The 121,896-nt window shown below is 48.5% G+C and overlaps 5 protein-coding genes and 1 non-coding gene across 13 annotated transcripts; 2 read left to right on the top strand and 4 right to left on the bottom strand.

The window, feature by feature from the left end:
* Positions 1 to 537: 537 nt before the first annotated feature.
* Positions 538 to 10,101, top strand: KLHL40 (kelch like family member 40). 2 transcript variants are annotated; one of them, XM_004754271.3, is made up of 7 exons: positions 542 to 985; positions 1,247 to 2,032; positions 3,323 to 3,483; positions 3,916 to 4,023; positions 4,206 to 4,391; positions 6,024 to 6,170; positions 6,980 to 10,101. In XM_004754271.3, exons 1-7 carry the CDS (start codon positions 872 to 874, stop codon positions 7,089 to 7,091), a joined length of 1,614 nt encoding a protein of 537 aa, XP_004754328.1. In that variant the 5' UTR covers positions 542 to 871; the 3' UTR covers positions 7,092 to 10,101. The 2 variants fall into 2 exon arrangements, with proteins under 2 accessions (XP_004754327.1, XP_004754328.1); XM_004754270.3 differs by having other exon boundaries at positions 538 to 2,032.
* Positions 7,737 to 26,183, bottom strand: HHATL (hedgehog acyltransferase like). Of its 4 annotated transcripts, none has more exons than XM_013057145.2 (12): positions 26,087 to 26,183; positions 14,964 to 15,082; positions 14,488 to 14,555; positions 13,838 to 13,951; positions 13,526 to 13,720; positions 12,965 to 13,174; positions 12,450 to 12,621; positions 11,842 to 11,986; positions 11,687 to 11,722; positions 8,716 to 8,917; positions 8,172 to 8,313; positions 7,737 to 7,972 (listed from the first exon to the last, which is right to left on the bottom strand). In XM_013057145.2, the coding sequence occupies exons 2-12, from the start codon at positions 15,067 to 15,069 to the stop codon at positions 7,848 to 7,850; spliced, it is 1,515 nt and encodes a 504-aa protein (XP_012912599.2). In that variant the 5' UTR covers positions 15,070 to 15,082; positions 26,087 to 26,183; the 3' UTR covers positions 7,737 to 7,847. The 4 variants fall into 4 exon arrangements, with proteins under 4 accessions (XP_012912599.2, XP_004754325.2, XP_004754324.2 ...); XM_004754268.3 differs by lacking the exon at positions 26,087 to 26,183 and adding an exon at positions 15,630 to 21,613; XM_004754267.3 differs by lacking the exon at positions 26,087 to 26,183 and adding an exon at positions 16,790 to 21,613.
* On the bottom strand, positions 21,770 to 73,300 carry CCDC13 (coiled-coil domain containing 13). Of its 3 annotated transcripts, none has more exons than XM_004754261.3 (16): positions 73,194 to 73,300; positions 61,029 to 61,255; positions 59,304 to 59,452; positions 55,123 to 55,265; positions 53,415 to 53,504; positions 49,147 to 49,263; positions 47,866 to 47,970; positions 45,557 to 45,718; positions 42,649 to 42,825; positions 40,951 to 41,157; positions 38,680 to 38,819; positions 38,076 to 38,159; positions 35,685 to 35,807; positions 26,087 to 26,241; positions 23,097 to 23,211; positions 21,770 to 22,541 (listed from the first exon to the last, which is right to left on the bottom strand). In XM_004754261.3, exons 2-16 carry the CDS (start codon positions 61,247 to 61,249, stop codon positions 22,289 to 22,291), a joined length of 2,241 nt encoding a protein of 746 aa, XP_004754318.1. In that variant the 5' UTR covers positions 61,250 to 61,255; positions 73,194 to 73,300; the 3' UTR covers positions 21,770 to 22,288. The 3 variants fall into 3 exon arrangements, with proteins under 3 accessions (XP_004754318.1, XP_004754319.1, XP_044944947.1); XM_004754262.3 differs by having other exon boundaries at positions 73,215 to 73,287; XM_045089012.1 differs by lacking the exon at positions 73,194 to 73,300 and adding an exon at positions 72,380 to 72,506.
* An 8,048-nt stretch (positions 73,301 to 81,348) lies between these two features.
* HIGD1A (HIG1 hypoxia inducible domain family member 1A) lies at positions 81,349 to 88,875 on the bottom strand. Of its 2 annotated transcripts, none has more exons than XM_004754272.3 (4): positions 88,718 to 88,875; positions 84,341 to 84,455; positions 83,483 to 83,617; positions 81,349 to 82,375 (listed from the first exon to the last, which is right to left on the bottom strand). In XM_004754272.3, exons 2-4 carry the CDS (start codon positions 84,435 to 84,437, stop codon positions 82,326 to 82,328), a joined length of 282 nt encoding a protein of 93 aa, XP_004754329.1. In that variant the 5' UTR covers positions 84,438 to 84,455; positions 88,718 to 88,875; the 3' UTR covers positions 81,349 to 82,325. The 2 variants fall into 2 exon arrangements, with proteins under 2 accessions (XP_004754329.1, XP_044944946.1); XM_045089011.1 differs by having other exon boundaries at positions 88,722 to 88,812.
* Positions 84,257 to 84,397, top strand: LOC123394560. The gene has a single exon (XR_006609324.1). It is a non-coding gene; the product is annotated as a U4 spliceosomal RNA (small nuclear RNA).
* A 15,406-nt stretch (positions 88,876 to 104,281) lies between the features above and the next one.
* On the bottom strand, positions 104,282 to 109,622 carry LOC123394337. Its single transcript, XM_045088144.1, is given in 12 exon segments — positions 104,282 to 104,748; positions 104,751 to 105,993; positions 105,995 to 106,609; positions 106,611 to 106,807; positions 106,810 to 107,759; positions 107,761 to 107,795; positions 107,797 to 107,856; positions 107,858 to 108,597; positions 108,600 to 108,719; positions 108,722 to 108,931; positions 109,194 to 109,565; positions 109,568 to 109,622. Coding segments are annotated over 12 exon segments (5,064 nt in total).
* Positions 109,623 to 121,896: the final 12,274 nt, after the last annotated feature.

Genomic DNA, 121,896 nt, shown 5'->3' with positions numbered 1-121,896 from the left:
AATTTAAGTACCTAGAATAGTTGAATCCTAGAAAATTACTTTCTTAGCATGTCTGACACCTTACAATGTTAAAACCCTGAGACAGTGTATTCCCAGGAACACTGAACCTCAGCAGAGCTGAGGTCCTTAGACTCTAATTCATGAAACTCCCCATTGTGTAGAAAGGGAAACTGAGGCTCAACAGAGCCATGTGACCTGTGCAGGCCCTTAGAAAAGTAGTGACCAAGTTTATCCTAAGGCACCTTCTTGCTTTCTTGCACAGTCTAAGGAGGGTCTCAGATTTGGAGTAGGAAGGGGTAAGGTCTTCCCATTTAAAAGACACGGCAACAAGGTCTCCAATGAGTGAATGCCTTTCCAAGTTCATTGAACAGGAAACCCCTATATCCGGGGATGGCTGGGATGAGATATACTCAGGGAGGAACACAGAAGCACCCAGACAGAAAGGCCCAGGAGGCATGAACAAGGGAGATCCTGGGGGAGGGACACCGATGCTTCTCTCTCCCTGGACTGAGGGGCAGAGCTTGGGTCAACTCCTCCCCTCAGGGGCATTGCCTGACCAAGGAATGTAGTCAAGGCCTTGCTGTGCTCCATTTAGAAATGAGGCATTGAGGCCCTCATAGGCCCAAATTCCCCACCCCTGTCCCATAAGCGCCCGGGGCTGAGTCAAGGCCGCTCTGGGAGGGGTCCCCTGCCCAGCTGTCCCCTCTGTGTCATGTGCAGGAAGCCAGGCAGCTCGCCTTACAGGGCCCTGTCCACCTCTATATATAGCCCCGCGAAGACAGCTGCGTAGACGAAGAGTGACCCAGAAGGAAAGCAGGGGAATAGAAAGAGGAGGCCCCGGCTAGACAGCAGCACCCCCAAGCCACCCATCATGACGCTGGGCTTGGAGCAGGCAGAGGAGCAGCGTCTGTATCAGCAGACGCTCCTGCAGGACGGGCTCAAGGACATGCTGGACCACGGCAAGTTTCTCGACTGTGTGGTACAGGTGGGTGACCGCGAGTTCCCATGCCACCGCCTGGTGCTGGCCGCCTGCAGCCCCTACTTCCGCGCACGCTTCCTGGCCGAGCCCGAGCACGCGGGCGAGGTGCGCCTGGAGGAGGTGTCCCCGGACGTGGTGGCACAGGTGCTGCACTACCTGTACACGTCAGAGATTGCGCTGGACGAGGCGAGCGTGCAGGACTTGTTTGCCGCGGCGCACCGCTTCCAGATCCCATCCATCTTCACCATCTGCGTGTCCTTCCTACAGAAGCGCCTGTGTCTCGCCAACTGCCTGGCCGTCTTCCGCCTCGGCCTCCTGCTGGACTGTGCGCGCCTGGCCGTGGCCGCCCGCGACTTCATCTGCGCGCGCTTCTCGCTGGTGGCGCGCGACGCCGACTTCCTGGGGCTCTCGGCCGACGAGCTCATCGCCATCATCTCCAGTGACGGCCTCAATGTGGAGAAGGAAGAGGCCGTGTTCGAGGCGGTGATGCGGTGGGCGGGCAGCGGCGACGCCAAGGCACAGGAGGAGCGCCAGCGGGCGCTGCCCACCGTCTTTGAGAGTGTGCGCTGCCGCCTGCTGCCGCGGGCCTTTCTGGAGAGCCGCGTGGAGAAACACCCTCTCGTGCGTGCCCAGCCGGAGCTGCTGCGCAAGGTGCAGATGGTGAAGGACGCGCACGAGGGCCGCCTCACCGTGCTACGCAAGAAGAAGAAGGACAAGGGGAAGGAGGCAGCAGGGGCCAAGGCCGCTGACAAGAGCGCGGGCGAAGCCAAGGCGGAGGACGAGGAGGAGGAGGCGGAACGCATCCTACCCGGGATCCTCAATGACACTCTGCGCTTTGGCATGTTCCTGCAGGACCTCATTTTCATGATCAGTGAGGAGGGGGCTGTGGCCTATGATCCGGCAGCCAACGAGTGTTACTGTGCCTCCCTCTCTACCCAGATCCCCAAGAACCATGTCAGCCTCGTGACCAAGGAGAACCAGGTCTTTGTGGCTGGGGGCCTTTTCTACAACGAGGACAACAAAGAGGACCCCATGAGTGCTTACTTCTTGCAGGTGCCTGCCCAGCCCTGGGAGGGGCAGCCAGTGCTGGTTCTGGGAACGGGGGTCAGCTTTGGGGCCCATGAGAGACTTGTGTCTACTTGTTGGGGGTGCCACTGTGTCTAAGATGAGATGTAGACCAGAGAGGTTGACTGACAGCCACTTACCTGAAGGTTGAAGACAGTTATAGGCAACTGGCAATTAGTGTAACACTGATGTCTCAGTTTCAGGGGCATGTGAGCCCCAGGGAGGTCTAGTATGTTGGAGGCCCTCTCTCTGCACAGGGATTGGGATCAGGCAAAGTGAGAAGGAGGAGCAGTGGAAGGGTCTGGGGCAGGACCTTGGCATGAGGCCAGGACTGGAGTATAGAATAAGAGTGTCCTATACACAGGGACCATCCTGCCTAGTCTTCTCACTGTACAGATGAGAAAACTGAGGGCCAGAAAGGACCAGTAGAGTCAGGTGACCAGTCCAAGTCATAGGGTACTGCAGGATCTCAGAGGGCAGACGTGGTTTCCTAGTGACTGGCCATGTAGGTTTGGGTCTTGCCATTTGAGTGGAATTTGGACACATGAAGGGAAGTTAGGGCGCTTCTGCCTGAGGAATGGTGAGCAAGGGACACGGATTGGAATGAGCCTAGTGAGTGGTGTGCTTGGTGAGGCCTGACCAATTGTAGAGAATGTTGAGGGGCAACTAGGCATCAGGGTTAAATGTGGGGGGGGGGTAGGGAGGGAAGGGGGCAACTCCAGCAGTTTCCAGCCAAGGTATTTCGTGGGCATTGTTTATTTTCTCTGGGCCTCCGTTTGTAACTGGGGATATTATTCTTCCTGCTTGATAAGGTTGTTTGAAGGTTATAGATGGTTATAAAGTGCCCATCGGCACATTGCTCCCTCAGAAAGCTGAGCCACAGATATGGATGTAAGACTGTGGAGGTGTAACAGGGCGTCAGACTTTTGGGTATGGTTGGTAGAGCTGTACAGTTTTCTGTACAGTGGGGTTGGGTGGAAAACGGAGGGCAGGCAGGCCTCAGTTCCCGAGCTGTACTGGGGAAGGGACATGGCTCTGCGTGAGGGGCCCCATTGTGGTGCTGTGATGTGGTCTCTGGGCGCCCACCTCCGGGGGCCCTCCCTGGTTCTCATCCTGGAGGGAGGTTAGGGTACTGCCTCCAGGGATGGCCTCCAGGTTGCGCTGGCCTTACCTGGAGACCCGGCCTCATCTGTGACCCAGGGTGGTGGGGCTGTGCTGTGCTGGGCTGGGAGAGTGGGGGGTGTGGGGCCGGTGGCTGACTGGACGCCTGACCCACAGTTTGACCACCTGGACTCCGAGTGGCTGGGGATGCCGCCGCTGCCCTCGCCGCGCTGCCTCTTCGGCCTGGGAGAGGCTCTCAATTCCATCTACGTGGTCGGCGGCCGAGAGCTCAAGGACGGCGAGCGCAGTCTAGACTCGGTCATGTGCTACGACCGTCTGTGAGCTGGGGCCCGGGGCGGGGTTAGAGGGGCGCGGCTGGAGCCAAAGCCAGAGCCCGGGACTGAGAGCGGAGGCTGGGGGCGGGGTTGGGGGCCCTGGGGCGGGGCCCGGGGGCGGGGTTGAGAGGACGGCGGGGGCCAGAGCCAGAGCCCGGGGCCAGCGAGCAGGGGCTGGGGCGGGGTTGAGGGGCCCGGGGGCGGGGTTGAGGGACTAGGCGGCGGCCGGGGCCAGGACCAGAATCCCGGGCTGCGGGCCGAGGCGGATTTGGGTAGGGGCAGAGCGGTGGGCCGCTGAGTGGGAGCGGGCACCCGAGAGGTGCCGGTAATACATCGGGTGTACCCCGGATATGTGTTGGGTGTGTGGGTGAATGCAGAGGCAGGGACCCAGCTCACTCCTGAACCCGGCGCTCGCCCGACTCCTGTCTCCTCCAGGTCGTTCAAATGGGGCGAATCGGATCCTCTGCCTTACGCCGTGTACGGCCACGCGGTGCTCTCCCATATGGACCTGGTCTACGTCATTGGCGGCAAAGGCAGTGACAGGTAAGGCTCGGGACTGGAGCGAGGGCAGCAGCAGGGTTGTAGGCCAGAGCGGGAGCACAGTCTCCCCAGGCTGTCGGGGATTTGTGCGGGCTGCCTGGGCAAGGCATCCAGAGCGGCTGAACCAGAGGAGCGGCGCTGTGTTCAGGCTTCTGCCCTCTCACTTACTGTCCTCCATCCCCCAGGAAGTGCCTGAAGAAGATGTGCGTCTACGACCCTAAGAAGTTCGAGTGGAAGGAGCTGGCACCCATGCAGACGGCCCGCTCCCTCTTCGGGGCCACCGTCCACGATGGCCGCATTTTTGTAGCCGCTGGGGTCACAGACACGGGGCTGACCAGTTCAGCTGAAGTGTACAGCATTACAGACAACAAGTATGGCTGTTTCTTGCCCCTTTCCCTAGGCAGCCAGAGACCAAGGGCCCCACTGTGACTGCCTGGCTGTGTGACTTTGGACCTGTTGGCTCGCTCTGTGATGGCCCTGGCAGGAACCATGGTTGCTGCCCCTGGACATCAGCACAGAAGTAGCCTCTCTCTCCTGATCAGCCATGAGGGGGGCTTCCCCCACGATTTGGGGCCAGGGTTAGGGCCAGCGTGGTCTGCAAGAGACAGTTCCCAGGAGTGCGGGGGGAGACGCCTGGTTCCTTGTACAGAGTCATACTGGGCAGGAGTCTGGTGCTGGGCGGTCAGGGGAAAACTGAACCGGCAGTCCACCTGGACTTCGCCAGCAAAAGGGATGGCGGGAGAAGGATGCCCCAGGCCAAGGAAAGTTGGTGCCAAGGCAGTTAGGAGGGAAAAGGCAGGCCTGTTGGAGGAAAGATTGGATGGGGATGGGGAAGTGAGGATGGGGGTACTGGGGCTGGAGAGGGGGCAAGCAGGGCTGGGGGACTTAATCCTGAGAGCGGTGAAACGCCTGTGATGTGTTTTAGGCTCACATCTGTATGTCTTAGGTGACAGCTGATGCAGAGAACAGATTAGAGATTTCCCAGGAGGCAAGGGTATAGTCATAGAGTGGGAGGGGGTGGTAGCCTGCAGATGGGGCACCACGGAGATGAGGCAGAGGGGACGCACATGGCCAGCGCATCTCCCACTGTGATGTGCACACGAATCTCCTAGGGGTCATGTTAAAATGCAGATTCTTATTCTCGGGCCTGGGGAAGGGCCTGAGTGTATATTTCTAACAACCCCTGCTCCCTCCCCGCCCTGCATCCCAGCCCAGGTGCTGCTGATGCTGCTGGTCCACGGGTCACACTTAGAGTAGCACTTAGAGGGTCCAGTTAGGACATGTGGATTTGAGGGGCCTGGGAGTGCCCAGGAGGAGCCCATCAGGGCGGAGGAAATGCTGAGCTGGAGAGATCTGGGTACAACAGTAAACGGAGGGGATGAACTCCCTCAGGAGAGAGAGTATAAGAGGGAGAAGCTAAGGCCCAAGCCCCAGGGATTGTGGGGGTGGATGCATTATCCAGGAAGGAATCTGAGGACATGAGAGCAGGTGGGAGGTGGGCAGGTGGGAGTTGAGAATGTCACATCAACAGAGATGTGTGTTGTGCCTGGATTTTATGTTCTGTGGTGGCTGGGGACCGGAGAGCTGTTTTGGAGCATAGGGATGAAGGCCCAATTTCAGGGTCAGAGGAGCGGAGTGAAGAGACCCTGAGAATAACTGGGCAGTGAAGAGGGGAAGAAGGGTGGGGCACGGGCATCAGGGGAGGGCGGCTCCCCTGGAAGAATTAGTTCAGGAGCAAAGGAGAGCCACTGGGGGAATCCATGGTGGATAGCACAGGGTAGACTGGATGCTATGACCAGGGAGCCGTGAAGGGAAATGGGAGGGGCAGGAGAATGGGGAAGACCAGAGGGCAGTGCTAGCAGGGTCAGGACACAGGAGGCTGTGCTGGGAGCATGGGTGCTTGGGATTCAGGTTTCCAAGGGGTTTGTAGCTACAGCTGTGGGTGCTGGGGCTGCCGAGGCCCCTGGGTGACACACCCCTTCACGCCCCTTCCTTCCCACCAGGTGGGCACCCTTCGAGGCCTTCCCCCAGGAACGCAGCTCACTCAGCCTGGTCAGCCTGGCGGGCACCCTGTATGCCATCGGTGGCTTTGCCACGCTGGAGACTGAGTCTGGAGAGTTGGTCCCCACAGAGCTCAATGACATCTGGAGGTGAGCCTGGGCCCAGGGTAGTCCCCAAGCAAGGCTGATGCCCCCCAGTGACACCTGGGAAGCTCATCTGGGGATAGGGTGATCCTCTTCCAGAGAGCCCCCTGGGGAAGGGACAGCAGACATGCCCGGCTCAGCCCGGTTCTTTCCCGTTTGACTGGCAAGGTGTCTATGGGCTCACAGGGGACCACACCCGACTGAGAAGGCTCAAGCATGCCGCAGCCAGGAGCTGGCCCAGGCTTAGGGCCCAGACCCATGGAAATGGGCCCCTGGGAGTAGAGGGGGCCCTGAAGAGGGAGCCAGGTCTTTCCTCCCCACTCTGTCCTGAGTACTCTTGCTGGAGGGGAAAGCTGGGGCCAGGATTGAGAAGAAGCTGGACCCCAACTGCCCAGAACCATCACTTTCCAAGCTGGCCCTTTCTGGGGGTGGAGGGAAGAGGTTTCGGTACCTGGGGCACCTGCTGAAACTGCCCTTATTCCCACTGCTACGTGTGGACAGGGGGTCTTGGGGGGACATGTGGAGTGCTGAGTACAGAATTCTCCAGAGGAGGTGCTGTGGAGATGCAGGCCTTCCTGGAGGAGTGTGACATTCCTGGAGAGGTGACCCTTCTTGGAACGTGGGGTGGCTCTTCTTTGGGGGGTGGGCCTTGTGCTGGGGGGTCCTTTCCTAGGGCATGAGAATTCTCCAGAACCAGACCTTTCTGGAGATGGGCCTGGGGCTTCAGGGACATTTTCAGCCACCCCTCCCCGCTGGGGCCCACTCTGCTGACCCAGCTCTGTGTCCCTGTCCCCACTCCTCCCTCTCACCGCCAGATATAATGAGGATGAGAAGAAGTGGGAGGGTGTCCTGCGGGAGATAGCCTACGCAGCCGGCGCCACCTTCCTTCCTGTGCGGCTCAACGTGCTGCGCCTGACCAAGATGTGACCAGCCCCGAGGCCTGAGCTGAGTACCCCTCCCACTCTGCGGCCACACGAGCCTGGATTTTGGGGGCTCCCAAGAGGATGTGGGGAGGGGCCAGAGTCCACCTGGATCCCGTCCTGCCATGGGGGTGCTCTTCAGCAGAGGAGAACTCGCTGCCTAGTCCTAGACTTGCTGGCAGGGTCCAGGAACTTTAGGGCTCTCCGGTCCCCGTTTCCCCAGTCTTCTTGTTCCATGAACCAGAGACACAGGGGGGTGTCCCAAGCTGCATTCTGGGCCCGTCCCAGACCACCTGTGTGCCAAGGAGGAAGTACCCACAGGACCCCATCTCCTTGCCTGTCAGCTGGGGAGCATCCGTCTCCAGCACACTCGGCAGCCCGGGAAGGAATAAAGTACCTTCTGAGCAAGTAGCTCAGGGTCTAGAATCAGGTCCTCCAGGAGTCCGTGACCAGGTGGTTGAAGATGCCAGATTGAGCGCCTGGGTTGCCCAGGGCAGTGGCCTCCGCACTCCATGGGTGTATTGTCTCCACATTCTGGTGCCCCTAGAGCCTAACCCCCCCCCCTCTCTGGGGCTCAGAGACCCCACCTCCTCATACAGCATGGACAAGAAGCCAGGAGATTGCTGGTGGAAGGGACAGGGAATAGCCGAACTGTGGTAGAAAAGTCTTTTATTCTAGTGGTCAGGCCCCCTCCGGCCTGACCTGGGCCGGACCCGGGAGTAGCTGAGCAGTGCCCATTCCTCTTCCCTCTTACTCCTCCCAGCTACTCCGGCTTCTCTTTGTCCTGCATCTGCTCGTCTTCTAGTGCTAGGGTTCGCTCTCGTTCCTTCACCAGCTGGACACCACAGTAGGTGACGAATAGGACGGCCAGAGTAGTCTGGGGGAAGCCTGTGTGGGGAAGAGGTCATCGACGCCTGGGAGCAGGACCCCAGCCTCAGTGACGCTTTCCTTCTCATGCCTCTCCCCACATGATTGGCCCTCCCTGCTGAGTCCCCGGGGTGTTGGGCTGCAATGGCGGCATTTCAGGAGGTCACAGTCCTCAAGGTGAATGCCTGGCACTTTCTGTGTCCACACCCCCATCCCTCACCTGTGAGTAGCAGGCGTCTGGCGACCAGCTCTGTGAACTCAAGGCTGTTCAGGCTTACAAGGTTGTACATGATGATGGCCCAGAAGTTCATGGCCCCAAAGAGAGCTCGGACCCTGCGAGACATCTGCTCTGACAGAGAAGCCTGCCCAGTCCAAGAAGGCATTGGCAAGAGGGCCAGTGGAAAGAGGACACCATGGGTCAGAGACCCTGCCCACATGGCTACCCCAGGTCCTGGGGATGAGCTTGGGTGCCTGAGAGTCCCCAGGGCAGCCCTCCCTCATTGTTAAAGATGGGAATACTGACCACCAGACAGAGAGGAGGGTCTGACTGACACAGCCTGGCCCAGGTGTCCACACTCCACAGAAGGGGGTGCTAGATACCCACAGGGGGAGCCATTGCACTGATAGCCAGGAAGTCGTGGTGAGAAAGTTCTGGATTGAGAACTCTTCAGGAACTCTACATGTGGCTGGAAGATCCCAGAGAGCAGCAAGGCCACCCCCTCCAGTGGCCCAGCCAACCCCTGCACCCAACTTTTCCCACTCACCTCGATTTGTGCTAGAGGCCCCCACTCTGCGAGCTTCTGTGCCCAGAGCTCAAAGTTGAGGCCAAAGCAGTTCAGGAATGACCATAGGTAAACGATATCACAAGGTCCAAGCCACAGAGTAGTGATGGCAAATGTGGCCACAGTGGCCCCCAGCTCTGGGATCACCTCGGAGTGCTCCCCACCAATGTGGTCATACACGTACCTGCAAGAAAGGCAGGAGAAAGGACCAGCAGGGGGTGTGGGAGAGGGCAAGTAGGAAAAAGGCAAAGAATATACCACAGGGCAGCCCTCCTCAACACTGTCATCCTGGAGAATGTCCCATGTTCCTGATCTCAGATGCCTGGTCCTCCTCTACCCAAGTTCAGAATGAGGAAGGCTCAGCTTTGAACTTCGGTGTCTTCTCATCCATTCCCCAAGCAATCTCATCTGACCCAAGACTTTGAACACCGTCTCTAGGCTGATGAGCCCCAGATCTATGTCTTTAGTTCACTTTCTTCACTCACACATCCAACTGTCACTAGACATCTCATTTGAATGACTGAGTCCCCCATCCCTGTCGAAACCTGCTGCATCCTCATCTCAGATAATGACACTTCCCTCTACTCAAGCCTTGGCACCATCTTGGACTGTCAGTTCCCCTCCCCACATCCAAGCCAGCAAGTTCTGTGGGTTCTATGCAGTCCTGATTGCTGCTTGCCACCCCCACTACCACTACTTGTCCAGCACGTCTTCTCCTCTCTATTGCAAGAGTCAATTAAGTCATTTCCCTGCCTCTGCCTTTGGCCCCCTACCATCCGTTCTCCACATGGCAGTCAGAGTAGATCATAGGACTTCCACAATCAAATGTGCCCCCAAGGCTCCCCATTACGATTAGAATAGACCACCTCCTTACTAAGGCTAGAAGATCCCATGATGTCTGGTTTCTGCCTCCTTCCCTGACCTCACACCCACCAGTTAGCCCTCATTCTTGCCTTCCTGTCTCTCAGATATACACAGCTTGTTCCGGCCTCAAGCCTATGTACTTGCTCCTTCTCCCTGACATTCTCTTCCCTAGATTTCCTTATCACTCAAGTCTCAATTCAAATATCATCCCACAGAGGCTTCCCCAGACCACAACTATAGAAGCTTCTATCCTGTGGCCAGCTTCTATCCCATCACACTTGTTTTATTTTTTTTCATAATGCTTACCACTCTCTAAAATTATCTTATATATATTTTGTTTACCTGTTTATGGGCTGTTTCTCCCCACTAGAGTGTAAGCTCCATGTGTTCAGAGTCTTTGCCATGTTCACTGCTGTATCCCCAGTGCCTAGAACAGTGCCTGGCACATAGTAGGTACTCAATAAATATTTGTTAAATAAATTCAGTAGAAGACCCATTGAGTAACACTTCTCCATGCCTTGACCTGTTCATTTCCAATGGTTTCTTCTCCACACCATATTCCAACTTTGTCACCACTTGAAATTTCATTCTGTCCTAGTTACCATTCTCCACTCCCCCCCTCCTGATGTGGCCCCCAGCTCCAGTTCTTTTGGAGAACTGGGATCTCATAGACTCCTCCCTCTCTTCCTCACCTTGAGATCCTATCTTTACCATCCTCTTTAACTGGCTTAAATCCAATGAGTCATCTTTATAAATAACCTAAAACCCCTTATCCTTCACTTCTTCCCACCCAACGGGAAGAGCCCAATCACCCACATTCTCCTCACTTGCACCCAAGAAGCTAAGCCCTGGTGAGGAATATCTCATACCTTCACGTGTTAGAGTCCATAAATCCACCACCTCCAACCCCACCCGGGATCTCAGTGCTAAGGTTTCTCTAGTCAGCTTCTTCTGCCATGCTCTGCAGTGGCTAATCCACCCTTATCTCTCCCCCCAATGATGAGTAGGTGTGGTGGGGGGATCTAGGCAAGAAGAAAGGGGCCATGAAGATGCTGCCTCCCTCCATGCCAAACCCCGCATCTCTCAGCTGCTGACCTTGCCTCCTATTTCATGGCGAAAACTGAAGGCTTCAGGTGGACCCTTACTTCTTGACACTAACCCGCCACCCTGCACCCATGCTGGCTTCTCTTCTTCCTCCCTGTCCTGAAGCCACGCCTGTGCCTAGCACTGGTTCCATCACCTCCTCCCTCCTTGGAGACCTCACTCTGTCAATCACCTCTCTATCCTGCCTCCCAAACTTAGACTTCCTCTTAGCAACCAGGCATGTTCCACTATTTGCTGTCTTAAGACACCTCACGTCTCCCTTCAGCAACTCCTCTGTCTCCCCCTCACTAGCTAGCTTCCCCAGCAGCATCTGACCCAGCTGCCCCCACCGTGCCTGGGTGGTCTTCCTGGTTTCCAGACTGTCATGCTGTCCTGACTTGCTCCTCTGACCGCACTTTTCAGTCCCTTCTACCACTCTCCTCTCTCCCCCAGTGGGAGTCCTTCCAGCTCCAATCCCAGCTGCACTTTCTCTCTTCTTCTTTACTCTCTCTCCTTGGGACGTATGCACTCCCAAGGACTAAAGACCACCGTCCCACACTCATAAAGCTCAGAGCTACATCAGTCCTCCAGGCTTCTCTGAACTCCAGACCCTCAGACCCAGCAACCTCCCTGAATCTCCACAAGAATATCTCCCGGATTCCAACCATTTCTCACATAAAACCCCTCTCTAATGCTGCCCCTCCATCTTCCCAGGCAAAAAGGAATCTAGGGGCCATTTCCTTCTCCTTCTTGATCCCTGCAATCCATGGCCAAGTCCTGTCCAGGGTCCCTGCTGTGTGTCTTGACTCCAACCATTTCTCTCACCTCCAGTGCCCCCATTCATGTCCAAACCCCTTTCACCTAGCCCACTGCCACAACCCCCTCTTTGCTTCCTCTGGCTCAGGGAATCTTTTAAAACGTGGACCCATCTCTGCACTGCCGGAGTCACACACCTCAGGAGATGGCTGTGACCATTACTCCACCCTACCCCCCCACCCCAACTCACTTGCAAAGCCAGTCGTTGATGCCACGGTCAAAGTGCCTGTGGGAGGAGAGCGGATGGGTGTGAATCAGCCAGGAGTAGAGCTCAGGGGGAATGGGAGAAAGAGGCTACAGGAGGGTGAGGATCCCTGCGGTGTTTCCCGCGGATCTCACACTCACGTTTCAGCGAAGACATAGAGCGCTGTGATGCACTTGGGAGCCTGAGGTGGGTCCAAGTGGTCAAGGCGCGCCACGGTGTTGACCACGCCGAAGAGGACGGCAGCCTTCACCCAGTCGTACACCAGGTTTGAGTAGGCCAAGCCAGCTGGGGACAGGGTGTCGTCACTGCCTGGGGGGAGTCATGTGGGTCTCCGCTCCCAGGATCCCCCAAATTGTGGTGGGAAGGCAGGAAACCGGGCCCTACCCTACAGCCTCTCTCCGCAGGTCAGGTCGTAGAGGAGGCCCTGGCAGACCGGCACTCACGGAGGCCACACCCCCATTTCCTGGGGGAGGAGCTGGTACGGCCCGCCCCAGGGAGACCCCATTGGGGCAGTGGAAATCAATCCGAGGCCCTTGCGAGGCAGGCTCTGCAGCTATCGCTCTGGCCTCACAGAGCAGAGCTAACTCCAAGTCCCAAGCATTTCATAGAGTAAATCCCGGCTCCCCCACCCTTGGATCGGTGCTGTGCCCTTTCAGCTGTCAGCTCCCCAGCAATGACGCCCTGGGGCGCAGAGGGTCTGTCTTTCTGTCTTTCCCAGCCCCGTGTTCTGGCCCAGACGAGCACCCACCGAGGGCGCTGTCCGGGAGGCGGTTGGCAAACTTGAGGTCACTGGGGATGGTGAGGATGTAGAAGAAGTGGAAGAAGATGTCCACGGCCATGATGGCCACGACGCTGAGGCCGGCCTGGGCCTGGATGCGCCACAGCTCACCCTCGCGCCTCACCGGCTCCACCTGGCTCATCTGGGAGATGCGAAGTGTCTGAGTGGGGAGGCAAGGCCTGCCGGAGGAGGGTCTGAATGGGGGGGGGGTCACCAACTGGGGATCCGTGGGTGAGGGGAGAGGTGGCTTCATCCTGGCGGCCCTCCCTGAGCCTGGAGTCACTTCCCTGGCTTGTGACCCCTGTCTGAGCAGGGAATGTGGCCCCAAGCTGGGGTCTGAGGAGGCTGGATATTACAGCTTCATCCTGGAGTCATGACTGAAGGTGAGGTCGCAACCTATCCTGGGAGCCCTAGCTGAGATGGGAGCCCCTGTCTGGAGAGGGAGACCCAGCCCTGCTCTGGAAGCCCACAGGTTGTCCACTCACCTGGGCGTGGAAGCGATCAAAGGTCATGATGGGCCCAAAGAAGAAGAAAGGCAGGTAGAAGTTGTACTTGAGCAGGTCAGCTAGGGAGTAGTGGCGGTCAGGGTGGGCACAGCTCTCCAGCACGAAGCTGGCACAACGCAGTACCGTGAAACCACTGCCCCCGTGAAACAGCACCTCTTGAAGATCAAAAGTGCCTGTTACCAACCCGCTCTGGATGGGAGAGAACAGGCCGCCAGCTCACCAGTTGCCCCTGTCTCTGGGAAGCCCACCCAGCTTCCCACAGGGGCCCAGCCTCATCCTTCTCCCTCCTCTCTTGCAGAGCCACTGAGGGCTCATTCATGTTAACTGTTTGGATAGCACAGGGAACAAGCAGGACATGTCCTCGCTGTGGCGGAGGGGACCACTCTGTGGGCAGGCATGTGCCCCAGTCAGAGACTTGGAGACAGGTGGGAAGTGAAGGAAATGCTTGGGGAGTCTCTGGAAATGAGGGCTTTGGATGGGGTGAGAAGTTGGGGTCCTAGTCCTTCCCCCTCTCTACCCTTCCCCCTCCCCACTGCACACCTGCCAGGAGATTAGGGGATCCAGCTTGAAGGAGGCAAGGCTGGCCAGACTGAGGCCAAGACAGAGCCAGGGCTGGCCCAAGAGTGAGGCCAAGTAGAGGCTGACACAGTGGCCAAGCAGTAGCAGCAGGTACCAAGGGCCCATTGTGCCCAGCACAGCCAGGGCCCCATACACGGCATACATCCAGGAACGGAGCTGTGGACAGGGAGAAGGGATGGTTTATCTATCCATACAAATGGAGGTGGGACCCCCAACACTTGTAGCTCAGGGGGAGCTGGCAAGGGAGGTTGGGGTGGCTCAGGTTCAACTCACCTGGGGGGCAACCATCGTGCAGAGTTTAGCAAATAGCACGTGTCCAGAGAGGGCGAAGATGATGACGTTGCGGAAGGAGGTGAACCACATCACCCACTCGAAGTCAGCCACGTCCTGGGGCAGGCCGGGGCAGTTAAGGAGGGGTAGTGGGGCAGGATGGGCTGGTACTTTGGCTGAGCAGAGCCCCAGCACCTCCCCAACCTCCGTATTCTTATGCATTAGAGGACAGCCATGGCTGGAGGCCCTCGCCTTCTCCTCTGGGGGAAGTACCAGCCAGGTAGGTAGAGAGAAATGACGGATGGGGTGTGTGAGCTGCCCTGCCCCTCTGTTCGGCATATTGCCTGACATTCCACCATTCATGGCACTGTTCCTGGGAAAGACGGTGCTGGGGGCCCCTGCTGAAACATGTCTCAATTTATTTCCTAAATGAGCAGTGCCTGGGGGCAGGCTTGATGTGGCCCCAGGAAGACACAGGGTGGACCAGTGGAGAAACAGAAGACTCTGAGACTCAAGCCAGAGACCCTCCTCACCGTGAGCCCTCTGTTACATGGGAACATCTGGAATGGGGAGAGTTGGAAAGGGTCTGGGATGTGAGAGACATACCGGGATCAGGGACCTCTGTCAGGGACCCAGGGCTGTGGGGGACCTACCATCTTCCGGCCAATGTATTCCCAGCCAGGTCGCACAGACTCCCGGAAGGCCTTCCGGTGGGCCCCATCTGAAAACAGTGTGTGGCCTCAGTGGGGGCTGGGGGGACTTCACGCCCACACCCACACCTGCCCCTACAGCTGGGCTGACCATGATCCTGGGGAGATGGAAATGGGTCTAAGTCTCTCTCTCTCTGCTTCTACTTCTCTCTGGATCTCATTGTGTGTCTCCGGCCAGGTCTCTGACTATACCTCCAAGGGTCGGAGTTTCTCTTTCTCTCTCTGTGGCTCTGTGTGCAGATCTCTGTCAGGGCCTCTGCATCTGTCTCTCCCTGTGACTTCACCTAACTCAGCCCAAACCCCTGGGCTTAGGAAATATCCAGGGTCTGAAGCCTTGAAGTTTATAACCTTGCTGGGTGGAACCCTGAAGCCCGCAGGGGATGAAGCATCCCACTCCCTGCTCCAGAGCCCGCTGTTACCTTGTGAAGCTTCAAGGAGGCCCCGACCAGCATAGGCCAGAGCCCCACTCAGCACCAGGGAGTAGAAGCCCAGCTCCGCCGCAGGCAACGCTGTCTTGATGCCCATAGCCTGGGTGGCGCTGGGGGAGACAGATTGGGTGAGGGTACTGCTGCCCCCTAGCCCTGCCTCGCCCTACCTGATGGTCCCCTGTGGAGATGGTGGGGATCCCATATGGGATCTCAAGCTATTATCCTACTTCTCCAGTCCCCCACTAGTCCCAGACACCATAACATCTAGTACCTGTTTCTAGCTGCTGCTCTAGCTCCCGCCCATCCATTTGAAGGCTTTTGAAAGCGTAATCTTCACTCTCAGCCTGCCCGCCTACCTTCATTGACCCTTTCATACCTTTCAGGTGGACTGGTCCCCACCCTTTGCTTGAACGGTTCCTGCCAAGGCCTCAGGTGACCTTCACATGGGGGGGGGACTCCATCTATGTCACTTAATCATGTTTCTCACCCCCAGGACCCCCAACCCCCTCAGTAAACCTTCTTCAGTTCCTGACAATGCCCCCCGCCCCCCACCGCCCATGCCCTCTTCTCGGATTCCCACACCCCTCCAGAGCTGCCTTCACTTCCCTGAGATCTCCTGGCCTCCCAGGTCCTGTCCCCAGTATTGAGCTTTCTTACCTCTCATTCAGCCTCCAGCCTTTCACTGATTCCCATTGCCCCAACCAGCCCCTGAGCCCCAGCCCGCCACTTCCCTGTTCCCTGCCCTGTGTCCGTGACTACACCAGCCCACTCTCAGTGCTTGTGTCTTCAGGCCCTGGATACTGGCTAGAGGAGGTGCTATTTGAAGAGGTGCCCTGGGGTAGTGGGTGTGGGGCCAGGCAGGGCCAGACAGGGCCCCAGGGAGGGCGTTGGCCTCTGTCCAAGGTGCTGACCAGTATCAGGCTCAGGGTGAGGCTAGCCACTCCCTTCTTCCAGGGCCTAGTTGTCTCCAGGATGGGCCACCCCCTTGTATGTCTCTCCTATGCTCCAGCCTGGACTTGGGCTTTCCCAAGGGTGCCTTGGGTAACAGACCCAGGGCCAAATTAAAGGGAAGAATGTGTCTAAGCACTTTCTTGGGCTGGGCTGGGCTGGGCCAAGAGGTGGCTGGCATGGCCCGGTTTCCCACCCTGATCCTCCTCCCCCAAATTTCCTTTCCCAGCATTGTAACCAGCTCTCCCAGCCCCCCAGAGTCGGCATTCTCCCCACTTCATATACAGAGGGGTCATGGACCAGAGAGGGGAGGGGACCTGTCAAGGTCACACAGAGAGCATGGGACAGGATTGTGTGTTCCCAGGGAGCCCTTTGGAATCTCAGATAAGAGAAGAGCATTTCCGCCCCTGCCCATACCAGGGGGCTCTCCAGACTGACTTCAGCAGTGCTGGCCTGAGGGCTGAGGCGTCTCCTCATCAGCCAGGTGGGGGGAGGGAGGCCTGGAGGATCGGGTTAATGGAGCAGGAGCTTGAAACCGGAGCACAGTGAAGAGCCCGAGAAATAGCTTTGTCAGCTGCCTCCCACTTGCCACTTTCCAATTTTAGCTCCCCATGGCCGGTGCGGGGTGTCCCCAGTGAGGCCTCCATGAGCAGGACCAAGGCTGGCCCCTGGCCTGTGACCTCTTCCAATAGACCCCCGGACCTGGGCCTGTTGGATATAGTCCTGCCCCCTGCCCCCTGATCCTGCCTGCCTCAGGCACACCTGAGGTAAAGACTGCTTTGGGACCTGAAGTCTGGGATGAGGGGCTTAAGGTGGGCTCCACGGGTCTCAAGGACCCCAGAGTAGCTGAATTCCCCACTGGCACTGACCTTGAGAAGGCTGTGAGGGACCCTGGCACACTGCCCACCTCGGGGCTCTGGGGTCCTGCGTCCAACCGTGCGTCCGTCCGACCAGCTAGGCTCTGGGGCCACAGTGGGGTGTGTCCAGGCCTGGGGTCCCCACCCCTTCAAGGCTATGAGCGGTGAGTGGTGACAGGAGGAGGAGGGTGGAGGAGGGCAGGGAGGAGGTGGCCTTCCTAGAGCGGAGTGGAGTGAAGCAGAGTGGAGCAGAGCGGAGCGCTGCAGAGCTGCTGGCCACAGGGAGCCGCAGGGAGGATCGTGGGGGGGCAGGGGTGGGGGAAGGGGTGGCTAGTGGCATAGGCTCTAACAGGGACACCTGGACCGCACTTCAGCCTGCCTCTCTTGGTCTGTAGAGCCTGTGCCTTTCTCTCCCTGCTGACCAGAACTCCCCTCTTCCGGGAAGTCTTCTGGGAAACCCGCACTGGCCTCCTGTGAGCCCTGCCCCCATCGCATGCACGCACATGCACACTGCATGCTCAGCTCCATACTCTAGCCCACATCTTTACCTGGGAACTCCCAAGGGCTGTCCCATCCAGTCCCCTGTCCTGGTTCATTTCACTATATCAAGAATCCTTGCTGCCCAGGTGTTAGTGTCTGGGGGAGGACTGGCTTGACTGGTAGGATTGGAACTGGCATGAGACACGTGGTGGAGGGGGTCCCATACCCCAGCCCAGTCCCACAGGCAGTTGTCCAGGTGGCGAGGTGCTAGCAGGGTCACCTGGCAAGGCTTAAATAGGTTCTTGGAGTGACTGGAATCTCTTGAATGTCCCTAACCAACCAGAAGCCCTCTGGGGGCAGCAGGACATGTCCCTCATTCATGCAAGGGGCACCCAAGGCCTCAGCCCCTCCTTCCCAATGGGTAAGAATATCCTAAAGAACCTGCCAAGAGGACAAGAACACCCTTTAGGAAGAGGACCCCAGAGTCTAGGGGAGCTGGGTGTCCTTGTGCCTTCTCTGTGGGGGCCAATTCAGGCATGTGCAGTGAGCGGGACATGGGGTCTGGGGGTTTGAAGGAGCTGTGTGACTGTAACAAGTCACAGGACAGGTCCTGGAACTCCTGCTGATCCCTGGACTCCAGCCATGGGCTCAGCAGAGGATGGGGAAAGGTGGTGGTGTGCCCTGTGACCCTCCTCCACCCCCTAATAAGGGAACTTCCAGAGCCTGACCAAGATCTGAGAAGGGGAGAGTCCCCTACCCTCCCACAATGCCTTTAGGCAATGAGATTCCTCCCTAGCAGACCCTTTGGCCCAGAGGAAGAAGCAAGGAGACCTCAGCATCAGAACGACACAACAGAACAACATGGAGGCCTTCATCACTGGTGCCCACCCCCAAGAAGTGTACACCAAGATTACCGCACAGTATAGAGGCTGGGTGAGGGCGGCAGTTGGAATCATGGGCACTCGAGTTGGCCAGCATCAGGGATGGATGCCTCAGCCAGAATACAGGGGTTAGGGAGGGCTTTCTGGATAGGGGTGGGCATCGGGGTGAAGCTGAGCAGAGTCCCAAGGTAGAGTCAATGGTTGTTAGAAGGGCAGTAAGTTAATCACAGTAGCTGGACATGGTTCTAAGGCTTTACATGGACTTACTCTTTTTAATAACACCACAACCCCAAGGGAAGGTGTTTCCATTTCCCCCATTTGATAGAAAAGGATGCTGATGAACAAGAAGTTCAGCCCCGTAAGCTTCTGGGGCTGATAACCCTGCAGGCAAGAACCCCACTCATCCACCCTGGGTGCACGTTGTGACCAGCTTGGGCCAGCCATCTAGTTGGTACGCCCATGAGACTCAAAGAGAATGGCTCAGAGAAGCAGATGGGGGGTTTGGCTCTGCAGTCAAGAGCCAGGTTCAGCCAGCTGACTTGTTCCTGAGTCCCAGATCTGCCTCGCTGGTGGGATCTGCTTCTCAGAGCCTCAGATCTTCATTTGTAAATGGGCCTGCTCTGACATTGGGCTTTTGGGGGGATTCCATGACTCACTCCATGAAGGGCATGGCTCACTGAATTGCTCATAAAGAAAGCCACAGAGGTCTCACCCAAGAAGCCCAGAGAAGCAGGGCTCACATAGCAGGAGCTGTGCACAGTGGCGTCTGCAGGGAGCCTGGCATTTGGGGATGGCAGGCTGGATAGAGGGCTCGGGAGGTCTCAGACCTGGCGCTGGACAGTCCAAGGCCAGCTCCATCCTGTATGAGGGTAGTGGCAAAGAAGGGTGCCTGGCGTGATCAGCCCACAGAACAAGGGGAGGAAGCAGACTGGGCTTAGACCAGCACAAGGGCCTGGGTCAGCATCTCGAAGGCAGCCAGGGCCCCTGGGAGAGCTGTAATGGGCAGGGGTAGGGCAATTCTCTCAGGTCTCAGCGTCTCTTTTCATTTCTCGGTGTGTTGTTGCTCGAAGTAAAAATGCATGGAGAGTAGTGGGTATATGCAAGGCTTGGGGACTGCAGGCAGTGCCTGTGGAGAATGGGTGGGGTGACTGTGGGCTCGCTGGCGCTGGTGGTGCAGAGGGAGAGGGGAGGCTGGTTCCTGGCACTGCATATGCGGGCTCAGAAGAGGACCACCACTGCAGGCCATCCTGCCTTGAGCTGCTGAAAGCAGGGAGGGGTCCCATGACAATGGAATGTATTTGGAGCTTGAATCAGCCTAAGCCAGGCTGTTACCTTGTCCAGCTCCGTGGTGGTGCCCCGGAGGCCTTCGTGGGGATGGTGGCCAAGCCACACCCACAGCTCCACCAGGTCACACCTGTCAGTGGAGGAACCTGAGCACCCAGGCCTCCCGCACCTGCCTGAGGTGCAGCCAGGGAGAGTCCTCACGTGAGGCCTCTCCCCAGCCCAGCCCTTTTACTTGTCCTTGCCCCTCGGCTCTCCAAGCACCTCTCCTCCTCCTCCTGCTCTGGCTCTGGGCACAGACCTCAGTGTTCTCATCTGTGAAAGGCAAGTCCAGCCCAACTGCTGTCCACCCACTGCCCCGCCGCCCGAGGGAAGGGTCCCAGGGACAGGTGGTGCGGCTTGGGAGGGACCATGGGCACTAAGCTGGACAGACCAGGTTGCCCCACTCTATGCCTGGCCCACTTGCATCCAGATCCTCAGGGCCCCAGTCCTTAGTCCCTCTGACAACCCCTCCCTGCCTTAGAAAGCTCTGCTCCCTGGCTCTCCTGGGCCTTCCCCTTCCACCCCCGAGCCCCAACCCCTCAGGGAAATACAAACAGCCCCTGCTCCATCCAAATCTGGGTGATGAGCCTGGAAGCCTCAGCACAGGTGGTGAGAGGCTCTGAGGGGCTGCATTCCGTCTCTGCATCCCATAACCTCCTGCTTCCTCGTGGCCCTACTTCTTATGCCATCTGACTTGACCAGGAGCTCCCTGAAAACAGCAAGTCAGATTGACCTCTGGGCCCCTCACAGGCCTGAAGAGGCTGGTGTGCCAGTGGCACTCACTGCCTGATGGCCGGCCAGCTGAGTAGACGGTGGCCGACACCGCCGTGCCTGACACATAGAACAGCAGCCCTTTAAGGAGGCTTCTATTCCTGTCCGCATTTTACAGATGAAGACATGGGGGCTTGGAGAGGTTAAGTAACACGCCCAAGGTCATGAAGCTGATGAATGGGGAAAGAGATGTGCCCCAGGCACCCCCACCTATTCAGACCCTGTTACTTGATGTCCTTTTCTCTCTCAGATGCCCCCCGAGCCAGGAAGGGCAGCCAAACGACCCTCCAGTGGTTAGGATGTGTGTGATGCCATCCTGGCGCTCCCTGAGGAGAGCCCTGCCTCTGCCTCCCTGAGGAAGGACAGCTGGTCCTCTGCCTGCTTATCCCTCCCAGGGACCCCACTGAGGGCTGTAGCATGCACTGCCCACACTCAGATCCCCCTGTGGGGGCTTCCCCATGCCTGCAGGGGAAGGCACTGTCTATTCGGTCTGGTGCCCTAACTCTGCTTTAGGCCACTCCTCACCGTCACACACTGTCCCTTCCCGCACAGGGCCTCTCAGTTCTCTGGCTCTACCTGGCCAGCTCCTTTCACAAGGAATCAGAGATAAACTCTTCCTTTCCTGGGACACTTAGGACCCCATCAGCATTGTGGCTTCATCCTGATGGCCTTCATTGTACTTGCCAGGGTACCTCTAGACCTGTGCCACTCCAGATGGGGTTAGGGGTGTCCTGGCTGGGGGGTGGGCAGCGCACAGTACCTGCACAGCCCCACCCCCTGAGGAAGGGCCTGAGCGGAGAGTTCCCAGGAGCCCCAGAGGGCTTCCCTCCAGGAGGTCTCTGTATGGCCCGCATGCCCGCACCTGTGAGTCACCATGCAAGTGACTGGTCTTCGTGTGCTGGGGTGTGAGCACGTGCCCATGTGGCAGGCCTGTGAGTTTGGAGCTGACATGGTCTGGGGGCGCGTGTATGCACCATGCTGCTGGGTGCTCCTGGGTCTAGGTATTTCTGTGCACCTGCAGCTTTGTGGGGACCTCTGTGTACCCACGTGTGGTTAAGAGGTCTGGTTGGTCTGTACGGCTGTGGGTGACTTTCCTTAGGGCCACCCTTCCCCAGGGCTGTGAATGTAGTGAGGTGGGGGGATGACGCTGTGACAGAGGGACATTGGGGGCTCACCCCTAATTGGCCATGAAAGAGGAACACTGTGCCTTGGACTGGACTCACTGCCTCAGAACCTCCCTTCCCTGCCTGAAGCTCCTGCCCAGCGCTCCCCGCCCCTCACCAGCACCCACTAGCTGCAGCCTGTGGGAGCAAATGGAGAGGACTCCTGGAGCAGCTGGCTGGGGGTAAGCGAATCGCTCAACTTGGAAGACCCTGCTTTTGTAGTCAGCCCCCCCACCCAGGGTTAAATGTTAGCCCAACTCCTTTCTAAAAGCCTCCGTTTCTTCATCAGCAAAAGAGAGTGACAAATCCCTGGGTCACTAGAAGACTAGACGGGGTCAGGTTTCCACAGCAGATGCTCACTCACTGGGGACCTGTGACGATTGTGAAAATAGTCATTATTATTATCAGTCCGAAGGTCTGCAGCTGAGGAAGAGCCCTGAAGAGTGGGCTGACAAAGTGGTGGGGAGCATGTGCCGCCAAGGCTTCAAAGGTCAGGGTGGCCACAGATGGAGCCATGGAGGGGTAGCTGGGGGAGTGTGGGGGTAATGCCCTAGGAAGGTGGAGGGGTGAGGCTGGGGGAGGTTCGCAGTTGGAGCCCTCAGACTGTCCCGTGCAGATGGAGTCCTGTGGGACTGCAGGGCCTCCCAGCTGGGGCTGGGGCCAAGGGCGATGAGCACCTGCCTCAGGGGCTGCCTCTGTCTTTCCACAGCTGGCTGGCCATCCCAATCTCTTGCTGGCGCTGAGAGGGCTGCTGGACCTCCTCCACTGCCATTGTCCGGCCTGTCCAGTTTCAAGGTTCACCTCCGGGGCTCTGCTTGGGCCTCTCCTTTGCCCTCCAGGTCTGACGTGTTGGCTTTGGCCACCCTTGGGAAACCTCTTCCAGGAGAAGGGGCTTAGCTGGTTGGCCCAGGTTGGCTTCCGGGAGCAGTGGAGGCCTCTCCGGGCCTAAGGCTGCCCGTCCCGCCAGGCTGACCCCGGGCCACCATCCTGGTAGTGTCCGCCTTCTGCTGCCGCAGGGCCTGCAGAAAGACCCCTTTCACCTGGCCCAGGGTCTCGTGGTACATTCGGAAATCCTCCTCCTTTCCACGCAGGGCACTGCCCAGGGCAGCCTTCAGCATTTCATTCTCTTCCACCTGGATGGCCAGCCTGGGCCACGTGAAGAAAGGGCTCAGTGTGGCCCACGCTAGCATACATGTGCTAGCACACATGTGTACAGGGGTACTGGGGACAGGGCTGGTGGCACAGCTGCTCTTGCAGCTCTCTGACCTCTCCCTTCCTCCCCTGGACCCTGGGGGAGTACCATGTGGGATTCCTCTCTGTACCCGCCCACAGCCCTGGGCCTGGCACCCTGTAGTTCCCCCAAATGTTGGCTGCCTCAAGGATGAGTACTAATTTGTAGGGGTCCCCCCACCCTTCCTTGAACATCACTGTTTTTGACCCTGAAAGTTTAACTGAGTGAGAAAAGTGGCTTCAGCAACCCAGGCTTAGTCAAACTCTTGGAACTTGGAGGCCATCAGAGATGCAGCTGGGTCTCTTTGCCCTCTGATGGCCAGCTGCTGAATTGCAGGCTTAGAATCCAGGACCAGCAGGCAGCGGCCTTCTGGACAAACAACCCAAATGGGGAGAGACATGATCCTTCTGCCCATGGAAGTACTGCCACCCAGACAATGCCACCCTCAGGAAGATGGGACAGGAGAGCACCTGGTGGTCAGCTCCTCCATCTGAGCTTCCATGGGCACATTGGAGAGCTGGGTGAAGGATGGGTCCTTCCTTTCACTCCCGTTCGGGTTGAGCCTGGTGTTGGAGGTGGGCAGACCTGTGGGGCAGCAGCAGCCACTTTCTGTGATGAGGCCATGGCCCTGTGTAAAGTCTCTCCTTCCCCCCTCTCCACTCCACTGCCTATTTCTTGCTTTCCCACTTTCTGAAACATTATACTTCCTTCAAGATGGAGGACATGGCACATAGCCTATTAAGTTGTCAGATCACTACGCCTGAAACTAACACTATGTGTCAACTATACTTCAATTAAATTTTTTTTTCTTTAAGATGCAGGACAAGGGCTGCCTCCCTTCCCTGATGCCTGCTCTGTATTCCCTTGGACTCACGCTTTGGTCTCTTCTACAGTCCTGATTGTGCTTACTAAGGTGGGTCCTCTCCTGACTGTCTCCATCTTTGCAATTCACAAGTTTCTGGCAGGCAGCCAGGGCTGAAGTCTGCTCTGCATTTGAGCCTGAGTCTAGATCACCACTGTCTCTTATGCCCTCATACCACTGAGTCCTCCCTGCCTCCAAGGCCTACCCTGACCGGCTCCCTACATTCATTTAGGGGGTCCATGGTGGCCAGGGCCAGAGGCCACAGAATACTCAGAAAAAGAAATCAAAGGTGACTGGTAGGAATTTGGGTACCATCCGGCATCAGAAAACCTGTGCAGAAAAGGCCTTCAGAGGTGGCGTGGTTCTTAGGGATGGTGTGGCCCAGGGAAAATCACCTGGCATCAGTAGACTTGGTTTTCACCCCCTGCTGTGTGGCCTCTGGTAAACCATCAACCTTTCTGAGCTGGTTTTCTCATCTGTAAAACGAGGATAATAGTTCTTGCCTCCAGAGCTTTGTGAGGCCTGGGTGAATTCATTTTTTTACCTTGAGGCCCTAAGTGATCAGACCAGCTCCTCAGAATTCTGTCATTTCTCTGAGCTTGCCTCATGCTCCCCTCCCCTCACCACGTGCCAACCTCACTTGCTATGCCTTGCTATTCCTTCAAGCCTCCAGCCAAGCTCTCACTGCAGTGCCTTTGCACTTGCTTTTCTGTAAAGTATCTGTACACCTCATCGCCTGCCCCTCCTGCTATCTCTGTGTGGATGCCAGCTCCTCAGTGAGGTCTTCACAGGCCTCCTGGAAACCAGCTGCTCTCTCAGTGCCTCCTATTCCCTCCTCAGCTGCCAGCCCCAGCCCCAGCCTCCATCTGACTTAGCATATCTCTTACTATTTTTTGTTTTGTTTTGTTTTTGTAAATTACCCATCTTCCTCACTGGAGTGTAACTGCCATTGGAGGGACCAAATTCCAGACTCAGGTCTCCTCTTTCTACAGATGGGGGTGGTGGTGGTGCTCTAATCCGTGAAGTAGTGGTGCTCTGCCCACATCACAGGCCGGCAGGTGGAAAAGACCACAAGGACACTTTCTGTCAAGCAGATGCTCTTTGCTGTCCAGGCAGAACTAAAATGATTTGTTCTGCTGTGGCTGAGCACCCCATGGTTGGGTTACTCAGGACATAAGCCCCAGACCTAGTGACACCAAATTCCTAGAGGACCTATTCTTGAAGGTCCAGCAGGGCTAACCTATTGGGACCTTCCCCAGCCTGGACCTCAGCAGCTACTGGAAGGGCCCTTGAGTTCTCGGCTCTGCTGATGGGATAAGGGAAAAGTGCACAACTTCTGCTTTGTACCTCATCTTGACATGTGTTTCTGGAGCATTATGATCTTATCTGGGCTGGGGACAAAGGTCTGAGTGTCCTTGTTAAGGGAGGGGATGGGGGATAGAATGCAGTGTGGAGAGGCAGGGCAGTGGGGGATGGACCTCCACTCCAGAGCCTGTTGGGGATTGGGATGGGGACATTAGAGGGAGGCAGGTCTAGCCCCTCTGTACTAAAGATTCTTCCCTCCTTGGATTCTGGTGCTGGCCTCCTGCACCCCTAGCTCGGCCCAGCCGCATAAGATGCTGATGCTGCTGGTCTGGGGATCACACCCGGAATCACTGTGTTAGGGGCACCAAGGTGGCTCAGTTGGTTAAGCGTCTGCCTTTAACTCAGGTCATGATCCCAGAGTCCTAGGATTGAGCCCCGCATTAAGCCCCACATCAGGTTCCTGGTTCAGTGGGGAGTCTACTTCTCCCTCTCCCTATTCCCTCTACCCAGCTCTTGTGCTCTCTCTCTCAAATAAATAAATAAAATCTTTTAAAAAAAATCACTGTGTTAGAGAAATAAATCTTTTAGTTGAGGACAACAAAATTTCCCTCTGCAGCTACGCATGGTCATGTGACTAGGATCTGTCCTAGGGATGAAGGCAGAAGTGACACAAGCAGATTTAGCCTCGTGCCCTTAAAAGGTGAGGAGCAGGTTGTCCTTCCTCTCCTTCCTGCTGCTGATGGGGAAGCTAAAGGCACCATCTTAGACCATGGAGGGTGCATGTTGGGCATGGTGGGACAGAAGATGGAGCAGCCCCGTTCCCAGGCCTATGGAGAAGCCCCATCACCCCTGCGTACTTCATCCCTGCTCAAATGCAGCCAGCAGCAGAGACAGAGTCTTCTCCTGGTCAGCCACTGCTGCCCAGGCCTCTTTGCAGGCCAACTTTGCTCCGGGACCAACTCTAAACAGCCTCAGCTTGGGGCAGAGGGTTCAGGGCTGGGGTGGGGGTGGCAGCTGAGGTCATTTGGCAGAGGCACGGTCACCCCACAGAAGGGTTTGCAGATGTCTGAGTCAGGGCCACGTGCGAGCCTGTTGGGGCTCCTGGTTCTGACCAGGAGGCCAAGGAAAGAGGACCCCAGCAGCACGGGCAGGCAGAGTGCCACCCTGATGGAGGCCTCTGTTTCCCATGTTCTTCTCGAAGGGACTGAAGCGGTGCTGCTGATGGGCTCCTCCATTAGCAGCAAGGCTGCCTCCACCCCGCCCCAACACTGGGGCCGCTGGTCCAGCCCCTACCTGTTTTGCTCCTGGGGGCTGCTCTCTGGCTGACTGACGTCCTCCCAGGCTCCAGGCGCATCTTCTCGAGATGTTGCTCTAGCACCACGCTGCGGTGCCGCTCCTCCTGCAGCTTCTTCTCAGATTCCAGAAGCTTGCCGTTGCTCTCCTCTACCCTGGGGATCAGACAGGAAGGGCTGCTGTACCCCAGGGCAGGTAGGGGCAGCCCCCACCCCAGCGGCTCTGGCTCTCAGAGAGGCAGGCGCATCTTACACCAGTGGTGGTGTGACTTGTCCTTTATTTTTACTGCAGGAACACAGGAACATGTGTTTAAAAATCATATAGTTCTCTCCAAGGCTTAAAATGAAAAGCTTGCCAGCTGCTCACACTCCTCCCCACTCCCATTTCCGGCTTTCCAGAAGCAATCGCTTAGAACACTTTGAGCTGTTTCTTTGAATATTTACTGCCGTATTTCTACAGATGCCTATACTGCTATTTTCCAAGGTTTAAATATAATCTTTAGACTTCCTGTCACGCAACACGAGAATTTAGCTTGAGTTTAGCCCTCTCAAACAGAGTCAGCCCTTACCAAACAGAATCACCCCTCCACCTCCCAAGGTAATTACATACCATTTTTCAGCTAAATTAATAGTAAGGGGTGTATTAGTTTTCTGTTGCTGCTGTAACAAATTACCTCAAACTTAGCACCTTAGAACAACACGCATTTATTATCTCACAGTTCTGAAAGTCAAAGTTCAGCAGGCTCTATTGGTTAGTCTGCTCCAGGTTCCACAAGCCAAAATCAGAGGGGTTGGCTGACCCGGACTCTTACGTGGAGATTCTGGGGGAGAGTCCACTTCCAGTCTTACTCAGGTTATTTAAAAGCATTCAGTTCCAGTTTCCCGCTGGCTGTTGGCTGGGTGATTTTCATCTTTTAGCGGTCCCTTGGCCCTCTATAGCTTCAAGGCCAAACAGATACCCTGAGCATGCTCTGAATCTATCTGACTTCTTCTGTAGCATCTCTCTGGATGACCCCAGCTGGAGAAATTTCTCTGCTTTTAAGAGCGCAAGTGATTAGATTGGGCCCACCTGGTAATCCAGGATAATCTTCCTATTTTAGGGCCCATAACTATAATTACATCTGCAAAGTCCCTTTTGCCATATATCATAAAGTGTTCTCAGACACAACAGCAGGGAGTGAAGGGCATGGGAGACAAAAATCCTGTCTACCACAGGGAGTTACATTAGAATAATTATTCAAACATGGAGCATGGCAATGATCACATTTTCTTTCTTATTTAATTTTTTTGCTTTTCTCGGGGTTAGTGAATGCCTTCTGTTTATTATTATTTATTGTTATGACTTATTATTATTTTCCATATGCTCATCATGAATTCATGGGACTTGAAGATACTGCCATTTGGCCATTTCACATGAAAGATGTCTCTAATCTCACTGAGGCTGGGGTTACAGTTTCTCCTGTGGGTAGGTATGGCATTTCAGACTTCTATGATACAAAAGATTCAGCTAGAAGGCCAGGACTCCCTGGAATGTAACCTAAGCAAAGGGTTGCATACACACATGCAAATCAGAGTGGAGGTCTGGAAATTTACAGTGTTGGAGGAAGTGATCTTCCACTTCAGTGAAGAGTGAAGAAGGAGCAGAATGGTGACAATTATCAACAGCATACAACTACCAACACAAAGCTGTATACTAACAGAGCTATTCAGCTACTAACTTGACTTGTTCAAGCATGTTCCCTGAAACTTTATTTGCAAAAGTCAAAAAAACCCAAAAACAACAACAACAAAAAACAACCCACATAAGCCTACAAGTCCATCAATAGAGGAAGTACAGAATAAGTGGTAAATATTCATACCATGGAATGTGATAGAATAGGGCAGGGTTCAACACAGTGGCTGCCAGCCCTATGTCCACAGGTAGCTATTTCAACTGAAATCAATGAAAAGGAAATATAATTAAAAATTCAGTTCTTCAGTCACACCAGCCCCATTTCAACTGATCCAAGTCACATGTGGCTAACGGCCCCTGCACTGGACAGTAGAGCTATAGTACACCTCCACCATCGCAGAAAGTTCTGCTGGACAGCACTGGTCTGGCCACGAGAAGGAATGAAGTAGAGCTACATATACAAACACAGATCTCCACATCGTGGGATCAGAGAAGAAAAACAAGTGCCACAAGAATGCGTACAATATGATGCCGCTTATATAAATAAAGGAAAAATAAATCATAGTGGGTTAACACAATAAAAATGCTCCTTGGCCATAAAAAAGAATATGTACTGACCTGAAGAGGATGTCTGCGATACATTATTGAGTGAATGAAGTAGCAGAAGATTATGCATAATATATAACCTAATTAAAAATTTTATAACAGATTAAAAATTTAAAAACAAATAGATACCAGCGTTCAGGAAACTCAGCCAATGCGCTGACAACAGGGACGTGCACCAGTTACTGACTAGACAGCGGGGCAAGGGTGAGGGGCTTTCATTTTTCTGTCGTGTATTTCGTGTATTTTCTGTCGTGCATTTTACTGAGGTTCGTATTCTGTTTGTGTTGGAGGAAATAAACAAACAGCAAACACCACAGTAATGTGAAAGCACTTGATGATTCCCACAGAGTTTAGGAACAACCAAACGTTTGGTTTCTCCTTCCCAAATGTGCCTTCCTCATCTTGATAAATGTCACCGCCAACCATACGGTAGCCTAGCTTAAACACCCGGCGGCACTCTTGCCTTCTCTCTCTTCCTTGCTGCTTGCGGCTTCTGATTTATCCACAGGCCCTGCAGCTCTTCCTCTGCACTGCACACACACCGGGGCCAGCCTCCTTCACCTGGTCTGGGGCTGCTCCTCCCCAGGCCTCCACAGTTTGTTTGTTTGTTTGTTTCTTTCTTTCTTTCTTTCTTTCTTTTTCTTTCATATTTTATTTATTTGTCAGAGAGAGAGAGAGCAAAAGCAGGGGAGCAGCAGGCAGAGGGAGAGGGAAAAGCAGGCTCCCCACTGAGCAGGGAACCTAATATGGGACTAGATCCCAGGACACTGGGATCATGACTGAGGCCGAAGGCAGCCACTCAACCGACAGAGCCACTCAGGTGTCCCACAGTTTCACTTTCTAATCAAGTCTTCCCATTGGGATTCTGATTATTCTCTTTGGACCAGTCTTGATTCTCACAGATTTTTTTCTTCTTCGATCACAAAATGGGCTAATTTATCTCGATGCTTGTCATGGCTTCAGGGTGACTCTTACCAGCTCTCTCACACCATGTGCATCAAACTTCTGACAGACCAGATTTTTTTTCCTTTGTCATTTTACTTTGTAATTGATTTTTTAAAAATATTTTATTTATTTGACAGACAGAGATCACAAGTAGGCAGAGAGGTAGGCAGAGGAGGCAGGGGAGCAGGCTCCCCGCCAAGCAGAGAGCCCAATGCGGGGCTCGACCCCAGGACCCCGAGATCATGACCTGAGCCGAAGGCAGAGGCCTCAACTCACTGAGCCACCCAGGCGCCCCTTTGTAATTGATTTTTATTAGAGTTCAAAAGTCTGACCAAACTGACCCAGTGGTAGTTTAAAGTGAACGATATTAAGTAAGGCAAATCATTCATGAATATGTTCATGTAAAAATTTTGTTTTCATGAGGGCTATAAGTGTGGGGATACTGACAAAGAATACTCAGATAAGGAGGTCCCCCTACCCAGGTATTAATTTTTTTTTTAAAGATTTTATTTACTTATTTGACAGACAGAGATCACAGGTAGGCAGAAAGGCAGAGAGAGAGAGAGGAACGGAAGCAGGTTCCCTGCTGAGCAGAGAGACCGATGCAGGGCTTGATCCCAGGACCCTGGGATCAAGACCCTGGGATCAGAGGCTTTAACCCACTGAGCCAACCAGGCACCCCCCCACCCAGGTATTAATTTAATATAAATGATACAAGACCTTTATGAAAAACAAACATAATATTATACTACATACATAATACTGTATACATAATTCATAAAGAGTTCTTTATGGATGTAAAGAAAAAATATAAATGACTCCCTAAAAAATGTGCAATAGTTTGCATAGATATTTAACAGAAAAGTTTATAAACGGGGCACTCAGTTGGGTGGCTCAGTCTGTTAAGCATCTGCCTTTAGCTCAGGTAATGATCCCAGGGTCCTGGGATCAAGTTACACATCAGGCTCCCTGCTCAGCAGGAGCCTGCTTCTCCCTCTACCTTCCCCCCTGCTTATGATCTCTCTCTCTGATAAATAAATAAAATCTTTTTAAAAAAGGCTATAAGTGGGGCGCCTGGGTGGCTCACTGGGTTAAGCCTCTGCCTTCGGCTCAGGTCATGATCTCAGGGTCCTGGGATCAAGCCCCATGTTGGGCTCTCTGTTCAGGGGAAAGCTCACTTCCACCTCTCTCTCTGCCTGCCTCTCTGCCTACTTGTGATTTCTCTCTCTCTCTGCAAATGAATAAGTAAAATCTTAAAAAAAAAAAGGCTATAAGCATGTGAAAAATATACCCATCCCCACTTTTGGTTATAGCAAATAGATAAAAACAACTGAGATAATAGTGTTCCTTTATTAGTTTGGAAACATGTTATGGATTGATAAAACTTTGTAGGGGTGAGGGTATGGGGAGATGGCAGCTAGTTCCCATTATTAATGGGAATGCAAATGGATTTATGTTAAAAGGGCAATATATCATTATTTGTGAACATTTAAATGTACACATTCTTTGATCCAGTGATTCCATTTAGGAACTGACAGTGATATACTCTCGCAAAAATGCAAAGATGTGTTTAGCGTGAGCTCATCTTGTAATAAAAATGTGCATATGTACACATATGTCCAGGCACGTATATACATATATCTGCAGGTACATTTTTGGATGTGCAAATAAAACATTTTAGAAGTTCTGGCAGTTCTTTTCTATGGGGAATGGGGAACTGCAGGTTGGAAAAGAAGGCTTTTTACAATAACAGAAATACATTTGTAATGAAAAACTAATAAAACTTCCAATCGCATAGAGCAGGGATTTTGATGCCAATGTGAGGGCAGAAGCTATAATCCCAGGTTCCTATAAGGCAGCAGACTGCAAGGAAGCTCCCTGAATGATTCTGGAAGTCTCCAGAGTTCCCCGTTTGCAATAAAAGACTGAGACACCCATAAGCCAGGGAAGTGGTAAGGAAGCCTGTAGTCTATCAGGGCCTTAAGTGTGGGAGGGGGGAAGCACCAATTACGAGAAAACTGAAACACAAGGCCAGTGCTCATGCGCTCAGGAAACGCTAAACCAATAAATTAGCATAAAGAACCAATCAGAGACCACTGAACCCCAAATCTCCACAGAGACAAAAGCAGAACCATTCCACAGGAGCACTTTCCTAACCCGAGAACTCCCACAGGAAAAGACAATAAACCAACAACACAGAAGACAAGCTCATAGAAATAACACGAAAGTGCAAACCACATAGAGAAATTGTTCACTAGGAGGGGAAGTCAACAGACATTACTTAGGGTTGTAAGTAATGAAGAGGAGAGAGCAACTCTAAAGGGATGAGTGAGTTTAAAATTAATACAAGGAGAGGTCTTCCTCATGAAGCCTTCTTTTTACTGCTAGAAGTGTAAAAATAAGTTATTAAAATAGGTTTCGTGGCAGAGGAAGTGCAACTGAAGAGATTTAGGGAGCTGGAAGCCAGATTTGAAGAAACCATGCAGTTATCAGCCCAAAATATCACGGAGGTTTAAGAGCTGCAGAGAAAAGAAGAAGGTCTACTGTGGGCTGACTAGGCATTTCAGATGAGAAGAAAAGAAACAATGAGGAGAGGCAACACATGGAGAGATAGATGCCCTTGGCAATATACAGACTGAAGACCTCGGAATGAAAAACCACACCAATTCCCAAGTAGCAGAAACACAATGAGATAGAGTACCTAGACCCATCACCGTGAGACTTCCAAATACTAAAGACAAAAGAAATATCTGAAAAAACATCTAGAGAGAAAAGAGGTGACTAGGAAGGAACAACAACTAGACTGACAGCAGATTTCTTTTTGGCCACAGCGGACACTCAAAGACAGTGAGCTGTCATAGCCTCCGGTGCAGAGAGAAAGTACCCGACCATCTAGACTTCTACACCAAATGAAATTCTCTTTCAAGTGAAAGGCAGAATAAAGATTCCAAAATAAGAAAGGACATGGAGGGCTTACCATCCACGTGGTCTCAGCTGAACAAAAGGAAGCCCTTCAGTAAGAAGGAAGCTGAACCCAGAAGGGAGACTGAGATACAAGAAGCAAGAGTGACAGGAGACATTTTTGAGTTGGCCAAAGTAAGTGAACGCTGGCAATTTTTTTTTTTAAGATTTTATTTATTTATTTGACAGACAGAGATCACAAGTAGGCAGAGAGTCAGGTGGAGAAGGGGGGCGGGGAGAAGGTTCCCCACTGAGCAGAGACCTAGATGTGGGGCTCGATCCCAGGACCCTGAGACCCTGACTTGAGCTGAAGGCAGAGGCTTAACCCACTGAGCCACCCAGGCGCCCCTGGCTAATTTTTTAAAAGATTAACTTGGAGGGTTAATGTCAGAAGGTTTAGAAAGAAGAATGCAGTATTAGAGAAATTTAGAAACCAGTAACGTGAAAGACACAAGTAGGGGAGTCAGAGTTAAACACTGTAAACTTCTCAGGGTACCTGGGTGGCTCAGTCAGAAAAGCATGGGACTCTTGATGTTGGGGATGTGAGTTCAAGCCCCATGTTGGGGGTAGAGATTACTAAAACAAAACAAAAACCTCTATGGTTATCCTATTGCTCAAAGGGATAATAAAGAAATCTACTGACTTTAGACTTGCTAAATTCTATGTTAAAAGTTATAGGTAACCACTAAAAGAATAGAGATAGAAGGTATGACTTCCAAACTTGTATGAAAGAGAGGGAAATAAAACCCTACCTATCCAAAAGAAAGGAGAACAGAGAAAAAGGAGCAGAGAAATCACGGCAAATAGAAAATATTACTTGAGATGATCAAACTATTTCCAAATACTACAAAAATGAAAATGGATTAAACTCTCATCAAGCACCAAGTCTCAGGTTGAATTTCAAAGCAAAACCAAGGGGTGCCTGGATGGCTTGTTCAGTTAAGTGTCCAACTTGGTTTGAGCTCAGGTCATGACCTCAGGGTTATGGATTGAGCCCCACATCAGCCCCAGGTGGGGCTCCATGCTCAGTGGGGAGTCTGCTTGGGATTCTTTCTCTCCTTCTCCCTCTGCCCCTCCCCCTTTTCTCACACACACCTTCTCTCTCTCTCTCAAATAAATAAATGCAATTTTAAAAAAATATATAAAAACTAAAAACAAAGCCAATTATATGCTTTTAAAAAGCATGTTTAGTGACATCTGTCATGGCAGACTAAGCACACTAGCCCCTCCTATTGTAAACAACTAGAAAAGTGGATAAAATATCAGAAATAAGTTGTTCTCAGACACTGGACAACAGGACGAGAGGCCATGAACCCTGGGCACAGGACTTGAGAGAACGGAAACAAGGATGAGCTCTATTGTCATTTTTAGTCTGACTGCACAAAGAGAGGGGGAAAAGGGACCCCCAAGCAGAGCACAGCAGTCTCACTGGGATAAGGACACAGACTGGGGACTTGCAGGGGGCCTGAGGCCGCTGGCAGTGGTAGGACAGAGTATGAAAGGTGAAGCTCTGCCTCCCTGATGTAAGACCAGTACAGACTCCCCAGAGAAAGAAGGGAGTAGAAAAACTGGGGGTCTCTGAGAAGGGCAGGTCCTATACTTCAGAGTGAGAAATCCAAACAGGTTTGGGGGCATCTGAATGCTTTGTTAGAGCGCCAGGAGACAGCAATGCCCCTGAGTGGGAAAGGCCATGTGTCTTGGCTCATGGGCCTGGGACAGCCTCCGAGAGCTAGGTCCCCCGCACCCTAAAATGACACAGAGCAGCAGAGTGAACCCAAAAAGATCAAGCTAAGAGAAAATCACACCTGCATGACCCTAGTGAGTGCCTCCTTAAATTCTGTGCCCTGAGTGCCTTGCTTGCCTCCCACGAATCCCAGCTCTGCATGGGGAGGCCCTGGGAGAGGGAATAGCACGTGGAGAAAGAGGCCAGTAAAGGAGAAGCGAGGCACCTCCATGGAGTTTCCTGTGGAGGGCCATGTGAGTCATGCGGACGTCATGTGGACTAGAATCCCCTAGCTAACTCACAGAGCCAGGAGAAGGAATATACCATCGTGTTTGAAGCCACGAGGTATGGAGTGGTTTGTTACACAACAGTACATAACGAAGTCACCTCGGTTCACGAAACCCCCCAAAACTCTGGCTCCACTCGAGGGAAACGGGAGAATGTTTCTTCCATTTGGTAGGTTGGAGGCTTGTACCAGCCACTACATTTCAGTTACAGAAAGATAATTAATGTTACCTTTCTCTTATCCCTGAGTATGTCTGCAATTCGTGTCTTCATGGGTCACACACACACACACACACACACACACACACAAGAATCCATTAAAGCTGGTCCCTTCTCACTGCTTAGGTACTGGCCATCCATTGACCACTTCCCAGCAGCCCTCACTCCTTCTTTGCTAACGGCAGTCTGATTTTCCCTTTGGTAAGCCATCCTTCCTCCACTCTGTGAGCACCTGTAGGTACTTCCATTCAACGTGCTTGGCCTGCATTCAGGGAAGGACCTGTGAGCGACCTAGGCCAGCTAGACCTTCTCTCCCAGAATCCACTGGCACAGGAAGCAAAAACCATCCGGCCAGTGTGGGTTCCTACCACTGCATCCAGCTTCCAAGATTCCCAGACTTCTTGGGCTCCTCTCCTGTCCCACCCCTTGAAGCCTGCCAGCACCTTCCAAAATCTGCCTTCCCCTTAATGTAGCCAGGATTGGTTTCTACTGTCTGTCACCACAGAGCCCTGGCCACATGCCCTGGTAGGGCAGGAACTCAGTGGTGTCCTCTATATTTTTCAGTGTGGAGGTCACACAGTTGGGCCATGCGTTGGCCTGAGTACCTGCAATTCTCGCCAAAAGGGTCACTTGAACATGGAGCACTGATTTATCTGAATGGAAGTCTGTCAACAGCCTCTTGGAGAAAACTATGCCTCCTGGTCCACTGCCTGGGGCCACGCGCTTCCCTTCCTCTCCCCAGAGAAGTCTCAGCAGCCATCTATGAGCAACTCTCTGCATCAAGCCTTTGTCTTCCCACCAACTCCCCCAGTGCCCTGAGGAAGGTGTCTTGATCATCAGAGATTTTGATTATTTGTGGACTGATCTGACTGATAGAACTGCTCCAGAGAGCCTCTCCCCTGAGACTCCCACCTCACGTCCTCATGCATGCGACAGTCCCACTGAATACACGTAGGACAGGGAAAACCGCACTTATGACAATAGGGCCCCAAGGTTGTGGGAAACCTAGGTAGGCAAACAAGTAGCGAATGGGAATACTTTAGACCCACACCGTGGAAGCTGAACTCTCCAGGAAGGTGGACCCAGTCAAAGATGAGACCAGGTCCCTGTCCAAGCCTTGTGCCAGGCTGTCACACCCCCCAGCCCACACGGGCCCACAGTAGCTCGTGCCTGGGCACCATGTGTTACCGTTTCTGCAGGACACTGACAAACTCGGTGAGCCGGTCACGCTCCACTTGAGCAGCCTGCCAGAGAGCCTTGAACTCTGTCACCTGTGCCTGCCAGCCTTTTTGTTCCGGGGAGTCCGAGAACCTGAGGACCAGGGTAGGGCAGAGGGCAGAGGTCAAAAGTCATCTGAGGGGTTATCTGAAGATGTACACTTACCCGTGATGGTGGGAGGGATTGGAAGAACATTCAGGGATCCTCAGAGACAACCACAGAGAAGGAAGCCAGTCCGGTCCTTCCTGGGCTTGCTGGTCCTCCTCCTTTGGCTTCTTCTCAGCCCATCATTCCTGTGCCTGCTGAAGTCTCCAGATCTCACTCAGCTGGTTGCACAGCTGACCCACCGGGGCTAGAGCTGCATCAGTACCTCTGTCCGTCCAGTCCCTGTATGGGGCCTGGAATTGGGCTAGCTGCTATAGAATTTGGCCCTTGAGGGCCTAGGGTGGCCTGGGTATCTGTGTGGCCAGGGGCCTGGCTGCCCTGCCCATTGCCAGGTGAGCCCAACCTCTGTCTCCCTGTCAACCTGCCCTGCCCTCCTGTAGCCCCTGACTTGGCCCCATGCCCAGCCCACTTTCATGGTCACTTGGCTTGGTGACTTGGTCAGTTTTCTTCAGTGCTGATCTAGCCTGTCTCCGCTTCCTTCCTTATCAATGGGCCTGCCTACTGGACCCTTACCCACAGGTTGGAGCCCAGACAGAAGGGGAGCCCTGCCTCCCACCCACCCCCACCCCAGAGTGCACATATAAGTCCCAAGCTGCTCTCTGCCTTGCTCTCACCTTTCCCCCTGAGACCCTGGTGGCCCTGGTTTGCTCCTCTAGGATCACAGGACAGAGGGAGAGCTGGGCTGGAGCATGCGAGACCAGAGGTTAACTTGGTCTGGGGTCTTGGACAGGGGTCTCTTTCCCTCTCTGGCCCTGGGTTCTCCTTTTGAACACTGAGGTGTTGGCACTGCAGACCCTTCCGTGTTCTGACTCCTAAATACACTTTAAGGCCTTGCTGCTCCAACTATGGTCTCTGAGTCAGCAGCTGGGGTCCAGACCTGCCGAGTCAGAGCCCACATGTAACCCAGCAGATAGCCTGTGGGTCTATGTGCATGCTGACCTTCAGAAAATCTCTGGTCATCTCACCGCCAGGATTTTCTCATGGGGGGAGAGGGGGTAGGGGGCATAGAAGAAAGGGGCTCTCTTCCCAGACACCCCATCACAGTCACCATACCAGCCCCAGTAGACATTCTCTCTGGGGTCACTCCTGCCTGTCCTGTCACTGACGAAGAGGATGGTATGCTCCAAGGAGATAGGGCCGGCACATGGTTGGGTTCAGCAAGCATCTGTGTAGTGTACAACACGGAAGTTTGGGAACTAGCAGTCTGGACAGCCGAGGAGCACATCTGCTCCTGCTTCCCTGTGGAGGGCAAAGGTCACAGCCACAGAGGCTTGGAAGGGGTCTTGAGGACCATCTTGTCCTTCTTCCTGCTCCCACTACTGTGACTAAAACCTCAGGGAGACAGATCCTGTCCATTCTCCATGGGGCACCAGGAGGCCTCCCACTTTGGGAAGTGTGGCATGAATCCTTGTGGCTCAGAGAAGCCCACTCTCACCCAAATGCCCTGGTGACCCCAGGCTGATGGGTGGGGCAGCCATAGGGTTGGTCTTGGCCCACGGTCCCCGTGCTGCCAAAAGTGTCTCAAGCCCTTCTTGGGAAATAACATCTCAGAGATGATCACTGCCTGGAGCCATACAGCAAGTCAAACATGGACTCGGGCCTCACAGAGGCCTGGCCCAGAGCCTGAGCTGACCTGCCTAAGGGGTGGGGATGGGGGCTGACAGCAGGAGCATGGCTCCAGTGGACAGGGGGCAGGGCTCAGGACAGGGCTCAGAGGCAGGACAAAGCCACCATTTGTCTGTGAGCTGGCAGGAAGAACAAAAAGCCCATTGAAGCCTTAGGCTTGATTCTAACAACAAAGAGGGGGCCAGAGAGCTGAGGGGATATCAGTGACTTAAATTGGGAACCCATATGACATGAAATTTTTCCCTTAGAGACTGATTCTTGTGGGGAAGAGAAGACAAGAAAGGGAGCTGGGCTCCAGGCCCTGGAAGGTTCCTTGTGTTAACTCTATGGTAGCAGGAAGGGACATTAGACTGCAAGCCAGAGGCCAAGACTCGGGTCCAGTAGCTTCTTGCTCTATCACCTCCAACAAGGCACTGGGTCTCCCTGACCCTCCACGTCCTTATGTAAACTTGGAGGAGTCCCTGGACACGGCCTGGCCTCGGTTTCCCCTCCTTTCAGTGGGATGGCAGTACTGGCTGAGCGATCAAGGGTGGGAGGGACCATGGGGGCCCCGAGGTCCCGGGTTCATACCTGGGTGAGGCCCCATGAGGACTGGACAGAGAAGGCCACGTGAGAGCAGATTCCACCAGCGTGTGGCCCAGGCTGGTCACGGAGCTGTGTGAAGGTAGAAGGGGCTCATCAACCCAGGAAGGCAGGCTGGGCCTCACCTGGGGGGAGAGCAGGGGCCAGCAGGGATCCGGGGAGCCCAAGGAGGAGGCCAGTACCGGCCCTGGAAGCAACCTGGACTGGGCAGTCCTGTGGATTTGCTGCCCTTCTTTCCAGGACTCTTGCTGGCTCAAAATGAGACAGAACCGGGAGACATCAGAGCCTTGAGCAATCCAACACAGGTCTTTTGGGGAGTCCTAGAAACAGGTGCGTTTCAAGGCCAGCTCAGAGACGATATCACAGGCAGCTGCCACCAGTAATTATTACTGCCACCAATAATAATATCTGGGCCTAGCTGGCTCCCCCAAGCAGATGCAGGCTAATGGAATACGAGAGGCCCTCATATTGCAAGGACAATGCCACAGTCATCTTAAAATTGCACCTGTGGCTTCCCAGAGGAGGCAGGCTTTCTTCTGAATAATTAATATTCATTTTCCAACCCTTCTATCCCATTTTTTTTCTTTCTTACCGAGAAGATCCAAGCCTGCCAATGTGCTCGCCTGCTGAGGCCGGGGACTTGGTCTGGCCCGGGTCCTCCAGGAACCTGGTGTAGGCGGTGTTGACCTCGGTCCCTCCAGACCCCTTGCCCACTCCTTTATTCTGAAGATACTGCAGGGAACAGATGTGGGGTCGATTCTCAGCGCTTTGGCTCAGAAGCCCGGAGAAGGCAGGAGGGGGGCCTTGGCTAGAGCTAGGGGCTTTGAGGGGATATGAAAGAGGCTTCTTTTCAGGAGTGGAAAGCCAGGCCTGTTTGGTGAAGGCAGTGAAAGCGCTCCTTGCATGATAATGGCGTCTAATAATGACTCTCTTCAGAAAGGGAGCTACATGGCGCCAGGGGGACACTGGGCCGGGAAGCTGTTCTACATTCAGGTCCCAAAGGGAAGTGCACGGCCTTTGATTCGGGCCAGATCAGAGACTGATGACTTTGAGTGGGCCCACCTCTCGAGGGCAGCCTCACCCACGCAGGGTGAATGCCAGGTGTGACTTGAGCCCAGCTGCCTTTGTCAGCTGGAGACACTTGGACTTGGCAGACAGCCAGAACCAGAGAGGTTGGCAGGGCCTCAGCAAGGGCCACAGTCTTGGGTGGAGGCTGGGCTCACCAGGCTCCCCTTCCTCCTCCCTCCACCTCCTTCTTCCGGATAGCTGGTGAGGCCGGATTGAAGAAGGAGTCCCTCGAGGACCCCCAGCAGGGGTGGACAGTTGGTGTGAGAGCCAGCCCACCCGGCATGTCCCCCAGCCTCAGCTCCCCTGAGACGCAGCCATCAGCTGTCTGCTGGGTCACGCTTGGTCCCCAGCTGGCTGATGATCTCTGAGGTAAGAAGTGCTTCTCTTTTGTGTGTCCGGAGGCAGGACAGTGGTGAGGTGAAACTATTGGAATGTTCCCGTGTGTTCCTTCAGATTTCACTTCCCAGTGGGAAGCAAGCAGGGCAAGGATGGCGAGGCAGTGCCCCCCACTCACTGTCACACACACGCTGTCCCCAGGCCTTTGACATAACCCTGGGCTCCCCTCAGCCTCGGGGACTTCAGCATTTTCCACCCAGCCACCGGGGTCCTAGGGGATTGACGGCTTGAGGGAGACAAACCACCAGCCCCAAACAACACCAGCCCATGGCTGGAGCTGAGGGGCTCCAGGGCTCCCATGTTTTTGAGGGGATCGTAGAACCCTGGAAATAAAGGGCAGGGCTGCTCTGTGACATGCCTTGGGCTATACCAGTCAGCCTGGCTGTGAGGCTTCTCTGTCACTGGGAGTCTTGTGTGCCTGTCAAGGTTGCCAAGTCCCCTCCCCTCTGAACACCACCACTACCGCTAGAAGGAACTGCAGAGAGTCCATGGGGCCTGACTCCTGGCAGCCTGGGCTATTCCCGTAAAGCATCTGTCAAGGTCCAACCCTTCAGGAGCTCCCTCACTGGATAGCATTTGTGGGCCTTTTCTGGCTGCCCAGTCCTGGGCCAAGCCAGGAGGCACTGAGGTATGCGCCCCTGGGAGTGGGGGGCAGGAAAATGATGACACAGGGTGAAAACAGTTTGTCTTGGGGACTCACAGGGAGTTAGGAGAGTGCCCAAGAGGGGCATGGAGTACAGCTTGGGGGCCCTAGGGCTCCCTGGAGGAGCTCATGACTTGGTAATGCCTAAAGGCTGGGGGCCCCGGCCAGGCAGTGGCAGTGGGGGAGGAAAGGGAAGGCATGTGCTTCAGGCATGCGCACAGGCCTGGAGTGGGGAGAAAGCAGGGCTGTGTGAGGAGCTAAATGGTGGTCATGCGGCCAGAGTGTGGGAGGAAAGGGAGGGTGAAGAGGGGATGCAGTAGGGAAGGCAGCAGGAGCTCATCATGTGGGGCCCTGCAAGCTGGGTGGAGTACTGCTTCCTTTCCACCCTCCCGCTGCCTGGAATTCGAACATGAAGCCTGGCACTGCAGCCACCATCTTGGATTGTTAGGACGAGGACCACAGCTGGGAAGATGCAGGAGGGAGCCTGGACCCCTAAGGATTGAAGCCAAGGGCGACCGGGAGCCACAGACAAGTTTTGTGCAGAGGCAGGAGACAACCAGGAAAGAGAGGAAGGGTATGTGAGAAGGGATGGGAAGCCAGATGGAAGCTGAGGGCCAGAGCGGAGCGAGGGAGGACGTGGTGTGGCCTGAGGGAAGATAAGTGGAGAGCAGAGGAAGCTGCTGAGATTTCTTTGGACAGTAGATGGACTTTCTGGGACTTGGAGACAATGTCAGGCCGGGCTGGCGCCCGACTCACCTGCACACTGAGTTGGCCGATCTCCACCTCCAGCTGCTGCACCTTGGCCTCCCGCTCTGCCACCATGGCCCGTAGCTGGGTGATGAGGCTGCTGTTCTGCTGAACCTCACTGTTGACCCGCTGGTCCAGGTGGCGCTGCGACGCCCGGGTCTTCTCCTCCTGCAGGCTCAGGCTACCCAGAATCTCCTGGAGCTGCTTGAGCTGGTCCTGCGGGGCCAGGCAGGAGGGCAGACGACAGACAAGGTCAGCCATGACCCCTGGACAAGGCAGGATAGGGAAGACTGCCTTCCCTCACCCACTTCTTGCTGCGGCAGGACCCTAACAGTGGGATGCCACCTGTTCCTTTGAGAAGCAGGTGGACTTTCCTTGCCTGCCCTTGGGGGACCCACCAGGTAGGTGGGGACCATGCCATTTTCCTGTCCTCAACTTCCGTCTCTGAGATGGGGTAGAGAAGGACATCGAAGGGACTCTCGGGATGACAGAAAGCATCTCAGCCAGTGGGGGAGATATTTGGGGAAGAAGACACCCTATCCCTCTGCTGGGAGATGGCCTTGAAGGCAGTACCTGGACCCCTGGCCAGGGATCCCTCAGCACCTGACTGAGGTCCCCCATCTCCTGCAGATGCCCCCAGGACACTAGCAGTCTGGAGGCTTCACTTGACAGTCGACAGGAAGGAGACTGGGAACACGGAGGGAACTGAGGCCCAGAGAGCCCAAGGGCACAGTGCTGGTGGATGGCCTGGCTGGGGCTTGTCTGCAGCCTTCATCCTGCCATCTGCAGTAACATGGAATGATGGCACACAGCGATCGCCGAGGACATGCAGCTCCACAGCTTATTTAAAAACCGGGAGTTGCGGCTCAGAGAGGGGGTGCCACTGGCCTAGTGTTCCCCAGGGAGGTATCCCCAGAGGTGTACTCCACCTACCAACCCAGGCCCCCCAGGCAAGCCAGGCATGGCCACCCCGGGGGCCTGGGGCATAATTTGGGATTCAGAGACCAAAATCCTGGGGCAGCACAGATCCCAGAGAGAAAAGGCCAGGCTAGGGGTCAGGAGAGCAGTGGGCCTTATGGTCAGAGCAACCTGGTTTGAACTCAGTTGTACAATCTTGGACGACTTAGTCAACTAAGTCCAACTAGTCAACTTTGGACTTAGTCCAAAACTAATCTTGGAGTCTTAGTTTCCCCAGGTGTGAAAGGGGATTAGAACAGATGACCCTAGGGGTTGTCTTGGTGACTAACCATTATGAACCACATGTACCCCAAGTACCCAGAAGGGACTGTGTGCTGTCACATGGACAAGAATTTGTTCTGAACGTTCAGTTGTCCCTTTCGTTCCTTGATGGAATGACCCAGTGTGTACTCCCGTCTCCTCCCCCCAAACCCACTTCTTCCCTTCTGGGGTCCACAGGTCCAGTGGCTGTGCCAGGCTCTCACACGTTACAGCCAGCACCGACACCACACAACACGATATGTACGTGTGCTTGGGCAGCCTCAGAGCTGCTCCTGTCCCTGAGGCATGGCTTTGGGGCTGGCACCCAGGTGAGGCCATGGGCTTCTGAAGGATGCTAGTGGCAGCCTCTGGGGTCTGTGAGGGCTCACTCTGCCTGGGGCTGGGTCACGGGCTTCCGGGAGGGCTGGGGGCCCCGTGTTGGAGGCACTGGGCACTGGCTCTCGTCAGGCTTGAGCGACAGAGCCATACCAAGAGGGCATCGATGAGCTCATCATCATGCCGGCCCTTCTCCACCAGGGTCCCCATCTGACTCCTGAGGGTCTTCACTTCACTGGATAGCACCTTATTCCGGGACCTGACACCCTCCAACTTCTTCTTCAGTTCTTCGAGCTCTTTCTGGAGAGCATTCCGCTCAGCCACAAGTTTCTGTAATCAGAAAGGAGAGTCCTGGGCAGTGACGCTGAAGGGATCCCAGGCTCCTGCTCACAGGTGAGGCCCAGGGACAGGAGGAAACTTCTGAAGGCTGGAGAGCAAGGCAGCAGAGCTGGAACCCCAGCTCCCGGGCCCCACCTCTCCAGGGTGTCAGGTGGGATCTTGCCCTGTACGTGACAGACATCACTAATAGATGACAATACTCCTCTGTCAGCCCAAGAACACAGGCATCAAGGCAGCTGCCCTTGCTCTGTCAGAGTTAGACATGAGAAGAGCCCCACTTGCCAACTGTAGGCTAAGTCTAGGGTTCAAACAGAAGTGACTCACCCCACCAAGAGCAAGAAAGAGAGGGAGGGGCCACCCTGCTGTGCCGCCTCATTTCCTCCGTGCGTGTCCAGCACGTCAGCCCAGACTGTGTCGTGCTCTGGTCAACTACTAACGGGCAACTCAAGTGCTGGGCATGCCTTCAGAGTCTCCCTTCCTCTCTCCTTCCCTCCTTCCTCCCTCCCTTCCTTCTCCCTTCCCTTCCCTTCCTTCCTTTCTTTTCAAATAAGGCCTCAGCTGAGGGGCTACCGTGTGCTTTAAACTGTTATAGGTGTTGGGAAAACAGCAGAGAACAAAACTGTGTGTCCCCAAGGATCTAACACCCTAGCTGGGGAGACAGATATTAAACATTTTACCTGTTATCATTATTTACCGGTTGCTCTGCTTATGGAAAACTGCAGAAGGGAATGGGGTGGGGAAGGACAGTGGCATGGCCAGGGAAGCCCTTTCTGAAAGTTGACATCTGAGAAGACTAAAGGAGGTGACAGGGTGAGCAAAGGCCCTGGGGTAGAACATGTGTGGCTAGAGCACAGTGACAGAGGGGACAGGTCAGGGGCAAGGTCAGACAGGGCAGAGACTAGATGAGGTAAACCATCAGGAGCCCAGACTGAGACCCTGAGGAGGGTTTTGGGCAAGAGGTGATGTAATCTGCTTTGGTCTTGAGGGTTAATTATCATTGGAAAAGTGTTTTCAGATCCTTGTGGAAGTGAATTACAGAAATGAAAAATAGTAGATGATGAATCCTGAAGACCACTGATCTTTGCCATAAGCAGCCATTGTGTACCTGATGCTCTGCTGTCTATACACTCTAGGCTCTAGCAGGCACCTGGCAGAGGAAGGACACACAGGGAATAACTTCCCTCCACCCACGTTGTGGCTTACAATTGGTTCAATGACCGCAATATATTCTATTCTCTGTGAATGTGTAACTCTAAGCTAGGGGCACCTCAAATCCAACATTTTCAAACCCAGCATTTCAAATTTCCCATCTCCCTTGAGTTCCCTCTCTGTCTCCCCTACCCACCTGTTAGACTCACTGGAAGTCCTGCACAATCCTTGTGCTTCTCCCCTTTTTATCCCATCACTGAGCCCTGTAAAGTCGACCGTCAAATGTGGCAGGTGTCTGGCCTTTGGTTATAGTCCTACTGCCTTGGCTCAGGTCCTTGTTCATGTCTCAAGTGGATTATTGCCTCTGCCTTCCATGTGTCCTCCAACCTAGGTGTCCCTGCCCCCACCTAACCATGCGACCTTTCCAACATGCACAGCCGTCCATGTCCCTCCACAACTTAAAACACTTTGGTGGTTCTCCACTTCTTTCAAATAAGAGTCCAAACCTCTGGCTGACATATAAGGTTGAGGAGGACCTGGCCTGGCCAGCCTCTCCAGGCCCACTGTTCCCTCCTGACACTTGATGATCTAGGAGGTGTACTAGGGGGTGTACTACAGATCACAATGTGTACATGGTCACAATGTTCCTAACACAGGGTTTAGTCCTGGATTTGCACTCACAAATGGACGTCCCCTGATAGAAAGGTAAGGCCTCACTCTTAGGAAGCTCACTACCTGCCAGCATCCCGTCCCACTTCTTCCTCTACTTTCTTTGAGAAAGCCCTGCTCCCCACTTCTGAGAGGCTGACTCAGCTCCCAGACCTGGAGTAGGGATCTGAAGCCCGGCTGGTCAGAGCAGCCTGGACCGTCAGTGGCAATGAACAGCTCAGGGATGGGCTCATGGCCTAAGCTAGCTAGGGGACACTTCATTCTGGGACTGGGTTGGAACCACTGGGAAAAAGAAGCCTTTGGTTTGTGGGGGCCAGGCTGGAAGAGAGAGGCTGGGACTACCGGACGTCCCCATGGGAGAGAGTGAAGCTGGTCTAGAAGAAGCGGCAGCAAGACCGCATCCCCAGATCCCTGGACACATCTGTGCCTGAAGCTAGGCCACCTCTACACCACTCATCTACACAAGCCAATCAATTCTGTTTGTCGCACAAGCCTGGTAGAGTCGGGCTCCTGCCACTCCTGGCATAGTCAGGGAGATGTGGCCCCCAGCTTTCAGCAGTCTGGAGCTCTTCTCCCCTCAGGCCCGCCTAACCCTGTCCCTGGGCCATCATCACTCTGGGCCCTGACCATCTCTGCTCCTTCTACGGTAAGAATTTCAGGTCTAGCATCTCCAGAACACCCGAAGTTCAGGAAATGGACTGATGACCCAGTCGGGCAGTTCCAGCTGGATTGACAGATAGTACATGAGGAAGAGGCACTGGGGGGACCCCCAAGCCCCAGGTGTCTCCTGCCTCTAAGGAGTGGCTCAGAGCTCGTGACCACATGGGCCTCAGGGCCCTGCAGAGGTGGTCACGATCTCCCGGTCCCATGGGCCCCACTGACCTCTTCCCTGGACCTGCATTACCTCCCAGCCCTCCTGTTTTTCCCTTTCCAGGCTGCGGATCCTCAGCAGGTTTTTCTCCTGTGCTGACAGTTTCCTTGGGTCTGGATAGACAGGCAGCTCATCACGGGGTGTTCCTGCAGACTGGCTCCGGGTCTGTCCCAACTGCTTCTCCAGCTCACGAACCTGAGGGGGTAAAACTCGTCATCGCACGGGAGGTCTGCCCTCACAGACTCAGCCACTCTGGGGCTGCCCTGAGGAGTGCGACGAAGCCCCACTAGACAGAGGACACTGCTATTCAAGGTGGATGCAGGATCCCCGTGTGAGGGGCACTGAGGTGGGGGTGGAAGGTCTGAGGTGGCATCTTGAGCCAAGCAGAGGAGGACAGGAGGGAGGTTTAGCTTGAGAATGAGAAAAATCACCCCCTTGCTTAGGGGTTCTGTGAGACCAAGAAGCAGATGTGACTCCAGGAACCTGGGAGGAATAGGATGGAGGACCTCAGTACAAGGACGGACTCTCTGGCCCAAAACCAGGTGCGCTCCCTGGGAGATATGGCGTCCTGGCCTCTTGCAAGAGACGCTTCAGAGGGAGGGCGGGGTTTAAAAGCTGGGAGACCAGTTCAAAGCCTCACTAGCTGTGTGACTGCCCACAGCTTACTTAACCTCTCTGAATCTCGGGCCCCCTCATCTGTGAAATGGGTTACCCCCACATAATGTTGTAAGGATTCAGTATCCTGAACTTGTCTTGAGTCTGGGAACCCCCAAGATGCTTCTTGGGATGACAAATCTTGGGGCCCACTCCAGACCAACAAGTCAGAGCTCCAGGGGAAGGATGGAGAATCTGCATTTTAAACAAGTGCTATGGGCACTTTTTAGGGCTAGGTAATTTTAAGAAACCCCAAGATGGCCCAGGTGAAGCTCTCAGCACCGTCCGGCACTCACAGGCTCTCAGCAAGTGGCAGGTAGATATCACACCACAGAACGATGGCTTTATTGCACTGGGGTAGAAGTGAATAACTCCTAGGGTCCTTCTAATCCTGGTTTCCATGTTGATACAACATAAATGATGGAATACCTTGGGCAAATCTGTGCGGGGCCCAAATTCCCTAGGATCCCCAGTAAAGGGCAGTGCCATCGTTTTGAAGGCACGTATCAGCGCCCTCGTGTGGCACTGTGTGGTAATTCCATTTAAGCATTAGAGAACACAGTATGAAACTCTCGATCGTTTATTTACACAGCTTAACAATAACAACTAACAACTAATGTGTCAGTGCTTATTATGGCTGGGCACTGTGCTGGTACTTTACAGATGTTATTTCATTTAACCCACAACACTCTCCATTTGCAGGTGAGGAGACTGAGGTGCAGAGGGCCAAAGTGACTTGTCTAAGGTCACTGAAACTGTAGACCAGTGACTGAGGCCAGACTCAAACTGGGGTCTCTTGAACCCCAAGGCCACACATCGGTCATTCATCACAGTGTTCTGGATGCCATCCCCTCTTCGTGTTGGCTTCAAGGATCCCACAGGAGGCCCCAAGGATCCAAGCGACCCAGGAACTGTGAACTTGAAGTCCCTGGGGCTGAGGGCCATATGCTTGGCCAATAGGGGAAGTCACATTCCTACTCTTGGCTTCTTGGCTTGAAGGGGAAAGAAGAAGATAACCACATTCAACCTTTGTACAGTGTTCGCTCTGCGCCAGGCACTGTGTTGGCCATTTTATGCAATTGACTCATTCGGTCCTCCCATCAACCCTGTGGGAGAGCCCCTATCATTATCCATGGTATAGGGAGAAGAAAACTGAGGCCCAGAGAGGTGAAGGAACTTGCCCAAGGTTGTACAGCTGCTGAGTTGAGAGCTGGGATTTGAATCCAAGCAGCCTGGCTCCAGAGCGCCAGCTTTTAGCCTCTAAAGTTGGTCCAAAATATTTAGAACATAAGGAGGGGGACAAAGCTAAGTCTTTACTGGGTAACTCAAACTTTCAAAAGTCTATAAGCATCTGGACAAAACTGGAAAAAGCCGGCAAGTACAACAGTCACGCGAATTTACATGAACTAGGGGGAAAAATATGCCTAGAGTAAAATAAATCAAAGGTTTTGGCATGTGTTAAGCGCCAGGGCCTGGCACGTGGTAAGTGTTATATAAATGCTTGTTCATCAAATAACAAATTAAAATCAGGCCAGTGGGGGGGAGAATATTCAACAACAGCCCTGCAACTATGCTCTGCTGGGCCTAAGGGCCTTTTTAGGGTTCTGTGTCTCTCACGTGGGGTGGCATGACCTTTCTGGGGGTATTTCAAGCCCTCTGCTCAGGGCCTTTGGCAGAAGTTCACTCACCTTGCTTTGCAGCACGAGAATCTGTTGAGCCCGGCCCCTCCACGTCCCCGGGGAGGACAGGAGCTGCTGGACATTCACGTCTTCGCCGACCTCGCTGGTCAAAACCTGAAAAGGGAGGGGCCTTTATGGAGGCCAGGAGAGAGGGCCCCCACGAGAGCTCTAAAACTGGTGCATCCTCAGAAGCAGCTCTGAGGGCATGGGGCTCCCAGAGGGTCTGGCCCCCCATCTGCACCCCAGCCACCTGCTTCAAAGGCCAGTAGACCATGCTCTCAGAGCAGCGGTCCCTGGGAAAGTAGCCATCCCCTTGTCCCCTGCATTTCTTGATGATGCTTTTAGCAGGCAAGGAACTGCCAACAGTGCCCAGATGGGGTCCTCTGGTCTTGACATATTCTGGGATGAGTGAACCACAAAGTTGACCAAAATCTGCTTCCTCAATTTGTTCACTGAGATCCTTCTGGATCTGGATGGCTGCAGGAAGTATGTTACCACAGTTCCTCGCCCTCTGTGAAAAGCCTCTGACTAGCGGCCATGCCTGAGTGACCCCTAAATGTCAACTGGGGATGTTTGATTCCAGAAAGTTTCAACATTGTGGCTATTGGAGAATGGGGCACAGGCCCTACCTCAAGGCTTTGAGGTGGAAACAAAACCCTCCAGTGGGTGCCCTGGGCCCCTGAAGCCTGTCACGGGAACCAATCTAGAGTCTCTGGCGCTTGTTTCCACAATAGAACACTGTTTTGGAAATCTTGGCTAGTCTGAGTGGTTCCAGCAGGGAAGACAAATGCCAGAGAATTCACTATGTAAATAAAAATAAATAATGAACCAGCTGGGACTGTGTCCCAAGTCTGAGTATTTTCCTTTGAAAGGAGCCTTTAATACACAAACAACCTATTCATTTTCTAATATTACAGAGAGCAGAGGGCAGGAGGCAAGTCTGGGCAGGCTTCCAAGTCCAAGGTGCCTTATGAAGGAAAGACCTAGGATCCACTAGGGCGCACGTAGCTCAAGGGAAATATGCAGGACTCTCCCTGGGTAGAGGGCACTGTCCTCCTCTGTCCGGGCTGGGGAGGACACCACAAGGGCCCCTCAGCAAGCCAGCAACCCCACTCACCAATGGTGTGTAGGAAGAGTTGACAGAAGGAAGTTACTGGATCTGGAGCTTGGCCCAGAGCATGATACTCACAGGGCCCAGCACTTGGTGCTCCTGAATGGAACCCATTGTCCTGGCCATGCTCTTCCCAGTCCCAGCCCCACAACAACACCTGAGCCCTGGCTCTGGAATACCTTCTGGGCCATCCGGAGCTCCTGCTTCACGGACTGGATCTGGTTGCGGAGGTCACTCATCTTCAGGTTTGTGGCCGCCAGCCTGTCCTGCAAGGCCTTCACCTCTGGGGTCTCTGGCTATTTGGGCAGGACAGAGGAGAGAGTGGTCACTTATTGCTGAAATCATCACAACAATCCTGGTTCCATTCACCCAGGGCTGTGCCAGGCACCGGGCTAAGGGCTCCAAGTGCTGCAAGTCATTGAATCATCAGGAAGGTCTGTGAGGTGGGTTCAGTTGTCAACCCCCCCCCAGATGTGCAAAGCAGAGGCTAGAGGAGGGGGGAGTCCTCTTAGTTGGGTTGGGGGCGGGGAACCTGGCTGGGACAGGTGGAGCAGGGACATGTATCATGACAGCCCACCTCTGGGGGTTGAGGCCTTTCCTCAGAGTCTTGCACAACCGGGGACGAGGGTGGTGGCCACCAAGGGGGAGTCCTTGGAGGAGGCCTGCAAGCTCCACCCCTTCCCGACCCTTCCACCCCTTCCACCCCTCCCACCCTAGGCGTGGGCTCTCTCTGCTATGCTCGGGAGAGTGGAATCACAGCAAAACAATCTCCACTCAGAATAAAGAGGAGACTAGTTCCATCACAGAAGGCAACCCCCAACAACCACCCTATCTTGGGGTCTCCTTCTCCTGAAACCATCAGCTTGGGCCTTGAGCTCTCCTTCCTGGCAAGGAGCTCCTGCAGCAGAAATAAGGACCCAGTTTCGTTGCCAAATGTTCTGTTTCTGTGGCTTGAAGAACTGCAGCAACCATAAAAACTCTGCCTGCTGGAACTCTTAGCCATGTCTTTTTTTCTTTTTTTTAATTATGTTTGATTTAAACTACTTGGATGTAAATTTTCTTCAAATGTGCCGCCCATGTCTCTGTCTTCAGTAGAAGTTTCTGAGGCTCTCAGAAGGTTGGTATTAAAGGGATTCCACAGTTAGCCCATTGCAACCCCTTCTATAAGTGATAAAAATAAGGCCCAGGGAGGGGGAGTAACTTGCCCTGGGGCACACAGCCAGTTGGGGATGACATGAATCGGGTTAGAAGGGGCCCGGTCCTTCCCCTGCCCTAGCTGATTGTCTCCCTTGAAGCTGTTTCTGGCACCCAGCATCATGGGTGATGATGAGCAGCCCATCAGGCAATGATACCAAGACCATCTGGTCCTGCCCCGACAGACCAGGTAGGCTGAACTTCTGGGAAGCCAGGTAGGTGCTGCAGCGACTTTCTAAGTTTTCCTCACTAGGCACACACAGAATCTTCCCAGGGACACTGGTGTGGAAGGCAGATCTGCAGATATTGGGTCTGGGAAGTTCGCTGGTCCCCAGAGGTTGTGGACAACCCAGGTGAAAATCACCAGGAAAGGAAAGGGGAACCAGACACATAGTCCGAGAAGTTTTATCTGGTTTCCTCACTTATGGAATGGGTACAAGAATCCTTCTCTGTCCTGTTTCTTCACAGCACCACCACAAGGCTCAACAGCATACCCAGTGTGAACAGAATATAAACTGGCAACTTACATAAAACACAAATGTATCTTTAAAAATAGGGGCACCTGGGTGGCTCAGTGTGTTTAAGCCTCTGCCTTCGGCTCAGGTCATGATCTCAGGGTCCTGGGATTGAGCCCCGCATCGGGCTCTCTGCTTGGTGGAGAGCCTGCTCCCCCCCCCTCTTCCTGCCTCTCTGCCTACTTGTGATCTCTCTCTGTGTCACATAAATAAATGAAATCTTAAAAATAAATAAAAAATAAAAATAAGGTATGTGTGTGTGTGTGTCCTCCCCCACCCTGTCCCTGTATCTGACTGCTGCTTGCCATTCCTGCTCCCTGCTGTTGGATGCCTGTCCCCGCCGCTGCCTGCCTAATGGGCCTTTGGTACCACTAGGCCCGCTGGCCCTGACAGGCCATGGTGCAGGAACTGTGTTTGTGAGCGTCCCATGTGATGACCGTGATCCTGCTCAGAGCACAGGGAGAGCACACATTGTGGACAGATCTAGAACGCAGGCCATGACTCCCCTCTCTGAGCCTGGTCTCGTCATCTGTAAAATAGGGGTATATTAACCCCAGGGCCCAGGAGGCCTGTGAGTGTTGGGACAGGAGGCACATGAAGTATGCTGTCTAAAACAGATTCTGTCAGAGGGCAACGCTGGGGGCCTGGCCTGGCCTGGCCTGGGGTAGCTGGCAAAGTGGCTAGTCAGTGTCCTAGGGAGGGTTGGGTCCACGTGCGTGGCAGCCTTCTCCCCTCTGCTCTGCCAAGCCCCATCCTCCCCTCCTGGACAGCTGGGCCAACCCCACATCACTGCCATCTCAGAGCTGCCTCAGCTCAGAGTAAAATTCCACAGGCTTTGTGGGGGACCTTGAGTGGGGCCTAATCCTCCCCTTCCCTGGGCTATTTTCTGTGAGGGAGTAACTGCAACGCAGTGCTGGGGGAACAGATGATGCCAGTGCTCTCGCAGCTCAGCCTTGGGGAGCCCCGCGCCCACCACGCCATGTGGAGGCAGGCCATTCAGCTCCACTCTGGAATGCGCTTTGGCCCCCGCATAGACCTCTGAAGTGTGGTTCAGACTTGGGCTACCCTGAACGAGGAAGTGAGGGTGCACGCTGCTTTGGTTCTCTGACCAGAAGGTGCCCTGGAAAACACAGGGTACGGCTGAATGGAGGCTTGTCGCCCGTCACCTCCTCTTCTGTCAGAAGCCTGCCAGGCTCCCCGCGGCCACTGAGCAAAGCTGAGAGCTCCAGCTCCAGCTGCCGGTCAGTCAAGGCCGCCCTCCGTGGGTGACCCCACCCTAGCCTTGTGTGGCTTACATTCCCCTTTCCCCTTGTGGGCCCAGGGCTGCAGCAGAACACTGTCCAGCCAATACCCAGCTAGCAAACAGAATAGGGATACTAAGTGCTCACTGGCCTCTCAGCCTTGGCCTGTACCGCTCCTGCTGGAGGGCCCTCCCACACCTTCCCCCTTCTGCAGCAAGGCCCACCCCAGGACCCCTTTCTCCAGCCCACCTCCTGGCAGCCTCACAGGGAGGGTGAGCTCCCTCTGTGAACGCTGAGGCCCTGGGGCTCTTTCGGAGGCCCTGTCCCCACCTCCCTTTGGTGTGGCTACTCATCTCCCTTCCTGGGCTCCCCTATGGAAGAGGCCCTGTCTTGGATTCCCTGTGTCACAAGGCTCAGAAAAACCTATCATGCCCAACAAGTGACTGAACGAGCATCCTTCCGTCAATGGCGGCCTCATCAGGGACATGGCAACACTCAATGTTTTGGATAAACTGGGAGCCGCTTAGCAATGTTCCCTGTAACCAGGAAAAGCTCTACAGAACAGCCCCTGTCAAGGGCAGAGCCCCTCTATCACCTCTCCAGCAATGACACAGAGTTACCCAAGACTAGCCTTCATCCCCTTAGATTGCCCCCATGGGAACTCTGGGGGCCTATCACTATAGACTGAAAGCTGAATTCTCCCCAAGAGAGGCAAGCGGTGGCTTAATCCTGAGTTGCAGGCAAAGGGAGGTGGAGCTGGAAAAGGAGCACTGAACAGGGAGTCCTAAGGTTTGGCTCCTTGTATCCTATATCCCCAAGACCACCACTGGGAGGCCTTCTGGGTTGTTCTAAAGACTCTGAGGTTCCTTATTATCTGGCACGGGCCCCACGCCCCTTCCTGGAGCCTATAGAGACACCGCCTTCCTTTCACGGAGCCGCAATTCCCATTGCCTGGGTTCCAGGCCCTACTCCCCGGCTGAGTAGAATGGAATCTGGGGAACAAGCCACCATTCCCAACTTTGTAGATTTAGAGCTCCAAAAAGGGAAGTCTTCTCAGAATATGAAATGTCCCCTCATCCCCAACAGGGCTCAGTTGGGCAGTAGTTGTGCTCCCTGTCCTGGGGTAAGTAAGCGGCTGGATGTCTCCCCAGTGAGGATGCTACAAAGGAAACAGCTGAGAGTGGGAGGCCATTCGGACCAGGCCTTCCCTGCTGGCCTTGAAATTCTAGGTTTCCAGGGTCCTCGGGCCCTTCCTATTCTCCCTCTCTGGGGACTGAATCAGTTAGACCTTCACTAACCTCCACTGCGGACATTCCTGTCCTCAGGCCACAGACTTGGTTACTGTTCCCTGATGGCCATGCTGAGGATGCTTTTCACTGGTGGGCATTCGCTCAGTGGGGTGGACCCCAGACGGAGATGCCTACACTCCCACAGAAGACAGGAGGCCCAAGCCCATCACTGCCTCACAGACTCCCCAGCATAGAAGAGAATTCATACCAAGGCTCTGTCGCCCATCTGAGCCCTCGACGCCTTGGCTCCCCCGTCGGTGGCCGCTGTGGCTGGTAGTTTGGCCAGGGCTGCCTGCAGCTGCAAAACAAACCTTGCACTTAATATTTGATTCTGTTTGGCAACTGTGAGGCCTGAGTGCAGTGCTCCATGTCACCGCCGGGTGTGTGGTTACTGAATCTCACTGGTTCACCTTTCAGCTCACTTTAGGACCATTCACGGAAGAACTCGCCCTACCAATAGCTCTGCAATGGGAGAGGGTTTAATGGATCCTCTGGCCCACTCCCCAGTCACATACTAGAATTCACTAACAGCTTCACACTTAATACTGCAGCCGTGGTCCGTATCCTGGAGCTCCGTCCATAATCTGGGAGGCACAAGTGTAAAGGGATAATGGAATTCATGTGGTAGACAGGAAGACAGGGTCAGAGATGCTAAGAAACTGCCCCACTGGCTCAGGGCCTCGAGCCAAGCCCAGAGCTTCAAACAGCCCCTTTAAAGCTTTCCTGGTTGTTCACCCAAAGACCAGACCACGTCTAACAAGGCCGGGGGTGGCCTGCCCTCCCACCCCTCTGACCTCCTCTTCCTCTACTCTTGGCCACCTGGGTTTCCTCTCAGACCTTCGTCTCCACTCAGGGCCTTGGCGCCTGCTGAACCCTCTGCACCGGGGCCAGAGGGGACATCCCACATGTTTGCCGGTGTGGCCCCTCCCCTCCCTCCAGGGACCCACTGTGTGCATCCCTCCTCTAAGGGGCCCTCAGTGCTGGGTCTGCCTCTGAGGAGGGCAAGGCCCATGCCTATTCTGCTCCCCTCACAGGGCCTGGCACAGAGCTCGAGGTGGTTCTCAGACCATTTGTTACAGAATAACGAAGTTCTAATTCAGTGGCAGCATATAACAACTAAGGGGGACTGTGGAGGATCACAGACTTTGGGTCACAATGAGGCACCACTGCGTGCTGTGTGACTCAAGAAAGCCCCCTAATATAATATAGTCATATTATTGTTAAGTTAATTAGTATTTAATATAAGCCATATAAGGGAGCTACATAGGTTTTCTCTAGCACGTGGATTCCATCCCAGCTCCAAAGGTACCATGAACTGCTTGGGCTGTGTCCTTGCAAGACTGGAGGGGGGTCTGTGATTAGCAGTGGGAGGGGAGGAGGCAGCAGAAAGAGGAAGATGGGCAAAAGTGAGACCAGCTGCTGGAGTGCTGCATACTCACAAGGATCCCTGTTAATCTAGGTACAAATGTTTACCTAGTGCTTGTTACCTGCCAGGCACAGGTTGAAACATTTTACACTGTTACATCTCCTAATGGGCAGAAAAACCTTAAAGTTAGTACTGTTAGTACTGCTATGTTTCAGTTGGAGGAAGCTGAGGCACAGTGCGTTTATAACCTACTGGAAGTCACAAAGCAGGTTAGTGATGAAACTGAGATTCACACCCAGGTGGTCAGGCTCCAGATCTGAGTCCTAACCACCCTGATGGCTGTCTCCCTGTGCCCTGTGTCCCCCTTGCTTCTAGACACACTTCCCTCCCCTCTCAGGACAAGACAAAGACTGAGGAACTCTTTGTAAACACTGACCCACCAGCCCTTCAGAAGGACCCAAAGCATCTACATGTGGCTCCCTCTCTGGAGGAGTAGACCAGGGTCCTGGGAGTCCCCTCTGGAGGCAAGAAAATGACCAAGGCCCCTCACTTCCCGCTCCAGCTCCCGGACACGATTGCCCAGCTGCTTCACTCTGGTTTTTGCCCCCTCCGACTCTGCTGTCAGCACCCGGTTCTTTTTGGACAGCTCCACAATCTTGGTGGCAATCGCATCCCCGGCCACACTGGCTGTTCCTACAATAAAGGAAAACAGAGAGGTCAGTGAAACACACAGGCCTACACATCAAACTCATGGCACACTACCAGTGGCCCCGGGGTTTTAAAAACTAGAACACTCATGGAAGGGCAGAGGCTCAGGCGAGTGACCATGTACCTGGGAACCCTGAAACCCAACTTCAACGAGTAGAAATGCAACTGCTCAGAAAAGTATACATTTTACTTCTATGGGATGTAAGTTTATTGCCCCAATTCTTCATGTTCTCCTCAACGACAGGGTTACATATCCACACCCTAGGCTCTATGACTCTGCCGTGCCCTCCAGCCAATAGGGTATACCCCCTCGACCCTTCTATGCCTGCCTGACTCTGGCTCAGCCAATGACTTGTTTGGCCAATGGGTTGTTAGCAGATAAGGCACAGGTAGAGGCTTGAACAGGACTTGGGAAGTTAATTCCCCCTCTTTTTGCTTGTACTGTGTCCACAAGAACGCAGCCAGACCAGCTGACTGGTCCCAGGAAGAAGAGACACGTGGGTCCCAGGAAGAAGAAGAGACACGTGGAACAAAGCTGAACTGCCCTAGCCAGGCCTGGCCTAGATCTGCTGAGCCCCAATTAACCCCAGATGTTTGAGCTCAATCCATGCTTCTTGCTGAATGCTGCTGACATTACGTGCTGGTTTCTTGCACACAGTTTTGTGGTGACACCTTGCCAGTACAAACGCACGCATCCATTTGTAAATATTTTTTGGGTTTCATCAAGTATTGGGCACTTTCTGTACTAGAGATTTAATGGTGAATAAAAAAAGACTTAAGGAGTTTACATTCTAGCTGGGGAGAAAGATAATAAAAAACAAATAAATATATATTCCAATGTCCAGGAGAACCATGGGCTATGAAATAAAGGGAAGCCAGGCAAGAGGGTGAGAGGGATGGGTGATGCTATTTTATTTATTTATTTTTAAGATTTTTTATTTATCTGCCAGAGAGAGAGAGAGAGAGCAAGTGAGTACACACAAGCAGGCAGAGAGGCAGGCAGAGGCAGAGAAAGAAGCAGGCTCCCCCTTGAGCAAGGAGCCCGATGCGGGACTCGATCCCAGGACCCTTGGATCATGACCTGAGCCGAAGGCAGCGGTTTAGCCCACTGAGCCACCCAGGTGTCCTGGGTGACGCTATTTTAGATGGAGTGGTCAGGAAAGGCATGTCCGAGGAGATCCATGTGAACAGAGACCTGGATGAATAATGAAGAGAGGGGTCAAGACATAAAAAAGAGTGTTCTCAACTAGGAAAAGTATTCTAAGTAGAGGACACAGCGAGTGCAAAGGTCGAGAGGCAGGAATATGTTTGGAGTATCTGAGGACCATCAGGCAGCGCAGAGTAGCTGGAACACAGTGGACAAGGGCAGGAGGCTGGGGAAGAGGTAGCCGGAAGGATGGGAATGTGGGAAGTTGAAAAATGTGGTGCTGTGCCGACGGCGGGCAACGGGAGCTTGCCCAGCTTGGCTACTGACTGACTCGACAGCCTGAGAGCCCCAGCCCAGCTGGGCAACAGCAGGTCTGATCAGATGGTCTGAAAGTTCTCTGAACGCTGCTTATGCTCTAGCAATGGGTAACTGGCAGAGGCACTTTTCTAAGCCTGCTTTTTAATATGACTATCACAAGCCTCAGAACAGCCTGAGAGTGACAACTGGTGGAAGGTAAACAAGCATGCTGGATGGCTTTCAAGGCAACTCAGCCCAGGCTTGCTGCTGATGGCCTGGGCCCGGCACCGAGTAGGGCAACTAGGAGTGGCTGCCCTTGGCCATCTCCCATCTGCTGAAGAGGCCCGGGACACTTCAAGAGAAAGGGTTTAGAACATGCGGATGGCAGCCAGACCTAGAAGTACACGTGGCCCAGCAGTGAGTTTTCTGGGTTATGTTTTCCTTCCAGGACTCAAAAATCCCGGAACTAGAAGTCATGAAGAGGTCCAAGAGAGGCCCTCTCTAGTCCATTTTTTTAAAAAAAATATTTTTACTTATTTCAGAGAGAAAGAGAGAGAGTGTACAAGCTGGGGAGACAGGCAGAGGGAGAAGGAGAAGCAGACTCCCTGCTGAGCAGGAAGCCTTATGTGGGGACTTGATCCAGGACCCTGAGATCAGGCCCTGGGCCAAAGGCAGATGCTAAACTGACTGAGCCACCCAGGTGTTCCTACTAGGCCCTTTCTAGTCTAAAGGGCAGGAAGGGGGACTCAGAGAAAATAAGAAAAAAAAAATTTTTTTTTTGGTTTTCCTAAACCCCACTCTTGAAGCTTCAACTGCATGGTAAGGGGACAGCAATGAATGGACAAGCATAAAAATGCTAAATATATGGGAAAATATAATAGGCTATTTGTGTCTCCTTAAGCTTTTTATGTGTAATGGTTAAGAGCAAATATTATAACACTGTTTGTTGGGATTTTCAATGTATAGAGATACAATATGTACAAAGCTGCATTCTTACAGGGGAGGGCAAAGGGATCGATAGGGTGGTCGTTTCTTCATTCTGCTTGAAGTGGCAAAATACTAATTCTAAGTAGACTGTGAAAAGATACATATTTTGTGCTTACCTGAGCAATCACTAAAAATTCATACAAAGAAATAGAGTTTTTTAAAAAAACAGAATTAAAGCAATCACCAAAGATCCAGCTAAAAGAAAACCAGTCCGTCAGCTGTCAGCAGCCCATCCCTTGTGGCCTGGTCTAAAAACATGCGCCAGGCCCATCAGACTTTTCTCTTCCAGACTTGATGTTGGAAATCAGAAATGGGAACTGCACAGCAAGGACTGGATTCAAGCGGTCTTGAGGAAATGTTAGGGCTGGGAATCAGAGGAGGCCGTGGGCAAGTGGGCAGAGGCAACAAAGAGAGAGCATGGGACAGTCTGGGCAAGAGGGAAGGGCCCCCAGATCCGCAGTCTCCCAGGGTGAGGAAGCATCTTGAGCTTCCCCCCTACAGCTTATGAGCTTCTCTAGAGCTCTGTCCAAGGGCAAGTTGCCCCTTCACATCTGAGCTTGAGCCAGGCTGGGTGTGTTTCTATGTCTCACAACTCCTTCTCCTCAGTGTGGTTTTTGTTTTAGACAGAAGAGGCCCAAAGAATGGAGGGAGACACAATGGGCTACCCAGGGCCTTTAGGATACCAAACTCCCTTTGCTTTTTCATTCAGTACTGGTGCTTTGCACCCACACTTAAAGAGACTGGCTCTTGAAAGCAGGGAGGGACGCCCTGGCAGATGGTAACAGAGGCCCGTTGTTATCTGTGATTGGTTATACCAACTTTCTGGTTTAGTCAGCTACCTGGGAATTGCTCAATGGGTATAGATGGAATAGAGGACAGTCAGGGCCAAGGTCCCGACCAGATCTGCAGGGCCAAGGTCTAGCTTATAACCACAGAGCCAATGTCCAGCCCACACCCACAGAGCTAAGGTCAACTCCAGGACCACAGGCCAACGTCCCTACCAACAGAGCCAAAGTCCAGCCCCACCTGAAGGCAAGCCCCACTCTAGACCCTCCAGGGTCCTAGGAAATCCCCTCAGAACAGCTACCTTCCCTGTCCCATCCACTTTTCTGGGGCAGCACATGCTGTGGGGAAAATGCCTACTTCCACTGGGGTTTTTTCACATCCAAATACAATGTCTGAGTCAAACACAATGCTTTCATGATTGCTTAAGTCTCCACAAACTCCAGGAGCCCCTGGGTGGCTCAGAATGGACCCCGCTAGCCCACTGACATGCAGTGAGCACCTATTGTGAGTCCTAGATGGGCCATTAGCACTGCCCGAAAGCCTGCTGACTGTCCCCGCTGTTCTCGCACTCCCATTTCCTGGCACACTGGCCCCCGCAGCCTGCTCTCTTCCTTCGCTCGCTGCTTTATTTCCCGCCCTCATCTGGACAAGCCTGACCGCAGCTGGCCCTTGGCACTCTCTCTCGAGCACCTGCCCTCTGCCACCTGCTGTTTGCCCTGCCCAGGGGTGCTCCACGGTGGCAGCTGGGCCCGCTACGGGGACTTCTGGGGTGGGGGGGTGGATTTTCACAGCCATGCTGTGGCTACCTGTGAAGGCAAATCTGTCCTCTTCTATTTTCTTTTTGAGATGTTTGATTTCAAAGTCCCTTTCCTTCAGCAGCTTGTACAATCGCCCATTTTCATCCACCGTCTCCCTGAGCTGCTCTCGAAGGTGTGCAACCTCATCTTCAAGCATCCTACAAGGGAAAGGCAGAATTAACTGGGAGCAATGGGCGGGAGTCAGGGCTTTGCCGCGCAGGTGTGCTGTATCCGGCCGGACACTAGGTGGCGGTAAGAACAGGCCTGTACGATGGGGGCCTGCGTGGCTCAGTGGAGTTGAACCTCTGCCTTCTGCTCAGGGTTCTGGGATTGAGCCCTACATGGGGCTCTGCTCAGTGGTGAGCCTGCTTCTCCCTCTCCCTCTGCCCCTGCTTGTGTTCCCTCTCTCGGTGTGTGTGTCTCTGTCTAATAAATAAATAAAATCTTTTAAAAAATAAATAAAATAAAATGAAATAAAATAAAATAAAGTAGGCTCCATATCCAGCATGGAACCCAATGCAGGGCTTGAACTCATGGCCTCATGACCCCTAAAGCAAGACCTGAGCTGAAATCAAAAGTTGGATGTTTAACTGACTGTGCTGCCCAGGGGCCCCTGGTGTTATCATTAGTGTTGTTATTCTACCAATGGCTCAAGTCTGCACCAATTCCAGCTTCTCTGATTTGGGGAAAGATCATTGGGAAGTAGGTCTGGAGTTAACTTAGAGCTAATAGCCATAGGAACTTTTTCAATTAATGAACAACCTGTATGTTTTTCCCAATTAGCATTTTTTAGCATAATATTTTGAAAATTGAGAAATCATAAAACGTAGAATCTGAAAATGGAGAAGAGAGATGCTGGGCCAAACCAGAAGCAAAGAGACAACTCAACAACTATTATGGTTTATTTTTCTTTTCTTTCTTTCTTTCTTTCCTTTTTTTTAACTTGCAGAGAATCTTGTATCAACATAGCCTTCTGTTTCTAATACAAAGAATAAATCAATATGCATCTGTGATATTGCTGAATTTAGAGCAAAATGAAAAGATTCTGGACTCCTTTCAACCTTTTTTTTTTTTTTTAAAGATTTTATTTATTTATTTGACAGACAGAGATCACAAGTAGGCAGAGAGGCAGGCAGAGAGAGAGAGAGAGAGAGAAGCAGGCTTCCTGCAGAGCAGAGAGCCGGATGCGGGGCTCGATCCCAGGACCCTGAGATCATGACCCGAGCCGAAGGCAGCAGCCCAAACCACTGAGCCACCCAGGCGCCCCTCCTTTCAACCTTTTCACTGCAAAGAACTAAGGAATGAATCAAGAGCTTTTTTAATGCAAGAGCTTTTTTATGTTTATGGATTGTTATGTGTCAGGAGAGGGAATTGGCATAGGAGAACGATCCCAGATGAGAGTTTGGAGCAATGATCTTTTATGAACCATGACAGTTAGCCAACCAGCTCTTCAGAAACCCAAACACGATTTTCATGAAAGAGAGACTGAATAAGAAAATTCAAGTGAATAAACTATACCATGATGAGCTTCCAATTTTCCATTTGACTTTAAATGATTTTTAAACACAGTTCATACCAAATTATATCCACAGGAGCACAGATCTATCAGACATCTGTGGCTCAACTTAGAAACATACATCTAATCAACATGATCAGTCCAGTGGTCTGTGATCAGTTTACCCCCTCTCTCCCTCTCCCTCCCGTGTTCCTGGGAGAGTTCAAACTTGGATTTACCTCTGCTCAAAGCTGTTTTTTGAGTTTTGCTCCCCAGCTTGGAGAAGGTTGAGGCCATCGGAGATCTTGAAGGACTCTTTTTGGTCATCGACTTTGATTTCGAGGCTCAATTCCTTTTCCTTCTGTTTCTCCATCTGCTTCTGTAACCTTTTGTGCTGCATCTCCTGCATGGCCTTGAACTGGAGGCGTAAGGTGTCCTGTGTGCCTTCATCTGCTGCCATCTAGCCCTAGGAGTAGGAAAAGCAGCAAACCCCCCTAAGTACACATTTCATGACAGTACTCAGCACACCTCTCTGTCTACAGTCTCCAAGTCTGGAGGACCCTGCTCAGAGATATATTACTACATACCCACTAGAATGACTAAAATTCCCACCAGCAGTGTATGAGAGCTCCCATTGCTCCACAGCCTTGGTTGGTTTCAATTTTAGTCATTCTAGTGGGTATGTAGTAATATCTCAGTGTGCCTTCAATTTGCATTTCCATGATGTCAAATTATATGAGCATCTTCTCATGGGCTTACTGGCCATTTGCATATCTTCTTTTGGGATGTGTGTGTGTGTGTATATAGAATATACATTCATATGAATATATATTCATAGAATATATGGGAACTCTCATTCTATGAATATATATTCATATGAATATATATTCTATATTTATATACATTCTATTTAAAACTGGGCATATATATATATATATAATCTATTTATTATTGAGTGGTCAGAGTTCCTTATACATTCTGGGTAGTTTTGTCACTTTTGAACTTCAGATAAACAGAATAATAGAGCACTGACACTGGAATTTTTTAAATGGTCCACAACCGATTTTAAAGTGTAGACAAGTGTTAAGCACACCTGCCTTAAGCCAAACCTAAGTCATACCATTTACCCACCATACAATTACTCATAAATCTTATGGGTTCTCCATAAATGTCTTTACATCCGCCCCCATATTTCTAGCTCCACTGATAGCACTCTCACTGTCATGCTCACAGCCACCTCAGGGCCTTTGCACTTGCGGTTCTCTCTCCCTGGAATGTTCTCCCACCACCTCCCCTCAGCTTCTCTCAAATGTTACATTATCAGAGAGGTCTCTGTACTCTACTCTTGTAGAAACCTTTCTTACTCTCACTTCCCATGCTCCTTACCCTTTGGTATCTTCCTCCATAGCACTTAGCTTCCCTTGACATGCTATATGTTTGTTGGTTGTTGAGCTGTCTGCCAGCCCAACAATGGCAGGCACTGTGTGATGTTCACTGCTGGGTCCTCAGTGCCTAGAATGGGGCTTGGTGTGTAGCAGGTATGAAGTGAGTATTTGGTGAACTAATGATGGATGGTTCTGTTCCCAGGACTGCTCAGGGGGTCCCTCCTGCCCTGGTTTGTCCTCTCCCTCTTCCCACTTCACTTAGAGTCTAGCCTGCATTGGCCAAGGGACTGCTTTCTTTAAAGCACAGCTCTGAGCCTGACATGCCCAGCACCAAAGAGCCTTATTAGATGCCCATTAGCCACAAAACCAAGTCCAGTGGCATTAAAGGCTTTGGGGGCTTAAGCTTCTGTCTCTTCTTCCAGCCTGTTGTCCTCTCTAGTGTCCCCTTCCTCCTCTCTCTACATCTCCCCCTCCCCTAACTTAAACCTTGCTGGTTTCCCCAGGCCCAGCATAAATAGCACTTCCTGGCCCTCCAGGAAGAATATGTTCCCAGCATCTACACCTCTCCACTGGGCTTATCTCCACCCTGTCCATAGAGGTGGTCCCAGAGCCTATACCAAGGGATTCTTAAACCTGTCTCAGTATCGAATCTCTAGAGATAGGATCTGTAAGTAGTGATGTCCAGGCCCCAGCCCTGGAGGTTCCATTGAATGAGTCTGGAGTGGAGACTAGGCATGGGGCTGTGTTAGCGCGGCCTGGGTGGCTGGGACGTGCTGAGGACTAGGCCTGCAGTCTGACCTTGAGCCTATTGCAGTAAAAGAGGCACTGGTGCCACCTTGGAATTCCTTACCAGGTAGTTTCGCTCATAAAAGGAGTTGTGCAGTAAAGAATTAATTCATCATTCTGGGCTGTCCACACCCAGCCCATTGCAAAGAAAGGTTTGACCCTTGACCTGCTCCTAGAAGCTAACCTCTAAGTCTTTGGTATATCCTTCCTGACAACAATGCCCTTCTTGACCTGGGTGACTTGGGCCACTGCAGATGATCTGTGCTAGCTAACAATGTGATTTTTATGATGGGGGCCTTAGGCCACGCCATGTATCAGCTTGACCTCTACAGGAGTGGGAAATTCAATGACTAAGGTCAGCCATGCAGGCAGTCAGCCATGCCTATGTGACTGACCCACAGTAAGAACCCGGGACCCCAAGGCTTGGGTGAGCTGTTCTGGCTGGCAATGCTCCATGCGTGTTGTTGGGAGAAGCAAGCACTGTTCCTGAGACTCCACCGGGAGAGGACAACTGGAACCTTGTGTTTCATGTCTCCTGGACTCTGCCCAATGTGCCTTTCTCCTTTGCTGATTCTAATCTGCACCTTTTTGTCATAATTTACTATATAACAGCTTTTCTGAGTTCTGAGAATGCTTCTATCAAATCATGGAAACTGAGGCTAGTCTTGGGGACCCTCAAACTACAGGAACCCCTGGACACCTCTGGTGAATGTGTGACAGCCCCAGATAAGTCTCCACTCACACTTTATTAAATAAGCAGACAAACAAACAAAAGGGTTTTTATTGGGGGTCAGTCACATAGGCATGGCTGATTGCCTGCTTGGTTGACCTTAGTCATTACATTTCCCGACCCATCTTTCGGGACACCCAGAGATATAATGTAACTTAACAACTGGACTCAATGTTACAAACAGGCAAATCAGACTTTTTCTGTAAAGGGCCAGACAGTAAACATTTTAGGTTTTGTGGGCCACATGGTTTTTGTTGTAAGTACTGTGTTCTGCCATTGTAGCAGAAAGTAGCACTAGATAAGCCAGAAATGAGTGGGTGTGGCTGTGTTCTGATAAAACTTTATTGCAAAAACAGGCAGTAGGCTGGATTGGGACTGTGAAACCTTAGCTTGCCAACCCAATTTAGGAGAATTTCACCTGAAAAAGTGTTCAGAGATGGAAGAAAACCCTTCTGAGTCTATTATTTGAAAATATAACCCAAGAGTTTAAAAATAAGTTTATCCTGTGATTCCCTATTTCCGTAGATTGTAAGAGGGGACAATCATATACTTCATTTTCCAAATCGGGTCACATTGAAGAGTGAAAGGGAGAGCTATTAATAATCATTTTGGGTCAAGAGCAACTTGGAGGCTGTGCCTAGCATATAAAGCAGCATTTCCCACCCCTGCTGAACAATGGAACCACTTGGGAAGCTTTAAGGATCCTGGTGCCTGGGTCCCACACCCAGGGATTCTGAAGTCATAGGTCAGGGTGCAGCCTGGGTGTCAGACATGCTGTCTGGGCTGCTGTACCAGTCGCCTGGCCCAAGGGTTCAGAGTGAACTTGCTCTGTGTGAGCCCAGAGTGTTTCTAGACCTCTTTGGATCTTAAGATCTCTTCTTCAAGAAGCATGAGATGACAGGGAGGCCACAGATGTGCTGGGAGGAGCGAATGCAAAGCGGGGGTGGGGTGTGTGTGGGTGTTTGTGTGAAGATACTTTGTTAGCTATTCATTGGCAGAAAAAAACATTTTTTTTCTCCCTTCCTGGTGATTTCTCTTGGAGACTCCCTTCCTCCCCACTTGCCCCACACCTAGATGCTTCCTGTCCCTCACAGTGATGCTTGTGACCTATCAGCAAAAAGCCTCCCATGGCTGCTGGGCCTGCAGTGCCTCAGCCCCATGACATGACTGGGGAAGCCTCCACAGCTACTCCTTCACCTCACAAGGTCACCTCTTCTGCACCTTATCTCCAGCCTGCTCGCCCCAGCATCCTCCTAGTGCCTCCCCATCTCTCTGGCTGCCTGCTTCCCACCTTAGCTCCGGGTCTTGTCTCGGTACCTCTAATCTATACCACATATGGCCATTTAGGACCTTTCTAAAACCAGATCTACATGGCTTCTACCTCTCCAAGACCTTGCCAGGACTCATGGAGGGTACTCTGGCTGGCCCGAGGGTGCCATCCACCCCACATTTTTATTTACCTTTTTATTTAACTGAATTTGTTGCCAATATTCAAAGATCTTCAGATTTCAATTAAAGCCAGATTTCCAGCTTCTTTTTAAAAAGTTTACAGGTCTGACCATGCTGGGTCCATAGCCCAGCATGAATAGCAGTGACTGGGCAGAAGGAGTGCCCTCTGGGGCACTCAACACCATCCACTCAACACCATCCAGACCACCCCAAGATGCTGCAGCTGGCACATCAGCCGCCTGGTGTCACTGCTCGGAAATGCTGTTCTTTCTCTTACACCTGCTGGATTCAACCACTTTTACTTCCTATCAGCCCCAGCAGATGTCTGCGTTTGTGACTCCTCCTAATGCTCAAGCCTAGAGGCATCACAGAGCCTTGCTTCAGCCTCTCTACCTTCCTGGGATGCCTTCCTCCCCAGGCTTTTCCCCCTTTACTCTTTAGCCTTTTCCCCCTTTACTCTTTAGGATTCCCCTGGGGGCACACTGTGGACTCCTAGAATCCCCGGAGTGTCCCTTAATCACTAAACATACTTCAATGTATTATAATTATCATGATTTTGTTTCTATTCCTTCCTTTTACTAAGAGGACCCCTAAGGGCAGTGGTCTTATTTTTTTAATTCTCAGAATCTCATCAAGAATGGGCTTTCAGTTATTTATAGAATTGTCATTGAAAGAATGTAGCAGGTGCTCAAGGATGAAGGGGAAAAAATGAATGCATGACAGAAAATAAACAAAAGTGGTTGCCAGAGAGGAGGGTGTGGGAGATTGGCCAAATGGGTTAAGGGGAGTGGGAGGTACAGACTTCCAGTTATGGAATGAATAAGTCACAGAATGAAAGGTACAGCACAGGGAATATAGTCGATGATGCTGTAATAGCATCGTATGGTGACAGATGGTGGCCATGTTTATTGTGGTGAGCACAGCACAACATATAGACCTGTCCAATCACTCTATCATACACCTGAAACTAACGTAACATTGGGGCAGCTATGAGTTTTTAACAAAAACTTAAAAATGACTGAGTGAATATATGAACAAGGAGTGACTTGAAAAGCCTTTTCTTCTGTTCCTGATGTGCACTTGAAGTCACTGGGGAATAGGTACTTCCTAGATGCATACTGTTACCTGGGCAAATTAATCTCTGTGCTTCAGTTTTCCCATCTGTAAAATGGGGGGATGGTCATTATATACTTCACAGGGTGGCTGTTTACTCATGGAGTAAATGAGAGGATGCGTGGCAAGTGTTAATAGTGCCTGGCCCAGAAGCTCTCCTGACAATTTAGCTTTTTTTTTTTTTTTTTTACAATTTAGCTCTTATTATCTTTCTCCTCCTATGAAATGGGGTGTCCTCACCCCGGTCAAGCCTGTGGGAGACAGACAACACCGCAGACAGACAGGGCCCTCTGGTCTACATCAGCCCCCAGGCCGCTGGCACCTGCTCTGTGCTCTGCTGGCAACCAGTGGAGATTTGGATTTCGTTGACCTGGGCTGTGGCCTGGGTCTCTGTGTATTTTCACTTATTTTTTATTATTATTATTTTGTGTGTGTGTGTGTGTGTGTGTGTTTTTACATCTATTTTTACAGTTTCCCATGTGAATCTAACGATGAGGTAGGCATGAGAATGAGGGGAGGTAAACAGTCTGAGGGGCTAGGGAGACCTGCAGGAGAGAGCACCCCCATCAGCCTGAAGCTGAGCACTAAAGAAACTGGCTTAGGGTGGGGAAAAGGGGGTGCTAGAGTTGGGGGATGGGGGACAGAGGGCTGTCTTGTCAGAAGAACATTTGCAGAGAGAATGTGATGAGTGTGGGGAACTGAGAAAGACTCAGGACGGCCAGAGGTTTGGGGAGGGACTGGAAAGAAGGCCTTATCTGGCCTAAGTAAGGACACTGAACTTCATCCTGAGGATGCTGGGGATGTTCAGAGCATGCAGACAGGATCACACTTGAATTTTGTGAAGCTGGAGGCAAAGGGGCCTAGCTGGGAGGATGTTTCCAGAAAGGAACATGGTCCTGAAACAAGGCTATGGCCATGGTGATGGAGAACGGGGAACAGGAATGGTGGCAAATAGAAGAGATGGGAAGCAAGGATGCAGCCTAGGAGGAGAGGGGAATCTAGAGGGTTTGGGTTTAAGTGGCTGGGGAGATGGTGGGCCTGGGAAAAAGAGTTTTCCAAGCTGCAGCCAAGCCTGGTGCAAGGCACTGCTAAATTTGAGACTCCCTAGGCTTTCCACATGGAGATGCTGGGTGGGTGTGTGGCTCAGAAGGGTAGTCTGAGCTGGAGCCTCAGGAGCCCAAGATTGGGAGGCGGACAAAACCCAGTGGGAAGAAGGTGAGGAGGGGTCTGAGAAGGAGCTGAGAGAGAAGGAAGGGGAAAATGGAGGAAGAAGAGATAGCCAGGAACAGATAGAAGTGAGCAGATACTACTAGGTAGATACGGCGACAGATGGGTGAGTCTGAGCAAAAAAGAGGCAGGTGGGCTGATCAGGTTAGGAGGCTGCAGTTAGGGGTCACTGAAGGGTGGATGCCAGGGACCTCCTGAGATGGGCCCCAGACCACATTCTTCCACCTCTTCCTAAACAACTTAATTAAAAATCAAGGTAGACCCCTGACCAAAGACAACACAGATCTCAGTAGGGGATGCTGATTCCCAGGAAGCAGAAAGGAAAACTCGTATTTTATAAAAGCAATTAACCATAATGCTAAAGCTAGATTTTTCAAAACACCCTTTAGCCCCACCTGATTCCTGACTAGTTCATGACCATGTGGTTGGTATACATTAAGAACAGGAGCAAAGATATGCCTGTGCTTTGTATTTTGGGGAGTCAAGATGAAAGAATAGAAGACTTCCTGTCACCTTCCACATACCCTCAAGGTGGAAAATGTTATATTCATCTCTGAATCTTGTCTCTGCAGTATAAGCCAGCATGGGTACGCAGCGGTGCTAAGTTAGCATGGGTGCCACGAGTGAATAAAGGAAGCCCAGCAGCTGTTTTGGCCTTAAAGCAAATAGCACCGAAGACATTCAAGTTGATTTCATTTGGTCCTGGAGAATGTGGTTGAAAGATCACTCAGCAAATGTGTACTGGCATTGCACAGAGAGCTATGGATAGATCTCTTCATATGGAGCTTGTAGTTTGGAGGAGGAGACGGACATCGATCCAATGATCCCATTTAAAAAAAGCATAAAATGGTCACTGGGATGCTCTGAAGGAGAGACATAGGGTTGAGACTCTCCATCAGGGAGTCTGACATAGTCTGGAGAATTTAGGAGAGCAGCCCCAAGGAAGTGAGCTGAGACCTGAAGTATGAGTAAGAGCTAAGCAGAGGAAGAGCATTTGGGGCAGAGGGACAGCATGTGTGGAGGCCCAGTGGCAGAGTGAAAAATGGCAAGGCCTCTAATGACCAGAGGCCTCTACTCCCCTTGCACATCGAATCCATCAGCAAATTCTCTTGGTCTACATTCAGAATATACCCAGAACACAAGCACTTGCCACCTCCTGATCCCTGCTATAGCCTCCTAATTTCTGTCCTTACATCTGCCCTTGCCCCCAACCCCATGGTCTCTTCTCATGCCCACCTCAGCATAAAAATAGGGCCTTGTGTAATCTGGTTCCTCTGCCAACCCATCTTTCATTATCAAGGACACATCAAATTCACAGTCTTCTGCTGGCTGTTCCTCTGCTGGAATGTTCTTTCCAAGGTACTCATTGTTATTGATTCTTGGGGATTTCTACACAGACAATCAGGTCGTCTGGGAACAGGATCATTTTATTTCTTCCTTTCCAACCTGTAATGGTTACTTTTCCTCTCCCAATGCCAGACAGGTAGATAGATATTTACTCAAAGGGCACGTTCTCAGGGAGCCTTCCTTGCCCACCCTACCTAGTTCTGTATTCCCTTCTCCTGCTTCCAGCCCCTGAACTCCCTCTTCCCTACCCATGTTTATTTTTCTCCATCATGTTTTTCAAAATCTGATACACAGAACAGTCTACCTGTTTATCATCTATGTTCTTTAACTAGTACATAAGCTACCTGACATGGCACATCTTCATTGCTGTCTTTCAGATCTGCACAGAATTTAGCACACATTTAGGTGCTCAGTATTTCTGGAAAAATGACTAATTAGGCTTTTCTTAGTCCCACCATCTTTGGTAACCAGCTGTATCTGTGAACATGCTATTCATAAGTAATGATAACAAGTGCTTAGACAAGCATTATCTTTACAAATCCATCTTAATAATACTGTGCCTTCTACATGTGGTGATCGGGCATAACCAGGGTCTTGTTACTTGTTCTGGACTTAAGGAGTGGAACTGGAGGTGCAGAGAGTTTTAAAAGTTAAAGCTGAACAGAACTTCTGACATGTAAAGAGTTTAGAAGCTATCATTTCTATCCTCACAATAAGAAAAAATCTAAAAATCAACAACTGGAAATCAGTGGAGCTCCGAATCATTAGACAGTTGAGGTCATAGGGCAAATTGCTCCCAGAAAACTGGAGAGTCAGGTGAATACAAAGAATCAGCTTACTAGGAGCAGAAGTCTACAGCTAGAGTCAATATCAGTAGACACACTAACCTGTAATTGAGTAATTGTTGGGGGCTAGGTGTGGACTAGCTTGCAGTTTTAAAACTCCAAGAGGTCTAGTTCTTTGGGGGCCCTCATACTTTAATGGTTTTTAGCCCCAGATTTTCCTACCAGATTCTCACTGTGAAAATCAGAGGAAAATCCAATCCTGCTTCTGGCAGTGGGAGAGAAAAAGACTGGAAAGAAAAAATATAAAACTTTCTTGTTCTCAGATGACATGACTGTGTATGTAGAAAATCCCAAAGAATCAACAAAAAGAACAAAAAAGAAATCCTGGAACTAAAGTGCAACTATAGGGGTGCCTGTGTGGCTCAGTGGTTTAAGCCTCTGCCTTTGGCTCAGGTCATGATCTCTGGGTCCTGGGATTGAGCCCCACATCGAGCCCCACATCAGGGTCTCTGCACAGCAGGGAGCCTACTTTCCCCCTCCCCCTCTGCCTGCATCTCTGCCTACTTAGGATCTCTCTCTCTGTCAAATAAATAAATAAAATCTTTAAAAAAATAAAAATAAAAAGCAACTATAGCAAGGTTGAGGACACAAGTTTAGTAAACAACAGTCAATTGTTTTCCTATATGCCAGCAAAGAACAACTAGAAACTGAAATTTAAATGTAACACCATTTGCAGTCACATAAAAATGGAAATACTTTAGTATACATCTAACTAGATATGTAAAAGATCTGTATGAGGAAAACTATAAAACTTGGATGAAAGAAATCAAAGAAGAACTAAATAAATATTCTATGATCATGGACAGGAAGACTTCACTACTGTTAAGATGTCACTTCTTCCCCCAAATAAACAAAACAAACAAAAAAAGTTGTCAGTTCTTCCTAACTTGATCTATAGTTCCAACACAATCCCAATCAAAATCCCATCAAGTTACTTTGTGGATAATAACAAACTGATTCTAAAGTTTATACAAAAAGTCATAAGACCTAGAATAGTCAATACAATTTTGAAGAAAAAGAACAAAATTGGAGGACTGATGCTACCCAACTTTAAGACTTCCTATAAAGCTACAGAAATTAAAACAGTGTGGTATCGGGGAAAAAAACAAACAGATCAATGGAATGTAACTAAGAGAGCCCAGAAATAGATCCCCACAAAAGGAGTCTACTGATCTTTGAAAAGAAGCAAAGGCAATTCAATAGTCTTTTTGACAAATGGTGCTGGAACAACTGGATATCACATACAACAAAATGAATCTAGACACAGACTTCACACCTTTCACAAAATTAACTCAAAATGGATCATAGATATAAATGTAAAATGAAAAACTGTAAAACTATTTGAAGACAATATAGGGAAAAAATCTAGATGGCTTTGGGTTTAGGAGTGAGTTTTAAGATACAATACCAAAAGCATGATCCATGAAAGAAAAATACTGGTTAAGTTGGACTTCATTAAAATTAAAAACTTCTGCTCTTCAAAAGACACTGCTAAGAGAATGAAAAGACTAGCCATAGTCTGGAAGAAAACTTTGACTGCAGAACACATATCTGATAAAGGACTGCATGCAAAATATGCAAAAGAAGCCTTGAAACTTAACAATATGAAAACAACCCAAATAAAAAGTGAGCAGAAGATCTGAATACACATCTCACCAAAGAAGATATATAAGATGGCAAATAAGCATATGAAAAGATGTTCAACATCATATGTAGTTAGGACTTGCTAATTAAAACAACAATGAGATACTACTACACACCTACTAGAATGGCTAAAATCCAAAATACTGACAACACCAAATGTTGGCAAGGATTTTAAGCAACAGGAAATTTTATTCATTGCTGGTGGGAATGCAAAATGGTACAGCCACTTTGGAATACAGAATGGCAGCTTTTTGCAAAGCTAACCATATTCTTACCAAATGATCCAACAATCATATTAACCCAAATGTGTTGAAAAGTTATGTCTACACAAAAACCTGTAAGTGAATATTTATAGCAACCTTATGCATAATTACCTAAAATGAGAAGCAACTGAGATAATCCTTCTGTATGTGAAAAGATAAAAAAAAATTGGTACAACCATACGAGGGAATATTGTTTAGTGATGAAAAGAAATGAGCTATCAAGCCATGAAAAAGCATGAAGGAAAGTTAAATGCATATTTCCAAGTGAAGAAGCCAGTCTGAAAAGGCTACATTCTGTGTGACTCCAACTATATGGCATTCTGGAAAAGGCAAAACTACAGAGAAGTAAAAAGATCAGTGGTTGCCAGTGTTTGGGGAGAGGGGAGGGAAGGATGAACAGTGGAGAACAATGGGTTTTTAGGACAACGGAACTCTTCTGTAAGATACTTTAATGGTGGATACTTGATATTATGCATTTGGCAAGACCCACAGAACTGTACAACGCACACGTTCCCACAGCCCCTAACATAAACTATAGACTTTTAAAGTTAATAACGACATAGCTTTAGCCGTAGTAACAATATATCAGAGCAGTGCATGATGGTAATAATGGGGAAACAGAGGCGTATATAGGAACTCTGTATTTTCTGTTCAATGTTTCCGTAAATCTAAAAGTTCTCTAAGAAATAAAGCCTATTTATTATTATTATTTTTTTTTTTAAGTTAAAGCTAAGTCTGCATGGAAGGAACTTTCGGCTCAGGAAAGATTTGGAGCCAAAGGATGGGGAGAATGACACCTACCCACTAGGCTACTCCTGTAGCAAAGCAAAGGTCCCTGAGGCAGTTGAGCACTGGGAACAGACACCAGGAAGGAAGGGCTGAGGCATCTCGCAGGCACGAGCCGCTCTGCCTCCACCAGCCTCCCTCTTCCTTCTCTCTCTTTTTTATTATGTTCTCCTCGAGTATTCCGAGCAACAGCCTGGGGTCCTGGGGGTTCAGAGGAGAAGCCCAAGAGATTCCCAATTGAGACCCCTGTGCACCTACTAGTCGCCTGTCAGGACCCGCATCAACGTAGGGATGGGTTTGGGGTGGGGCGCACAGGTCTGGTTCGCCCGGAGGGAGTCCCGCTCTGAGGGGACTCGCTCGTCTGGGTTTCGGTCCGTGGGGGCTGGCCCTGAATTGGGAATGCGAGGGAAGTGGATACCAACAAGTCGCTTAGTTCCCGCTCCACCTCTCAGTACTGCGCAGCAGGGTTCTGTAGAGGATAACCAGAAGAGGGTGCTGGTCCGACGGACCTGGGTCGGAGTTCCGACCATGGCGCCTACTGTGTGACTTTGGGCAGCAGATCCCTCTCTGCACCTCACTAACTCCTGTAAACACACGGAATCTAAGTCTCTGTTTGGAGAGGCGAGGAAGCTGTACATGGAGACTGACAGAATGAAGTGGGGAGAGACCTCGCTCGCCAGGCAGGCAGTGGGCACCGGGCAGCGGCAGGGAAGGATGCCGGGGAGAGCTTGTGCGCTCCCACCCAGGTCCAGCACCCCCCACCCCCACCCCAGCAGCTGCTGGCTCCCCAGGCTTCAGCCTTGGACCTTCCGCCCTTCCCAGCACTTACAGCCGTCCCTCCGCTCCTCACTTGCAAAGCCGGAGCAGCTCTGTCTCCTCTTCCCCACGCCGGCACGCGCTGCCCCAGCAACCGTCACCAGGGAAACCAGCAACGTCACGACCAGCGTGACGTCACCACGTGTCTACGGAGGCCGAGGGGACTGTGGGAGCTGGAAAAGTGACGGTGGCGTTTGTGGCCCAGGTTGAGGAGGGGTGGGAATAGGGGCGGTAGGCTGAAATAGGAGTCCTGTGCCTGAAACTTTAACGTTGGCCCAGTTACGTGGTTCTGGAACATGTTTTAAAAGTTTCGTCGGCTAAACATTTTGTGCAGAGATGCACATTCAGTTGTCCTGTAAGGGAGTTGAAAAATGATCCCACCACGAAATTTAACGTATTCTGCATGTCTTTGAAAAACGGGGGAAATTGTGTTGTGATGGTAAGTGAAAAAAGCAGGACGCAAAATAGTAATTGCTAAATAGTTTTTAAAAAGAAACAAGACTGTGAGGAGCATATAGAAATATTAAAATGATTATATTTAGGTGGTGGAATTACAGTGCTGTTTTTATTCTTGCATTTTGGGGGATTTTAAAAATAATGAATATAGTTTATGTTCATCGTGGAAAACACTTGTATGTTTGTTTTTTTAAGGCACTCCCCAACCTAAGTCAAGTCACTACTATATTAATGGCTATGTGGAAGTGGGAGGCAAATTTCTATGAAAGGAAATCGAAGGAAGCTTTCCAAGTATTGATTCGGGCCTTTGTAATTTGAAAATGTCCAGACATCTCATAATTGCTTTTCTTTCTTTTTTCCTCATAAGGCATTCACCTCATACACATTCAGAAAGATGTGTCACCAGATCACACTTTGCAATACCAATCAGAATACTGACACTGATACTCCTATCTTAATCATGTTTCATTTGTATTCACGTTTGTGATGTATTTTGTCCTCTTCAATTTTACAATGTGTGTAGTTTTTCGTACCCACCACCACAGTCAGGACACTTCATTCACAACAAGGATCCCTCTCTTCGAGGTTTATAACCACATTCACATCCCTCTCTCACCTCCCAGTCCCTAAACCCTGGTAACCATTCATCTTCCTTTTCTAAAATGTTGTCATTTCAAAAACTTTATGCAGATATACAATATCTAACTTTCAGGGATTGATCGATCTATCTTTCTTTCTTTCTTTCTTTTTCCTCAGAGGAATTCTCTGGAAACTCATCCAAATTATTGTGTGTGTATCAATAATTTGCTCCTTTTCATGGCTGGATAGTTTTCCATGGTATGGACATGCCAGTTTGTTTAACCATTTATCCATTGGAAGGCTTCTGGGCTGTTTCCAGTTTGGGGATATTATGAATAAAGCTGATAGGAACATTTATATAGTTTTTTTTGTGTGAACCTAAGTTCTCATTTTTCTGAGATAAATGCCCAAGAGTGCAGTTGTATGGCAACTGCATGTTTAGTTCTATAAGAAACAGCCAACCTGTTTTCTAGAGTGGGTGTACCATTTCACATTCCCACCAGAAATGGTACATTGAGTGACCCAGTTTCTCCACATCCTTGCCAGTATTTTTTAATTTATTTTCTATATTGTGTTAGCCATTCTAATAGGTATGTAGTGACACCTCATTGTGGTTCTAATGTGCATGATGGGTGATGATATAGAGCATTTTTTTCATTTGCTTGTTATCTATCATCTTTGGTATTCATGTCTTTTGTGCTATATCTGTAGAATTTTGAGAATTCTCTGTATATTCTAGATAATAGTCCTTCATTGGATATGTGGCTTGTAAATATTTCCTTCCAATCTGTAGCTTGTCTTTTAATTTTCTTTGAATGGGCTTTTGCAGAACAAAAGGCTTTGGTTTTGAGGAAGTCCATTTTATCAACCTTTTGTGGATCATTTAAGAACTGCTTACCAAAAACAAAATAAAACAAAACAAACAAACAAACAAAAACCCCTTGTCTAGCTCTGGATCCCAAAGATTTTTCCCTATGATTTTCTAAAAGTGTTAGATTTTTATGTCACATTTTACTTTGACATAATCTTTGCATGAAATGTAAAGTTGAGGTTGTGGTTCCCCCCATCCTTTGGCTTATGGATGTCCAATTGCTATAGCACCATCATTGAAAGGTAGCCTTCTTCCATGGAATTGCTTTTGAACCTTTGTCAAAAATCAGTTGAGCAAACTCAACAACTAAACAACCTAATTTGAAAATAGGGAAGGACTTGAATGGACTCCTCCAAAAAAGATGGCCAACAAGTATATGGAAAGATGCTTAACATCACTACCCATTAGGGGAATACAAATCAAAACCACAATGAAATACCACTTCATTAGCATGACTACCAAAAAAAAAAAAAAAAGGGAAAATAACAAGTGCAGATCAGGATGTGGAAAGCAACCCTTATGCACTGCTAGTGGGGTATAAAATGGTAAAGCTTCTATAGAAAAGTCTGGCAATTCCTTAAGAACTTAAACATAGGATTATATGATCCAGGAATTTCACTTCTGGGTATAGAACCAAAATATGAAAGCAGGAACTCAAAGAGATATTTGTACACCAATGTTCATAGAAGCACTATTCACAATAGCCCAAGGTGGAAACAACCCAAGTGTCCATCAACAGATGAATGGATATACAGACTGTGCTCTATCCATACAGTGGAATATTATTTGGCCATAAAAAAGAAAGAAATTCTGACATGCTACAATATAAATGAGCCTTGAAAATGTTATGCTAAAGTGAAATGAGCCAGACATAAAAGGACAAATATTATATAATTCCACTTATATTAGGTACCTAGAAAAGGCAAATACATAAAGAGTAGAAGAGAAGTTGCCAGGGGCCAGGAAAAGGGAAATTGGCTTTATGAAAAGGTATTAAGTTTCTCTTTGGCACGATGACAAAGTTCTGGAGGCAGATGCTGGTAAGAGTTGCACAGCATTGTCAAGTGTACTTTGTGCCACCGAACTGTACACTTAAGGTTAAAATAGTAAACTTTGTTGTGTATATTTTACAATAAAATAAAAAAATCAGTTGCACTGATGTGTGTGGACCTAACTGCTTCTTTTCCTAATCCCTCAATTAGGTCTTTCCCACAGCTCCAACTTTAAAGCGGGACTTTTATCCATGCTTATTTATTTTTTAAAAGATGACCATAAGGTCACCAAATAGATTTTCCCTCACTGGAATTATAGGCACTGTCCTACAAATAAATATAACATAAGCAGTCAGTGATCCTATTCTTACTATGAGAAGCAAAATTGAATTGAATAAATGATCAGAAGAAAGAATTCTCTGACAGTAGTCAAGTCACAAACCTCAATTTTCTTAAAATAACAATAGTACTCTTACAACTATGATAATCAAATAGGTCATGAATGTGTTTTGTAAACTGTGAAATGCTCTTCAGGTGTATTATTACATATTTTGCTGTTTTGTGTCAAAATGGGAGCAAGCTTTGCTGCAGCTTAAAACTAAGGCACCATTTGGCTCTACACATTTCAGACCTCTCCACTTATCGACTTCAACTTTGCAGGTCCAAAATCTAATTTGGTCATTATACCATAAATGTCTACTGGGGCTAAACTTAGCAGCAGTCATGGCATTAAGTGATTGACATATAAACCAGAGCACTAAGCCACTAGTTTACATTAGGGAATTGTGACCCATATCCAGAGCCTCTCCCTTCCCAGAATCAAACACCCACAAAGCCAAGCATCATTGGAAAGATATTCTGAGCACGGATTCAGAGCAAACAGAGGCAAACTGCCTTGAGATATTTTTGACCCAGTGTTAAGCCTTATAAAAATATTCCTCATAATAAGGAACCCCTGCCCCCTCCAACAGACAAAAATTGTTCGTTTTCACCAGGGTCAAGATCCTTCTTGTTGGAAGGTGTTAAATATATGTCAGTTCCACCTCTTCAACTCACCATGGATTTGGGCTTTCTTTGCTGGCTTTCAGCCTCTAACAGACCCCTCCCAGTACACTTTGTGTTTTAGTGTAACACCATTTTGGATACAGTCAAGTCTTATTTTATTCATGGTGCTATTTCATCTAAAATGTGTTTGTACATATGGTGATCTCACACATCATATGCTGATCTTATTAGAAAACTCAAAAATGTTCTGCCAAGATTCAGTAGTCCTTAGTTCCAAGGGACCTCTCTGATGGATGAGATCTACCTTGGCTCTCCTCCTAGCCTTTAGCATAATGGACTGGTCATTATTTTATATTTTACTCAAAATTTCTCAATTTCACTCTTGGCTCCTATCATGGTCTTTCAAAACACTTGGATGAGTCACCTGGTGTCAGGAATTCTTGGTTTCTCCCTGTTGATTAGGTTCCCAGTGCCTTGAGTAAGTATTAGTTTCTTATTTTACCAGCTTCACAGTAAAGACCATTTATATAGAGAATTCATTCACCTTTCTTTTCATAAAGGCCACAACAAAGACTGAGGATTTTAAATGAAGAAATCTGAGGACAAAGCAGCTATGGCACATTGGAAAAATAAAACACTGTGCTTAGGACCTGAATAGGGAAGGAATGCATGTGTGTGTGATGGAAGGTGGAAATGAAGGTAAGACTTAGTATATCTTGAACAGTTATTACTGTATGTACCTTTTTTTATCTACCTTCCCTTCCATCATGCAGTTTCTCCATGTGACCAAGGCTCTAGGTTTGTGCTCTGCTACTTTTCAATTTTATGTATTTGAGTAAGTTAGTTTTCCTTGCTGATAAAGTCAGGGTAATATGTACTTCAGCGTCTTTTTGTGGGGAACTAGTAGAAGAGTACTGAAGTGTTTACTATACAGCAAAGCAGTACACAAAAGTATGCATTTTTTTCTCACAAAAGTGTTGTCTTAGGCATTTACAACTCATTATGGGAAGATGTGAGAAAAGGGAAAGTTCACTGTGACCTACAAGAGTACAGAGAAGCTTTACAAAATAGAATTTGGGGTGGGCCTTTACGATGTGCATTTGAATTGTATGGGAATGGGGAAAGGGAACATTCAGAAAACCAGTGGCACAGGAGCAAAGGTGTTGGGGGCAGTGGAGAGCACAGGGCTTTGGCACTCCTGAACTAGGTCACAGGACAGGAGATGAAGGGCCTACATTTAAAGTAGTAGCAACAGGTGGAAAAGGACAACTCTGAGAGACTGTTTATGAAAAACCTGGCAGGATTTGGTGAGTGGCTTAACAGTGATAACACAGGAGAAAGTTAAGACATTTCTAAGAGTTTGAGGCCAGAGAGTGACAGAGGGAGGTGGAGGGTGTCAGTGACAAGAGATGGGTGAGCCAAGAAGGGGCACCAGTGGGGAAGACAGTAAGTACAGTTATGTGCGGGCTGAATTTAGGTACAGGCATGAAAGGCAGGATGGCATCTCCTCCTCACATTGTGCGATTTTTGTCTGTGACACTTCAGTTACACTAGAGACAGGAAAAAAACCAAACACCATTATAAGCAGCTCAGAATACTAGAGAGGACCTGTTAACTGAGTTCCTCTGAAGGGATCATGTGGACACTGACCTCCAAACTAGAACCAATTAGGACTGTTGAATTTAGGGAAAATTTCTATCGTATACCTTGCTAAAAGAAAATTCTTTATTTCAAAGAGGATCAGGTATATAAATAGTAATTGTCAATTCTATCATTTGACACAGGAGAACTTTAAAATACCTTATTCATTCAGCTTTGTTCTGGCCTAGTAGGTATATTATGATGGGCTGTAGATGTACATAGAGATAGAGCCTAAATTTCAAGTTCCTGAAACTCTCCAAGTAGCATTTCCTCATCTGTGAGGCCAGAGGGTTGCCCTAACTGATGCACTACTCCAAAATCCTGACAGAGAAGCCTTGTACTTTGAAGACTTCAGTTCCAACGCATACCACCAGATGTCACTGTTGCTCATCAAAAATAGGTAACTTCTGGGGGTGCCTGGGTGGCTCAGTGGGTTAAGCCGATGTCTTCGGCTCAGGTCATGATCTCAGGGTCCTGGGATCAAGTCCCACAATGGGCTCTCTGCTCAGCAGGGAGCCTGCTTCCCTCTCTCTCTCTCTCTGCCTGCCTCTCTGCCTACTTGTGATCTCTGTCTGTCAAACAAATAAAAAAAAATAGGTAACTTCTGAGAACTGACTCATATGTAAAAAAACAAAACCTATTTATTCCCATTAAATAAATATTTATTGAACATTTATATGAGACAGGCACTAATGCCACGTGCTCTGAATGAAAAGGATCATCATGGCCTCAAAGATACTAAAGGAGAGGGGCGCCTGGGTGGCTCAATGGGTTAAGCCTCTGCCTTCGGCTCAGGTCATGGTCTCAGAGTCCTGGGATCGAGGCCTGTATCCGGCTCTCTGCTCAGCAGGGACCCTGCTTCCCTTCCTCTCTCTCTCTCTGCCTGCCTCTCTCCCTACTTGTGATCTCTTGTCAAATAAATAAATAAAATCTTAAAAAAAAAAAAATACTAAAGGAGACATGGAAGCAATCACACATCAATGCCCCAATCACATAGAAATATTAAGCCAAGGAATCAAACTCTCAGTGAAAATCAACATACCATCTCTTTAAGGTACAACATTGCTTCCTGAGGGGTACTTAACTCTGATTGCAACCCTGGGTTAAGTGCCTCACCTCCCGCCCTCCCCCAACACACACCACGCTGGATGTTACTGCTGCTACCTCTCCCTAGCATTCAACAGGCTTTTTATAACCACTTAATGGCGGCCTTCCCTGCCAGACTTTCCCAAGCTTACCACTGTACCAACGGGCGTTGCAGTCATTTGTAGAGTTTCCTCCAGCATCAGGTGTTGTGCTAAGATCCTTACAGTAACCATTGACTGCATTTTACCATCCCTCTCAGCCACTAATATTATTGCCCCCATCTTACAGATGATGAAACCATGGCTACTTGGGTAATAGGTGACAGAGCTGTGAACCCAGGACTGACTTAATAAGATGTAACATCACACCCACCTAAACCACTTTTAAGAACTTCATTATCTGATGGCAATCCATTCATCCAGCTAATTTACCACTCTCTTCCTTGAATGGGCAACCCCACCTTTAATTACATAATGCTCAGTACCCAACACTTTGCTTTTGTTTGCCCTAGCTTCTGGCAATGGTCCAGGCCAACTTCTCTCAAATGAGTATTTATTTGGTTTAACAAGTCAGTAATATACTCATCTGTTAGAACAATTTCCTGAAAATTGTTCCCAAATTTGTTCTACAGAAGGCTTATCCTTCGTGAAACAATTGCTAGGACTGCCTACCAGGATCTCCTATCAGATCTATTGGAACCTGAGAAAATAGTTCCTAGTAATAGTTTTTATTTTTAAAGCATTTTTCAGACTCATATAATGACCTATAAGCTATATAGGACTGTAGAAATTACCTAGCTCACCTTCTCATTTTATACCCAAGATTGAGAAAACTCAGATTTAATCCAAGTTTAAGATTTAGTGGTGAGGGACGCCTGGGTGGCTCAGTTGGTTAAGCAGCTGCCTTCAGCTCAGGTCATGATCCCAGCGTCCTGGGATCCAGTCCCACATTGGGCTCCTTGCTCCGCAGGGAGCCTGCTTCTCCCTCTGACTCTGCCTTCCACTCTGTCTGCCTGTGCTCGCTCTCTCTCGGACAAATAAATAAATAAAATCTTAAAAAAAAAAAAAAAAAGATTCAGTGGTGAGTCAAGACCATGCTGTAACCTCTTGCCTAACTTTATTAATTTATGATAACTGCGGCCACTCAGTTTCACAAAGGCCATCATTTCTAATACCTATTGGCATCTACGACTTGACTGCCCAGGTTCCTGTCCCAAACCTATAACCCTCTCTAGCTTTGTGACCCTGGGTTAGATATTTACACTCATGCCTCAGTCTTCTCCTCTGTCAAATAAGGATAATTCCTACCTCTTAGGATTGTTAGTAAATCTAAATGACATTATACATGAAAAGCACTTAGAATAGTGTGTGGCACATAGTAAATACTCAACAGATATTAACGATTATTCCTGTTTGATAAATATGCTTTAACCATAGTTCCTACCACAGGTATAAAATATTCTTTTTTCTTGGAACTTAATCCTTGTGTTACTAAGGAATGACTGATTTTTTTCTAAATTGAAATAAATACAAGGCAACTGATGTGTTCACCTTCTTTACTAACACTACATTTACCATGTTATCACCATGGAATGTAAATTTAGGTTAGACAAGAAAATTTCACAAATGTAATAAAGCATTCTAGAGTATACCAAAGTTTGTGTATTATGTCTGACCAAACTACCTTGTGAATAAAATCATCAATCACTTCAACTGTAGGTAATTTGTTAACATTTATGATTCTTACAGAGAAAATAAACAAGCTTCATACATTTAAAAAAGTGTTTGTCACTTAACCTTTGCATTAGTACTTAAAATACACATTTCAACATTTAGAAATTATTCTAATACAACAGCAGCATAAATATAACTCTGCAGTTACAAAAAAAGCTAAACTGGGATCCACAGTTAGGTTATTCTCATGTTTACAACTATGATTCTTAAATAAATATTACTCTAAACAGCTCTTTATCGGCTTTTTAGGTTTAGTTTAAATAAACGTATTTTAGGTTGTTGGGAAGCTTACTATATTCCATGCACTGTTCTGAAAGGATTAAGAGCCAACCAGTCCTAAAAACTGAAGTACCCAATCAATCTGCAAAATAGGCAGAAAAAAGTTAAATGGGATTCCTACATAACATCAAAAGCATGTTTTGATACTAGAATCAAATCAGCAACTACGAGTACTTCAGGACTGGCACACTGTCCTCTTTCTAACTGATTTGATCATAAGAGTTTAAGGAGGAGCATATTTTACCACTGTCCAGTCCATTTAAAAGTGACATGTTTCTTCTTTTGTGCTAATGTGACTCCCCTGAATGACCTAGCTAGTTGACTGGTCACTAGTAGTCTGGTAACCAGGCAAATCAAGCCTGCAAGACAGGAAGCCAATACTTAAACTACCATATTATCTGACCCATTCAAATGATTTATTTTCAACATAAACATATAAACTCAATATGAAATGCCTAACTAAAGCAAACACCACCAACAAAACTGAGACAGCTTCTCTTCTTCTAAGGTTTAGGCTTTGCCCAGAATTCCTTGTACATGGAATACCCCATACCTAAAGGAAAAAAACAAAACAAAACAAAAAAAAAAAAACAGTAGTTAAACATTTAATATTTTCCATGATATTAAGAAAACGGAAAACAGTTCATAAAATAGCTAAAAGTAGCACCTTGCTATCATGCAATATTTATAAGGGGAACAAGACCCCAGGCTGTTTATACTTTTGCCTTCTTTAAATTTCTGAAATTCTTTTTTTCTACAGGTTCCCAGTAGCTCGAGGTTCTTGTGTCTACTTCAGACTACTGAAATATTTATTTTAAAGAACAATTAGGGGCGCCTGGGTGGCTCAGTAGGTTAAGCCTCTGCCTTCGGCTCAGGTCATGATCCCAGGGTCCTGGGATCAAGCCCCACATCGGGCTCTCTGCTCAGCCGGGAGCCTACTTCCTCCTCTCTCTCTCTTTCTGCCTGTCAAATAAATAAAGAAACAATCTTTAAAAAAAAAAACAATATATTAATCTTACAACTTTAAAAGGAGTACTCTTGCCATGTAACAGTAAGTGAAGTCAATAAAATTAAAAAGCCAATAAAAGACTGTAATACCTACATTAAAAAAACATTTTCTGGGGCACCTGGGTGACTCAGTCAGTTAAGCACCTGACTCTTGATTTTGGCTTAAGCATAATCTCAGGGTCCCGAGATCAAGCCCCATGTTGGTCTCCCCATTAAATGTGGAGGCTGCTTAGATTCTCTCTCTCCCTCTCTCAACCTGTCCTACCCCCTTGGGCTCTTAAAAAAAAACCAAAAAATTTTGCCACTTTCAAAAATTCAATAAAACAGTAGTCTTATGTCATATGTCTCTCCCAGATAATGGCTCTTACTACCAACCCTATTTACATATTTAGACTCCAGTGAAATTATAAGTTCTATGATGGACAGAACGGGTTTTTTTTTTCCTTTAAAACATGTAAAACAAATAAAACATTTACTGTATCAGACAGTAAAAACTGTGTCACTAATTGAACTACCTTTATTAATACAATTTTTATGAGAAAAAAATAAGTGACATTTCAAACTACTTCAAAGTCAGCTAAAAGTACCTACCTTGATTTATAAAATCTATTAATGGGAATTAGAAACTTGAAAATTTCCTCTAAGAACCTACCAAGAGTCATTGCTCCTACAACAAAGCCTTGGGCTGCCACACGCATGTGGATCAAGTGAACAGACATTTTAGTATTTCCCCTGCTCTTCAATTTATATAATCCATATGCAACAATTGCTGCAAACCCGGCCATTCCTGTGAAACAAAGAGTCACAAGTATATCATCGCATGGGGTCAGGGAAGCAAGATGACTTTACTATCAATCAATATAAACCTCTACTATTTTTACAAAGATGTTCTATTGAGACCATTAATTAACTAACACACAAATTGAGTTTTTAATTTTCCCTCTTAAAGTCCAAAACCCATAATTGGTAGTAAACAGTAGAAGATTCAGGAAGTTAAGATCATCTTCAAATTGTGGGCTGTGCAGCCAGGAGGATGCTTTAAGAGCGCCAAGGGAACTCTTCTCTCAGTCCTATTTCCTTCCCTGAGAGGAATCAGTAAACATAGCAGAGACTGTAATAAACCATAACTGTGAGGGTAAGCTTTTTTAGTTAGCCTTGTTGAGTCCTTCTAGCAAATCATTGAGACTGAGGGTGGTCATAGGGTCCCCCAACACATTCACTGAAATGAGAGTCAATAAATGAAGGCTGAAGACACACAGAAGAATTTTTATAGACAATGTTATATCAAGGCAATCTTACATATTTCAACAACATAGGAACAAAATATATGAAAACAAATGCTTTCAGGATGTGCCTGGTGAATGAGTTGACCACACTTCTACTGATTTATAGCTCACAACAAACTGATTATTAGAATATCAAAGTCAGCTTTGCGCAGTAGCAGTATCGTAGCCAATGAGGTTTATCCGAGGCGCGATTATTGCTAATAGAATATCAAAGTCAAACTTACCAATGGGAACAAACGGTGCCTCTTTAGCTTTTCGAATAAGTTTCGATCCCTGATCTTCATCATAGGAAGAAAGAGAAACATCTGTGCCGGTTGACATAGTGGCTGAAGAATCCTCCTGAAAGAGAATTTCCAGGAAGTTCTACAATTAAAAGCATCTTGAACACTGAATGGCTGGATGTACTTAAAATGCTCCTACTTTCCACCTAAAAACCTGGTATGTTGTCCATAATGTTTAGAAAGTATTTTTTAGAAATTAACTATATTTTTAACCTGTGGCTACCTTTAGGAAGAATTCTATTTATCCCCCCCTATTGTTTTGATGTTCATCCCATACAACCAATTCTTTTTTATTTGTTTATATTTAAGTAGGCTCCACACCCAGCATGGAGCCCAAGGTGGAGCTTGAATTCACAACCCTGAGATCAAGACCTGAGCTGAGATCAGATCAAGAGTCAGATGCTAAATTGACTGAGCTACGGGGCATCCCAACCAATTCCTTTTTAGCAGCACATTGTTGATAACAGTGAAAGTTTTGTTTGTTTTGTTTTAAGATTTTATTTATTTATTTGACAGACAGATCACAAGTAGGCAGAGAGGCAGGCAGAGAGAGAGGAGGAAGCAGGCTCCCTGCTGAGCGCAGAGCCCAATGCGGGGTTCCATCCCAGGACCCCAGGATCATGACCTGAGCCGAAGGCAGAGGGTTTAAGCCACTGAGCCACCCAGGCACCCCAATTTTGTTTTTTAATTGAAATAACTTTTGTCTTGCTTTCTCAAATAAATAAAATCTTTTTAAAAAATAAAGCTTTTATTTTAAATACTATTGTTTACTTTTTAACCAATACTTTTAAACCATAATTTATGTTCAATTGAACACAATATAGCCTTTTGGGTTGTTGTTTTTTTTTAACCTAGGGTTATCATTTTTAACATCACTGCAGCGAAAAAACTGAACTATCCTCAGGACCTTCTTAATGAATGAATGTCTCCTAAGTTTCAGCTCTACTTTCCTTTACATACCTTACATTCCCTAGACCTCCCTCTTAAAACTCTCTGCCTTCTTTTATAGAGATCAAAGACTCCATTCTCCCTTTTTCAGTCATCTCCTTTTACAAAGGAAGCTATTTAACAGGTGTTTTATCACAATGAGAAAAATAACAAAGTCAGTTTCACCTTAGTCACAATAAATACGTATATACTTCCCTCTTCACTGAGCTGATTTAACCGCCTGTAAATGTTACCCACAGATAAAAGAAGGGAGTCAAACACATGTTAAGTGTACAAGTCTGATTAGTGTCAGTTACATTAACTTCAAAAGTCAACTGCCCATCCCACTACCCATGTAACATCTTACCTTCACTTCTGGGTTTTTTCATGTGCATCACGCATCATACTCCCTTCAATAACAACTCTCATTCAGCACTTTGCTATTGTGAGGGTGTGAGCCATAGGTTTAAGACCCTCAAAAAAAAGTCAACTCTAGAGGGCGGTGTACTGCTTAGTTTGAAAAGTGAAATCATCCTTCTGAGCCCCCATCCCCATTGGGAAGAATCCAATTCTGGCGTCTGACAAAGAAATCCTTAATCTCAGGACCTGAGATCATGACCTGACCCAAGGCAGAGGCTTAACCCACTGAGCCACCCTGGCACCCCAGGAATTATCTTTAAAAACAAGAAAGTCAGTGGTCTTTCCTCTAAACCCTCACATCTGGATCAGTATAATTTTCAACAGGTCAGTGGACCAAAAGTCTTTTCTCCCTCCTTCAGGAAGACAGAGGATGGCAGTCTCTTTCCTGTACATATATGAAAGAAGAAAATCCACTCAACTCCAGTTCTCACCTATGATACAGAATCTAAAGTTTGTATGAGTAGGTCATCTGATCAGATTTTCAGAAAGCAATCCTTAGAGTAAGAATAAGGGTGTGGGGGTAACCATGTGGTCATTATTTGCTTTCAGTGACTAAAGATAACCTGTCTCTGATCGAGAATGCCCTGTAGCACATTTAAAGACAAAAGAGGGATATAAAAAGTCCAACACTCACACCACAGATTATACTATAGTTCAAATTTTATTTCTCTACCTAACATACTATATATTCGCAACACTCCTTGCATATAAAATTTTGACCCAAGCATTCATGATTTGCAGCCATACAAATGAAAAGTGGCTAACTTTTTAAAAGTATCAGGATCAGGGGTGCCTGGGTGGCTCAGTGGGTTAAAGCCTCTGCCTTCAGCTCTGGGGTCATCAGCCCCACATCGGGCTCTCTGCTCAGCAGGGAGCCTGTTTCCTCCTCTCACTCTGCCTGCCACTCTGCCTGCCTCTCTGCCTACTTGTGATCTCTGTCTGTCAAATAAATAAATAAAATCTTAAAATAAAAATTAAAAAATAAAATAAAATAAAAATGTATCAGAATCAGTAACTAAGAATCATATAATTTGTTAATAACAACCCAAATGATTAATCCATGCCAATAGCCTAATTTTAGAGGAAAAGGGGTTATATGAATTGTTCAACACCAAGAATATATCTCTGGCAGGCAAGGATTGAAACCAGATCTCCTGACACACGGTCCAGAGTTCTTCTGACTGACAATATATTGTCAAAGCACCAACGTTATGACGCTGATAATACACTTAATCTGAAAAAGATTAAAATTCATTTAACAGAAGCCTGCATTTCTTTCAATTGTAAAAAATATGCAAATCATGCCTAAAACCAAACGGAACTTCCTTCCCTAGTGACTTAACTCACCCACCAATTTCAACTGTGCTTTGTTTTTTTTTTTAAAGATTTATTTATTTATTTGACAGAGAGAGATCACAAATAGGCAGAGAGGCAGACAGAGAGAGAGGAGGAAGCAGGCTCCCCGCTGAGCAGAGAGCCCGATGTGGGGCTCAATCCCAGGACCCTGGGATCATGACCTGAGCCGAAAGCAGAGGCTTTAACCCACTGAGCCACCCAGGCACCCCTCAACTGTGCTTTGAATAGACCTTTTTCACTCGCACCACTTCTAGATTTTCCTTTATTTTAATTTTCTCACCTGCCCATTGCAACTGACCCAGATCTCTGTCAAAAAGTTGAACAGGTACAAAAAGAGGCATCAATGACCAGATGATATTCAAAGCCAGTTTGAAAACACTAAATATTCTCTAAACTTAGTAAGATACTACTGCAGACCTTTCCAAATGCATGGGAACCTAGAAAAGACCTCAGGGAGGATGAGCTGTCCAGCGTGAGATGATGTAACAGACTGAAGGATCTTCACAGCCTGTCATTTTGGTCACAGGAACTACTAACAACAAGGGCTTCAAATTCTGATTTTCCATCAGTCACCTGTCAACTTGTTTAAAATGGCTGCAAAGGCCCCACCCTGGAGATTCTGATTCAGAGGATATGGAGCAGGGGACCTAAGGAATCTGTATTTTAAGAACCCCCCTTCGATTGATTCTGGGGCACAAGGAAATAACAGATGCCCTGGGATATAGGACTCAAACTTGTGTGTCATGCTGGGGCCTGATGCCGCCTCGATCTGTCTGAACTTTTCCATCCAAACCGGTCGAACTCGAAAGTGCCTGCGTGCTTCTGGAATCATAAATCCTACGGTGGGGACTACCCCACTGAGGGAACTAGTTGCAGCCCGCACCCGTGATGGGAGAAAGGCGAGTAACACCTCAGAATCATTTCAGCGGCTCCCAGTCTAAACCCGTGCTCTGTTTTCCTATCTCTCACTGGCGGGCTTAGCTTTCAGGATGAAATTTAAATTCCGTCACAGATGTAAATGCTTCCTACAGGGCCTGAGGCCTTCTTACCGTCCCAGGGTAGGACAGGGTCGCCCAGCGTGGGAGGAAACCCGCGGTTCCGGAGAAGAGTAGGGTGGTGTGGTTTTACGCCCTCAACCTTTCGAAGCGCCCCACCCCGTCTCCTCCCGTGACCTTGTCTGGACTCCAAGGCCGGAGCGCTTGCCCTCCCAAGCCCTCCTCACTCACCGCGCGGGCCGGCTCTCCGGAAGGCTCCCGGCTCCGGGAACTATCCGCGCTACCGGCTCCCTGAGGTCGGCCCCAGCCCCCTCCATGGCTCTCTCGTTACCGCCCCCTCCGCGAGTCTTCCCTTTCGGCCGATTCACTCCACAAGCTTCCACTTCATCCCCTCACCCGACAGGCCGTGAGACACCCCCCAAATTTCCCTGAACCACGAGGTCGGGCCCGAGACCCGCCAATTCCTACTTGCACCCTTCAACCCGGCCATCGCCCCCCTCATCCCAGCCCCACGGCCCCCACCACTCCCAAGGCGCGCTCGGCGCAGCCAAGCGCTGCCGCACTTCTTCCCGCCCCACGGTAGCGCAGCCTCCGCTCCAGGATTCCCTCAAACCTCACATACCTACAGGGACAGGACTCAGGTTCCCACTAGTTTCTGGCTCTCACCCACGCTCGCCGTCCAGCCGGCTTCTTCTCGTCCCGCCCACACCAAGCCCTAGCCAATAAGAAGCCAGCGCCCGGCAGGCGAGGGTCCTGGTGGGTGCGTGCGTGTGCGCGGTGGGTAGGGCGGGTCCCGGATTGGCCCGGGCGGCGCGCGTGGGCGGTGGCTCCGTGTCTCCGGCTCTCGCGTAGGGATCTCGTCTTGCGTGAGAGTTCAGCGTCAGGGCTTTGCCTGAGAGTTCAGCGTCAGGGCTTCGCGCAGGCCCTCTTCTGCGCCCTGGCTCCCAGCCGGGCGGAACCTCAGATTTCTGTCGCGCTTTTCCTTTCGTGCAGCCGCGGCGAGCATTGCGAACATTGTGTTCCGCACGCGGGAGGGGCGGGGCCGGGCCTGAGGCGTTTCGGCCGCAGCCAGTCCTTGGGAGGCTCGGGGGAGGACGTCTCTGTGTTCCGGGGCGCCGGCCGCGGTGAGGCGAAGGAGCGCTCGTCCGTTCCGTTCCCCTGGTGGTTCTGTGCTGCCGCGAACGTGCGCTGTCGGGCCTCTCGCCGAGCTTTTCTGGGGTTTACAGTGTGGTGAGGGGCAGCCATTAGTCGCAAGCATGGGGTCGCTAGAGGAGACTTCACCCTGAAGGGGGGAGGTTTCTCTGAGAAGTGTCAGCGGCCCTTGGTGACGGTGAACTTCGGGAGACAGCCCGTAACTTGTTCGTAGGACATAGCCAGTCTGTATGGCGAATTGAGGCAAAGCATCAACGACTGTGCCCCCGGGGAGTTGCGGCTAAATTAGAATCCCGTAGTAGAACCGCGAATTGAGGCGTATTGCCCATGCTGTATCACACAGGTAGGAACTTTGTGACACGGCCTCGGGATTTGGAAAAATCCTTTGTCTCATAATTAAGACACATGTAGGAAACATTCATGCTATGGGTGGTGAATGAAAACCCCCATACCTTGATTATATGGTATGTTTTCAGCTACTTGAAGGCACATACTTTGTCTGGTTCATGCCCATCTCCGAGCATTGTCTTTGAGCTCAGTAGGAGCCCAATGGAAGGGCTGCAAAAATAAGTAGGGATAATCAGGGTCTTACTTAGGATAATTAAAACGGCAAAAGAGCCCGAGAGATTTGAATATGAAGGCAAGTCCTCAAGTCCTGTGATTCTGGAAATACAAAGGCTGACAGCCGCCCTGAGCGCATTTATTCTTGAAGGGGGTTTGTATAAATCAAAATAAGGTTAGCTCATTTCCAGAGAATGAGATTTGGGAGCTGGGAAACTTGAGTGGCAGCCCCAGGCTGGCCACGTAGTAGTCATGACTGGCGGCTTTACCTCTCAAAACTTCACTTTCTTCCTTTGTAAAATGTCCGTAATAGTGGTGCCGGTTAGTGAGGAAATAACACCTCACCTTGCCCCCCAACCGCAGGGTACATAGCCTGCCATCCCTCACAACCCCCGGGTAGCAGCTCTTCCTGCCCTTGGGTTCTGAAAGCCTCTGGTACAGGGATCTTTGTATTGCCTACAGTGCTAGCCTAGTGGCATCCTGTACATGGGAGGCCTCCGGTAAGTACTGGCTGAATGACTGTCTCTTTGCAGCCTCTTTGCAGAGGTGAGTAACAGTTCAGTGACATGGGCTGCATCTCAGCTACTGGGGCTGCAGTAGCTAGGCGGGGCCTATAGGCTCCCATGGCTCTCATGGCTTCTTAATTCTCTTGGTCACCACCCTTTACACAGTCGTCCTCTCACTGCATCCCCTTGCTTCTGCCCTACTGCCTTGGATACTGATTGCCTCTCTGCTTCCCCTCACTCTGTCTCTCTCAACAATGATTTAGGGCTATTTTTATAGTCTACTAATTCTCTAAGAATGAGGTGCCTCTTCTGGGAGGCATTGCCGTCCTCAGTGGCACTGCAAATAGGTTTTTGTTTTTGTTGACTGATCTCCAGGCTCTCCAAGTCATTTTGCCCACACCCTGTTTACAAGGCACCATCTGTTTTCCTCAGTGGCTTAATGAATTGAGAGCTTATAATGTAGTTGATATCTAAAATGATCCTAATCACAGTAAGGACAGAATAATGGTCTCCTTCAGCAGAGATGGATGGACAATTACTTTTATAGCTTTGTAGAAAGACAGGATATGCAAACACACTTCACCCAAATTGGTGGCCCTGAGTTACTCTCCCTATGCTGATGCTTTTGCTCAGGGACAGAAACCCATCTGCTTTGTTTCAGGAGACACAAGAAAGAAAGATTATCTGTCTGGCCCAAGTTCACTCAGTGAATCAGTCATGTACTAGCTATCGTAGTCCTTCTGCCACTTTGGTTTATGAGGCCAGAGGAATTTTTCAAGCATGAAGAACATTAGAATAACCATTAAAAATGTGAACTAGTAACCTTGGCCTGTTGCCTAGTATAATAAGGCTGATCAGAGTGAAACAGCTGATTGTGGTGTGTGTACTATGCCATGATTTCTCTAGCAATTGAGTGGGCTGTTAAGTAATTTTAAAAGATTTATTACCACTTCTGGATAATTTGTTCTTCAGTTAGCTGAGATCTAGAATCCTTGTGACCTATGGGCTGCAGTGAGTGAGTTGTTTCTGACCTCTCCATTACCTGCAAGTGATGAGGGAGCAGGAGGCTGGCTGAGGACAAAGCAAAAGCTGGCACCTTGCACTCCCTCTCCACCCACTACCCTTGGTAATATGTGTCACATTCCTCAGGCACCCCTGACTGCTTTAAAAGAAAAACAGTTAACTTGCAGAGATCGCAATCCTGCAAAGCAGGAGTCTCCCTTGGTTTACAAGTGTCCTTGAGATTTACAACAAAGAAGTTACCTTATCAATAACCCAATTTCCAGGGACGCCTGGGTGGCTCAGTTGGTTAAGCGGCTGCCTTCGGCTCAGGTCATGATCCCGGCGTCCTGGGATCGAGTCCCACATCGGGCTCCTTGCTTGGCAGGGAGCCTGCTTCTCCTTCTCCCTCTGCCTCTGCCTGCCACTCTGTCTGCCTGTGCTTGCTCTCGCTTCTCTCTCTATGACAAATAAATAAAATCTTAAAAAAAAAAAAAAAACCCAATTTCCAAAGGCACATAACTCAGTTCCTCAAGCCCTAATGTCACCCTCCTCTCCATAAAAACTGAAGGAGGCTGAGGTAGAAGGAAAAGTAAATAAAGTTAAATTTCTTCTAAACCCAAATCTCACTAACAAGGACGCTTGATAGCAGGAATGTAACATTCCACCAGGAGACTCCCAATTGTCTTTATGTTAGTGCCTCATTAGAGGGAAAGTGGCCTTGGCTTGATAGTAACCAGGCCTTCAATATCCTGACAGTCTTCTTTACCCCAATAGCCCTTCTGAACACTCCTTTGTCCTCACCTACTCAACTCCTATGTATATAACCAGCCACTCCTCACATCCCTGGGGCAGCAGCTCTTCCTGCCCACGGGTCCTGTCCCCGTGCTTTAATAAACCACCATTTTGCACCAAAGATGTCTCAAGAATTCGTTCTTGGTCATCAGCTCCGGACCTCAGCCCACCGAACCTTACCTAGGTTCTAGAGCTTCATCACAAGTATCTCGGACCAGAAGCAAGCAGAGCCACATGCAGCGGCCCAAACAGCCTGTTCTACCCCGACACGTGCTCCGTGCCTACCTTTCTCTAGGCATGCTGCTGTGTACTCAAGACGCTGTCATGTCTCTGATCATGAAAGGGGCTCTGTCATCTACATATTGGTATATGTACACCCATATGTAGATGGGTATATGTAAACCCATTTTGCACATGAGGAACCCGAGGATTAGCACAATGAAGTAACTTGCTAGAGTATCCATAGAGGCAGAGGATTTGAAGCCAGTCCTGTTTAGTTAATGTTTTTTCTGGAATGCTCCATTGCCTTCCAGTGCTCTTTTCCCTACCTGTTCTGATTCTCTGTCTCACCTTCTGTTTCCCTGTCAGATCCTTATCAATCACAAGTGTTTTTGGAAATATAAAAATATGTGTGTGGGTGCCTGGGGGGCTCAGTGGGTTGAGTGTCTGCCTTCAGCTCCGTTATGATCTCAGAGTCCTGGGATTGAGTCCTGCATGTGGCTCTCTGCTCAGCGGGGAGTCTGCTTCTCCCTCTCACTCTCCCTCTGTGCATGCTTTCTCTCAAATAAATAAAATACTTAAATATATATATATGTGTGTGTGTATATATAGGTGTACACAAACACAATGTGCTTTTAATATCTATATGCCTATATAGTTAGATGTAGGTATTTATAGACAGATATAAATAAACAGAATGCAGAAAGATAAACCCCTCAAATGTTAATGGTTCTTTTATCTGAGTAGTAGAATAATGATTTTTTTTCTTTTTTTTCGTTTTTTTTCTTCGTGTTTTTCTGTACTTCTGAAACTAAATATTACTGTGACCAGGAAGCAGTTTTTTTTTTTTTTTAGATTTTTATTTATTTATTTGATAGAGAGAGATCACAAGTAGGCAGAGAGGCAGGTAGAGAGAGAGGGGGAAGCAGGCTCCCCGCTGAGCAGAGAGCCCGACGTGGGGCTCGACCCCAGGACCCTGAGATCATGACCCGAGCCGAAGGCAGAAGCTTAAACCACTGAGCCACCCAGGCGCCCCACGAAGCAGTTTTTTAAATCTTCACATCCTTTCAAGTTCATGTGCTACTAACTTTATGAGTAAAATCTTTCCCAACTTCACTTTTCCTCTTGAAACACACTCCTTTCCCTAGCACTTTGTATTGTCTTGGAGCATTTCTAGCATTTTGCTTTGTATTCTGTGTAATCTCAGTTTCCCAGGGCCAACAAACTTATAGAGGGGAAGAGTCAGGGAGGCACAGCTCAGCTAATGATGAAAATGGTGATTAACAGACTAGTTTTTGTACCCATCATGAAGGCTAGAATCTTCCTGCTATATCCACTATGTCCCAGACTTTGTTCTCTTCCCATCACTGTGGTCTTGGCCATGTCTCCTCTACGCTGCTGTTCCTGTGACATGAGTGAGCCATCATGCTCAGTCTGCTTTTTGTGTGTAATGCCGTCCTCACTCCTATCACTCAGTACCAAGCTAGGCCCCGTTATTCCATCAGGCCTCACACGGGCCAGGCTATGTCCCTACTCTCCATCACTTTGCTAAAGTGGGACCATCTCTCTCCACCCAGGTTGTACTTTTCAAAAGTTATCCCCTTCCCCTCATTTTCTTAATCTCTGATAAAACCTAGCGTGATAACTCATGTTTTCCTGTTTCCTGTTTCTTAACTTACCCTCTCCCCTGTCCCCTTATCTAGAAGATCTTGCACTAAGATTAGGTCAGGGGTCAGAGTCAGCTGGCCCAATCCTTCCCTCTCAGTCAAGGGTCCCAGACAGAAGGGTGCACAACTGTTCTCTCTTACGTGGGAGATCAAGGCATGATTTCATTCTATAATTTATTCAAGTGTCTCTTCCTGGGTAGCTTGTTAGCCTTCATCTCACTTGTCATTCCCTTTCCAGGGAGGCTCTATGGCTCCCAGGGCTGGAAGCTGGTGGCCTGCTCTGACAAGCCATGCTTAGGTAGATGAGCACAGCCAACCCTGCTTGGGCTGTCAGTCCACTCTTCTAAGCCTCTCAATTAGCTTCTCAGCCTCTCAATTAGCTTCTAAGACCCTTAGGAGCCGAGGACCATTCAGATTTGTACACTCTGCAGCAACTAGCACGGTTGGATAGGATGGCAAGAGCCCCATTAACTTTTGTGGAATGAATTACTGAAATCTATTGGATTTCTGTGCTCTGCTTTTCTCCTTTATTATCACAGCAAAAAATCTAATAAGGGTGATTAGTTGCACTTTGTTCTATATTAAGTATATCATACTTATTCTGATTCTGTGACTTATTTTGAGTTTTAAAATATTGAAGTATAATCCATATACTGTATAATTCACCCCTTCAAAGTTTACAGTTTAGCAGGTTTTAATATATTCATGGAGTTGTATAACCATCACCATATCACTGCTAACTGATTCCAGATCAATGTTCCATCATGCCAAATATAGGTGACATTCTTTATCATTCCCTGTCACCCTCCTACCCCAGACCTCTCCAGTAACCACCACTCTGCTTTCTTTCTCTTTAGATTTGCCTGTTCTGGACATTTCACAAAAATGGAATCATAAGACATGTGGAATTTTGTGTCTGATTTCTTTCACTTAACACAGCATTTTCAAGGTTCATACATGTTATAGCATGAATAAGTGTTTCATTACTTTTTAATGGCTAAATACTATTCCCCTGCATATAGTCCACATTTTTGTGTATCCATTCATCACTTGATGAACATTTGGATTGTTTCTTCTTTCTTGCTATTATGAATAAAGTTACTAGGAACACTCATGTACATGTTTATTTCTTGGGACATATGATTTGAGTTTTGGGGTATATGCCAAGGCTTATGGTAACTTTATGTTTAACTTTTTAAGGAACTGCCAAATTGTTTTCTAAAGTAGCTGCATCATTTTACATTCCCAAAAGCAATGCATGAGGGTTCCAGTTTATCCACATCTATACCTACACATGTCATCGTCCATCTTTTGATTATAACTATCCCAGTGGGTGTGAAGTGGTATATCATTGTGGTTTTAATTTGCATTTCCCTGATGGCTAATAATGTTGAGTTTCTTTTCATGTGTTCATTGTTCATTTGATATTTGGGGGGAAATATCTGTCTAGTTTTCTCATGTGTTTAGAAGGTGGGGGACGAACAGTGAAGTATCCTCCAGATCGATACTGATAATTTGTGCCCTTCCCCTACCAGCAAAAGGCCTGTGTAATCTATTTGCCTATGAGACAGAGGACATGTAATCTGCTCACTGTACCCCGGGGTAGGGGTATTGGCACAGCAGTCCTTGCCTGAAGTAGCACTGGGGGCAGTCTGTCAACAGCTCTTAAGTTGAAATTTTTAAAGGCAAATGTAATCCTTTTATTATTTCCCAAGTAGATTGGGGACCTCAGTGCTTTGGTTTACAGTGGACCCATCCTACGGCATCAGACAGAGTCAAATTTCCCTCTAGCAGAAGGGCTCTTGCCCAGGCTAGTGCATCTGCTTCATGATTGCCTGGCAGTGTGGGTGGGGAGTGAGCGGACACCTGCCGTACATGGGCAGCTGTGTCAGGTTTAGTGCATACACCCCAAATATATTGCCTGAGGTCTGCTCCCCGTAGGGCTTTATTTAATATAGCCCCGCTTCCTTTGTGCCATTGCAGCATCCACGTTGTTAACCCTTTCCACACTGCCTAGCTGTCAGTAGCCAGATCTCAAATCAGTGGGCATGGGTTCATGTGTTAACTAACACAACCCATAACACTCTCAACTCTGCCCACTGACTACTTTGTTTAGTTCCTTCTTCAAACAAAAGTACATTAGAATCTAGTTGGATGGCACAGGAATGCCTAAGAGGCAGGTTTCCCTGGGATCTGCCATCAGTATACCATATGTCTTCTGCACCTTCTTTCTTTGCTTGGGGAAGAAGAGACATAATGTCACCAACTTCTGGAAGTTGGGCTGGGTTGACATAGGCGACAGCCCTTAAAATGAGTGCAGTTCATGAGATAGCAGGCTGATATTGTAAGTGCTCCTGTGCTGTAGGTAAGTGTGCCATTTCTGTAAGGTGCTTACTTGGGCACAGGCATTCTTATGTTTGCGGAACACATTCTTAATCTATCCTGCTATCAGCCCAGAGGTTCATATTACCACTGGCAGGTGAGCAGTCAGTCCTCCCTGTATTGTGGTGCAAGATAGACAGCTAATAGTTGTTTCTCAATGGGACTGTATCTGATTTCTTTTAAATTTCTTGAGACTTGTTTTATGGCCTAATGTGGTCTGTCCTGGAGAATGCCCCGTATGCACTTGAGAAGAATGTATATTCTGTGGTCATTGAGTAGAGTGTTATACTTATCTGAGTTTTTAGTTATTCACTTTTCATCTTTTAAAACACTAACCATCGGATGGGTCCCAGGTCCAAAGGATCTCATCTGTCAAGTCTTCATTAATACATCTCACCAGCTAAAAATGTACAGTTTCCTTGTCTGAATTTCTGTCACCCATAATTGTGGTATATGGGTGATGGAAACCATAATGGCCAACACCCATAACGGTGTTATAAATTCTGTTATTACAGGTCAGTCTTGCTAAACTCTGATGTTTAGGGTGTGTGTATGTGTGTAGGGACCATGTCTTAACTGTATCTCCATATCCCTGAAATATTACTTCCCTAATAACTTTAAAGCATGCCATTGAAAGGATAAAACAATGTGGTAAATATTGGACCCCTGTTAACTGCTGAGCTCTAGGCTATATACTGTAGAGATTAGAGCAGAAGAAATGCAGTGTGCTCTGCTTCTGGAGAACCTGAAGCTTAGTTATGAAGACTGCATCTACACGAGAACCCTTTAACTTGGGATTTGACAGAGTGCAAGGACAAGGGCTCTAGGAGATTAGGCTTGTCCTCCTTGCCTTTCTCCATGCATGGGGTAGAGTCTCATAGAGTTTTGAGGTTGCAAGTTTGCAAAAACCATCAGGACTGCTGATTTCCAGCCATCACTCAGTGTAGAATCATCTGACAGCTGGTCATCTAGCTTAGACATGCCTCCACTTAAATACTCTCACCCACATGAAGAGACCCCTACACTCCCCACTCAGGACTAGACGATGGCTATTTGCCAGCTTTGGGCAGTGAGAGAAAATCAGATTGCCTTTTAGCTAGATGTATGCATCTTTCGGTCTTTGCCATAAAAGAAACTGCAAGTCCAAAAGAATGCATGTAAGGTCAACAAAGAAAGGAAAGAGCTCTAGTCAAAAACTTGAATCTCAGTAGGCAGGTCAAATGATACTTACATGCTGATTTAGCTAAGGAAAGTCAGATCAAGCTCATCCCAAGAGGATCACTGCTAGGGGTAACAAATGAATTATTTTGAGGCCTGTTATCCTCCTGGATCCCACACGTATGGGAATGTCCTTGGAGGGTCTGAGGTATGAGATTTGGAGAGGTGAATTCATTCCACATGCCACTTAGACATTTTATTCTATCTAATTTAGGATAAAGACTGATAATTTCTGGGGCTAAGCAGATACTCCTGGAGGTTTCTTGTCAGGAATGCAGTGTAATAAAGGAGGTTTTCAAGCCAGAATGTAAAACTCTTCTCTAGTAATCTTTGAAAATAGAATCCTCTTAGGAGATAAAATTATATTATGAAGTACAATACTTGCAATTTTGGTGGAGCAAGTTACATAAAACAGTAGGATAATACAAGGGCTGGCCTATAATTGTATATAATAGTGGAAGGAATAGTATCTTTGTCACAGTCATGGTCATGTGGATTGACAGCCACTGAACCATCTGATGCTGGGCGAGTGAGAGAAGGGACAGAGCAGATCTTCTGATGGGTAACAGATGTAGACAGGGTGGAAGAGAAGAGATGAGGTCAGTGAGAGGGCCATAGAGGTTGGAATGTATCAGAAATACTACTGGATCAATGCAAAGTACCCAGAAAGCTGTGGACCTGGCCTTTGGTGAGGCAACACACAGGAAAACTGCTGTATCTGTGTCCACCTAGGTGTGTCAAGAGTCCTTACAGCTTTCAAACAGATTAGCTCACTAGGTGCAAATAAATCACCCACATGACTCCTGTGCTCCTGGCAATAGCTCCTATCGAATTGATGACTAAGGCAATCCACCTACGACTTTTCAGAAATTCTCTTCCCAAGGAGGTCAGGGGAGAAAATGGGTGTGGCAGGTCAGGAATTATGGGCAGTTTTGGGTGGGCCTGAGTGAGTCACCTTTCCCAGAGCTCACACCAGAGACAGGCCAAAGGGTTTTGCCTCTGCTGCTCATTCTTTTCACCTTTTCCCCAAATCCTGACCCTGTTAGCTCTTTAACCTTTCTGATATGAACTTGGAGCAGGAACAGCTCTAACTTTATAGACAGGGACCCTGAGGCCCAGAGAGGAGAAGGGATTTGCCCTAATTCCCATAGCACATGGATTTCAGAGTTGAGAGTAGAGGGTCTCCTGACTACAAGCCCCTTGCATTCTGTCCGCCACCAAGTGACTTTCCTCTTTAAGTCTTTTCCTCATTGTGCCAACTGAGAGGCAAGAAGGACACAGGACATGGCAGAAACTTGAAGGGGTTTTCCCTCAACTGCAAAGTGCCTATGGAACAGGAGAGGTTTGGGAGCAGAGGCTCATCTTCTGTGACCCTATTCTCAAGAGAAGAGCTGGTTTCAAGTCACATTTTCTAAAATGTAAACTCTGGAAAAAAGTAAATAAATGAAAAACAAATAAAATATAAACTCTGAACTAACAAAGTTTGTGATACTTTCATCAGTATCTAATATTTTTCTGAATAAATATTGGGATCTCTTTTCAAAGTTTTGTTTTCTTCCTTTTCACATAGCTTTTTAAAAAATAATTATCTTTTGATTCAGGTATAGTTACCATATAGTGTTTTATTAGTTTTAGGTGTACAATGTAGTGATTCAACAATTCTGTACTAACTGCTTGCTCATCGTGATAGGTGCACCTTTTAACCCCTTCACCTGTTTCAGCCACCCTCCCTCCTGCCCTCCCCTCTGACAACCACCCATTCTTTATATTAAACTTTTTAAAGTTTGGTATCTTACAACAAGGTCCATATTTCTCTCTCCTGAGAAAGGTCATTCTTCCTGCCTGAATGCCCCCAAGGCCGCTCTTCCTCCAGTAACCAAAGAGCAACCCTGGAGGGTTGAATCAGAGGAAGCATGTCAAGTTCCATATGTAAAGAATTGGAGATGCTGGTCTCTCTGGCTGATGAGTGAGACCAGCACTCCTCTTTCATTTTGCAGTGTGGTCCCTGATGTGGTTTTGGAAAACAGGTGAGGTTCCGTGGGGTGGGATCTGGAGTCGATGACCAAGAAAGAATTCTTGTAACATCTTGAATGCAAAATGGTGGTTTATTAAAGTATGGGGACAGGACCCATGGTCAGGGGCAGGGTTGCGAGAGGTGATTATATACTATGGGGTTGGGAGAGGTAAGGAAAAAAGGAGATTTTGAAAGAACTTTCATATGCTATAGAGGACCTGCTAGACCTTGCCTTAGTTAAGGTGGTTTTTCCCCTCTAGCAAGGCATTAGCATTAAGATAGTTGGGAGCTTCCTGGAAGAATGTCACGCTTCTCCCACCTAGGAGTGGGGTTGGGGTGGGGGGAGGGAGGTTGCAGGATGTCAGCTTATGCTTTGTGTCTTCAGTCAGTCTTCTGCTCCCTCATAAGTCCCTACAAAATCTTGCTGTTAAATCTTTTCTGTACCCCCTTCCCCCATAGTCACCAAGGCATGGAACAGCCAACTCCAAGGGGAGCAGAGGTGTAATGCAGGATGAAACAAGTGCCCACTAGTGAGATCCTTAATGTCTTACTGTCCTGTCCTCCTGTGGGCATCTCGGAGGCTTCCTTTCATGGGGATGCTGCATCTAAGTTCCATATCTGGGCTGGGTCCCCCACTGCCAAAAGGCATTGTTGTTTGAGACAAGCATCATAAGCTAAACCTGGCTGTGTATCTGTTTGACTATCTGGCCTTTGTCGTACCCATCTGCTCTCAGACTCCTCAAAATCAGGTGTATCTGTTTCTCCTTAGGCTAGACAATTGTTCCATGGACGATGCTCTTGTGTGGGTCAGGAGGGGACCTCCAGCTTCTCCCATAACGTCAATTTCAAACACTTTGGTTCTTCCTACATATAATTAAGGATTGGTGTATCAGAGATGAACTAAAACTTCCAAGATTGGTCCTGGGACCATAATTTACTGAAATGCTTAAGGAAAAAAAAAAAAAAAAGATCTCATCATGGCCAGATTGAGTCAGACATCTGAGAAAAGGAGACTTAAAAATTAAAAGCCTAATTCCTTAATTGCCACCCAGAGTTGCAGCATTTCTGTAAGGCTATTGGTAAAATTCTTTTCCGCAAAGTCTTTTATGTACAGGTACAAAGGGATAGCAGAAAGTCAAGCCCTCCTACCTTTAAAGGAGATGTGCCAGTTGTTACTTAATATCTCCTCATTCCAGATCCATCCTTCATTGCCTTGCTTTGGATACGAGGACATTTCTTCGCCAGGAGGCTCAAAGTTGAGCTTTATTAGTAGGGAGTGTTGGAGAGCAAATTTCACGATATAAGCAGGTGGTTTCTTGTGTTCTAGCTTCTGCCTACTAGTACACCAGCTGCGGGGGCCAAGCCAAGGCCCACGGTTTCCTGCCCATCGGCCTCAGCTGCTGACTGTGGACCAGCTCTTACCCTGACAATCCAGTGAACTTCTTTGCCATGGGGGGAGTCATTGGCACTAGTCACAACTTCTCCAATGAAGTCTGCATCCCAGCCTTAGGGAGCGTCTTCCTCCCCTTCCAAGTGGGTTCTTTTATTACCCTCCCTCTGCTCTCCGTTATTCTTTGGAGTTCTCTTTTATTCCCTCCTAGTAGTTAGTTCCCCTTTAAATAGTAATACTTTCTATTAAACTGTTCCTGCTCAAATTACTGTGGTTGTTGTTTCCTGAATGTCCTTCCATGGGTCTTGATGCTGAAATGTAATTACTAATAAACAACAGTACCCCTTAGGTCAAGATTTTGATAAATTCAAAATTTACTGTGAAAATACATGGGTCCTAATAGAAACTACATGATAGAAACTACACAAAATGGATCAGAACAAGTTTTATTCAACCAGAAATCATATCTATGAGTATTACACTTAGAATTGGTATTAAATCATTGTGTGGTTTAATGGTCATGAAATGAAACTCTTACAAAACACTGGAGATGATGATTTCTAGAATAAGCAGATTCTTCCTTTTCCTCAAGTAGCATTGGCACTCAGAGCATTCAAACAGCAGAAAGCCTCCATCTTTTAAGACTGAAAGACCCGCGGATCCCCATACCCAAGAATTTAATCCTGCCACAGGATGCAAACAGCAAGAGGTTCTTTATTGTAGCGCGGGCGCCTGCGGGTGGTCAGCAGCTCCTGCTAGCTGAGCACACCAGGCTGGGGTGGTGCAGGATTTTTATAGACAGGTACATACAAGTCCCGGATGGGACGGGGCCGATTGGCTGACAATTTGAACATTTGAAAAAGGGCATACTTGGTGTTAGTAGATTGGCTTTGGAAGACCCCCTGCGCATGAAGAAAAAGGCGGGAAGGGGAAACAAAGAGGGGAAGTTAGACCTTATTACTCAGCAGAAAGACATCCTGTCTACGACTATGCAGCCCCCTGCCTACATGACTAACGTGACTATGCGGCCCCCTGCCTATGTGGTCAGGTATTAGGCCATATTTTATGAGAAGGCTATTTGCAGGGAATGCCATATCTTGCTAAGAAACAGTTATTATGAAACTACCAGCTATCATTGTGTTGGGGGAGCCAAGCGGTTACAGAAAGGCAAAAGAGCAGTTAATTCATTATATCCTAAAAGCCAAGCAGTTACAGAAAAGCAAGAGCGGTTAATTCATTGACACTTTGGGGAAAGGGTCTTTCATTCCCCCCTTTTTCTTTATCGTGGATAGAATCTTATATCCATTCGTCCTGTTCTTGCATGTCCTGCCCTTGCATTGAGCTAGTCCGGGACCCTGTTTGTTTAAGGAGTTGGTATTGCTGTGTCAGTACCATGGTTTGAATCACTGACAAGCGGTCTTTCATGAACTGGACAAGTTTGCTTAGGATGCAAGGGCCAAACGATAAAATCAGTAATAGAATAATAAGGGGCCCCATGAGGGTTGATAATAAAGTGGTGAACCAAGGTGATCGATTGAACCAGCCTTCAAACCAGCCTTGCTGGGATTCAAAATCCCTTCTCCTTTGGGCCAATCTCTCTCGGAGTTTATCCATTGTCTCCCTAACCACCCCCGTCTGATCAGCATAAAAACAGCATTCCTCTTTTAAGGCTGCGCATAGTCCTCCCTCTTTTAGGAATAGTAAATCTAACCCCCTTCTATTCTGTAACACGACCTCTGAGAGGGAAGTTAAGGATTTTTCTAAGGCCGTGATTGATTTCTCTATAGCCTCAAGATCAGCAGTCATAGCGACTTGTAACTGCATAAGCTGATTGCCTTGAAGTAAGGCAGAAGTTCCTGTTCCAATACCTGCTGTTATTCCTCCAATTCCTAACAATAGAGCTATTGTCAGGGTTATGGGTTCCCTCCGATATAGGAACTTTTCTTTCCCTTCATAGAGGTCGAGGACGGTTTCTGAACTGTGGTAAGTTATTCTGGGCCAAAGTTGGACTAAAATGCAGTAATCTGCAGTGGCATTTAAAAGCCGGGCAGCAATACAAGGGGTTAAGCCCGTGTTACAAGCCCAATATGTTCCATTGGGTGCTTTTAAATAGTAATCACCGGGAGTAATGGCAGCAGTCGTAGGCAGCACCGTCCTACCTGATGGAAGGTAGGCACTGTGCCTAAACATAGTCCCTGGCCGGATACTTCAGGGAGGGTTAACCTGTGTCCAGGGGAAGAAGTACAAGTAGTCGGGGGGTTAGTGTGGTTGGTGAAATTAGCGACAGTAGCTATACCTTCATAATAAGGGGGGTTGGAGACTAGGCAGAGCCAACAATCCTTAGCAAGAGTGGGATCGGAATAATTGAGGGCTTTGTATGCCCCTATTATCAGGTTAATGAGTCAGTCTCCAGTCCCAAGAGAAGGCGCGTCTGGAACCGGGGATACAGGGGAGGAGGAAGTAGAGGAGCCATTAGGGTAGGGGGGATTATTTCTAGCTGGAACATTAGTGATGGCGGGTGTTAGGCGGGGGCCTTTTTGGTCTGGTAGGACTAAGTTTGGTCCTATTGGATGGGTCAGGGGACTTTCAACCTTAAGTTTGATCTTAAAGATGACGCCTCTGTCTTTTCCTGCGAGGTGCCATCTAAAGCCCCATGTATATCCTAGTTGCCATTCTGTCACCCGCCGTCCCGCGTCAGTAAAAACAATCCTTAGTGGCAACGACAAGGGCTTTTTCCAGTTGGCATTTCCCCCATTGCTGCCTTTCGCGAAATAACAGGTGTGTCCATCGGCATCGGGCTGGGTATAATTTCTTTTAACGGTTATTGAGTCCCAGGAAGAGGTTGGGTCCCAATAGGCATCTCCAGTGGTCTCGCAACCCCATTCATAACAAAAGTATTCTTCATATCCCCCGCATCGATAGGCTGTGGCCCAGCTCCTACCATCTTTGGGGCATACATAGAAATCGGACTGGGCCAGCCTGCACCTGGCAGTGGGGCTGCTACATCCAGGGGCAGTCATTTGTTGGGGTCTGGGCCCCATATAGGATTGTAATTTCCGAGGGTCCTGTGTTGGGATATCCCAAGTATCTAATCCTGCCGCTAGCTGACAAAAATCAGGGGTGAGAGTAGGCCACCAAGTGCCGGGGGTATGTAAGCCCGTGATGGACCAGACAACTTCCCCCGTTTGAGAGAGAACTTGCCAGGTTAACTGCTTAGGTAGATGTGGGCTAGTCCCTTCTATAAGAGAGAAAAAAGAAAGGAGAGAACAGGAAAAGAGCAAAATTAATGGCGAATAAGTCTTATCTTTAGTGGATTTGAAGAACGTTGGACGGTCCATTCTGAGTCCTGGTGTTCAGTCTGCTTCTCTGGGTGCACTGCCTTTACGTGGGAGGCGTGGATCCAGGCTGCGATTCCGTCAACCTTTAATGCCATGGGCGTTGTTAGGAGTACCGTGTGGGGTCCCTTCCAACCGGGTTCAAGGTTTGTGGCTCCATGCCTGCGGACCCAGACGGTATCCCCGATTTTATAGGGATGGGGTCACAGGGAGGAGTTAAGTCTCTCCTTGTAGGCGGCTGCCAGGGGCTTCCAGACTTCTTGTTGCACCAGCTGCAAGGCTTGCAGATGGGCCTGTATGGAGGGGGAAGGGGAATGAGCAGAGATTTCTGGCGTGAAGAATGTGACAGCAGGGGGCGGAGCGCCATAGAGAATTTCAAAGGGGGTTAGGCTATACGGGCCTGGGGTATTTCGGGCTGATAGAGTGCTAAAGGTAGGAGCAATACCCAATCTTTAGAGCCAGTTTCAAGCAGTAATTTGGTCAAAGTCTCCTTTATAGCTCTATTCATTCTTTCTACCTGTCCTGAACTCTGGGGTCTATAAGCACAATGTAGTCTCCAATTAATCCCCAGAAGCTTGGCCACTGACTGACTTACCTGGGAGACAAAGGCAGGCCCGTTGTCAGACCCCAATACCTCTGGCATTCCATACCTTGGGAAAATTTCTTCCAGCAGCTTCTTGGCAACTATGTTGGCAGTCTCCTTCTTGGTAGGAAAGGCTTCTGCCCATCCTGAAAAGGTATCTAAAAAACCTAAGAGATATTTATATCCATACATGCCAGGTTTAATTTCGGTAAAGTCGACTTCCCAATGTGTGCCAGGTCGATGACCACGCACTCGGACACCTGATCCAATGAAAGTTTTTCCAGGATTGACTTGAGCACAGGCTTTGCAGTTAGCAGCCGCTTGATGAAGGAGGAAGTTTCTCCTAGGGATAAAGTCTTTTAGATTTGCCCTATCTATTAGGGCCTTCATTTTACTTGCACTCAAATGGGTCAGCTGGTGGAGGTGATTAATTAATTCTTTTGCCATTTTTATGGGCATTATGGCTTTTCCTTGGTATTCCCATCGGTTCAGGGCTGAGTTGTAATTGGCTCCTAACTTCTGAATAAAGTCTAAGTCGGCCTCCTCATAACTCCAAATAGGAGTACCTTCTATCTCCTCTGTCTCAGTGGGTATAGTGACAGTTAATAGTTGGGGCCCCAAAGCTGCCTGTTTGGCCGTCACATCAGCCAGGAGGTTTCCTCTCGCCTCAGGAGTATCTCCCTTTTGGTGGCCAGGGCAGTGTATTATGCTCAGCTTCTTGGGGAGAAATAAGGCCTTTAATAGGGCCAGTATCTCAGTCTTATTTTTAATCTCTTTACCGTCCGAAGTTAGCAGTCCCCTTTGTCGATAGATTTCTCCGTGAACATGGGCAGTGGCAAAAGCATATCTACTGTCTGTATAGACATTAAGATTCTTACCTTCTGCCAGTTGAAGGGCCTGGGTTAGGGCGATTAATTCTGCTCGCTGCGCCGAGGTGCCTTCTGGCAGCGCACTTGCCCATACAATTTGAGAGTCGGTCGTGATGGCTGCTCCTGCTCGCCGTTTTCCATCTTGCAGGTAGCTACTGCCATCGGTATACCAGGTCAGGTCTGCATCTTTCATGGGCTGGTCAGTTAGGGTCAGACCGTGTCCCATGCGTTTCAGCAAGGATCTGGTGACAGTCATGCAATGGTACCTCTCCCGGAGTGGGCAATAAGGTTGCAGGGTTAAGAGTCACTACAGGTCCGAATTGAATTCTGTCTGTGTCCAGGAGGAGGGACTGGTAATGTGCCAAGTGGGTATTAGACAGCCATCGGTCCGGTGGTTGGCGGATTAAAGACTCCACTGTATGTGGAGCCAGGACGGTTAGGGGCTGTCCTAAAGTTAGTTTGGTTGCGTCCTTAACGAGGACCGCGATTGCTGCTATCATTTTTAGACATGGTGGCCAGCCTGCCGCTACGGGGTCTAACTTCTTGGAGAGGTAGGCAATAGGGCGTCTCCAAGGCCCAAGTCTTTGAGTTAGAACCCCCTTAGCAAATCCTTGTTTTTCATCAACAAAGAGGTCAAAGGGCTTTGTTATGTCTGGCAGGCCCAAGGCCGCAGATTTAAGGAGTGCTCGTTTGATATGATCAAACGCCTGCTGTTGTTGCTCGGTCCAAACAAAAGGAGTGTCTTGTTTAGTCAAGGGGTACAGAGGAGCCCCTATTTCTGCGAACCCTGGGATCCATAATCTGCAAAAGCCCGCCATTCCTAGGAGTTCCCAGGAATTCCCGCAATTGCCTATGATTGTGGGGTGCGGGAATGCCAGAGATGGTATCTTTCCTTGCAGCCGTCAGCCATCGTTGGCCATTATATAACTCATAACCCAGGTAGGTGACTTTAGTCTGGCAAATCTGGGCTTTCTTTGCGGATGCCCTGTATCCCAGTTGGCCTAGGGTTAGTAGGAGATCCCAGTACCTGTTCGGCAATCCTCTTTATTGGTAGCCGCTAATAGGATGTCATCGACATATTGGAGCAGGATCAGAGAGGGATGTCTTACCCGGAAATCGGCTAGGTCCTGGTGAAGAGCTTCGTCGAACAGCGTTGGGCTATTCTTAAACCCTTGTGGTAGCCGTGTCCAGGTTAACTGACCTGATATTCCCAAGTCTGGATCCTTCCATTCAAAGGCGAAGAGGGGTTGACTCTGAGGACTTAGTCCCAAACAGAAGAAAGCATCTTTGAGATGTAGGACCGTATACCAGAGGTGGGTTGGAGGCAAGGTACTAAGTAAGTTGTAAGGGTTGGGCACTGTAGGGTGGATATCCTCTACCCTCTTATTGACCTCTCTCAGGTCCTGAACTGGCCGGTAATCATCGGTGCCAGGTTTCTTGACAGGTAACAGAGGAGTGTTCCAGGGAGACCGGCATGGGGCCAAAATGCCCTGATCTAATAACCGCCATATGTGCGGTCTAATGCCCTGGTAGGCCTCGTTGGACATAGGATACTGCTTAATGACAGGAACGGCGGTTGCTTTTAATTGTATGTGAATGGGGTGCTGCTGAATAGCTAGTCCCATTCCTCCTGTTTCCACCCAGGCATTCGGGTAAGACGTAAGCCAGGACTCCACACCTCTCTGAGGTTGGGGGGGCTTCTCATGTAGTCTATATTCTTCTTCTAACTGTAGGGTAAGGATGTGTAAAGGAGTCCCGTTGGGGCCGGTCACAGTGGCTCCCTGTGGCTCAAAATGGATTTGAGCCTTGAGCTTGGTTAATAAATCTCTCCCCAGGAGTGGGTAGGGGTAGTCAGGCACATGAAGGAACGAGTGAGAGACTTTACCTGAAGCCAGATTTACTTTTCTTTCCGTAGTCCATCTATATTGTTTTCTTCCTGTTGCTCCTTGAACCCATGCCATCCGGTCAATTGGTTAGAACAGAGTGTTGAGCTCCTGTATCTACTAGGAAAGCTGACTGGTTGCCCCCCAACGGTTAGGGTTACCCGGGGTTCGGGGGGGGGGGGGCTCCTGACCCTGACGTCCCTAGTCTTCGTCTAGAGCCATAAGTCTTGTGACCTGCTTAGCATTTTCCTTAGGGTGTCGGAATTTCTTTGGGCATTCCTTGGCCCAATGTCCTCTCTCTTTGCAGTAGGCACATTGGTCCCGGTCTATCCGGGGCCTCCTTATGTCTCCCTCCCTGTCTGACTTCCCTGCCTCTAATCCCTGGCTGCCTTGTACTGCGGCGGCCAAGATTTTGCTAAACTCCTTACTTTGCTTACGTTCTCGCTTTTCTTCCCTCTCTTCCTTCAACTTTCTAACTTTCTTTTCTTCCTGAGTCTCTCTCTTATTAAAAATCTTTTCTGCCTCTTTTAGTAACTCTTGCAAAGAGAAATCTTGTAGATTCTCTAAACACTGGAGTTTATTCCTTATGTCTGGTGCTGACTGCCAGATAAATGCCATCGAAACGTTTCCTCTCTGCTCATTGCTATCTGGGTCAAAAGGCGTATACCTGCCATAAGCCTCCTTAAGCCTTTCTAGGAAAGCGGTTGGAGATTCCTCTGACCCCTGAATCACCTGTCTTACCTGAGCCAAATTGGTGGGGCGACGCCCCACATTATGGAGACCTGCTACGAGTAACTGGCGGTAAAGGGTTAGGTGGGCCCTACCTTCAGCCTTGTTGAAATCCCAGCGGGGACGGGTCAAAGGGAAGGTAGCATCTATCACATTAGGGAGTTGTGTGGGCCTTCCGTCGTCTCCTAAGACGTTTTTCTGGCTTCCAGGAAAACCTTTTGTCTCTCCTCCGTGGTGAGGAGAGCCTGCAAGAGTTGTTGGCAATCGTCCCAGGTGGGCTGATGTGTGATTAAAATGGATTCAATTAAGGCGGTTAGGGCTACGGGTCCTGTGAAAAAGAAGGGTTATGGGACTTCCAGTTGTATAAGTCGGAGGCTGAGAAGGGCCAATATTGGAGGTTCCCTGCCCCTCCGCCTTGGCGCAGGGGAAAGAGCTTGGAATTTCCCTCTTGTGTCGGTTCCCTGCGACCCCTAAGTCTTCCCACCATTGGGGATGGCGAGGAGCAGCGTTCTTCAGGTGGGTGTTCAGGCTCCCCTGTGGAATTTTGCGCCTGCGCAGGAGGGGGAGGACGATAGGGGGGAGGTTCTTCAGTTAGGAGGTCTATTAAGGGGGTGTCCTCAGGAGGAAGGATCTTTTGTGGTTTTGGGCGCCGCGGGGAAGAGGGGTCGCTGCTAGAGGAAGAAGATGATTTGGGAGGGTCAGTAGGAACTACAGGATATAGGTTAGAGGAAGGAGGAGGTTTGGGAGGGTCGGTGGGGTTTGGGATAAGGTGTGGGACAGGGGGAGCGGAGGGTACTGGGGGAGGAGTAGTTGGTGGAGCAGCAGCGGCGGCACCAGCCAGCGGCGGCGGCAGGGGGCGGTGACCGGGGGAGGAGGGGAGGAAGCGGAGGAGTAGTGTTTGGAAGGGGTTTAGGCTTTGGGTGAGTGAAGGGAGAGACCCAAAGAGGAGGGTTATCAACCAGGCTTTCCCAGACTACGATGTAGGGTACTTGGTCCGGATGGCCTTGGGGTCCCTGGTCGAAGACTCGCTCTTTGACCTGCAAAATAACACTAATGTTAAAGGTCCCATCTTTGGGCCACCCAACATTGAGGGTGGGTCATTCTGAAGTACAGAGAGTCTGCCATTTTCTTCTTTTGACTTCCATCGATAGGTTATTAGCTCGGGTTGGACGTCCTTCCAGTGACCTAAAGTGAGACTCAGAAGGGTGGTAAGAGTCTGTCCCATCTTAGAATCAAGGGAAACCCAAAGGGCAACGAGAAAAGCACACAAGACACACAGGACAATTAACAAGCCGGCAAAGAGAAACGCTGCGCGATTTCGGTGCAACACCGAAAGTACAGATTCAGACGGCCGCGAGGAACTGCAAGTTTCCTCTGAGGCCCACAGACAGACGTATCCCTCGATACTTGTGGGGCCCCAAAAAAACCGGGCCCCTCTGATCCCTGGGGCGTCCCCCAGGGTGGCAGGGGAGAAGTCCGAGTTCGTCAACTCCTTCTCAAGCTGCCCAAAATACAGAGCTACTACACGTAGTAGTACAGTCCTATACAGGCGTATAGGCAGGACAGAGGACAAACGAGAACACGAGACAGGAGACAAGAACACAGTTATTAAAATTTAAATGCTGGCCAGCTTACCTCCCGGTGGGAGTCGGTTGGATCCTTGGGCAGGAGTCGGATGATCTTGGTGGGACCTCCAAATGAAAGACCCACGGATCCCCTTACCCAAGAATTTAATCCTGCCACAGGATGCAAACAGCAAGAGGTTCTTTATTGTAGCGCGGGCGCCTGCGGGTGGTCAGCAGTTCCTGCTAGCTGAGCACACCAGGCTGGGGTGGTGCAGGATTTTTATAGACAGGTACATACAAGTCCCGGATGGGACGGGGCCGATTGGCTGACAATTTGAACATTTGAAAAAGGGCATACTTGGTGTTAGTAGATTGGCTTTGGAAGACCCCCTGCGCATGAAGAAAAAGGCGGGAAGGGGAAACAAAGAGGGGAAGTTAGACCTTATTACTCAGCAGAAAGACATCCTGCCTACCTGACTATGCAGCCCCCTGCCTACATGACTAACGTGACTATGCGGCCCCCTGCCTATGTGGTCAGGTATTAGGCCATATTTTATGAGAAGGCTATTTGCAGGGAATGCCATATCTTGCTAAGAAACAGTTATTATGAAACTACCAGCTATCATTGTGTTGGGGGAGCCAAGCGGTTACAGAAAGGCAAAAGAGCAGTTAATTCATTATATCCTAAAAGCCAAGCAGTTACAGAAAAGCAAAAGAGCGGTTAATTCATTGACACTTTGGGGAAAGGGTCTTTCAAGACCTTAGGACAATTAACTGTTAGATATCCAGTGCTGTCAAATTGGAAAAAACCTCACCAATCCATCTGTCAGATGAAGGAATCCCACTGCTACACACAGAATGTGACTCTAGACCAGTGCTGTCCAATGGAAACTAATGTAATTTAAAATTTTCTAATAGTCACATTAAAAAAGAGAAACAGGTGAAATTAACTTTAATAATATATTTAATTTAACTCAAAATATTGAAAATATTGTCAAGATAATAATTATTAAGTTATTAATTAATATTAAATTGTTAAGAAGATACTAACCCTGTTTTATTTGTATCAGGTCTTTGAAATCTAGTGTGTGCTTAATACCGGCTGCGCTTCTCTGTGTAGACTAGTCAAATTTCAAGGACTCAGTAACTACATATGGGTAGTGGCCACTCTGTTGGACAATGTAGCTCCAGAACATGGTTTGACCATCATGGATGTCATGGGAGCAACTATTTGGGACACAGTTAAAAAAAAACAAACCCAAAAAAGAGGCACTCCGAGGTGGCTCAGTTGGACAAGGATAAGACTCTTGATTTTGCCTCGGTCATGATCTCAAGGTCTTGAGATTGAGCCCCCTGTGGATCTTCTTGCCCAATGTTGAGGCTGCGTAAGATTCTCTCTCTCTCCCAATCCCTCTGCCCCTGCCCACTTGCTTGTGTGCACTCTCTCTCTCAAAAAATTTTGAAAAATAAATAAATATTATAAAAAATATTGGACTTTATTCTGTATGTTTATTGATCCTATTAACATTGTATTTTAAACCATTTTCTTGTATTAGATACAAATAAACATAGTGCTTATGTGAATTATTTTAGGAATCAAGATTTTCAGTCTAAAAGAAAAGGAAGTGCAATTACAGAATTAAGAATTTAAATAGGAGAAACTGTGGAGCACTACTATAGAGCTTGTTACTTAATCATGTTGCTATGAACCCACTTACTGGTATCCTGAAGATTACAGAAAATGTTAAAAATAGCAGGAGACATTTTTTGACTCAAATGGAATATTAGTAGAATGAAGCTCTAAGTTCTGACCTTGAGTCACGGAAAGCCACGTGAAATAGCCAAAATCCAGCTGAATCTAATTTTAAAGATTTGTAGGAGTTACATGGTTGTATGAATATGGTAGAACACAATTCCATCAGGTCTTCATGTTTTTGAGATTTTATGTATTTATTTGACAGAAAGAGAAAGAGAGAGAGCACAAACAGGGGGAATGGCAGGCAGAGGGAGAGTGAGAGGCAGGCTCCCCATTGAACATGGAACCCAATGCGGGCTCTATCCCAGGACTCTGGGATCATGACCTGAGCCCAAGGCAGACATTCAACCGACTGAGCCAGGCAGGTGTTCCATGTCTTCATGTCTTAAAATTAAATACAAAAGACATTACTGTGGAACCTCAAATTCAAGCATCTCTAGATATACCTACATAAATTTTTAAGTAAAAATATTTACATAACTTCATATATGTACATTTCTTTATCTTAAGATTTCAAAACTCAGTCAAGTAACCACCTTAGCCAGAGCTGCAGACTTTTAGGGAGAAGAACTTGAATCCAGGGAAGTGGACTAGGTGATTCCTTCTTTGTATATTTAGCTATATATTTTCTCTTTTGTTTTGGAGTGTTTCACAGCAAATCCCAGATATCATATATTTTCATCCAATTATCCCCTTGATATTATGGAGCCATTAACGTAATCATATGTAGATCCACTAACATAATAATATAATCATGAACATAATCATAATCATCAGCAACATTAGGGTTGCTAAAGGGGCCTCAAAATTCTCTGCTTCCCAGCTTAAGTATCTGCTAATAAATAGCTTTAATTCACTGGTATTTGCCTTCTTCTTGCTTTCTTTAGGTGGGAAAAAATATAACCTTAGAATAAATCATAGAAATATTATGGGTCTCTTCTAGACCCATTAGTATTAATATTTTTGCATGGTAAGAAACTGGCTTTGCATATTTGATGTTTTCTATATCTCAGAGGAGGATGGGTTTGGTCTGGTAGAATGACAGCTTTGTAATTGATCTGAAATGTTTGAGCAATACAGATTTTTTTATTTTAAGAGGAAATCTTGTTAAATTATTCTTAATATTAAAACATCTATGACATTTTTGGATTCCTAATATTTACACATCTAGATTTTTGGATGTACAAGTATGAATTTTTACCCAGAAAGTGTTGTTTATTTAAAGTCAAGCAGTTGATGGCACCTGGGTGTCTCAGTTGGTTGAGTGACTGCCTTCCGCTCAGGTCATGGTCCTGGAGTCCTGGGATCAAGTCCGGCATCAGGCTCCCAGCTCCGAGGGGAATCTGCTTCTCCCTCTGACCTTCTCCCCTCTCATGCTCTCTCTGACTGCCTCTCTCTCAAATATATAAATAAAATCTTAAAAACAAAAATAAAGTTAAGCAGTTGAAGTGCATAAAGGGAAATGCTTGAGATGAAGCAGTCCACTATGTAAATACATTATAAGCACCCTCTTCTAATCCCTAGCCCCTTGTCACTTTCCAACAAACGACCACAGAGCCTACAAAATGGAGGCCCCAATCAAGAAACGCTGCCTGGACACTAACAGGTTGCTATCCTGTCTTATCTTGTTTGTAGCTTTCACCAAGATTGGTAACTTATGGTCCCCAAGTCCACCTCCCCTCCCTGCTCATCAGAGCTAGCATCTTAGCACACAGCTGGATGAAGGAGAATGAAGTAAAAAATAAAAATACTTAAAATAATAAAATACTTCTATTTTAATTTTTTAAAAGAAGATTAAAAACAATTTTTTTAAAAGATTTTATTTATTCATTTGACAGAGATTACAAGTAGGCAGAGAGGCAGGCAGAGAGAGAGTAAAAAATGCTAGGTATGCACCTGGATTTTGCAATATATCGGTTTTTCATTGTGTGCACTGCCTTTCTTCTGCACTGGTAATGTGGGGAAGGACTCTAAAAGCCATGGTCCAGCGTTAGGCTCCTCCACCGGCTGAGAGCTAGTATGCATATTCTTTTGGTAGCCTTGAGGCGACCCCTACTGGAAGATAGATGCTACCACAGTCAGAACTTCTGGGGGGATAAAATAGACTCATATGTAAACTCAAACTAATGTTCTCATTTTATGGGACAACTTTTCCAACATATGTATAAATTACAAATCACACATCCCTCCTACTTCCAAAGTTCTGATGAGATAGAAGCAAAACTATGGCACTAAGCAAAAATTATATAGAACTTTCAACAAGTGGGCTTTATGTGGCCTGAGGCTTTACCAAGGATCAAGATGAGGAGGCCTGGGTGACTCTGTCAGTTAAGCATCTGCCTTCAGCTCAGGTCATGATTCCAGGGTCCTGGGATCAAGCCCCACTTCTGGTTCCTTGATCAACAGGAAGCCTGCTTCTCCCTTTCCCTCTGCCTGCTGTTCCCCACGCTTGTGCTCTCTGTCGAATAAATAAGTAAAATCTTGAAAGAAAAAAAAGGAAGAAAGAAAGAAAGAAAGAAAGAAAGAGAAAGAAAGAAAGAAAAAAAGAAAAAAAGAAAGAGATGAACTCATATGCTACAATTCTACAATCCACCAGATTTGGGCATCCAGCCTATTTCAGTGTCACGCTATCCCTGAGAACTTTCTTATTTGTCTGTTGCTTTCTTATTACCAAGTACTCATGTGCTGGGTTCCTTTGCAGCCCAGGCTATTCTGGACCCCATATAATACATATGTTTAGCAGACTATGAAAAAGAATTTCAAGAAAGAACCCAGATGGAAGGAGTCCTATGACGTCCTCTTGACCATTGCCTCATCTCTATGGGGCTCTAGATGATCCCTGAGGATACAAGAGCGACAAGCCACAACCATATCAAAATCTGGAGCAAGCAAAGTAAATCTGTTTAATAGAGACCACCAAAGACCTGTGAAAGATTTATTCTAGAGAGGAAAAGGGGTTGCTGGGTGTATCCAAGATGGACCAAGTGAAGGCCGCAAAGAAGTTTTGTAGGACATATGGAGATGCCAGATAAATAGCCTCAAGTCTAGTGTATAGAGTGGGAGACTGCTCGTCTAATATTAGGATTCTTAAGTCCTCACCTTGTTTACCACCGTAGTTATTGCTGCATATCAGGAAGGTCCTTCTTCCCTGCCCCTTTCCACCATAGCTCTCTCCTTCATATGTCTTTTGCAGTGGTGACTCACAGCCATCTAGAAGTTGGTACACAACAGATTTTAGCATTGTCTGTTAAGTTCCCGGCTGCATCTTTGGGATGCAATGTGCTAGACACTCTAAAAATTCCCCCACCTAAAGACTACCTGAGACATGAATCCTCCCTGACATAGTATAAGTGTGTTTTGGTCAGCTGCTTTGGAATATAGAGAACTCCTCATGTTTTGGAACATTTGGCTTTATATCCTTTTTCTAGCTCTAATCCTTGGAACTGATTTTTTTTTAAAGATTTTATTTATTTTTTTACAGACAGATCACAAGTAGACAGAGAGGCAGGCAGAGAAAGAGGGGTAAGCAGGCTCCCACTGAGCAGAGAGCCCGATGCGGGGCTCTATCCCAGGACCCTGGGGTCATGACCTGAGCCGAAGGCAGAGGCTTTGACCCACTGAACCACCGAGGTGCCCTGGAACTGGGATTTTTGAACTAGAGAGGCCCACTGTAAAACCTGTGGGGATTCTAGAACATGGTCTAATGTGACTAAAGTTGTCATTGGAACTCTAAAAACCAAGGAGTTGTCTCCTGCTTCTGTAAAGGAAGAATAAAATAGCTCAGGAATTTAAACAGTGACTCAAAGTAGATAGAAGAAGATACCCAGAAAATTGGAAAAGTATTCTAGTTTCTTCACTTTATAAGAGAGGAATACTGTATCAGTTGGTTCAGGTAGATCCTGGACATTGGTGGACAATTATTAAGTTATTAATTACAAATTAATTATCTTGATTGCAAGATGAACTTGTATGTATTTGTTATGTTACTTAGTTCATTCGCTTGCCATGTTAAATTAAACAAGCTTCACTTAATTTTTGAAAGATGAATACATGAACCTCTTAGGAGCAGAGGAACAAAGCCAAGATTATATGAAATTATTTATAGCCTAAAAGGACATATTTATAGCCTATTAAATATCTATCATTGATGTACCTCTATCAAAGGGAGGATGTGAAAAAGGAAGCAGCTCCCATCTTCTCCAGAATCTCATGTCATTTATTCTGAAAGATAAATCCTGAATTAGCATAAATCTTTAACACTGACTCCATGCACAGAAAATATGACCCTCCTTATGTATCTTAAATGTTTTACTAAACTACGACCTTTTCCAATGTACATTATCAGAGCCCCCTTGTAAATAGCCTTCTGAAGTTTGCTAATATAGGTTTATCAATCATAGACCTAAATATAAAAGTAAAAATAAAATTTCTAGAGGAAAACATAAGAGAAAATCTTTATGACTTTAGGGTAAGCAAAGATTTCTTAGGTAAGACATAAAAAATACAATATAAAAGAAAAAAATAAATTTTTTTGACTTCACAAAAATTAAGAACTTCTTCAAAAGATACTGTTAAATGGAAAGTAGGAAAAAGCATTTGTAAATCATATGTCTGATAAAGGACTTGTATCTATGATCTATAAAGAGCCCTGCAGGGGCACCTGGGTGGCTCAGTCCTTTAAGCATCTGATCTCAGGGTCATGAGTTCAAGCCCTGTGTTGGGCTCCACCCAGTGTGGAGCCAACTTAAAAAAGAAATCTTTTTTAAAGAGCCCTGTATAACCAAGAATAAGAAGACCAACAGCTTAATTTTTTTTAATGTGAAAAAGTTTTGAAAAGACACTTGATCAATGAAGATGTATGGATGGTAATTAAGCATATGAAAATATGTTCAATATCATTAGTTTCTAAGGAAATGCAAATTAAAATTGGAATGAAATACTACATCACATTTGCTAGAATGGCTAAGACTGACCATACCAAGTACTTAGGAGGATGTAGAGCAATTGGAACTCTCATATTTTGCTAGTGGAAATTCAAAATGGTACAGCCCCTTTTGGAAAACGGATTTCCTGGTTCCTTACACAGTTAAGCATACACTTACCATACAACCCAGCCATTCCATTCCTAGTATTTATCCAAGTGAAATGAAACCTATATTTACACAAAATCCCACATAATATTGTTTATAGAATTTTATTTGTAATCACACACACACACACACACACACACGCATGCACATACAACTGGAAACAAATCTAATGTCCTTCAGCTGTGAAGTGGATAAACATCTGTAAGTGCATCCATAGGTGTTGTTAGAGAGAATGTAATTTGGTACAATCACTTTGGAAAACTGGCAGTGTTTACCAAAGTCAAATATAAACCCCAGCAATTGCACTGCTAGAGACCCAATAGAAATGCATGATATGTTTGCCAAAAGGCTTCTACCAGGATGTTCATGGCAGTACTACTTGTAATAACCCTGTGAACAAGAGTCTGACTCCATTTTTTATGTTTGACCACTGATAGCCTTCAAGCCCATCACTCCCTTTTTTCTTCCTGTCCCACATCTGAACATGCTGCTGAGAAAACCCAGGTTTCCCAGGTGTCGGTGGGAATCACAGCCACACCAACTCCAGCCTGTGGAAGAGGGAGTCTTCATCCTGGACCTCCTACACCCCAAACCACTGTAAAAACCAGAGCCATTTTCCCCTTCTACTCAAGCCAGTCTGGCTTGAGAGCAGCTGTGCTCTCCCCCGAAAGCCTCACTATGTGAATAATGAATCTCTCAGACCCTCTGGGTGAGTGTATTGTGTCATTGGTCTCCAGCTCTGAACCAATTCTGGATGGGACGATACCACCCTTCATGGAGCAACCACAAAACAAATCCCAAAGTAGAAACAATTCAAATGCCCAGTCACCAGATAAACAGATAAATAAATTATTGCATAATCACCCAATGGAACTTATAGGGCAATGAGAATAAATGAACTACTTCATGTAATCTTACAATGTTTAACAAAGGAAACCAACACAAAAGAACATATTGTTGTGTTATTATAATTATAATTTTTTAATTTGAGTGTAATTGACACAATGTTAAATTATTTTCAGGTGTCTAGCATGTATTGAGAGTTCAACTTCTCTCTACATCTCTCACCACAAATATAACAACTTTTTGTCACTATATAACACTATCACAGTATCATTGACCATATTCCCTATGCTTCACCCCTTATTTCTCTGACTTATTCATTCCATAATTGGAAGACGGTATCTCCCCCTCCTCTTTACCCATTTCGCACATTCTCCACTCTCCTATTCTGTGGTAACCATCAGTTCTTCATATTTATAGGCCTGATTCTGCTTTTTGGCTGTTTATTCATTTGTTTCATTTTCTAGATTCCATATATGAGTGAAAGTATATGATATTTATCTTTCTCAGTATGACTTATTTCATTTAGCATAATGTTCTCTAGGTCCATCCATGTTGCCACAGATGGCAAGATCTCATCCTTCTTTATGAGTACATAATATTCTTTTGTATCTGTGTATACATGTATATACAAATACGTGTATATACATGTATGTATACACACATACACACCCATACACACATACCACATCTTCTTTATCCATTTGTCAATCAGTGGACAGTTAGAGTCTTTCCATATTAAGGCTATTGTAAATAATGCTATAATAATAAAGGGGTACATAGAGCATTTCAAATTAGTGTATTCATTTTCTTTTTTAAAAAGATTTTATTTATTTATTTATTTGACAGAGAGAGAGAGAGGCATCACAAGTAGGCAGAGAGGCAGGCAGAGGGAGAGGGGGAAGCAGGCTCCCCGCTGAGCAGAGAGCTCTATGCAGGACTCGATCCCAGGACCCTGAGATCATGACCTGAGCCAAAGGCAGAGGCTTAACCCACTGAGCCACCCAGGTGCCCCTAGTGTATTCATTTTCTTTGAGGAAATACCCAGTTGTGGAATTGCTGGATCATATGATACTTCTATTTTAATTTTTTAAAAGAAGATTTAAAAAAAATTTTTTTTAAAGATTTTATTTATTCATTTGAAAGACAGAGATCACATGTAGGCAGAGAGGCAGGCAGAGAGAGAGGAGGAAGCAGGCTCCCTGCTGAGCGGAGAACCTGATGCAGGGCTCGATCCCAGGACCCTGGGATCATGACCTGAGCCGAAGGCAGAGGCTTTAACCCACTGAGCCACCCAGGCACCCCAAGAAGATTTTATTTATTTGAGAGAGAGATCACAAGCAGTGCAGGTGGTGGCACAGAGGGAAAGGGAGAGGGAGAAGCAGTCTCCCTGCTGTGCAGGGAGTCCAGTGTGGGGCTCCATCCCAGGATCCCAAGAGCATGACCTGAACTGAAGGCAGATGCTTAACCAACTGAGCCACCCAGGAGCCCCTCTATTTTAATTTTTTGAGGAACCTCTATATAGTTTTCCATAGTGGCTGCACCAATTTACATTCTCACCAACAGTGCATGAGGGTTCCCTTTTCTCCACATCCTTGCAACACTTGTTATTTCTTGTCTTTTTAATTTTAGCCATTCTGTCCGGTGTGAGGTGATATCTCATCAGGTTTTGACTTGCATTCCCCTGATGATGAATGATGTTAAGCATCTTTTCATGTGTCTGTTGGCCATTTGTATGTCTTCTTTGGAAAAATATCTATTCAGTAGCTTGCCTTTTTTGTTGTTGCTGATAGTTTTCTTTGCTGTGCAAAAGCTTTTTATTTTGAGGTAGTCCCAACAGTTTATAATTGCTATTGCTCCCCTTGCCTCAGAAGACATATGTAGAAAAATGTTGCTACAGCCAATGTCAGCGAAACTACTACTTGTGCTCTTTTCTAGGATTTTTATGGTTTTAGGTCTCACCTGTAGGTCTTTAGCCTATTTTGAGTTTATTTTTGTGAATAGTGTTAGAAAGTGGTTCGGTTTCATTCTCTTGCATGGAGCTGTCCAGTTTTCCCAGCACCATTTATTGAAGAGATAGTCTTTCCCCCATTGTATATTCTTGCCTCCTTTGTCATACTTTAATTGGCCATGTAATCATGGGTTTATTTCTGGGCTCTCTCTTCTGTTCTATTGAGCTATGTGTATGCTTTTGTGCCAGTATCATAATGTTTGATTATTACAGCTTTGTAGTATTGTGATACCTCCAGCTTTGTTCTGCTGTTTCAAGATTTCTTAAGTTATTTGGGGTCTTTGTGGTTCTATACAAATTTTAGGTTATTTGTTCTAGTTCTGTGAAAAATGCTATTGGTATTCTGATAAGGATTACATTGAATCTGTTGATTGCTTTGCACAATATGGACTTTTAAAAAAATATTTATTTTCAGCATAACAGTATGGACTTTTTAACAATATTCGGTCTTCCAATCATGAGCAGGGAATATCTTTCCTTTTGTGTCATCTTCAATTTCTTTCTTTTTTTAAAAAAAAGATTTAATTTATTTATTTGACAGACAAAGATCACCAGTAGGCAGAGAGGCAGGCAGAGAGAGAGGAGGAAGCAGGCTCCCTGCTGAGCAGAAAGCCCAATGCGGGGCTGGATCCCAGGAACCTGGGATCAAGACCTGAGCCGAAGGCAGAGGCTTTAACCCACTGAGCCACCCAAGCGCCCCGCATCTTCAATTTCTAAGAATATATTCTTTATGACTACATTTAAATAAAGTGTAAGAGCAGGCAGTTAGCCTATGTTAAAAGTCAGGATAGTCACCACCATTCTTAGAGTAGTAGGTTGCTGGAAAGGAGCACAAAGGGGGTGTTTTTTCTGAATGTCAGGCTCAATTTGGAAGAGAAAAAAAAATGGCAGGGCAAGGTGGGGGAACTCAGCTGAGTGTTGAGTTCTCGCTCTGCCTGTAGGCTGAAGGGTTAAGAGTGTGAAGCAGCCCCACCAGTGGACAAATGTGAATATGCATGTCAATGCTTAGAAGAGGAGAGAGGATGCTCTCCTGGGTGCCTCCTTGTGTCAGCCAATTTGGGAAGTTGGGTGAAGAGTCTGGGCTCAGAAATGGCATAGAGTATGTCAGAAGAGTCTGTAGTCAGATTTTCTGTCCTGCTACAGAAATATGGGCTCAGCCAGTTTGAGGGGGGACAAATGACTTCCCTGATAAGAGAGGTAGGAAGCCCAGGGAAAGGTGGACCCTATCCCATCTGAGGGCTCTCCTACCCCCAGGCTTTGTCTGCCCCACCACGCAGTCTGGGCTGGGACTGGACATCAGCTTTACTCAGGTATGAGATGTTAATCCAATAAGACAGGTAGAGATCCCCATTCTAGAAGTGAGGGAGATGAGGACCAGGTAATTTGGCTTGTAAATGGTAGAATTAAGGTTTGAACCTGGGTCTGTCTGGCTCCAGATCCAGCCCTAAATCATGATTCTCTATGTAGTGACTTAACCTCCTTTGTCCCCTGGCTCCCTCTGGAAATCTGGTGAAACCTTTGGGCCCAACTCAGAATAATGTTTTTAAAAAAGCATAAAATAAAATACATAAGGATGTGGGGGAGGGAAAAAATACATAAGATTAGGAATCCTACTGAAATTGCCAAGAACTGCTGATCGTGTTAAAATACAGATACCACGATATTTTGTCAATTGTGGCATGGTATGACTATCATGTGTTTCTTTATTGAGGTCTTAAATACAAGGGGGTCTGCAACACCAGAATTTCCAGAACGTGATGTGTAAATATTTTGGGATGTCTGCTACACCACTGGTGATGTGAAATAAAGCTATCAATGACTTTACTGGTGACAAGTCATGAATCACATTCCGTTTGAAGGAAATGCTGAATTTCCATCAAAAGTCGATAAAAATAAGGATCTAATCTTGTTCTTATCTAAGTACGTGGACCGCCTGCATGCTAGGCTGAGTCCACTGGGGATCTGGGGACAGCAGGTTAAGACCTCTTAATTCTGTTGTCCTGACTCATCCTCCCCCCCCCCCCCCCGTCCCCCCCCCCCCCCCCCCCCCCCCCCCGACTATTCCCAGGGTTTCGCTAGAAACCAGCCTGTGAGTGGATAACTTGCAAAGAGTGCCGGGTGTTTGTTAAAACAAGAAAGCAAAGATCACAGGGCCCAACAGACACTTACTGAAGGCCTGCAAACCTCAAGCATGTTGTTGGGTGCAGGCTTTCTTTTAAGAAGCCCCAGCCTGG

This window comes from Mustela putorius, unplaced genomic scaffold (genome assembly GCF_011764305.1).
Source record: "Mustela putorius furo isolate JIRA1106 unplaced genomic scaffold, ASM1176430v1.1 tig00003834_pilon_pilon_pilon, whole genome shotgun sequence".
In the NCBI taxonomy this organism is placed as follows: Eukaryota; Metazoa; Chordata; class Mammalia; order Carnivora; family Mustelidae; genus Mustela; species Mustela putorius.
Note: the sequence above shows the minus strand (reverse complement) of the source record. Positions and strands in the feature narration are given on the sequence as shown.

Excerpts from the sequence above, each read along its gene's own strand:
- KLHL40 (XM_004754270.3), top strand. The coding sequence starts at position 872 with ATGACGCTGGGCTTGGAGCAGGCAGAGGAGCAGCGTCTGTATCAGCAG. Across the intron at positions 3,484-3,915 it reads GTCATGTGCTACGACCGTCT|GTCGTTCAAATGGGGCGAAT; the intron begins GTGAGCTGGGGC and ends TGTCTCCTCCAG. Across the intron at positions 4,392-6,023 it reads TACAGCATTACAGACAACAA|GTGGGCACCCTTCGAGGCCT; the intron begins GTATGGCTGTTT and ends CCTTCCCACCAG.
- HHATL (XM_013057145.2), bottom strand. The coding sequence starts at position 15,069 with ATGGGCATCAAGACAGCGTTGCCTGCGGCGGAGCTGGGCTTCTACTCC. Across the intron at positions 12,622-12,964 it reads TTGATCGCTTCCACGCCCAG|ATGAGCCAGGTGGAGCCGGT; the intron begins GTGAGTGGACAA and ends CGCATCTCCCAG. Across the intron at positions 8,314-8,715 it reads GGCCTCTAGCACAAATCGAG|GCTTCTCTGTCAGAGCAGAT; the intron begins GTGAGTGGGAAA and ends TGGACTGGGCAG.
- CCDC13 (XM_004754261.3), bottom strand. The coding sequence starts at position 61,249 with ATGGCAGCAGATGAAGGCACACAGGACACCTTACGCCTCCAGTTCAAG. Across the intron at positions 59,453-61,028 it reads AAAAACAGCTTTGAGCAGAG|GATGCTTGAAGATGAGGTTG; the intron begins GTAAATCCAAGT and ends TTTCCCTTGTAG. Across the intron at positions 47,971-49,146 it reads AGCTCCGGATGGCCCAGAAG|GTTTTGACCAGCGAGGTCGG; the intron begins GTATTCCAGAGC and ends CTCCCTTTTCAG.
- HIGD1A (XM_004754272.3), bottom strand. The coding sequence starts at position 84,437 with ATGTCAACCGGCACAGATGTTTCTCTTTCTTCCTATGATGAAGATCAG. Across the intron at positions 83,618-84,340 it reads GGCACCGTTTGTTCCCATTG|GAATGGCCGGGTTTGCAGCA; the intron begins GTAAGTTTGACT and ends TTTGTTTCACAG. Across the intron at positions 82,376-83,482 it reads TGTAGGAGCAATGACTCTTG|GTATGGGGTATTCCATGTAC; the intron begins GTAGGTTCTTAG and ends TTTTTCCTTTAG.